The 141311-nt window shown below is 55.7% G+C and overlaps 1 protein-coding gene and 1 long non-coding RNA gene across 5 annotated transcripts; both read right to left on the reverse strand.

Moving 5' to 3' along the window:
• Positions 1-23592: 23592 nt before the first annotated feature.
• On the reverse strand, positions 23593-111605 carry SIPA1L2 (signal induced proliferation associated 1 like 2). Of its 4 annotated transcripts, none has more exons than XM_084868650.1 (22): positions 111383-111605; positions 64851-66578; positions 62321-62454; positions 61742-61930; positions 58968-59142; positions 57094-57197; positions 52444-52601; positions 49698-50274; positions 48427-48701; positions 39484-39741; positions 38597-38677; positions 37694-37794; positions 36999-37102; positions 35939-36321; positions 35228-35452; positions 32628-32784; positions 30453-30672; positions 28933-29064; positions 26973-27026; positions 26465-26582; positions 25073-25154; positions 23593-24750 (listed from the first exon to the last, which is right to left on the reverse strand). In XM_084868650.1, the coding sequence occupies exons 2-22, from the start codon at positions 66325-66327 to the stop codon at positions 24604-24606; spliced, it is 5151 nt and encodes a 1716-aa protein (XP_084724776.1). In that variant the 5' UTR covers positions 66328-66578; positions 111383-111605; the 3' UTR covers positions 23593-24603. The 4 variants fall into 4 exon arrangements, with proteins under 4 accessions (XP_084724776.1, XP_084724777.1, XP_084724775.1 ...); XM_084868651.1 differs by having other exon boundaries at positions 35237-35452; positions 38597-38680; XM_084868649.1 differs by having other exon boundaries at positions 38597-38680.
• LOC311614202 lies at positions 46694-48263 on the reverse strand. Its single transcript, XR_014793603.1, has 2 exons — positions 48208-48263; positions 46694-47998 (listed from the first exon to the last, which is right to left on the reverse strand). It is a non-coding gene; the product is annotated as an uncharacterized lncRNA (long non-coding RNA).
• Positions 111606-141311: the final 29706 nt, after the last annotated feature.

The following is a 141311-nucleotide window of genomic DNA, read 5'->3' on the forward strand; positions in this document are numbered from 1 at the left end:
TGTGTCTGGATAGGGCATAGTTCTAGCAAGATCCGAGTGAACACTCTTTTTTTTTTTTTTTAAAATATATTCTATTGATTTTTTTAGAGAGAGGAAAGGAGGGAGATAGGGAGTTAGAAACATCGATGTGAGAGAAACATCCACCAGCTGCCTCCTGCACACCCCCTAGGATGTTCCTGCCATCAAGGTCCATGCCCTTGACCGGAATCAAACCCGGGACCTTTCAGTCTGCAGGCCGACGCTCTATCCACTGAGCCACACCGGTTTGGGCAAATATAGATATTTTTTAAAAAAGGAATATACTGGCCCCAGGACAGCATCTCACTCACACCAACCCCCCACCGCCTTGAGCACGGGAACCGCCCACAGCTATGACCCCTCCCCTTGGGTGTCTGGACCACGGGTGTCTCTCACCCAAACCCTCCTCCGCCGCCACCGGCCAGCTGTCCCCATGCTGCCGCGCCTCCTCCTCCGAGCAGCTGGCCGGCGGGTCACCCAGCGGCGGTGGCTGCTGACTCTGGCGTCTGGGGTTGGCACCCAGGCCCGGGGGGAGGGGGAGCGGACAGAGGAGTGGGCGGAGGAGCGGGCTGGGAGAAGGCATTTGGGAGCCCTGCCCAGACCCTCCCGCTCCGTCACCTCTCGGCCATCCGAGCAATGTGTCACCCAGAGCAGCACGCCATCTGCTGCAGGGCACTGTGGGTAAGAGCCAGGACCTAGTGGGGGATGGAGAGGGGGGAGAGGAGGGAGGAAGGATACCGTCATCGGTGCCACACCAGCTGTGTCTGCGCCCACGACAGGGGGAGAAGCATCAACACAGAGAAATGTGACCCAGGAGACACACACACACACACACACACACACACACACACGGAGTGGCCGGATGAGGATGATCTCTGAAGGCATGATCATCTGGCCACTCCGTGTGTGTGTGTGTGTGTGTGTGTGTGTGTGTGTGTATGAGAGGCCCGGTGCATGAATGCGTGCATGGGTGGGGTCCGGGCAGCCCAGCCAGGGGGAGGGGACATGGGCGGTTGGCCGGCCTGCCTGCTGGTTGAACTCCTGGTCGAGGGGACCATTCGCATATTAGCCTTTTATTCTATAGGATAGACACGGAGTGGCCAGATGATGATGCGTTCAGAGGTCATCATCACCATCTGGCCGCTCCGTGTCTATGCCTTCAGTATATTCAGTTGTCACCCTCGCCGGTTTGGCTCAGTGGATAGAGCACCGGCCTGTCCCCTCCTCCCCTGAGCACTGGGTTCTCTCCTCGCCCTGACTGTCAGTGTAAAACCGCTAAGTGGGCCGGGCCGGCAGGGGTCAGTGGCTGAGTATCGATCTAGGATCCAGGAGGTCTCGGTTCGATTCCCAGTCAGGGCACATGCCCGGGTTGTGGGCTCCATCCCAAGTGTGGGCCGTGCAAGAGGCAGCCGATCCATGCTTCTCTCTCATCATTGGTTTTTTTCTCTCTTTCCCTCTCCCTGTCTCTCTGAAATCCATACAAATATATTAAAAACAACAACAGCCGAAACCGGTTTGGCTCAGTGGATAGAGCGTCGGCCTGTGGACTGAAAAGTCCCAGGTTCGATTCCGGTCAAGGGCATGGACCTTGGTTGCGGGCACATCCCCAGTAGGGGGTGTGCAAGAGGCAGCTGATCGATGTTTCTCTCTCATGGATGTTTCTAACTCTCTATCCCTCTCCCTTCCTCTCTGTGAAAAAATCAATAAAAAAAAATACATTTAAAAACAACAACAACTGGGAAGTGGCAGGGAGGCAGGAAGCTGGGAGGGGCTGTGCCATCTCAGGAGGGCGGCTCCCTCTCTGCCAGGTCTCCGCACCGACAGCCAGCCGTCCGCCGCGCATGATGTCACGATGCTGGAACGGCTTCAGACAGATGGCGAGATGTTCCTGTTTGACAGTGTGGCTCTCCCGCCCTCTCCCCCCTCTTTCCTCCCCCCGCCCCGAAGAGATGTTTACTGGATACCAGGCCGAGCACATGAAGATGAGTAGCCTGCCCATCTTTTTTCTTTCTTGGCAGAACCTTTTTATATTTTTATTTTTAAATATATTTTATTGATTTTTTTACAGAGAGGAAGGGAGAGGGATAGAGAGTTAGAAACATCGATGAGAGGGAATCATCGATCAGCTGCCTCCTGCACACCCCCCACTGGGGATGTGCCTGCAACCAAGGCACATGCCCTTGACCGGAATCAAAGCCGGGACCTTTCAGTCCGCAGGCCGATGCTCCATCCACTGAGCCACACAGGTTAGGGCTACTTTATTACTTTAAAATGCATATACATAATTAAAAAACAAAAACAAAACCCCAAACCAATGTGAAAACATGTAAATGACAGAAAAAATCACCCTTGTCAAAACCAGTTTGAATCAGTGGATAGAGCGCTGGCCTGCGGACTGAAGGGTCTTCTCTCTGTGGACGTGGAATTCGCCGATGGGCACGCCGGGCTCCTCAGAGGACCTCGTGGGCATGAAAAGCGACCTTTGTGGCTTCGCTGGAATTCCCCGAACCCGGGACCCCGCCCGGCCGGGGCGGGAGCCGCGCCCCACACATGCGTGACCGGCCGTGGGCAGGGCGCTCGGGCCCTGAGAATGGACCGCTTATGTGACGCCGAGGAGGGTGCTCGGGCCTGCCTGTGCCCCTCACGTCCTGGGCAGCGTGCCCGGGGCCCGAGAAAGCCGGGCTTGTCCGACTGGGAGGCCAGCTGCGGGCACGGGCCCTGCCCAGGCCGGAGGGCGGCATTTCCGGGCAGGACCCGGGGGGCCACGGCTGCGTCACCCCCGATGGAATCCGCCTGCGGGGTGGGGGCTGTGGGGCTCGCATGCTAACTCAGCCTCCTTCGGGGAAGCGGTCCGAAAGTGGGGTGTGTGCGGGGGGGACGGGCGGGATGCACTGGGGTGCAGAAGGAAAGTGCTAGAAGGTCATCACGTTGATCTTAAAAAAACCCCCATATTTTGCCGAGACCGGTTTGGCTCAATGGATAGAGCATCGGCTTGGGGACTGAAGGGTCCCGGGTTCGATTCCGGTCAAGGGCATGTACCTTGGTTGCGGGCACATCCCCAGTAGGGGTGTGCAAGAGGCAGCTGACCGATGGCTCTCTCTCATCGGTGTTTCTAACTCTCTATCTCTCTCACTTCCTCTCTGTACAAAATCAATAAAATATATTTTTAAAAAAATTAAAAAAACCCCATATTTTTTATTTATTTATATATTTTATTGATTTTTACAGAGAGGAAGAGAGAGGGATAGTTAGAAACATCGATGAGAGAGAATCCTCGATCAGCTGCCTCTTGCACAACCCCTACTGGGGATGTGCCCGCTGCACCAAGGTCCATGCCCTTGACCGGAATCGAACCCGGGACCCTTCAGTCCGCAGGCCGACGCTCTATCCACTGAGCCACACCGGTTTCAGCAAGGTCCCAGGTTCGATTCCGGTCAAGGGCATGTACCTTGGTTGCGGACACATCCCCAGTAGGAGGTGTGCAGGAGGCAGCTGATCGATGTTTCTAACTCTCCCTCTCCCTTCCGCTCTGTAAAAAAATCAATAAAATATATTTTTAAAGAGAGAGAGAAAGAGAGAGAGGGAGAGAGAGAGAGATGGGAGGTACCCATGTGGCACAGGCCAGGCACCTGCAGGCACTGCTCTCTGGGGGCGCAGCTGGAGGGAGGGCTAGGAGGGCCGGGGACCTCTGAGCAGCAATGTCACAGCCAAAGCCAGCGAGCACCTGGTGGCCGGAGAGTCCGAGGACACGGAGACGAAGGGAGGGCGCGGGGAGCCCCAGTAATGTACGCACCCCCGGCCCGGCCAGCACTGTCGGCTGAGCCACGGGGAGACCAATGTAGGTGAGCCACGGGGAGACCCAGAGCCCGCCAGTCCCGCCTCCTGACGTCAGACCCCCGCCGCCGGCTTGAAGGACGGCCAGCGCCATCTGGGCCCGCTCGGCGGGCAGCCCTTCCGGAGGCTCCTCCGGGCGCCCACGGGGCAGGCCGTGTGCCAGCGGGTCTGGGAAGGCGTCATTCATAAAACCTGAGGCTCGGAGGTGCGTGTGGTGTGTGTAGGTGGGCGGGGGCGGGGGTGGGGAGGCAGGAGGGGCCGTGGGCTGAGCCAGTTTCCATTCATTCAGCCTGGCACCTCCCGGGCGCTGGCGTGCATGGCCTCGGGCAGGGCAGCTGCCCCCGTGGCTCTGAGACGGGCAGACGCCGGCACTGACCGCCGGTGGCATCCTCGAACCATGGCTCCACGCTTCTGTGTTCAAAAATGTATTACTGCCCGGCTGGTGTGGCTCCGTGGATAGGGCGTCGGCCTGCGGACTGAAGGGTCCCGGGTTCAATTCCTGTCAAGGGCATGTACCTTGGTTGCGGGCACATCCCCAGTAGGGAGGGAGCAGAGGCAGCTGATGGGTGTTTCTTTCTCATCGATGTTTCTGACTCACTTCTTCTCTGTAAAAAAATCAATAAAATATATTTAAAAAATAAATGTATTACAGCCCGGCTGGTGTGGCTCAGTGGTTGAGCATCTGCCAGTGAACCAGGAGGTCACGGTTCGATTCCCCATCAGGGCACAGGCCTGGGGGGTGGGCTCCATCCCCAGGGTGGGGGGCGTGCAGGAGGCAGCCGGCCCATGATTCTCTCTCATCACGGATGTGTCTCTCTCTCTCCCCTCTCCCTTCCTCTCTGAAATAAGTTAACAACTGTGACATATAGAACAGTGGGCCAGTGGGCACAGCCTTCTGGCCTCACTGCCGCTGTCCACGCCCCCAGCATCCGTGGACGGGAGCCAGGAGGGGTGGAGGCGACCTCGTTGGGAGCAGGTGGGGAGGGGAACTCACTGAGCTGAGCTTCATGAGGCCCAGGCCCCGCTCGTTAGCTCATTAGCGTCCTTACTCTCGGAGGCAGAGGAGGAGGAGGGAGCTTCGCGGGCTCCTGGGAGCGTCCAGGCTCACAGCACAGCCACCCCCACCCCGGCCCGGGCCCGCCTTGCACCCCCTGCGTGGCCGTGGCCGTGGCCGTGGCCGTGGCCTGGACCGGGAAACCGAGACAGATCCACGCGGGGCCGTGGCTGAGACCCGCCTGCTCCCGACGGGAGCTTCTGGTCCCGGGCTCCCACCCCGAGCTTCCCGGCTGGAGTCTCCCGTCCGTCCGTCCGTCTGACGGTGAGTCCGGTGATTCCGGGTGCGCCCACAGCGGCCACGCCTGCAGGGGGAGACGCTGGGATTCCGGGGCTGTAACGTGAGGCCAGAGAGAGGCCCCGGGCCGGACGCTCAGCTCACGGTGTCCAGGCCCCGGCTCCCGTCCCTCTCGCTCTCAGATGCAGATGGAGCGGCTGCAAGCCCGGCCCCCGCCTGGGGCCCCTGGGTGCTCCCCTGGGTGCTCCCCTGATTCCCGCCGGCTCCTGGGGTCCAGACCCGCTCCCTCCGCTCTGGGCCTGGGCCGGGCGGTGCCATGCTCAGGGGGTGCCAGGAGCCCCCACAGGCACCTGCCTGCCTGCATCCCAGCCCCCCCTCTAACCCCCCCTCCAACCGCCAGCCCTTTCCCAGCTGCAGCCGGCCTGCATTTTGCTTCTGGGCCTTTTCTTTTTTTGGTTGTTTCATTGATCTCAGAGAGGAAGAGAGAGAGAGAGAGAGAGAGAGAGAAACATCAATGATGAGAGAACCATGGACCGGCTGCCTCCTGCACGCCCCACACTGGGGATCGGGCCCACAACCCAGTCCTGTGCCCTGACCAGGAATCGAGCCGTGACCTCCTGCTTCAAAGGTCAACGCTCACCCGCCGAGCCACGCCGGCCGGGCGCCACTCAGGAGATCTCTAAGGAGCCGGGCTGAAGCGGCTTCAGAATCTTGTTTTGCATTTCAGAGCCCCTGGGCTGCTTCCGAGAGCATCTTTTATCTTTATTTTTATTTATTTTTATTTTTTATTAAATTATTATCTGTGTACATATCTTACCATTGCCCGCCCCCCCATACATACCCTCCCTCCCCAGAGTTTTGCGTCCATTGGTTGTGCTCATATGCATGCACACACCTCCTTTGTTGATCTCTTATCTCCCCCACCCCTCCCTCCCCTCCCCTCCGTCACTGGACAGCCTGCTTGTTGCTTGACTGCCCCTGTAACCGTCTTTTGGTTCATCCGTTTATAATGTCCGTTATTCTCCATGCATGCATGGGTGCGGTCATGTGGTGTTTCTCTTTCATGGGCTGGCTCATTTCACTCAGCGTGATGTTCTCCCATTCCATCCAGGTCCTGCAAATGGTGAGGACTCCTTCTTCTTTGCGGGTTCCCGCGGCTGGCATGCACCCCGCCCGCCTCTCGGCGAGGAACCGGCCGGCAGCGAGGCTGGCACTGGAGGAGGCGGAGGCTGCGATGGGACGGAGAGCCGGACCCCCGCCGCCAGCTCCCGGTAGGGACCATCACCGCCGCGGTGGGCGGTGGGCGGTGGGCGGTGGGCGGTGGGGTGGGGGACCGGCCCGCGGGGGCCGTACGATCGCTCGCCGTGTCTCCGCTGGGGAAGGAGGAAGCATGTATGGAAGGTGTGTTGAGTCCCGTCTGACGTGTTTGAGACACACGGGGACGCGGTCACTGCAGGAACCTCCGGAGGGAAGCTTTGGGGAAAGGTCGTGAGAGGTCAGCAGCGACTCGTCCGTGAAAGGTCCGAATGCGGGGGCGGGGGGCCCGGAGAGCGGGCGGCACCCCTGTAGCTGCGGCCACAGGCGGAGGAGAACCCGGTCCAGGTGGGAGTCCTGAGAGTGGTGGGTTCGAGCCTAGCCAGCGAGGTAGATATTTAAAAAAAACACACACACAGCTGAAACCGGTGTGGTTCAGTGGATAGAGCGTCGGCCTGCGGACTGAAGGGTCCCAGGTTCAATTCCGGTCAAGGGCATGGACCTTGGTTGCGGGCACATCCCCAGTGGGGGGTGTGCAGGAGGCAGCTGATCGATGATTCTCTCTCATCGATGTTTTTAACTCTCTATCCCTCTCTCTTTTCCTTTCTGTAAAAAAATCAATAAAATATATTAAAAACAAATAAAACACACACACACAGACAGCAGTGCGCTGGGGCAGGCGTCTGTGAGGCTCACGGACACTGAGCTGTGGGTCAGCACACGGAGGAGGAGCCGTGGACTCGGGCCAGCAGAGACAGGATAGATCGGTGTGTGGACAGCAGCGTCTGTGGCCGGGGCCTCCCGCCCCGTCCCTCTCTCTGCCGACCTCGCTGTTCTCAGAATGTATAGCCCAGGGGTCGGCAAACTGCGGCTCTTTGGCGCCTTGAGTGTTTAGCAAAGGCCAGCTTAGGAGTGCCCTACCTAAGTTACTAACCATGCATCTACCTCTATAGTTGAAGTTTAAAAAATGTGGCTCTCCAAAGAAGTGTCCGTCGTGGTGCTGTTGATATGTGGCTCTGTGGACTCATGCGTGTGGTCGGCAAACCACGGCTCTCAAGCCACAGGCGGCTCTTCGGCCTCTGGAGTGTGGCTCTTTTACAAAATGCCACGGCCTGGGCGAGTCTATTTTGAAGACGTGGCGTTGGAAGAAGTTTAAGTTTTAAAAATGTGGCTCTCCAGAGAAATGTCAATCATTGTCCTGTTGCTATTTGTCTCTGTGGACTGATGAGTTTGCCGACCCCTGGGTTAGGCCTCGCTGGGTTTTCAGGGCAGAATGCGGACCCCAGAGGAGCCCGGAGCCCCAGGCAGTTCCTCTCCGGGCGGCGGTGGGAGCTCCTGTGGGGATGGGCAGCAGGAGGAGGCGAAGGGAGGGTTGGGAGGGACGAAGACCGAGGAGGACAGACGCCCAGGGGAACGGAACGGCCGCAGCCTCGCCGGAAGCCGGGACCCGGGACCCGGCGGCCAACCTTCTGCCAGGCGGGCCCTGCCAGCCGGAGCAGCGGGCACAGCCGCCCAGGCAGAAGGCGGGCCGGGAGCAGGAAGGGCAGATGCCAGATGGCAGGGCCGAGCAGAGGCCCCGCCAGCACCAGCTGTGTGCCAACTGTCGGCAGAGGCCAAGGAGCGCCGGCTCCTCCGGTGCCAGGGCTGGTGCCCGCGTCTGCCCTGGCTGGTGCCCGCGTCTGCCCTGGCGAGCCCGGGTCGCCCGGCACAAGGAGCACTGCCCGCCGGCGTGGCTCAGCGGCTGAGCGTCAACCTCTAAGCCAGGAGGGCACGGTCTGATCCCAGCTGTGGGCTTGGTCCCCAGTGAGGGGCGTGCGTGCAGGAGGCAGTTAATCCATGATTCTCTCCGCCCATTGCTGTTTCTAGCTCTCTCTCCCTCTCCCTTCCTCTCTGAAGTTAATGTATCTATATATCTATATCTATATCTATATCTATATCTATATCTATATCTATATCTATATCTATATCTATATCTAATCTATCTCTATCTCTCTCCCTCTCCCTTCCTCTCTGAAGTTAATGTATCTATATATCTATATATCTATATCTATATCTGTTTATGTCTATGTCTATGTCTATGTCTATATCTCTCTATCTCTATCTCTATATATTTTAATATACTTTATTTTTTACAGAGAGGAAGGGAGAGGGATAGGGAATTAGAAACATCAATGAGAGAGAAACATCCATCAGCTGCCCCTCCTGCATACCCCCTACTGGGATGTGCCCACAGCCAAGGTACATGCCCTTGACCGGAATCGAACCCGGGACCCCTCAGCCGACGCTCTATCCACTGAGCCACACTGGTCACGGCAAACTATATATATATATATATATATATATATATATATATATATATATATATATATATATATATTTTTTTTTTTTAAATATATTTTATTGATTTTATACAGAGAGGAAGGGAGAGAGATAGAGAGTTAGAAACATCGATGAGAGAGTCATCGATCAGCTGCCTCTTGCACACCCCCTACTGGGGATATGCCCGCAACCAAGGTACATGCCCTTGACCGGAATCGAACCCGGGACTCTTTAGTCCCCAAGCCGACGCTCTATCCATTGAGCCAAACCGGTCCCGGCAATATATACCTATGTTTTTAAAAGGAGCACTTTCCTGGGGATAGAGACACGAGTTCACAGTCAAGGACACCTGGCCAGGGGACCTGGAGCCAATGGCGGGAGCCTTACTGCGCTAAGCAGTAAATGAAGTCACGTGTGCAGAGGGGATTTGCAAACAGCACGTGCACGTCTATGCCCACAGCCGGGCTCTGATGCCCCACGGCTGGAGGTGAGAGTTCACCTTGAACTTGAACCACCTGGGCCCACTTAAAGCGGCTGTCTGGCCGGCCCTCAGCTGTGGCTCCTTCGGAATAGCAGCCCCGGAGTGCCCTCACCTCTAACCTTTCCAAAGACGGCAGCAATTCAGCTTTTGCACCATTTAAAAAAATTTTTAATTGTTGATAATTAATAATAATAATAAAGAAAAGACTGTTCAAGCCATCATGCTGTATGCCAGGGAGCCTGCCCAGGGCCCTCCATGCCCAGCTGGCCGCAGGGTCGTTACGAGTTAGGGAAACAGTTACTCAAACCCAACCCCCCAAAGACACGCAGGAGCCGAAGTTGGCAGAGTGGAAGAAAATGGTTTAATATTGAACCCGCCAATCCGGCGAGACAGGGGGCTCCTGCCCAAGACGAGGTGACACAGGAGAAAATCATAGGATCCCGGGGTTAGGGGCTCAGGCTGTGGGGAGTGACTGGTTAGGGCTCAGGCTGTGGGAGTGACTGGTTAGGGCTCAGGCTGTGGGGAGTGACTGGTTAGGAGCTCGGGCTGTGGGAGTGACTGGTTAGGAGCTCGGGCTGTGGGAGTGACTGGTTAGGGGCTCAGGCTGTGGGAGTGACTGGTTAGGGCTCAGGCTGTGGGGAGTGACTGGTTAGGGGCTTGGGCTGTGGGAGTGACTGGTTAGGGGCTCGGGCTGTGGGAGTGACTGGTTAGGGGCTCAGGCTGTGGGAGTGACTGGTTAGGAGCCAGGCTGTGGGAGTGACTGGTTAGGGGCTCGGGCTGTGGGAGTGACTGGTTAGGGGCTTGGGCTGTGGGAGTGACTGGTTAGGGGCTCGGGTTGTGGGGAGTGACTGGTTAGGGGCTCAGGCTGTGGGGAGTGACTGGTTAGGAGCTCAGGCTGTGGGAGTGACTGGTTAGGAGCCAGGCTGTGGGAGTGACTGGTTAGGGGCTCGGGCTGTGGGAGTGACTGGTTAGGGGCTTGGGCTGTGGGAGTGACTGGTTAGGGGCTCGGGTTGTGGGGAGTGACTGGTTAGGGGCTCAGGCTGTGGGGAGTGACTGGTTAGGAGCTCAGGCTGTGGGGAGTGACTGGTTAGGAGCTCAGGCTGTGCGGAGTGACTGGTTAGGGGCTCAGGCTGTGGGAGTGACTGGTTAGGGCTCAGGGACGGGAGCATTCGCCACGTTTGTCTGAGCCCTGGAGGGATTGGGGAATTTCTCTCTGGTGTATGTTTTATTTAGCTGCAGCGAGGAGCCCCCCGGGCCCCCCGACGGGTCCTGGGGGGCCCTGGCTTCGGGCCTGACGGGGCCGGGAGACTCGTCAGCGTCAGCCGTGTGACACGTTCCCCCTCCCCGCGGAGTCACTGTCTCTGGCTCCGGGGACTTGGCGATCATCCGATCATCGCGGCTGTCAAAACGCCCGGAATTCAGCGCCGTCGGAATTGTGTGTGTGTGTGTGTGTGTGTGTGTGTGTGTGTGTGTGTGGGGCGGGGCAGGGGGAGGCGGATGGTGGGGAGCGGGGAGCTGTCTGTGTGTGCGGCCTGACACGGGGGACAGACAGCTGCCCCCCTCTTTGTCCCCAAACTCTCCTCTTTCCTCCGGGTTGTGTTTACGTGTGTACAGGCCGGAGAGAGAGCTGTTAGGGCTGTAAATTGTGCCCGACACTGAGATGGTTCTTTTTTTTAAATTTTAATATAATTTTTTTAAATTTTATTGATTATGGTGTCACATAATTGTCCTCATCCCCCCATTCCCACCCCAAACCCCTCCCTATAGACGCCCCCACCCCCCTGTTGTCCGTGGCCACTGGCCAGGCCCATAGGCATGCACACAGGTCCTTTGGCTGATCTCTTCCCCTGACCCCCACCCTCCCCTGCCTCCCCTCTGAGGTTTGAGAGTCTGATCGCTGCTTCTCTGCCTCGGGGTGAGATGGTGGGAGAGGGAGTCGGGGGCCCAGGGGACCCCTCTCTGTGAGGTCTACACCGACAGCAGTATGTCAGGGCCACGGGACATGGGTCAGCCTGCAGCCATGAGGTCCGAGCCCCCACCAGGCAGACCAGTAGGTTCGTCCCGGCATCCAGCACCACCCCCCCGAAGCTGCCCTCACCCTCTGCTGCTGGGGGGGGGGGTCCCAGGAAACAGTGCCAGGCGTGGCTCGGTGGCTGAGCATTGACCCAGGAACCAGGGGACAATTTGCATATTAGCCTTTTATTCTATAGGAGAGACACCGCGTGGCCAGATTGTGATGCGTTCAGAGGTCACCATCATCTGTCCACTCCGTGTGTGTGTGTTGTCTACATGTTAAATGTCCTGTGATGGTACCAGAGGAGGCGGAGCCTCCAGGCGAGGAGGGAAGATGGCGCCTTATGATGGGCTGTTTCCATGGGAGCGGACTACCCCGGGGCACGGCCCTAATGATGAGTGATTGCCTCTCAGCCGAGACCCGTGGCAGGGAACCGGTGGATAACGGAACGCGCCTGGCAAAACAACAGGCTAATCCTTCTCTCTTATCCTCTGATGGGAACACAGACTGACGTTATGTGATCATGTATGTCAGCGGCTGAAGCACTCCGTTAGCTCTTCCCCCTCAGAGCTCCCGAAGGAAGGGAGAAGGAGGGAATATGGACCCGCGGGGATGCCCTCGGGTAAGACATACACCAGTTGGTGGCCTTGTACCCGGACAGCCCAGGGGTCCGGCCTCCTGTCACGGCCGAGCTGGTTCGGCAGAGACGGGCGGAGGCCTAGGGGAGCGTGAGTCCCGGTCCTGCCGGCAGCGAGGGGAGCGGCAGGGCACCCACAGACCTCCGCTCTGCCCCCCATCAGCCAGCGGGAGGACCAGGAGGACACAGGGAGGAGGCGGAAGGGTAGTCCAATGGGCAGCTCACAGGCCATGGGGGCCGGGCCTTGGCAAAGGCCTGTGGGGAGCGAGGGCTGGGGGTCCTCACAGGGGGCGCGGCTCCGGTCTCTGCAGCGAGGTGGACAGTCTCCCCAGGGCGACGGCAGCGCCCGGCGGGGAGGAGCGGCCGGTTTCCAGGTGAGCCCCCGGTCCCACGGGCCCCTCCCCGCCCGGTGAGAACGGGCCTTCACTCAGAACGACACCATCGCGGCTCACAGAGCATGACGGCTGCTTCTCACCATCCTCGCAGGCCCCCAACATGCAATTTCTGCCCCATCAGCCTCTCGGGTGCTGCCCCGAGAACCGGGGTTCGAGTCAGCGCAGCCCTTTTAGAAGCGGCACGCCGAGCGTCCTGCAGCTGGCCTGGCCCGGCCTGTGGGCAGAGGTGGGGCCGGGGGTTCCTGCAGGCCGGAGCCCAGGTAAGCCCAGGCCCGCGGCACCGCTAAGAGGCTGGTGGAACTCGCCCTTAGGAATTAGGGTGCATTTAGTAGCGTCAGGGGTTCAGTCCCCAGATTTTCCGCTGTTTCCACATTCCTAGAAGTCCTTCCTCTCCCTCCTTCAGAGTCCCACTCCCCAGGGAAGTCTTGACATAAGGAAAGACCTCGAACGTAACCAGAAACATAACCGGGGGATTTAGCCCACAGGTGCATGTGGGGGTGAGAATGGTTTAATTCCCCGATTGTATACACACCAGATCATCGTCTTTGAAGATCTTTGGGTCGAGTATTCATTAGGTATAAAGAATGTATACAAACCTGGCCGGTGTGGCTCAGTGGCTGAGCATCAACCTGTGAACCAGGAGGTCAGGGTTCGATTCCCGGTCGGGGCACAGGCCTGGGTTGCGGGCTCGATCCCCAGTGAGGGGAAGGGGTCGGGAGTGCAGGAGGCAGCGCATCCATGGTTCTCTCTCATCATTGATGTTTCTCTCTCCCTCCCTCTCTGAAATCAATGAAATATATAATGTATACGGTAACGAATGGCAGATAAAATTATAACTATTTTCCTTCTGCCCCAGCACTGCTCACACGTGGAGACTGAAAAATCACACAAATGGAAGCCTGTCACCGTTTTCCTTAGTCACAAATGATAAATCTCCCAGAGTGATCACGTGTGTATCTCACGCAGCCGGTGAAGTCGGAGGACAGAGGGCGTCACATCCTATCAGCAGGTTGGTTTGTATCATAACCCAATTCAGTGTAAAGCTCAAAAGGGAACCAAAAGATACATAGGTCAATAAGTCATGTTTTCATGGGACCAAAGGGTGTCCATCATTTTTAAAAATATATATTTTATTGATTTTTATATACAGAGAGGAAGGGAGAAGGGTAGAGAGTTAGAAACATTGATGAGAGAGAGAAGCATCGATCAGCTGCCTCCTGCACACCTCCCCACTGGGGATGTGCCCGCAACCAAGGTACATGCCCTTGACCAGAATCGAACCCGGGACCCCTCAGTCTGCATGCCGACGCTCTATCCACTGAGCCACACCGGTTTGGGCAATCGGGACTTTTTTAAAACGCCTGGGGACATGGGTCAAATTTAAAAAATCAGGAATGTCTGGTCACTTTATTCTAAGGGGGTGTTTAAGTCTCTCTCTCCTCTGTGACAGCCTGTGCTCCATCCGACATCTGGAAGCTTCTATCTGCTGGGCTTTCTCAGAAGAGGCACGGGAGACAGACAGGCAGCCCTCCTGGTCTCCTCAAACTCCCACAAAGCACCCTGGCCAGCTGCTCAGTGGGTAGAGCAGTGATCGGCAAACTCATGAGCCCACAGAGCCAACTATCATCAGGACAACAACTGACATTTCTTTGCAGAGACACATTTTTTAAACTTAGACTCTATAGGTAGGTTCATTGTGATGAACTTAATGAGGGGACTCTTCAGCTGGCCTCTGCTAAACACTCAAGGGGCCCAAGAGCCGCATGTGGCTCTCGAGCCGCCGTTTGCCGACCGCTGGGATAGAGCATCTGCCCGCGGACGGAAGGGCCCCAGGTTCTGTTCCCAGCCAGGGCACAGGCCTGGGTGGTGGGCTCCATCCCCAGTGTGGGGCGTGCAGGAGGCAGCCGATCAAGGTTTCTCATCATGGATGTTTCCATCTCTCCCTCTCTTTTCCTCTCTGAAATCAATAAAAAAATCTATTTCTTCAAAAGAGGGTGAACGCAAACGTTTTATTTTCTTAAAAAAACACGAAATAAAACATGAAAAGAAAACCACCCACCCAGCAATGCTGGATCCTAGCAGCCGCGAGCAAGACTCCATGGAAAAGGGTGCAGGCGGCCTGACTGGCACCTCCTGGGGGGCCCTGGGTGGGCGGCAGGCGGGGCCCTGGGTGGCAGGCAACCCGCCCTTCTCCGCCGTGTTTACCTGCTGGCCGCCCACGCCTGTCCCGTGTCACAGCCACACGGCCGCCCACGCCTGTCCCGTGTCACAGCCACACGGCCGCCCACGCCCTCCGAGGCCGCCCGGTGCCCGCCCAGCCCTGGCCTTGATCGGAGCTGTGTCACCGAGTGGCAGAGCCAGCTCGTAGGCGACTGGAAAAACCACACAGGTCTCCCTCAAACCCACGCCCACCCTGCGGGTCTGGGCAGGCCCCCTCTGGCCCTGCGTGTGCGGGGGCGACGCATGACACGTGTCCTCAGACGGGACACGTGTGCCCGACGCGCTGTCTGAGGGCAGGGTCGCTGGATGCCATTTGCGGGTTAGAGGAGGGAGGTCTCCCCCGAGACCCGCCTGCCCCAGGCCCTTTGCACAGGCTCCAACCCCCAGAGAGGGAAGGGGAAGCAAGCTGGGAACCCCAGAGCTGGCTCCGTGAGCAGAGGGACCGGCCGGGGAGGGAGGCGGGGGAGGGAGGGAGGGAGGAGGAACCCCGAAAACACAGGCCGTGCCAAGCCACAAGGGGAGGCGTGAGCTCATTAGCGCCCGATTCTGGCCGAGGGCGAGGCGGGAGCTCCCGGAGGCCCAGGCGGCGGCGCTGCGACACGCGGGCGCGGGCGCTTCAAAGGCTCCGGCCTGGGGCTGCGCCAGCCCGGCGCCCACGGTTCGATTCCCGGTCAGGGCGCTCGGCCAGGTCTGGGGCTCCGTCCCCAGTGCGGGGCGCGCAGGAGGCAGCTGATCCATGGTTCTCTCTCATCATGGATCTCTCTCCCCCCCTCCCTTCCTCTCTGAAATCAATATTAAAAAATTATATATATATATATTTTCCATATACATATATATCTTCCATATATATATATGTGTGTATATATATATATATATATATATATATATATATATATATATATATGTATATTCCTTCTCCCTTCCTCTCTGAAATCAATAAAAAAAATCTAATATATATTTAAAAATAATGCCCTGACCGGTTTGGCTCAGTGGTAGAGCATGAAGGGTATTCGTATTGATTTCAGAGAGGAAGGGAGAAGGGAGAGAGAAACATCAATATATTTTTAAAATATATTTTATTGATTTTTTATTTTTACAGAGAGGAAGGGAGAGGGAGAGAGAGCTAGAAACATCGATGAGAAACATCCACCAGCTGCCTCCTGCACACTCCCCACTGGGGATGTGCCCGCCACCAAGGTCCATGCCCTTGACCAGAATGGAACCCGGGACCCTTCAGTCCGCAGGCCGGCGCTCTATCCGCTGAGCCACACCGGTTTGGGCTGGTTGAGCTTTTCCCGGAGCCTGGTGTCTGTCCCCGGCTCTCAGGCCCCCGGGGATGGGTGTGCTGTGGTTTTTGTGAAAGCAGAGAAGAACCACGTGCCTACAGATGTGAGAAATGGGTGACCCTTCCCATTATATGTTTCGGTGCCCAGGAGAATTGGAGAGGGGGCCGTGGAGGGGGTGAAACTATTTCTCGCGATGAGTTGTTATTGGTGTTAATGTCCCTGGGAGCCCGCCTCTCCGTTATGAACCACATCTGTCTGTTTGGCTCCGGCTCTGCAGCCCCTGCCTCGAACCCTTCCCCGGGGAGGAGGGTTGTGCATGAGCAATAGAGACTCTGAACGCCGCTGGACGCAGGATGGTGACATCGCACCGACCGTGACAGATCACTGATACCTCCTCGCTGACCTCCTTCCGGCCACCGTTAATGAAGGAAGCAGACTTCTCCGTTGCCTATAAGCTCTCCCACGACTCCGTCAAAACGGAATTGTGTTTCTTGTGATTTCTCTTTTTTAAAAAAAAATATGTATTTTTACTGATTTCAGAGACAAAGGGAGAAGGAGAGAAACAGCCATGACGAGAGAGAATGGTGGATCGGCCGCCTCCTGCACGCCCCCCATGGGGATCGAGCCCGCAACCCCAGGCCTGTGCTCCGCCGGGGATTGAACCGTGACCACCTGGTTCCTAGGTCGACCCCTAACCACTGAGCCACACCTGCTGGCCTCTTTCTTCCACGTGGAAGGCCGGTGTTATCTCCCCGAATGGCGCTGGTGTCCTAACAGACACAAGTCAAGCCCAGTGGATAGAGCGGCGGCCTGCAGACGGAGGGGTCCCAGGTTCGATTCCCGTCAAGGGCATGGACCCTGGTTGCGGGCACATCCCCAGTGGGGGGTGTGCAGGAGGCAGCTGATCGATGTTTCTCTCTCATCGATGTTTGTGGCTCTCTATCCCTCTCCCTTCCTCTCTGTTAAAAAAAAAAAAAATCAATAAAATATATATATATATTAAAAAAAAAAAGTCAAGCTGGATGGAGACAGGGATTGTATGAAGCCGGGGCAGAAGCAGGCTGGGATGGGGTGGGGGGCGGGGAGATAGAATACAGGTCCCGGGTCAATTCAAGTGAAAGAGCAACAGCAACTACCTTCTCCGTGTGAGTATTCGGGACACGGGGGTGGGGGGGAGGTGGAGAGAGACACGATCTGAAACTCGGGGTTCTCTGGGCCCCTGCTTGCTCAGCCGGGCAGCTGGGCCCGGGGGCCGGGGCAGGGAGCACCGGGGAGACGCCCTGGCGGGCCCACCCCCGGCCGCGGGTGGCACCTGCGCGTCACTCCACCCATGGGTGCTCCCACTCGCCCCCTGAGCAACGACAGAGTGGGCAGGGCCGTGGGCACAGACACGTCCGGGGTTTGTTTTCAAAACCAGCCGGTCGTGAAGGGTGAGGGTGAGGCGGAGACACCGGGCTGGAGGGAGGAGGGAAGGCGAACGGAGCCACCTGGTTCTGAGGCGCGATCTGCCACAGGTGCCTCTGGGCCCGCGGTCGGCAAACTCAGGAGTCCACAGAGCCGAACGCCAGCAGCACAACGACGGACATGTCTCTGGGGAGCCACATCTTTAAAACGTAAACTCCTTCTGATGCCACGTCTTCAACACAGACTCGCCCGGGCCGTGGTGTTTTGTGGAAGAGCCACACTCACGGGGCCAAAGAGCCGCCTGTGGCTTATGAACCACGGTTTGGGGAGGGGTTGGAAACGCCACAAAAAAACTCAAATCCCTACGGCTCCCCGCTTTGCCGTTCTTTCTGGAACCTTCCCCTGAGCCTGGCGCTGAGGGGGGTGATGGGGGGCTCGGTGCCAGGACCCCAGACACGCAGGACCATGGGGGCGCTGCAGTCCGCGGTGATGGATGGGGCGTTTTCTCCTCCCGACACCGCTTCACCCTCTCCCCGCCTCCATCACCGCTCCCACCCGAGCGCTCAGAGCCATGTTCGCCTTTCCGGAGCCTGGTTCATCACAGACAACTCCCCTCCCCGGGCTGGTGTGGCTCAGCGGTGGAGCGTCGACCTAGGAACCAGGAGGTCACGGTTCGATTCCCGGTCAGGGCACAGGCCTGGGTGGCGGGCTCCATCCCCAGGGCGGGGCGTGCAGGAGGCAGCCGGTCCATGATTCTCTCTCTCTCTCTCTCTCATTGAGCTGTCTCACTAGCCCAGTGGTCGGCAAACTCATTCGCCCACAGAGCCAAATACCAACAGGACAACGATGGACATTTCTTCGGAGAGCCACAGTTTTTAAACTTAAGCTTCTTCGAACGCCACGTCTTCCACACAGACTCGCCCAGGCCGTGGTGTTTTGTGCAAGAGCCACGCTCACGGGGCCAAAGAGCCGCATGTGGCTCGAGAGCCGCGGTTTGCAGACCACGGACCCAGCCTAACTACCCTGTTTCTCCGAAAATAAGACAGTGTCTTAATATTAATTTTTTTCCTCCCAAAGTTGCGCTAGGTCTTATTTTCAGGGGATGTCTTATTTTCGGGGAAACACGGTAGGCAATTGGGTTCAGCCTCGGAGCCACGCCGGCCGGCCGGGTGGGCAGAGGCACCCGGACCCAGGGACGGTGCCCTCTCAGCGGGGACTCTCCCAGCGGCAGGCAGGGCAGAGGCCATGAGCGGGGACCCTCTGGGCGGGTGCCAGGGACAGCCGGAGTCACCCCCCACCCAGAGCCACGCCGACCCCACCTCCAGCTCCCCAGGCAGGAGGCAGGCTGGCCCGGAGCCGGCTCCAGGAGCCGGAGCCACCTGGCACCCACAGCTCTCTCCGTGCTAAAGGGGCAGCTGGCCCCCTGCCTCCTGGGCCGTCACCACGGCCCCCCTCTGTCTGCACCCTAGAAACGGCGATGAATCAGGCACAGAAGGTGAATGCTGTGGGCCTGGGGACTTACAGCCCTGGTGTCCATGGAGACCATTTGCCAGAACCCGTACTTAAGAACTCCCAGGAAAACCCAGAGACTCACCTGCCAGGCCCGGAAAAGGGGGTGCTGGTCAGAGGAACCCCATTCACTGCAGACCATCCTTACGGCCCTAGACATCAGCAACCCAGTCCCCTTTGGCGGAGAAACAGGGTGCAGGGGAGACGAGCCACGCCCTGGCCGGTGCGGCTCCGTGGGTAGAGCGTCGGCCTGTGAACCGAAGGGTCCCGGTTCGATTCCGGTCAAGGGCACGTATCTCGGTGGCAGGCTCCTCGCTGGCCTGGGGCCCTCAAAGTGTGTGCAGGAGGCAACCCATCGATGTGTCTCTCTCACATCCATGTTTCTCTCTCTCGCCCTCTCTCTCCCACTCTCCCTAAAAATCAATGGAAAAATATCCTCGGGTGAGGATTAACCAAAACAACAACAACAACAAAAAACCCCACAAAAAACAGCAACAGCCAAAACCGGTTTGGCTCAGTGGATAGAGTGTCTGCCTGTGGACTGAAGGGTCCCAGGTTCGATTCCGGTCAAGGGCATGGACCTTGGTTGCGGGCACATCCCCAGTGGGGGGCGTGCAAGAGGCAGCTGATGGATGTTTCTCTCTCATCCATGTTTCTAACTCTCTATCCCTCTCTCTTCCTCTCTGTAAAAAAAAAAAATCCAGATATATTAAAAAACAAAACAAAAAACAACAACAATAAAAAAGCAAGGACAGGGAGCTACAGGCCTGCTGGTAATCACAGGCTCCACGGCTCTGTCTGCCCCGGGCTCCGGACTGCCTGCCCCGGGAGCTGGCACGCTCCTGGCTTCTCCGCAGAGCGGTGTGGGGCAGGGAGGTGGCGAGCGGCACACGGGCCTGTAGCTGAGGGTGCCCTAGGCCACGTCCCTCCCTGATCTCAGTGGGAGCACGAGGTCCGGCCCCGGCCCGGCCCCTGGGGGAAGGAGGGACCGGATGAGGGTTCCCAGCCCTTTCCGCTTCCCCACCTCCGAGCCCAGAGACTGGCTGATCCGATCGAGGGGGCGGGAGACGAGATTCCGCCTCATTGATGGCAGCTGGCTGGTGCTGCCCGCCATTTCCCCAACCACGAGCAGCTGGTTCCCAGGGAGGCGATTCCAGAAGCTGGCTAGTGGCTTTCTGGGAGCAGGTGCACGCTGCTTTCTGTTGTTTTTGTAATATATATATATATTTTTTTATTGATTTCAGAGAGAAAGGGAGAGGGAGAGAGACAGAGAGAAATATCAGTGATGAGAATCATGGACCAGCTGCCTCCTGCACGCCCCACACTGGGGATGGAGCCCGCAACCTGGGCATGTGCTCCTGACCGGGAATCGAACCCTGACCTCCTGGGTCCTAGGTCGATGCTCAACCACTGAGCAACACTGGCTGGGCCTGAGTCACGGTTTGATTCCCAGTCGGGGCACAAGCCTGGGTTACTGGCTCGATCCCCAGTGTGGGGCGTGCAGGAGGCAGCCGATCCATGGTTCTCTCTCATCGCGGATGTTTCTCTCTCTCTCCCTCTCCTTGCCTCTCTGAAACTAATAAAGATATATTTAAAAATAAATAAATAAGAGACAAAATCCCTATATTTCTCCATTCTCCCCTCCTTCTTCTCCCCCCCAGTTTGAAGAGAACGCTTATGGAACAGCGGCACAGGAATGAACAGGAACCACCTCCTCAGGCCGGAGGGGGGGTCTCCTCTCACGAAGGGCCCAGCATCCGCCATCGGACAGACTCCCAGGGCCCGGCCAGCGCCCGGGGGGCGGGCTCCAGCCCCTGGAAGGGCTCAGAGCGGGGTCCCAGGCGGGAGCTGCAGACAGGAGCTGGGAAGGGGGGCAGCGCACATGGCTGGTTTGACTGTTTGCAGAGTTGCCTTGGAAAGCTGTCTGGGTGGCTGGCTCTGCCCAGAGCTGCCTGGCAGAGAGACGCCCTGCTGTGCCCAAGCAGCATCCCGGGGCACAGGCAGCCTGCAGGGAGGAGGGAGGGAGGGAAGGAGGGAGGGAGGGAGGGAGGGAGGGAAGGAGGGAAGGAGGGAGGGAGGGAAGGAGGGAGGGAGGGAGGGCCCGCCCGGAGCCCAGGCCTCACCAGGAGCTGCTGCTCCCTGCACCAGAGTCAAGTTACCGTGTTTCCCCGAAAATAAGACATCCTCCGAAAATAAGACCTGGCGCATGGAAAGATAAGACATCCCCTGAAAATAAGACCTAGCGCAACTTTGGGAGAAAAAATTAATATAAGACACTGTCTTATTTTCAGGGAAACAGGGTCTGACCTCGAAGGCCTGGGAGCTGTAACGTCTAAGCGGCTCAAGTCAAAAAGATTCCTTCTTGTGCCCACCGGCCGGTGTGGCTCAGTGGTTGAGCATCGACCTGTGAACCAGAAGGTCACGGTTCGATTCCCGGTCGAGGCACAGGCCCGGGTTACTGGCTCGATCTCCAGTGCAGGGGGAGGGGGGTGCAGGAGGCAGCCGATCGATCCACGACTCTCTCTCATCATGGATGCTTCTCTCTCTCTCTCCCCCTTCCTCTCTGAAATCAATTAAAAACAAAAAAGATTCCTTCTTGCTCTAGACCCAGGCCCAGCCCTTGAGCGACAGGGGGCAGGGCAGCTCGCCCAGGAGGCCATCCCCATTCCCGGGGCCTCCAGGCGGGACCCGGTTGTGGGGTGGGGATAGGGGTGGGGGTGACAGTATTTGCCTAGTTGCTCTGCTAGATGGTTCCCATCGCTCCTTGCTTCACCCAGGGAGCTGGTTCACAGAACAAATAGCAACGGGTTTGGCCCGTGAGGTGGGGCAGGCGACAGGAGGAGGAGGTCTGGGCTGGGATCCTAACTCACAGAATTACCCCGGAGGCGCTGTTGCTAAGTGGTCGGCCACTCAGAGCTTCCCCCCCTCCCCCCACCTCTGCCTCCCTTCGGGGGGTCGGGGGAGGACCGTTCTCAGGACCCTGAGCCTGGGAGTCCGCCCACCAGCTGGGGGTGAGCACCAGGCGGGCTGGTGGCGGGAAGTGCGAGTCTGGGAGCTGGACCCCCGCTCCCCCTTCCTTTCCTGGGCTCGGCTTTCTTTCTTGATGATCTGCTCATTCCTCAGTTTCCCCAACCCTGGGCTTCGCCTCCCTGCCTCCTGGGCCTCCCTCTGGGGGCTCAGGGATTGCCTCTTGGGGACACATCTCCTGGGCCGTGAGCCCCGTTGTTCGCTGGGTGTCACAGGCACCAGACTGGGACCCCCAATTCTTTAAAAAAAAAAATATATATATATATATATTTCTATATTGCTTTCAGAGAGGAAGGGAGAATGAGAGAGATAGAAACATCAACGTGAGAGAATCACGGATCGGCTGCCTCCTGCACGCCCCACACTGGGGATCAAGTCTGCAACCCGGGCCTGTGGCCTTGACCGGAATGAAACCCGGGACCCTTCAGTCCGCAGGCCGACGCTCTAGCCACTGAGCCACACCGGTTTCGGCCCCAATTCTTTTTATAAAAACATGTATTTTTATTAATTTCAGAGAGGAAGGGAGGATGAGAGAGAACCAGGGATCGGCTGCCTCCTGCACACCCCACACTGGGGATGGAGCCCCTAGCCTGGGCATGTGCCCTTGACTGGGAATTGAACTCTGACCTCCTGGTTCACAGGTCACCGAGCCACGTGGGCCGGACCCCTTTCCCCGTTGGAAGCGTTTTCTGGCCCCTGGGCCCCAGCCCCTCCTCTCCCGGCTCCCTGGCGCCGGGGGTGCGAGCAGCTGCCGCCACGCAGAGCCGTGAACACACAGGGCCTGGAGCAAACACCGCCGAGCCCAGCCGCTCCTCCTCCTCTCTCCGCATTAATTACCAAATTAATCATCCTTCGGAGAGGCCTCCGGCCCCGCCGGCCCCCGCCGCTCCGCCGCGGCCTCCTGAGCAGAGCTCCCCGGGTGGATGCGGCTTCTCTCCGCATCGGGCCGCCATCCATCACCGCCTGGCCGCCCTTCGGCATCCAGAGGGCACTTCGGCGTGTGCCCCGCCCGCCTGCCTGCCTGCGCCGGGTCCAGAAAGGCTGTGTCTGGGGAGACGGAGCTGGCTGGTGTCCCCACAAATGGACTCGTTCAGATCCCCATTCCCTTCCCTTTTCTTTAAAAAAAATTTTTTTTTTTTGATTTCAGAGAGGGAAATAGGAACATCCATTTTGAAGGGAGAGAGAAATAGAAGCATCCATGATGAGAGCATCATCGGTCGGCCGCCTCCTGCACGCCCCCCACTGGGGATCGAGCCCCCAGCCCGGGCCTACGCCCCTGACTGGGAATCGAACCCTGACCTCCTGGTTCACAGGTCGACACTCAACCACTGAGCCACCCTGGCTGGGCTGCGTCCTCTAATGCTTGACGCGGTGTCACGGTTGCTGCTCCCCGAACGGGCAGAACCTGGCACCTTGTCCTGCCCCCCGCCCCACCCCACCCCGTGGCCCGTGCGCTGTCTCCTGTCTGCCTTACACTCGACTGGAAGTTAGGGTTTACCCCTCCTGGTGGTTTTTCAAATCCCTAAGACTTTATTACTTGTATGTTCTTGTAAGGAATGCCAAATTCTTTACTGAATAAGATTCTAATCTCTCTCTCTCTCCTCTCACACACATACAAGGCAACCTTAGGAAGTACTTACCTTGAGCCTCAGTTTACCAAGCTGTAAAATGGGTCCGTGAGGACCCCGTAGGGTTTACAGGACGTGGACGGAAGCGCAGGGACAGGGTCTGGCGCGGGGCAGCGGTTCGGAGGGACCCGTCACCGTGTGAGACAGGTTGGGGTTGCGTGGACGGCTGGGCAGCATTCAACAGAGACAACGCGCCCCCCCCCCCCCCCCCGCGCCCCGAGAGACGCTCCCGCTGTGGATATGACATCGTATTCACCCGACAACACCGCCGCTCGTGTGGGCTCTTCCAAACATTTATTAAAAAAGCGAAACGGACGTTCTTCCCGAAAGGAACCGTGAAAAACCGGAAAGCAATACGAAGGTCGTGTCTAGCAGCATCCAGCGCTCAGCCTGCCTGCGGCCCGGTCTTCGGCTGGCCGGTCGGCCGGGCGGGAGGGTGCGCCCAGCGTCTCGGAGCCCGCGGCCCCCCGCACGCCCCCCCAGGGCGCGGGCCACGCCGTGTCCGTAGAATGAACCATTCCGGGTTAAATAAGCTTAAATAAGGGTGTTAAATACAGGACACTTCATCGAAGCCTCTGTACAAAGACACGCCGGCCTGGTCCGCGCGGCCGCCGCCGGCCCGGAGCACGGGAGGCTCTGGCCAGTGGCCGGCAGCCCCCGTCGGACAGCGTCCGCCGCACACGTCTGAGCTAAAGTCAGGGTGACGACTGAGCGAGCCATGGACGGGGCGGCCGCCTCTTTGTTAAAGAGCATCAGAGCACAGTCAAGGTCAAGGTCAAGGTCCAGGCGCCGTTCGCTCCTGCAGACACGCTGGCCTCCGGAACCGCGTCCGAGCAAGTGCTGAGCGTCAGGCACGCTCGACGGGGCCTCCCCGCGCCCGGACGCGCCCGTCTTATTGCTGTGAGAGCGGCCGTGCAGAGAGAACTACTGTACATCCAGGAAAAATAGACGGCCTTTCATAGAGTCTACGTCTGGCTATCTCTAGGCCGGGACTACGGGAGTGGCTAACGCCTCTAGCAGGTCGCCTGGCACCAGGGACACAACTATATACACAGACCACGTGTGGCGTCTACGGGGGAGTCTAAGCTGGCACCGGGGTTACATTCATCTTCGACACGGAGTACATTCATCTTCGCGCCCGCGTTCCCGCCCGCGACGGCCGCGGAGAGGGCATGGGGCGCAAGGGTGGGGGGCGGGGGTGACCCCTGACAGCACGGCCAGGCCCCCGCGTCTGCCTGTGATGTGCAGGGCCCCTGGCGTGTCCCCGGCTCCCCGCGGGGCCCCGGCTAGGACTTCTTGTCGACGGTGCTGAAGAACCACTCGGTGAACTTGCGCAGCTGGGCGGCGGCCGTCTGCGACTCCTCCTGCAGCCGCCGGTTGTCCTGGCGGAGGTGCCGCACCTCGGCCTGCAGCACCGCCTTGTCCTGCTTCTCCTGCGGGAGAGACTCCAGCGTCAGCGAGCTGCCCACAAGGCCCAGGCCTCCCTGACGTCCCACTCTTTTCTTATTTTAAACCATTACCTTTTGTTTACAAATGGATCTCAGACGGGAAGGGGGAGGGAGAGAAACATCAAAGATGAGAGAGGTTCCTGGATCGGCTGCCCCCACTGGGGATTCAGGCCACAGCCCAGGCGTGTGCCCTGATTGGGAATCGAACCCTGACCAACCTCCTCTGGTTCCTGGCGGGGAGGGGGGCTCTGTGTGTGGAGAGGGCCGATCAGGGGCTGTGAGACCTGAGAGTGAGAGCCAGGCTTACCTTGCGGAGGTCGGTCTGCAGCTGCCGCAGGACCAGCTCCAGCTGGTTCACCTTGCCGGTCAGCGTGGCCGGGGACGGCTCCCTGGCGGAGAGGACAGAGTGGACAGAGTGAGAGCCCCGCCCCGGGTCCCGCACCGCGCAGGGCACTCGCCGCTCGGCGCTCCCTCTGAACCATCCCCTGGGCCTGGGCGGGCAGGGTCCTCGGGGTCGGCACAGCCTGGCGGCGGAGGCCCCTCGGGGAGGAAGGGGTCCATCTGCACCGTCAGTGACTGGCAGAGGCTGATCTCGCCGTGGGGAGCCTCACACCATGGGCCCCGGCTGCACATCTGGGTGGCAAGACCCGCCACGGAGCAGAGCAGGAGCTGGTGAGTCCCACCCCGTCCCTTCTCTGGCTGCCCTGGGTCTGAGGGACGGGGTGGCACTGTGGCAGGGGCTCTGGCTGCCCTGGGTCTGAGGGACGGGGTGGCACTGGGCACTGTGGCAGGGGCTCTGGCTGCCCTGGGTCTGAGGGACAGGGTGCACTGGGCACTGTGGCAGGGGCTCTGGCTGCCCTGGGTCTGAGGGACGGGGTGGCACTGGGCACTGTGGCAGGGGCTCTGGCTGCCCTGGGTCTGAGGGACGGGGTGGCACGGGGCACTGTGGCAGGGGCTCTGGCTGCCCTGGGTCTGAGGGACGGGGTGGCACTGTGGCAGGGGCTCTGGCTGCCCTGGGTCTGAGGGACGGGGTGGCACTGTGGCAGGGGCTCTGGCTGCCCTGGGTCTGAGGGACGGGGTGGCACTGGGCACTGTGGCAGGGGCTCTGGCTGCCCTGGGTCTGAGGGACAGGGTGCACTGGGCACTGTGGCAGGGGCTCTGGCTGCCCTGGGTCTGAGGGACGGGGTGGCACTGGGCACTGTGGCAGGGGCTCTGGCTGCCCTGGGTCTGAGGGACGGGGTGGCACGGGGCACTGTGGCAGGGGCTCTGGCTGCCCTGGGTCTGAGGGACGGGGTGGCACTGTGGCAGGGGCTCTGGCTGCCCTGGGTCTGAGGGACAGGGTGCACTGGGCACTGTGGCAGGGGTGCTGGCTGCCCTGGGTCTGAGGGACGGGGTGGCACGGGGCACTGTGGCAGGGGCTCTGGCTGCCCTGGGTCTGAGGGACGGGGTGGCACTGGGCACCATGGCAGGGGGTCTGGCTGCCCTGGGTCTGAGGGACGGGGTGGCACTGGGCACTGTGGCAGGGGCACTGGCTGCCCTGGGTCTGAGGGACGGGGTGGCACTGTGGCAGGGGGTCTGGCTGCCCTGGGTCTGAGGGACGGGGTGGCACTGGGCACTGTGGCAGGGGGTCTGGCAGCCTGAGTTACCGGATCCCTGGTCCCTGGGCTGGGATGGGGACGGGGCAGGGCCGCGGACTCACCCCGTGGCGTCCAGGAAGTCCTGGCCGCCGGGCTCCACGCACAGGGGCAGCTCCGGGGCGCCCTCCAGGCCCTGCGCGCGCTGCATGTCCAGGGTGCAGAAGGCGGCCACCCGCTGGTCTGGAGGGAGGGACGCACGGAGGGTTAGCCCCACCGGTCCCTGTGGAAAGGAGCTTCTACCTCCCTCCGCCCCCAATCCGTCCACAAAGCAAACAGACGCGGGCAGGCGGGCCGCGGGCAGCACCGGCGCCGGCCGCACGGCCCATGCACACAGCCCGACGCTGGCAGGCACAGGGAGCCCACGGCTCCTGCTTTCTCCCGGACAGACGCCGACGGCGCTAAACCAGGACCCAGGCCCGAGACCTGGACCCAGACCCTGGACCCAGGAGGCCACGCTCCTCAGCCCCAGCCCCAGAGCACCGTGGGCGCGCGGCCCGGCCCTCGACGTGCCCATGCAGACGTGCACACGGATGCAAGCACAGGGCCCGGCCGCCCGGGCCCGCCAGTCACCTAGGTAGGGCGCGTGGTGATAGAGCAGGGCCAGCTCCTCGTCTGCGTCCAGGCCTGAAAGAAGAGCCGGAGAGCCGTGAGGAGGCCGCTCTGCGTGGGCCCCGCGCCCCGGGCCCGCCGGGCCCCAGCGACAGGGCTGCGAGCACAGGAGCCCCGTCCCTGACGTGAGCAGGGCGGGCTCGGTGTCATCAGCCCCCTCGGGGGACACAGCCCGCCGGCTGCTTTCAGGAGGTCGGACGGGCAAAGGGCCCCCTCTCGCCCTCACCGGACCACAGAAGCGCACGCATGAAACAGGCCTGAACTGCTCCCCGACAGTTCTCTCACTCACAGGACGGCAGGCCAGGAGCCCGGGGCGGAGTGTGGGTACCCGCTCACTGATTCATCGCACGGTAATAACGCCGTGCAGTATTTCTCTACTGGAAGCTTTTTTTTTTTTCTTCTTCTTCTTTCGCATAATTTCCAGTAAGCAAGTTTTCAGGAATTAATTAGGTTTCTGGTCAAAGGGTGGGTACGTTTTTTCATCATCTTGCCCGAACCAAAACGTGAATCATTTTGTAATCTGTGTAACGACCCGGGCGGCGGGCGGCATTCCTCAGAGCTTCCCAGAGCAGCTGAATCACTGTGATGCTGAGAAGGTGTGAGCTGGCTGCTCACGCGCGTTGACATTGAGCTGCGTGGTTGAGCATTTCTCGAGGACATATTCACGCGTGATTCTTCTTCTGAGGGCTGTGCGTGCGTGCACCTGGACCAGCGGTTTTTTGCTTTCCGGATATGGGAGCATAGCTGTACATATTTATTTACCTCCAAAATGTATTCCTTTCTTCTTCACTTGCTTTCATTGTCCAGGATCCCAGGACACAATTATAGGATGTGGTCGCAAATGATACCTTTGGTTTCTGGATTTAAGAAATAAATTTATCCTATTTTTCCTATTAATTATTATGCAGATCTTTGGAATAGAGTAGATTTCTTTGTTAAGTCTGAAGGTATCTCTCAAATCTTCTTATTAAAAACTAGAGGCCTGATGCACGAAATTCCTGCAAGGGACTCCGCCCTCACAGCCCCGGCTTCATCCGGAAGGTTGTCTGGACGGTTGTTCGGCTGTTTGGTCTAATTAGCATATTAGCTCTTTATTATATAGGCTAGGTTCTAATTATATTAGATACGCCCTTTTGGTGAAACTGATAAAACTTTTAATTAATTCACCTGCTGTAACTTGCAATTAGAAGTTGTTTTTTTTTTTACTAAACCGGCTAAACTCTTGCCAATAACAACGAATAATCTTTTTAGTTTACCACAACGTTTCATTTTCACACCAAGATTGTCATGAATCTTTGTGTGTGTTTGTTATCAGGAAAGAATCCTCTGATGCAATAAAGCTGTGTCTGAATTTGAAGAAAAATGCATACGAGGGCACCATTATTCTTTGAAGTTTGCAAACAGTGAACTGTAAACTCAGTTTCCGGTGATCTTTGGGAATGGGGACATTCTCGGACAATTCTCCCACTGCCCTCTGCACTTGGCCTTGGGGTGCTTCTTGCAAGAAGCGCCCAATCATCTGACTCACCCATTAAGTAAAATATATAGATGCATGACATTCTTTAATTTTTACAACCTCTCTTATGGATGACTTACTACTAATTTCCTTTCTCATTTCTAACACTGTCCACTTATACTTTTCATTTTTTGATCCAATTCATATTGGCTTATAGACATTAGAGAAACTTGATCCTAGATGTTTTTTACTTATAAATCGCACTGAAAATGTCATTCGCCAGTTTTAAAAAAAGTTATTTTATTCCTTTCCTTTCTTTTTTTACTTTCCCTCACGGCGTTTGCAGAATCTTTTAGAAGTGCGATCCTCTAGGAGGGGTCGTTAGTCACAGCTCCATCCTCAAAGATGTGTGAGCATCCAAAACGCTAGCCCAGAGCCCGGGGAACAGAGGCGGCGAGTCCTTACCTTCAAACGCCCGAGCGGCGTCCACGAGGTGGGACCAGTCCAGGCCGGTGCCCGCGTCCGGGAGGGGCATCAGGCCGGGGTCTGCGCACTTGGTCTTGTCTGACAGGGACCCGTCGGAGAACCAGAACTCATCTAAACGAAACAGAACCAGAGTCAGGCAGATCGCAGGACGTTTAAACTTCTCCTCCTGACTCTCACCGCAGGACTGCGTGGTACCACCGGGGCTAGGGGCCCTGGTCAGCAGGGAGGGGCACCCTGTGTTTTTGGTGTCCCTGGTTACTGGCCTGGGAACCCTGCGCCCGAATGGCCACTCTCACTTCTCTCTCTATCGGGGCCACTGAAGAGGTTTTATCCTGAACCCCCCTCCCTCCCGTTCCCCTCCACCCCCTTCACCGGGAGCCGAGGCCCTGCCTGCTGGGCAGAACCACCTGCCGGGCCCGCTTTCCTTTCACGTCTCCAGCCTGATGCGCCCGCCTCAGTGACTTCGCAGGAAATGACACGGGTCCTGGCATGCACAGCCCGAAACCTGCTGGCAAAGTGTCTGTCTCCCGAGCTGAGATTAGGATCTCGATCTCCGGAGAGCAAAGATCCCGAACGGGTTCCAGGCCGGAGCATCGAAAAGCTAAAAATCCCTGCCCTGGAGGCCTGGCTGTCCCCATCCCGCCCGAGGAGCGGGGTGAGGCCTTCCGATGGCACTGGGAGACACGGGCTTGCTCCTCTTTCGTCTGCGCTCTCTCACCTCCACACCGGGAGCCAGCCCCGGACGAGTCCCCACTAGCGAAAGGTTCTCTCTCTGAAGATCAGACGCGGTCTGGGAAGGCGGGAGTTTTAAAATGGAAAAGGCCCAGCCGGTGTGGCTCAGTGACTGAGCGTTGACCAGGAACCAGGAGGTCAGGGTTCGATTCCCGGTCAGGGCACAGGCCCGGGCTGCGGGCTCCATCCCCAGCAGGGGGCGTGCAGGGCACATAGCTAGGTTTTGGGTTGGATTCCCATGTGGGGCACGTACAGGAGGCAACTGACTGATGGGTGTTTCTCTCTCTAAGCATATCTTCGAGGGAGGATTTAAAAAAACGTGTTTAATACAGGTTTTCAAATTGTCTTCAAAACTGATTGCATTGGCGAAACCGGCGTGGCTCAGTGGATAGAGCATCGGCCTGCGGACTGAAGGGTCCCAGGTTCGATTCCGGTCAAGGGCATGTGCCTTGGTTGCGGGCACATCCCCAGTAGGGGGTGTGCAAGAGGCAGCTGATCGATGATTCTCTCTCTTCGATGTTTCTAGCTCTCTATTCCTCTCTCTTCCACTCTGTAAAAAACTCAATAAAATATATTTTAAAAAATGGATTGCATTGTATTGCTTAACTTCTTTACGATGTGCACTCTGGGGATTTTATCATATAAAGAGGAAAGCACAGCAGCACATGCTACATGGTTTAAAAAGTAACCCCCCAACCACCTCTGGAGGAGATCATCCGAGGGGGCCCATGAGGCCCCGGGTCCGAGCTCCCCCAGCCCCCACTCACTGCGCAGGCTGGCCAGGCTGGGCGCGGGCTGCGTGCGGGGCGGCAGGGTGCTGCGCTGGGGCGGGGTGCTGCTGAACAGGATGTCGCTGGGCAGGGCGTGGTCCAGGGCGGAGCTGCGGGAGCTGGCGAGGGAGGCGCCCCTGCGGTGGCCGCACACGCTCTCGTCCGAGAGGGTGCGGTACAGCGACCGGCGCGGGGACAGGTTCCCGTAGAAGGAGAACTAGGGTTCGGACACAGGGTGGGGAGAGCACAGGCGTCAGGCAGCCACAAGCACAGGCTGAGGCGACAGCGAGCGGGGTCCCAGCAATCACCGGTACAGCCATGGCCGGTGTGGCTCAGCGGCTAGAGCAGGGGTCCTCAAACTTTTTAAAGTGGGGGCCAGATCACGGTCCCTCAGAGAGCTGGAGGGCCGGACTATATGAACTACTAATTCCTACTGTAACACCTCGGCTGCGCTCACTGCCCAAAAAACCTGGCGGGCAGGATCAGACTCCTCTGCGGGCCGCATGTGGCCCGCGGGCCGTAGTTTGAAGACCCCTGGGTTAGAGGATCAGCCTTCAGACTGAAGGGTCCCGGGTTCGATTCCGGTCAAGGACACATGCCAGAGTTGCAGGCTTGATCCCCAGTGGGGGGCGGTGTGCAGGGCAGGAGGCAGCGATCAATGATTCTCTCTCATCATGGATGTTTCTCTCTCTCTTCCTCTCCCTTCCTCTCTGAAATCAATAAAAATATATTTTTTGAAAACCACCGGCACAAAGCCATTCTGTGAGACGGTGTGGTGAGTTAGACACGCTCAGCTCTGCTCACGAAAACGCGAAGCGTGGAGAGACTGTCATTTCAGGCCAGGTACGCGAGCCCACGCGGAGCGCCTGGCTTGATGGTGATGGGAGGTGACTCCGTGTTGCTCTGGGGCCACTCCGGTGCCACTCACCGGCCGGTGAGGTCCAGTCTAATCTAAACAGTGACCCGCGGATGGTGACTGCCCGCCTCCCAGGCCACGCGACAGGTGGTGAGAAATGGAGCCGGTGCAGTGACGCTGCTGCCCACCTTACAGCATCGCTCACAGGAGACAGTCACCGTGGCTGGAGACTTAATCTTTTTTTTTCTTTTTTTAAAATATATTTTTTATTGATTTTTTTACAGAGAGGAAGGGAGAGGGACAGAGAGCTAGAAACATCGACCAGCTGCCTCCTGCACACCCCCTGACCGGGGATGTGCCCACAACCAAGGTACATGCCCTTGACCGGAATCGAACCTGGGACCCTTCAGTCCACAGACCGACGCTCTATCCACTGAGCCAAACCGGTTTCGGCTGGAGACTCAGTCTTAGCCATCGACCATAACCAGCGGGAAAGGGACCGTTATGATGACCGTGCGTTAAAGCACAGACAGAGCAAGCAAAGTTCTTCCGAAAGAAGCAAGTAGTCAAATACTAAAAAAAAAAAAAAAATTAAAAATCTGAATTTCCTACTTCTTCAGCGCACTGGACCACAGTCCTTTCACACGAACAACAGAAAGAGCCAGAAATGTTTGCGTGAAACAAATATAGAAACCGCGACCGCCACGTGGGACTGCAGCCAGCGGCTAAAAATACCCCATTGTACGTGTCCCCTCCACTGTCAGTCCGTCCCACCGAGGCGCCGGCTGAATGTGAGCGACGGGGGTTAAATTTACAGCATGAGAAGGAGGTGATCTGTCTCCGAGGAAAAAAACCCGCCTGTGCCAAGGAGTTCCCTCCTGTTAACAGCAAAGGGACTGGACTGGGCGTACGACAGTCTGTGCCGGCTCACGGCCCAGCCTAAGCGACTGGACGCAAGTTACAAAGAAAAGGCTCAGCCTGGCTGGTGTGGCTCAGTGGTTGGAGCGTCGACCTGAGAACCAGGAGGTCACGGTTCGATTCCCAGTCAGGGCACATGCCCGGGTTGCGGGCTCAGTCGGGGGGGAAGGGGTGCAGGAGGCAGCCGATCCATGATTCTCTCTCATCATGGATGTTTCTATCTCTCCCTCCCTTGCCCTTTCTCTCTTTGAAATCAATAAAAACACGTGTATATATTTTTAAAAAACCAGTCACGTAGCGGATGGCTGTCGGAGCCGGGATCTGAGGCCAGGCCCTCAGGTCTCCGATGCTGAGCTCCCTTTGGTGCCCAGGAACCCGGAGCCCCCAGAGCCGCTGACCTTCCTCCTTCCCTCCTCCGCGCAGGGGCTGTCCGGGAGCAGCAGCTTCACAAAGTCCTCCTTCGACAGGACGTGCTGCGTCTCGGAGCCGCCGTCGCCCACGGCCGCCGTCGGATGCTGGGCGGCGGGGGACATGAGCTCCATCTCGGCGAACAGCCTGTCGGAGGGAGCAGAGGGAGGTGAGACGTGGTGCCCTGCCGTCCGCAGGGCGCCCGCAGCGTGAGGATGGACATCCCGTAAGTAGACTCAGCCGGCATGCAGACACCACGCACGGCTCTGGACCGCTCCGTCCTGTCGCGTCTGCCGCATCCGCTCTGCGCCCCTCCTCCCTCCCCCTCCTCCGTCCTGTGTGTGTGAAATGAGTCAACTGCAGAGCCAGACTCCTGAATAATTCAGAGACGAATCCCGTCCCCAAGCCCGGAAAGAGAAGAAACGCAGCCAGCTTTTACAATAAGGCTGCCTTCTCCTCCCCTGCCTGGCCAGCGTGGCTCAGTGGGTGAGCATCGACCTAGGAACCAGGAGGTCACGGTTCGATTCCCGGTCAGGGCACAGGCCTGGGGTGCGGGCTCCATCCTCAGTGTGGGGCGTGCAGGAGGCAGCCGATCCAAGATTCTCTCTCATCAGTGATGCTTTTCTCTCCCTCTCCCTTCCTTTCCTAAATAAATAAAAGTTTTTTTTTGTTTTGTTTTTTAATAAACAGAATAAGGTTTCGATTCTCCTTCCCTTCTCTGTGTCAGAAAACACAGTTTCAATCTTTCCTCTGAGATCCTCGTGCTCCTGAGAGGGCACCCGGGTGCCTCCCAGGAACCGGAGCCAGCCAGCCAGCCGCACCCCGGATCTGGGATCTCGGGAGGGGCCGCAGGGAGGGGCCGGGAGCCTGGGCCTAGGAGTAATCAATCCGGGCGTGCGCCAAGCAGGTTTTGTCATCAGCCACTCCGGGAGCGGCTGGGATAACGCAGGCAGCTGTCTCCCCTCGTTATCAGCACATAAAAATGCATTTATGCGGACAAAGGCTGTCTGGCTGAGTTACTGCCTCAGCGCTTTTCCAGGGAGGGAGTCCGTCTGAGGAGCTCTGCTCTGGAGACGCAATCGGAGCAACACAACCCCCTGCGGACGGAGTGAATGAACGGGGTCAGCCAGGCGACCGGGGCAGCCCCGGGGGCCGGAGATGTGGCTCCCGGGGGGCCAGGGCCCGGGCCCAGGGCGGCGGACGGCGACCGTGACCCCGTGTCATGGGGACGAGGTGCTGTCGGGGCCACCGCTCCCTGGGAAGCGATCGGATGCTCAGAAGGAGCAGCGATGCCCTGGGAATCTCTAGGCTTTGGCTCGGCTCCCGAGGCGCTCGGGGGAGCCTGCGGCCTCGGACCCTGGAGCCGCAGCCACACGGACGTGAGCAGACGGCAGTGTGGAAAGCGGCTGTTAAAACGTTTGAGACGTGACTGGAGATGTGGTTGGCCTTGGGGGTGACAGGGCATGAAAAGGGGCCACGAGACACACCCTGGCTCGGGGGGGCGGAGGGGGGCGGGGTAGGGGAGTCTCTGATGAAGCCACAGAAGGACCACGAGATACGATGATGAGGCGCCCAGACAACGCCCAGGTGCCGTCCGTAGCTGCCGAACGAACATCTAACACCTAGACTGGCGGCCCCTGGAAAGCAACAGTCTATTGAGAACATCTGCGCAGAGTGGCCGTGCGCAGCCCAAACCCACGTTGTGCAGGGTCAGCCGTAACTCCTAATAAAACGCGGCATTCCAGCTTTCCTAAGCGCCGGCCCAGAAATCCACGGCCTCTCCCGCTGTCAGTCATTTTATACTAAGGCCGCTGGGTGGTGCGACAGTAAACATGTACCCCGGGCCCGCCTTGTGGCCGGGACTAGAGGTGAGCACACGGATGCTCCAGAGGGCCCCGATCTGGGGAATACGCATGTGCGTGTGCTTGTTCATGTGTGTGTGTGCGTGTGCACGCATGTGTGTATGTGTGTGCAGGACCATGGATGAACAGTCCTCCCTCCCTGCCCCCCAGACTGAAGGGAAGTCCCAGTCCTGCCGAAACTGGGTCACATGGAACAGCAGCTCTAACGAACGCACGCGGACTGTGTGGGACTCAAATTGTCCTTGAACTTGTTTATTCCGAGTGGATGCTGACGCCACCGGCAGCACAACCCCGAGATGCTGCCACTGCGGGCAGCTTTCTGAATAGAAGTACGGACAGCAGGGGTTGCGTTTACATTTACATGTCAAAGTCAAGGAAAAAGAAGACTAAGGAGAAATAGAAATGCCAATGTTTAGCGAGTTTTACAAAGATGTTTCTAGATTGTTCTTTTTTATTTTTATTTTTTGGAAATATATTTTGATTGATTTCAGAGAGGGAGAGAGAGATAGAAACGTCAACGATGAGAGAGCATCATGGATCGGCGGCCTCCTGCACTCCCCACACTGAGGATCGAGCCCGAAACCGGGACCTCCTGGTTCATAGGTCGATGCTTAACCACTGAGCTACACTGCCCAGACTAGCTTATTCTTTTTTTTAGCAAATACATTCTGTTGGGGAGATACATGTGCTCAGCCCAGGCTGCCTGGAGGGGCCCGTGGCCACCTTACCCTGGACACTCGGGCACCTCGGGCTCCTCGGGCGGCGGGCTGCCCTCCGACTTCTTCCAGCCGATGACGTACTTGCTCAGGGCGCCTTGGCGGTGGTAGGCCTTGGACATGGCCCCGGGCCCCGGCGGGCCGCTGCTGTGGGCCACGATGTAGACTTTGGACGTGTCCAGGGACCCGGTGCTTTTGGGACAGTGAGCGGAGGGGCTGCCTGAGTGGTGGGAGCCGCTGAGGAGAGGACAGACAGAAGCGGCGATGCACCCGGGGCTCAGCGGCGCTGGCTGGTCCCCACGCTCCCGGCCACCCGCTTTGAGCATCCGTGTACGCCTGCTGCCCGTGTTCCTGTTCCATGTCCCCCGGTGTGCGTGCAGCAGCCTCCTGCCCCGGCACGCAGCTTGCACTTGAGCATCCTGAGCCCGTGGAGGTCGGGGGGATCTGACATGTCTGCCTCCTGCTGCCCGCCTGCTCTCAGAGGCGGGCAGGAGAGGTGTGGCTGTGAGCTGGGTGGCATGCCTGGTTTTGTGCTCAGAGGTGTACAGGAGTGAGCACAAACACGTGGCTTGCTAGTGTGTAAATCTCACAGTTCAAAACGTATCTCACCCGCACACTGCTCCTCTCTCAGCCCCCCACCCCGCAGGTGAGGCGCGCGGGGCCCAGGGGGTTCCCCGGGGGAGGTGCCAGGGCCCAGGGGGCATCGCAGGGGCGGGCGCTCACCTGGAGTGAGAGGAGATCTCGCTGAGGTCGCCCATGCTGCCGTCAGCGGCGCCGCCGGTGGGGGCGGGCGCGTAGCCGTGGACCGCGTACAGCTTCGCCTGCTCGTCCTCCGGCCCCGAGATGTCCCCGGAGCCCGCCCAGGGCTCGGCCCGGCTGTGGATCATGGACCTGCTGCCCGGCAGGTGCCCGGGGCCCAGGCCCGCGGGGGGCAGGCAGGGCGCCGTGTCGATGCCGCTGTCGGTGGACGCCCCCTTCAGGTAGGTCAGGCCCAGCAGCTCGGGGTCCAGGTCCCCGGAGCCGAAGTGCTTGTCGTCGCTGGTGCTGGAGGCGCTGCTGGACAGCGTGGCGCTGCTGGAGGGGCTGGGGCAGCCCTTGTCCGCCGTCTGCGGGGAGAGGAGCGGGTGTCAGGGGGCGCTGGCCACGTGTAGCCACGCTGGGCGCACACGTGTCTCCCACAGGGAAGGCCCGTGTGCCTGAGCCCAGCCAGGCTCCCAGTGCTCGAGGCTCGGCATTTAGCAATAAAGGACATTTAATTAATTAACTAACTAATTAATTGTTAATCCTCCCCCGGGGATATTTTCCCGTTGTTTTTTAGAGACAGTGGAAGAGAGAGGGAGAGTCGGAGAGAAACGTGGATGTGAGAGAAGCACATCGATCCGTTGCTTCCTGCACACCCGGCTGACACACCCCGTCAGCCCGGCACCCCCAGCGGAGACACTTCACAGGTCACGGGAGGAACACGGGTTAGTGACCATCGGCGCTGGGTGTCGGGGTCGGAGGTGACGGTGCCCTCCTGGCCTTGCCAGTAACGACTGTGACCTCTGACCTTTCTTCGAGGGTCTTTATGAGTCAAGGAGAGAGGAAAATCATGGCTTTTTATTTATTTTTCACCTCGGCTCCGAGAGACCTGGGGGGTCAAGGATGCGCGGTGGAGAAGGCCTGGCGATGAGCTGATGCGACGTGGCCAGAGGCATCCCAGAGGCTGCACACACAACACGTGTGCAGAGGACTTACATGGGGGAGGACTTCGTGGGGAGGACTCCCTCGGGGGAGGACTCACGTGGGACAGCTTGTTGGGAGACTCCTTGCAGCTGCCGTCCTTCTGCAGGCCTCGGTCCTTGTAGGAGCCCAGGACTTTGGAGGGCGGGCCGTGCCACTTGGTTTCTGTCACACGGAGAGAGAGAGAAGAGCTGAGCACCCAGTGGCTAGTGCTGGCAGAAGAGCAGAGAGAACAGGCCGTGGCTCTAGGACTTTCTGGTCTTACAGCGGACATGCCCCTGGGGGTGGCAGGACACGCACCACAGAGGCACTGGTCCGGCCCGGCCGGCCGGCGTGGCTCAGGAGCTGAGCATCGACCTATGAGCCGGGAGGTCACGGTTCGATTCCCGGTCAGGGCACAGGCCCGGGTTGCGGGCTCCATCCCCAGTGCGGGGGCAGGAGGCAGCCGATCCATGATTCTCTTTCATTATTGATGTTTCTCTCTTTCTCTCTCTCTCTCTCTCTCTCTCTCTCTCTCTCTCTCTCTCTCTCTCTCCCTTCCTCTCTGAAATCAATAAAAATATTTAAAATGTACATACAATGGTCCATTTTTATTGGCACCACTAGCCTGATCCAGCCCAATGACCTCGGGGGTCGAGCTGACACGCTGGCAGATGACACCTACCAGCCATGTGTGCAAGGAGCGAGTGAAGGCGGGAGGGACGGAGAAGAGGGAGCAGGAGGGAGGGTGTGGGGGGGAGGGGAGCTCGTCATTACCTGGGTGCCTGCCTCCATCCATGCCGTCCTCCCGGTCCCTGGCTCCTTCACACTCCAAAGGGCCCGGGCCCTGGTGCTCCAGCAGCAGGGGGGACTGGCACCTGGGGAGGGCACAGAGCTGAGCCGCCGCCATGTCCCCGGGCGCCCTGGGGCTCACCTCACCGGCGGGCGCCGGGGCACCCGGGGGGCCCACGCTGCAAGGGGGGCCTCAGCCCATAAGAAGGCAGCCTTCCGCTCCTCCCTCCCAGGAGGCAGCAAAGGGGTGTCGAGGCGACCCTGCCTGCTCTGCCACGCAGGTGAGGGCACACTTCCAAGGGCACTGCCCACAGAGCCCTGACTCCTTCCTGCCCACACGCTCACTAAGACCTCACTAAAGAAAGAGCAGCCGGCGTGGGGCTCAGGGCTGAGCGTCCACCATGAACCCGGAGGTCACGCCTCCTTTCCGGTCAGGGCATGTGCCCGGGCTGCGGGCTCCATCCCCAGTGTGGGGCGTGCAGGAGGCAGCCGATCCATGGTTCTCTCTCATCATGGATGTTTCTCTCTCTCTTTTTCCCTCTCCCTCCCTCTCTGATAAAAATACATTAAAAAAAGAAAAAGCAGACAAGCTCGGAATACAGACAGACGAGCACTAGCTGCCTAGACAGAAACCAGGAGCCCCGGGCTGGACAGGCTCAGCCTGGCATCTTCAAATCCTCCGAGGGCTGCGTATGCTGGGCAGTCCCCAAAACAGGCTTCCCCAGGCTCCTGGGCTCCCCTAGGCCCTCCCTAGACTCCCAGCTCCTCCCAGGCTCTGACCAGACCCCCCCTAACCCCCCCCAGACTCTGACCAGGCCCCCCAGCTCCCCCCAGGCTCTGACCAGGCCCCCCAGCCCCCCCAGGCCAGGGAGGGTGAGGTGGGCATACCCGTCGTAGCCCACTTGGGGTCTCCAGGGCCCACTGCCGCCGGGTCCGGGGTCGCTGGAGGAAGACTGGTTGCTGGGTGAACTTCTGAAATGGACCAGAATCATTAGCAGGCCCCGAGGCCTCCGTGCAGCCCGCCCCTGGCCTGGCTGGCGTTCCCAACGAGCCCGCGGCCACAGGGCAGAAGCACACGCGGCAGGAGGGGCAGGATCTGTGAGGCAAACTGCGGCTCTGGAGCCACATGGGGCTCTTTGGCCCCTTGAGTGTGGCTCTTCCACAAAATACCACGGCCTGGGCCAGTCTATGTGGAAGAAGTGGCGCTAGAAGAAGTTTAAGTTTAAACAACGTGGCTCTCCAAAGAAATGTCCATCGTTGTGCGGTTGATGTTTGGCTCTGCTGATGAGTGAGTTTGCCGACCACTGATCTAGAGGGTCTGAGTGACCCGTAGGACCGCGGAGGGAGAGTGGGCCCTGGTGGCGGAATCTGTAAATCGGACCCTAATTTTTTTTTTTTTTCATATTTGCTTTTCCACTGCAGCTGGTGTCCGGTGTTATATTAGTTTCAGGTGAACAACAGTGACTGGCCAGACGCACTGTCCAAGGGGGTCCCCTGAGCTTCCCAGGATGCACCTGGCCCTGCCCGGTCCCCACAATGCTGCGGATGCTGTTCCCTACGCTGCACGTGACATCGAATGGCTGTCTGACAGTCCCTCGTAAGGACCAGCGTGCCATCTGCTCCATCCAGGGGGCTCCCGCATCCCTGCACCCCCGCACCCCGGGCCTGCCCCAGCGCCGCCTGCCAGAACCATGCAGCCACACGGGGAGGCCCCCAGCCTGGCTGCACCCCGGGGGGTGGGACCCTCGGCCTCCGGGGGTGGGGGCGCCCGGTACCTGGTGCCGTCGGGCAGCTTGCGGTCGAAGGAGGTGCTGCGCGGGATGGCGGCCTGCACCTGCGGGAGCAGCTGCGGGCACGGCAGCCGGTCGGGCGTGCTGGGCGCGGGCGAGGCCCGGGGCAGGGGCTGGAGGGCCGGGGTGGGCACCCGGTGCCACGTGGTGTTCCTCCGGAAGGGCGTCTTGTACTCGCAGGGGGTGCCCTCACTGTCCAGCTTGTACTCCACCATGGGGATGCGGCAGAGCTCCGAGCAGCCCCTGCGGGGCCGAGGGGAGAGAGGGGATCAGGCACCGGCTCAGACCAGAGGCAGGGCCCCTGCATCCGAGGAGCAAGTCTAGGGGGTCCAGGGAATTTTCCGGGGAACCCTCCAGGGTCAAGGGCCGCGGAGTCACGTTCTGAATGGAAGGGACGAGAACCCTGAATCTCGGGAAGCAGAGGGCACCCCCAGTGCGTGTCTGGGTTTCAAGCTGATTAGGCTGGGCGTCAGAGGAGGCATAAACAAAGGGAAGACAGATGGCTGAGTGGTGCGGGCACTGAATCCACGCTCAGCCTGGATCCTTAATAAGGGATGTAATTCAGCTGGAGTCTCGGAGAGAGGGAGGCGCTGTCAGGGCGGAGCCGGGAGGAGCGGCTGAGAGGAGGGACAGGAACTGCAATGCGAGCGGCTGAGGGGCCGGGCGGAGAGTCTGCTTCCGGCCTCTGCACGGCCCTATGCCAATGATTGTTGGATTTAAACAACCGCCATTCTTTGGCCCTGATACAAATCAGCTATTCTCAAAAGAAGGGCTTTCTTTTTATTTAAAACATTTAAAAAAAATAATTGTTATTGTTTTTTTCAGAGAGAGAGGAAGGGAGAGAGAGAGAGAGAGAAACATCAATGTGAGAGTGGAAAATCAGATAGGCTGCCTCCTCCGGGTCCCTTACCCATCGAGCCCGTGACCTTTCGGTGCACAGGAGGATGTCCAACCAACTGAGCCACATGGGCCAGGGCCAAAGAAGGGCTCCATTTTTTTAAAATCTAAATTAATTTCATTGTAATGTGACACTTTAACAGCAACTGCTCTTATAAACCGAATATTTCCTTCTTTATTTCTGTGGCTGAGACATCATAGAAACACTGCTAATTATAACATGCCATCAAACCTGGCCAACCTGAGTTCTGCTCCATATGTAGGTGAAATTCCTTAAAAAAATGGGGAGATGCCTGGCTGGTGTGGCTCACTGGTTGAGCGTTGACCTATGAACCAGGAGGTCACGGTTCAATTCCTGGTCAGGGCACAGGCCTGGGCTGTGGGCTCCATCCCCAGTGTGGGGCGTGCAGGAGGCAGCCGATCCATGATTCTCTCTCATCATGGATGTTCCTCTCTCTCTCTCCTCTCCCTTCCTCTCTGATATCAATAACGTATATTTTTAAAGAAGGCGAACAGTAAATTAGACCTGTTTTTAGGGAAAGGGGGAGAGGGGTCAAATAGGAATTACCAAGGGGCCTTTGGAGGCCCATGGGCACCTGTGCCTGCCCCAGCGCACCCTCTCCCCGTGGGGGGGAGGGGGTCCCCAGCACAGGACGTGTTCCCAGCTCATCCGAAGCATCACCGCCAGGGCTGCTGGGAAGGGATTCCCGCAAATGCCTCTGCGAGAAGCAAGGCCGAGTGAACCCCGACCTGGCCACATGCACACGGACCCAGCACCACAGGCGCTTCCGAGAAAGTGAGCTGCTCGTCATGTGTGTGCATGGACATGCGTGAAGAAGACGGAAGCCCCTGCTCGCCTGCACTGGTGCGCAGGTTCACGCATGCTCCACGCCTGCCTGCCTTCCTGCCCGGACCCAGCCAGGCGTGGAGGGAGCCGCCCTTCCGGCTTCCCCCACGTCTTCCGATTTCTCGCCAGAGGAGACACTCGGAGACAATAGACCGACCAGGCTGCGGGGCCGCTCACAGGGAAGCTCTACAACAAATGACATGCCATCTACGCAGGCCCCCAATTAGCATGCGAGAGAGACGCCCGTAAACACTCAGCTGCGGGGTTAGAAATAAGTGCGATTGCTAACACTGCGGCCGCGAGCCAGCAGCTGTCGGAGTCCAACGCGTCTGAGTGTGCCCTGCAAGGCACACGGCCCTGTCGGCCAAGGTCACGGCAAACGTGCTGGTTGGACATGCAACGCGGAGGGACTGGGAGAGTGGCAAGCAGGATCTTACGTTCACTGCGTCACTCTGAAAACCTGCCCGGCTGGCCTGGCTCAGGGGCTGACCTTTGACCTGTGAGCCAGGAGGTCGCGGTTCGATTCCCGGTCAGGGCACAGGCCCGGGTTGCAGACACGATCCCCGGTGTGGGGCGTGCAGGGGGCAGCCGATCCATGATTCTCTCTCATCATGGATGTTTCTAGCTCTCCCCCTCTCTCTTCCTCTCTGGAATCAATAGAAATATATTTAAAAAAAAAACACACACACACACACACCAAAAAACCAATGTGGTCCCTCTGAACCAGCTCTGTGGGCTTCCTGTGACAGGGACACGCATGCACTCAGTGCATCCTCCTGCGGCAGAAAGCGGTTCCCGCTCGCGCATCCTTGGCCCGCAGCTGCTGCCGCTTCTGGCCAGGCCGGCACCCAGGGGCGTCCGCTCCGCCTCACAGCTGACTGCACCCCGCTCGCTGCCAAGCCAGCACGGCCCCTGGCACCTTAACCCCGGACACTCAGCGCGAGGTGCCAGCCAGAGGGCACTGCCCCCGAGGCCTGTTCCCAGGGGAGGGCATCTCTCCTTTCCTGGAAGAATCTCCACTGACCATCACTAACTCGAGCACTTGAAGGAGAGGCTGGGGGAGGGGGTCCCCTCAGAGCCTGACCCAGGACGGCCTTGTGGGGCCCAGCAGGCTGAGCGGTTTCCTCTCCCTCCCAGCAGGACGCTCCGCACCAACCACCTGCTCTCCCTGACGGAGAGTTTTCGCTCTGGGCTCCAGCCCAGACCGCCATGTGCAGCCCAGAAACGGGAGCTCTTCTTTACATAGATGTTTAGTGACTTCAGACAGGGAGGGAGAGGGAGAGAGAAAGAGAGAAACATCCATGAGGAGAGAGAGAATCATGGATCGGCTGCCTCCTGCACGCCCCACACTGGGGATGGAGCCTGCAACCCGGGCCTGTGCCCTGACCGGGAATCGAACCGTGACCTCCTGGTTCCTAGGTCGATGCTCAACTACTGAGCCACACCGGCCAGGCAAGGTTTATTCTTCTTCTTCTTTTTCTTCTTCTTTTTTTTTTTTTTTTTTTAAGGCATTTGGACCAATTAGCAGAGCCTGGACCGCACGGCCACAGCCTGACCACGTAATTACCACTTGCGTCTGCTGCCCTCGGAGGGGCCTGCCGGTTCCACTCACTTAGCTGCATGGCAGAGACTCTTGCACGAACCCAGCAATCAGAGGGAAGGCCTGCAGTAAGTACGCTTCAATGCCGCCCCTGACCCTAATCCGCCACCCACCTCGTCCAGCCCTTGACCGAGTCCCACAGACCCCAGGCCACGGCCAGTCCCACAGATGTCCGAGGCGCTGCAGCTCCGACTTCCAGAGAAGGCACGGAGAGGGCGGGAAGGGGGCACGGCTCATCAGAGACGGGTCACCTCGGACCTGGGGCCTCTGCCCTCTGGCTCAGTGCCCTTTCCAAAACCCGTGGCCAGCTCCTTAGGAAGCCACCAAAGAGCCCAGCCACGGTTCGATTCCCGGTCAGGGCACAGACCTGGATTGCGGGCTCCATCCCCAGTGTGGGGCCTGCAGGAGGCAGCCGACCCGTGATGCTCTCTCATCATTGTTTCTCTCTCTCTCTCTCTCTCTCTCTCTCTCTCTCTCTCTCTCTCTCCCTCCCCCCCCCCACTCTCCTTTCCTCTATGAAATCAATAAAAATATAGTTTTAAAAGAGAAAGAAAACCACCAAAGAATAGGTCATATGGCCCACGTGTGCCACGTTTTCCACTAGGAGCTAAAAAAAAGAAAAAAGAAATCTTGGAAACAAAGGCGGACAGAATCCCGAAAAGAACTGCCTGCTCCCTCTCTATTATGCACTTTGCAAAAGAACCCTCCCCGGCCCTGGGGGTTCAGGCAGTCGTTGATATTTTAATCGCTCTTTACATCTGTTATGCTAATCATCGCCTGCTAATAGCTAAATGACTCTTCCCGAGTCATCCAACAAGGTGACAGGGGGAATTGAGGCTCAGTCACCAGATTCTCAAACTCTTTCTTCCTGATGCGCGAAAAAATCAAAAGCGTGCAACGGGGAGAAGCCACACAGGACGGCTTCCGGGGAGGGAAGGAGGGACTAAATGAAAGATTAACTCCCTTCCCTACAAATGTCCTTGACTTACAGACACAGAAAGCCAGCTCGACTATAGATAGAAAAAGAGACATCGGCCCTGGGCTGTGTGGCTCAGTGGTGGGAGTGTAGGCCCATCCAACAAGAGGTTGTGGTTTGATTCCCGGTCAGGGCACAGGCCTGGGTTGTGGGCTCCACCCCCAGTGTGGGGCGTGCAGGATGGTTCTCTCTCATCATGGATGTTTCTATCTCTCTCTTCCTCTCTGAAGTCAATAAAGATATATTAAAAAGTAGCCAAAACCGGTTTGGCTCAGTGGTAGAGCGTCGGTCTGGGGACTGAAAGGTCCCGGGTTCGATTCCGGTCAAGGGCATGTACGTTGGTTGCGGGCACATCCCCGGTAGGGGGTGTGCAAGAGGCAGCTGGTCGATGTTTCTCTCTCATCGACGTTTCTAGCTCTCTATCCCTCTCTCCTCCTCTCTGAAAAAATCAATAAAATATATATTAAAATAAGATATATTAAACAGTAATAATGTCCTAGCTGGTTTGGCTCAGTGGATAGAGCATCAGCCTGCGGACTGAAGGGTCCCGGGTTCGATTTTGGTCAAGGGCACATGCCTGGGTTGCAGGCTCGATCCCGAGTAGGGGGAGTGCAGGAGGCAGCCAGTCAATGATTCTCTCTCATCATGGATGTTTCTATCTCTCTCTCTCTTCCTCTCTGAATGTAATAAAAATATTTTTTAAAAAGGAATAATAATAAAAAAATAAAACTTCACTCTAGTCCAGATTTCCACGCACCATGTGTGTGCGCGCTCGTGTACACACACACCCACACACATGCTCACTGCTCATCTAACACGCGTGCGCTCCCTCCCCTTCCGGCTTTGATTCCCACCCTCCCCTGGGCACTGGGGGGAGCTGGATGGCCAGGCCACAGGCAGCAGCAGAACGGCCGACAAGCACAGCAAGCCCCACGCTGACAGAGCGACGAGAGAACCACCATTTGGATCCAGGACAACATGAGATAATTTCCACTGTTTTGCATTATATAGAAAAATATGTCATGTCAACAGAGGACGCGAAATCACACAAAACAGATGCACCCCAGCAAGGAACGCCATTTCCATTTTTATTGGACATGGCTCCTAAATCACTCGCGTTGCCTAACAGCTCATGCGTGATTCTGATGAGCTGTGACTTCCTTTCTGCCCTCCTTTGGAGTGGATCTGCTTTCCCGGGGACGACACTTGCAGAATGTCAGTCCCCTGGGCAGAGCCACACCAGCACCCCCCAAAGCCAAGGCTAATGAAGCGGCTTCAGCAACTCTTCACCTTGGCCCAGAGACTGGGGGGCTGAAGGATCATCACCCCGAGGCTTGAGAAGGAGACTGCAAAATGCAGGGGTAGCTTTTGATTCCACAGGGAACGCTTTCCCAGCCATAGACTCCATCACATCCGGCAGCTTCCGAGTCATAACAAACACCTGACCTCAGATCAGCCAGCCGGGATTGGGGCGGCGGGGAGAGGGGCGCTATGAGGGACAGGCCCCGCCCGCTGCCCGCAGGAGCAGATGGGTTCCGGGCCGAACCATCTCTCACGGTGCCCTCTGGACAGCCGTCAGGCTGATAAGGGCAGGAATGAGCGGGCGCATTTTCACTTGCTCATCACAGTGTTGATGAAGCACGGAATCTCTCACAATCCATTCACTGGGCCGTTCTGGCCATCCTTGTGGGCTCTTACATGAAAGACAAGTTTTAAAAAATCACACACACACATACACACACACACACACACACACACACAAATGCATGTGTTCTCCTTGCCCCTCCTTGACAAGGACAGAGAGCCAATTTGAAAAAAAAAAAAAAAAAAAAAAAAGACGGGTTTTCACGCCCCAAATCAAAGGTGTAGTTTTAGCTTCAAGCCTATGTTTGTACGTTTTGCTACAGGATTGACAGTGCTTAGCTGCGGCTCCTTTAAAAGATTTGTATTTTAATTTTTAAAATGAGTCAAACGCTGCCCGTTTCCCCTCTAAGGCCCTCCTGACAGTTTCTTTTTTAAAAATCTGACGGAGGCTGAACTCCAGGAAGGGTGACATTGAAATGACCTTGGCCACGGCTGGCCAGGGAGGTCTCTGTTCCGGAAGCTGCCTGACAACAGCGCTTTATCCGGCTCCCGGGCAGCCACAGGCAGTGCGAGTCCCAAACGAACCAGCACGTGGATTTAAAAATGTACAAATTCAAATGCAAGAAGACGGAATCGAAACAATTTTAAGTGGTACAGGCTGAGCTTAAGGCCTTCAAGATGCGGAAATGTGGGCCAGTTTGGGAGGGTTACTACTAAGCAAATGGCTAAGTCTCATCCTGGCTGAGGTTCAAATGCAGAAAACACTTATTCCGGATTCATCCAGAGGAAAATCTGTACCAGGAAACAAAGGAAAAGCTCTAAATATCCTCAATAGCTTTAATCAGAGGATTTGCGTTTGATACAAAGAAAGGATGCATTGTGCACAGACCAAGGCAGTTAAACTAATTCTTGGATTAAACAATAACAATAAAAACAACCTAAACTTGTAAATGGTGGTTTTTTTGTTTGTTTGTTTTAGCTAACGAAATTCAGTACTTCTTAGGAAATTCTACTTTTTCTTTCTTTCTTTTTTTTTTTTTTAGAAACCAAACATAATGATAACTTTGACTTATTTATTAACCGGGTCTCCTGAACGCTTTAAGAAGTCTTACTGTAGGCCAAAGCGAAACGTTGGAGAAACAGGTTTTTAAACTGAGAGCCGGGTAATGTTTTTGTCTAATACTACGGTAGCAATCAACCTCTAGGACAGATAAAAGGACTTGATTTTCCCCAAAGGAAGAAAGAAAGAAATCTTACTGTCAGGAAAAATGTCCTAATAACTGGCTTAAACTTTATTTTTTTTAAAAAGAGTTTCACTTACAAACTATCTTTGCTTCTTGATCGGAATCGAACCTGGGTCCCTTCAGTCTGCAGGTTGACGCTCTATCCACTGAGCCACACCGGCCAGGGCTAAATACCTGTTGGCATCACCCTCCAATGGCCTTTACACCCCCAGGGCCGTCACCCGGTCCCCAGCTCAGCATGTCTCCCACACCTCAAAGCCCCTCCCCTCCCCTCTGACCCACTCATGCACGCAAAGTTCCCACACATATGTGTGTGTTACATTCAGTCGTTTTTCTCTCGCTCATCTGGCTCCTGTCTGTTTGAGAATCAGATCAGCCAGAAGAACCTCGAGGGCAGAGGGAAACCTGCCCCTCCCCCCTACGTGGGTAATTAAGTCTTAAGGGATTAAAATGAAAAAGCCACCTCCTCGGTCACACTAGCCACGTTTCGCGTGTGCGACAGTCACGTGGGGCTTGTGGCCACCGCTGCGGGCGATTCGGACAAGGGACATGGCATCATGGGAAGGGTTGGGACCGTGCTAACCGCTCAGGCAGAGGGCAGGGCCTGGACAGACCATCAGGAGCGTCCTGTCGCCACAGGAAGAAGGTTAGCAACTAGCAGTGGCAGCTCGTGATGGCTGAGGGATAAGGGTTTCCTTAGAGCAGGAGAAAATCCACGTGAGAAAGGGTCTTAGCGATCTTAACCGAGACGCGGGTGCTGGTGAGGCCAGGAGGCACTACTGAGCCCTCATCTCATCCGACCGTCACGGGCACAGCAGGAGCTGGCGAGGTGATGACCCCACCTTCCAGGCCTTACCCAGGGTCACACAGCGCAGGCCCGGGTCCCTGAGCCCACGTTCTCTCTCACCACCAGAGCGGGGACTTCTGGGACGCAGCAGGAATGTGACCCGGACATCACCAGACTCGGCAGAAAGCCTCCCAGAGCCAGAGGCGGCTTGTCCTTAAATAGCGTTCCTTGCCCGGATGGTGTGGCTCAGTGGTTTGAGCATTGACCTATGAACCAGGAGGTCAGGGTTCGATTCCCGGTCAGGGCACATGCCCGGGTTGTGAGCTTGATCCCCAGTGTGGGGTGTGCAGGAGGCAGCCGATCCATGATTCTCTCTCATCACTGATGTTTCTATCTCTCTCTCTCTCTCTCCCTCTCCCTTCCTCTCTGGAATCAATAAAAACATATTAAAACACACACACACACACACACACACACACACACGCAGTCATGCCTTCAGCTAGGGAAGGGAAGCGCACAGACACTGCATTCGCGAAGGCTGAGCGGTGACACGGACACCCCTTTCCTTAGACCACATGTGTCAAACACAAGGCCCTCGGGCCAAATCCAGCCCGCCAGGCCTTGCAATGTGGCCCGCACCGCGCTGTCATCACTGCACTCCGCTGTCAGTTTATGACATTGTCAGTTTATGACTGTTCAGTAAACCATTCGGCCCGCGATTTAGGCTGGATTTTAGATTTTGGCCCCTTCTCTGATTGAGTTCGACACCCCTACCTTAGACGCAGCCTCACGTCCAGGTGAGCAGGGGGGCCGCTCCGGCAGCTCAGCGCGACGGCCCGGCTTTTCCGCGGTCACTGTCCCGTTAAATTGCTCAGAAAAACGACGCTTTGTCGTGTCCCTGGCCCTGCGAGCTTGTCAGAGCGCGTTTCCAACGGCTCTGATGGCCGACAGCCAGGCCACGCGGTGGAGGACCGCGCTGTGTTCCGGGCTTACCTGCGGGGAGAGCCGTCGCCGTGGGGCTGGATGATGACCACCTTCACGGTCACGGACGTGCGCAGCAGGTCGATCATCTGCTCGTGGGTCAGCGTGGCCACGGCCACCTTGCAGATCTCCACGAGGCGGCTGCCCTGGCGGAGGCCGGCCTTCCAGGCGAAGCCGAAAGGCTCCACGTCGGCGACGATGCCCTCGAAGTTCACGTGGAAGCCCAGCTGGCCCAGCCCGTTCCTCCTCAGGGTCATTTCCACGGTCTCGCAGCCCCTGGTCACTATCTGCGGGGACGGGAGACGGTCAGAGACGCGGCTGTGGGGTCCCCGTGCCGGAGGTGCACGCACAGGCCTCGTGCCCGCTGCTCCTCCTCGGCCTCACAGCCCCGCCCTCGAACTGTCCACGTGTGACTGGGACACATCTCGATCCAAGTTCAGCGTCATTCACCATATGGGCATCAGGCACAAAGCAATAACAAGAGTTAAGCAATGCCGGGACCGGTTTGGCTCAGTGGATAGAGCGTCGGCCCGCAGACTGAAAAGTCCCGGGTTCGATTCCGGTCAAGGGCATGTACCTTGGTTACGGGCACATCCCCAGTAGGGGGTGTGCAAGAGGCAGTTGATCGATGATTCTCTCTCATCGATGTTTCTAACTCTCTATCCCTCTCTCTTCCTCTCTGTGAAAAATCAATAAAATATTAAAAAATAAAAATAAAAAGAGTTAAGCAATGGTTTCATTCTTTTTTGTTTTTTTGTTTAATACTCACCCGAGAATATTTTCCCATTGATTTTTTAGGGAGAGTAGGAGAGAGAGAGAGAGAGGGAAAGACAGAGAGAGACATCGAGGTGAGAGAAACACATTGATTGGTTGCTTCCAACCAGGGCCAGGGCCCGAGGAGCCTGCAACCAAGGCACGTGCCCTTGACCGGAATCGAACCTGGGACTTTCGCAGGCTGACGCTCTTATCCACTGAGCCAAACCGGTTTTGGCATTTTTTTTTTTTTGCCATTTCTTGCTTCTCAACATTTGCTAAGGCGGAAGGATCGTGTTCTCCATTTATCTGGAGTCCTTCACATCCTTACGTGGACTCAGTCATCACAGGAAACAGTCATTCATTCCTAAGTGTCATTCATTCCCTAGATGCCATTCATTCATAGGTGTCATTCATTCATTCCCCAGGTGCCATAACCAGGGTGGGGCGGGACGTGCACAGTGGAGGCCAATAGCAATCGGGGACTGAAGGCCTCGGGATGCAGGGAAGAGGAAGCCCGGGGTACTCACCCCCAGGCGCTGGACCATTTCCCGGATGTCCTCGGGAGAGCTGTCCGCCGAGGAGAGGAGGATGCACTCGCCTCTCTCGTAAAACACTTTGATGCTCGTGAGCCCCGAGGTCCACCCGATGACGTCCCTGCAGGAGCAGTTGAACACCACGTTCTTGGACTCCTTCTCGACGAGCACGAGGAACTCGTTGGAGATGCCCAGCAGGCACTCGATGTCGGCCGCCTGGCCGAAGTCCCGCGCCACCACGTGCCACATGATGGCGCCCACGCTGAACAGGTGGGCGTCCCTGCGCGGCTTCACCTTCTCCTTCTTCTTGGCGCCCAGCGTGATGAAGCTGAACTTGGCCGAGGTGTCCACGGTGGCCGTGGTGACGAAGTTCTCCGCCAGGTCCTTCAGGTACTCCTGCCGCGTCCGCGTGGCCATGGCCCGGAACTTCTCCGACTTGTGGGCCGCGTTCTCCGCGTTGATGACCTTGGCCAGGAGGAAGTCCCGGAACACGGCGGACTTGGGGAACGTGACGCCTTTGGGGATGGGGGGGCCGAACGGGGGCACATCTTTGGATCTGGACACCCCGACGCTGAGGAGGAGAGAGAAACGGGATGGGCGGTGGTGCCCAGACCCCTCCCTTCAGGAACCTGACACAGACACCCTTTCAGCTTAGCCAGCTCTTTGGAGCTTCTTGTCTTTCTCATTTCTGCATAAGTTTTTTTTAAAAAAATATATATTTTTTATTGATCTCAGAGAGAAAGGGGAGGGGTGAGAGAGATATAGAAACATCAATGATGTTGCCGAGACCGGTTTGGCTCAATGGATAGAGCGTCGGCTTGGGGACTGAAGGGTCCCGGGTACGATTCCGGTCAAGGGCATGTACCTTGGTTGCGGGCACATCCCCAGTAGGGGGTGTGCAAGAGGCAGCTGATCGATGACTCTCTCTCATCAATGTTTCTAACTCTCTATCTCTCTCCCTTCCTCTCTGTACAAAATCAATAAAATATATTTAAAAAAAAGAAAAAAGAAAAAAAAGAAACATCAATGATGAGAAAGAATCACTGATCAGCTGCCTCCTGCACACCCCACACTGGGGATGGAGCCCCCAACCCGGGCCTGTGCCCTGACCGGAAATTGAACTGTGACCTCCTGGTTCATAGGTCGACGCTCGACCACTGAGCATCACTGGCCGGCCTGGAGAAGTTTCTATTTGTTTGAGTGGTTTGCACACCCCTCCTCTGTTTCAGAAAGCATCATGCAATCCACTCTGCTTGTAAGATCTATATTTATGCCAAAAAAAAATTCCTCCCGGTTGGCCTAATTAAAACAAAAAAGCTGAAGAAAAAAAAATAGATATTACGTATGTTTAGGGTCCTTTGTGCCAATAACGAACCCCTCTTGTGATAGAAGCAATAAACTAAAGATAGAAAGTGACTTAAAATGCTTGTTTGGCCTAAAAAAATGGCAGCCAATAAAAAATCACACCACATACAGCGCCGCCCTTGGCTCAAGTTTCCAATCCCTTAGGACGGCTCACTGAATATTATCTTTCATAATTACCATTCTTAGGGAGAGATCTCAGAAGAATCAGCCAATTACCATGTTTGCACCAACACTGTCTAGTCATTTTTATTATTTCATTTTTAGCGTTAGTGAGTGGATCTGAGCATTAGGCCAGCGGTGTTTTGCTCGGATATGTATAAAACTCGCCGTGGGAGGAAGACGAGCAGGTGGCAGGCATACTGGGCTAGCACGCCGCACAGGAGGGCCAGAGAATCGCTGGCTCTAACCCACACTGCACCCCGCCTCGGCCATTTCCGCTATTTATTCTTCATGAATGTGAAGTAAACACGATGACCCCCACGTTTAAGAGAAGGAAGCAAAGGCTCCGAGAAATAAAGAATTCATTCATACCAAGCCCCACAACCTCAGGTCAAAGGCCCACTATTTTCCCAGAACCCCACGGAAGTTCAGCTGTTTCTTAGGAAAGAGTTGCCCAGCCCGGCCGGTGTGGCTCAGTGGTTGAGTGTTGCCCTAGGAACCACGAGATCCCGGTTGGATTCCCGGTCAGGGCACAGGCCCGGGCTGTGGGCTCCGTCCCCAGTGGGGGGTGTGCAGGAGGCAGTTGAGCAATGGTTCTCTCTCACCATTGATTTCTCTCTCCCCCTTCTCTGAAATCAATAAAAATATATTAAAAAAACACACACACGAATTGCCCCTCACTCAGGAGGAAAGAAGGAAAGCAGGACTCGGTGGAAACAGCTGGGGACTGAGGCCCGTGGACAGCTGAGGGAAGTCACCAGGACCAGTGGCCCCTCCAGTTCCCAGCCTGCGGGAGCCTGTGCTCCTAGGAGCTGGGCCGACAGGCAGAGGTTTGCTCTGTGATAGATAATTCCTCCTCCTCCTCCAGCAGCACTGTCCTGGCCACATCCCCCCCGCCCAGGCTGGGAGCAGTTACCTTCCGGTGCTGGCAGGGGCCGGAGGAAGTTTTTACGGAAAAAAAATTCAAGGAAATGTATCATTTACGTTTCTGATCTGCTAGGCATTTCGTTTTCTTCAAAAGACGGGAAGGTAATTATTTCTTACAGAAGAAAGCGCCCGAGTGAAGACAGAGGGGAATAATATAATTAGACAAAAGGGATAATTATGGGGTTAAAAATAGTAATTGGGAAATAAAACGACCCAGGGAGGGAGGAGCTGTTGAGATGGACCGGGGGAGGGGAGACGGGGGGAGAGGAGAGCCGTCGGGCCGGCTCACCTGTAGCACACGTTCTCCGTGCACGGGCTGTGCACCCTGACGATGACGAAGACGTGCTGGAAGTGGGACCGGATGCTCTTGGGGGTGAAGGGCAGTGCTCCGGGCTCTTGGAAGACAATGGTCACGATGTCATTTCCTATATGCCTTTTCCTCAGGAGCTGCGGGCGGGACAGAGCACACACACACGCCGTTACACACAGGCTTTCCGCACACACGGGCCTTGTCGGTGCACACGACCAGCCCGCCTCTCAGCAGAGGGAAGCCAGTTAGAGCAGCTCCTGACCGGCCCCAGCACAGCACCTGGGGGATGAAATCCCACGTTATGTCCTGCTCCTTCAGCGGCACTCTCTCTCCTTTCACCTTTTATGGATTTCAGAGAAGAAGGAAGAGGGAAGGGGAGAGAGAGAGAGAGAAACATCAATGATGAGAGAGAATCACGGATCGGCTGTCTTCTGCACACCCTGTGGTGGGGATCAAGCTCACCATCTGGGCCTGTGCCCTGAATGGAAATCGAACCCTGACCTCCTGGTTCACAGGCCTACGCTAACCACTGAGCGACACCAGCCAGGCTCCTTTTATCTTTTTACCCTAAAACAATACACGTTAGAGATCAACATGCTTCAAGGAATCTCATGGGTGAAGCTCTTTGACTCAGAGGAGGCAGATCCTCACGGTGGCCTCAGTCAAGGGGAGCCATTGGGAAGAATAAATCCTAAAACTCATTGTAATCGAATGAAATAAGAACAATTAGTAACTCCCCGTCCAAGAACAGGATGCTTGAATTTGATTAGAGGCTCCAGCCATGTAACATCTGGCAAGGGAAGCAAAACATTCCCCACTTATCGGCTAAGACCTTATCGAACACCGGAGAAGGAATTTCTTGGACTTCTTACAAAAGGTGAGTGGTTTCTCTAGTGATTGGCGCAGGTTTTTTTTTTTTTTAACTGGTCAGTGATATTCCGGATAATCGGACCCTGGAAGGGGAAGGGGGAGGGTGTGCCGGCCATAAACAAACAGCCCAGCAAGCCCGGAGGGCAGGCCCTGACCGCCAGGGACTGTTTGCTTGGGAATTGGGAACAGGAAGTGACACCCACTACCAGGGGTCTTCAAACTACGGCCCGCGGGCCACATGTGGCCCGCAGAGGAGTCTGATCCTGCCCGCCAGGTTTTTTGGGCAGTGAGCGCAGCCGAGGTGTTACAGTAGGAATTAGTAGTTCATATAGTCCGGCCCTCCAGCTCTCTGAGGGACCGTGATCTGGCCCCCACTTTAAAAAGTTTGAGGACCCCTGCCTAGGCTAACATCTCCCTTCTCCACGTGACGCTCAAAACACTCTTCAGTGCCAAGAGAACCAGCTCAGGCCTGGCCAGTGTGGCTCCGTGGTCGAGTGTCGACCCAGGAACCGAGAGGTCAGGGTTCGATTCCTGGTCGGGGCACAGGCCTGGGTTGTGGGCTCCATCCCCAGTACGGGGCGTGCAGGAGGCAGCCGATCGATGATTCTCTCTCATGGTTGATGTTTCTCTCTCTCTCTCCCTCCCCCTTCCTTTCTCTAAAAATTAATAAAAACTCTTTTAAAACATTTTTTTAAAAAGGTCACCAGTGCTGGGTCCCATGCGCCCTTCATCTGTTTTAGACACTTAGTTTGCAGGACAGGCTTCTCTCTGCCAAAGAGAAGCTTAGAGCTAATTCCTGCGGCTCTTTCCACCGCTGCCACCCTGACTGCTCCACTGAGATTTGTCTGCGGGGCCAGCAGGAGGGAAACACCCGGGGAGACGGGCCTGTGGACGGGCCTGACTGCCATCCAGGCCCCGAGACCCCAGGACCCAGCAGGAGGGCATCGCCCCACGCAGGGCCCCTCACCACAGCCCGGCCGGGCCCGCTTTGTGGGCGGATGACATTCCAAACGTTGAACTTTCTTGCTGGGGTGAGTTCTCTGAAGACTTTTACTGCGTCTCAGAACCCGCTCTCAGCTTGGTTTATTACGAGAACAAACAGAGGAAATTCTATCTGATGTGGACGAGTCTGGACCAGTTAGGCAGTCACAGATGCCATGGTGCTAATGAGGCCGGAGTCACGGGCACGGCCCAGGCCCAGCTGCCCATTTCAGACACCGATGCCCTTGGTATGCACGCAATGTGTGGGCATGGGAGGGGTGGGTGAGAGACACGGGGAGAGGCAGTAGAACCGTGATAAATTTGGAAAAGCACACGTTCCATGATTGGATATGGCGTCATTTACCTGTAACGAATATTCTTTTTCTTTTTTTAAAAAAAATATTTTTATTGATTTCCGAGAGGAAGGGAGAGGGAGAGAGAGAGAAACATCAACAATGAAAAAGGATCATCAATCGGCTGCCTCCTGCATGCCCTCCACTGGGGATGGAGCCCGAAACCCGGGTATATGCCCTGACTGGGAATTGAACCAGTGACCTCTGGACTCCTGGATTGATGTTCAACCGCTGAGCCACACCGAGCTGGTCCAGAATATTCTGATGACAACTCATGAGTAGCAAAATAGTCAATGTCAGAGTACAAGCAATTTTACAAAATTATTAATAAATCAGCCCCTTACTTTCTCCACTATTCAGGCCTTGGTTTTTCATAACATCTTTGGGATCAGGAACAGGAAAATAAAATGCAAATTAAGTCATTTCAATGCCAGGCTTTATATCTAGTAAATGACAGAGTAACAGTTCCTGCTAAAACTTGCTGAGCACACTGGCCCAGGCACACTTCACGAGCTTCTATGTATTAACCCTTCTGACCCTAATTATCACTGAGGAAGGCTTAGTGATTAACTCAACAGCTGTTTAAAAGAGACCCTTAGGGACACTTTGGTGAAAAAAAGAGCCCAGGACAGTTTGGCTCAGTGGTTAGTGCGCTGGCCTGTGGACCAAAGGGTCCTGGGTTCGATTCTGGTCAAGGGCATGTACCTCGGTTGCCCGGTCCTCCCCAGCATGGGCTCTGGCCAGGCCCATGCAGGAGACAACCAATCCGTGTGTTTCTCTCCCATCGATGTGTCTCTCTGTCTTTCCTTCTCTCTTCCACTCTCACTGAAAACCAATGGAAAGATAACCTCGAGGTAAGGATTAACAAGACAAAGAGAGAGAGAGAGAGAGAGAGAGAGAGAGAGAGAGAGAGAGAGAGAGAGAGGGAGAGATAAGCGTCTGTCTGGGGGCGGGAAGGGAAGGAAACTAAAGCTCCAAAAGTTGGCCCAAGGTCATGATCTAGTAGCCAGGACTCCAGCCCAGGAAGTCTGGCTCCGGAGATCTTGCTCTTTAACAAACTCCATTCTTGGGCTGGAGCCTTGTCTCGGCCGAGAAGGAAGCCACAAAGAGGAACCGAGAGTCACAGAATCCTGACGCTAAGCCGCTAGGTACCATCTCGTCCACACTAGCTCACAGGATCCTGACACGTTTCCAAACTCAGGGTGGGGGTCTCAGAATCACAGCATCCTTCCTCTGAGCCTGGGGCTACCCTAGACTCCTCCCCAGCCCAGAGCGTGTCCTCATCCTCTGTTCATCACCAGCTCTCCTGGGAACGAGGGCCTAACCCAAGGCCAAGGCCACGGGGCAGGGGGCCGATGGTGACCCATCCACTCCCGCCTCACTCCTCCCCTCCACCGTTATCCCCGGGGAGTGGAGTACACAGCGGTCCCCTTGATTCGAAGTCTGCTTTCCATGCTTTCCGTCACCCGCCGTCAACCACAGCCTGAAAATACTCAATGGAAAATTCCAGAAAGAAACAATTCGCAAGTTGTAAGCGGCGCTCTGTTCTGGGGAGCGTGAGGAAATCGCACGCTGTCCCATTCGGTCCCCCGAGATGTGAATCGCGTCTTTGTCCAGCATCCGCCCGCGATGCACACAGTGCAGCTCTGAGCGGCCGGAGTCACACACCTTCCATCCCAGCGGATGGTTAGGACCGGCTCTTTCATTCCTGGCATCGCTGTTCCTGTCTTACTGCGCTGAACTTACAACTTAAACTTTATCCTAGGTGTGTATGCAGAGGGGAAATATGAGCATACAGAGAGTTTGGTGCCACCTGTGGTTTCAGGCATCCATTGGGGTCTTGGGATGTACTCACGGGGATACAGGATTAGGTATAGCTCTCCCAGGGACCCGCATACAGGATCATACATATTCTACATGCGGGAAGCGTAATTAAAGAAACAAAGCAGTTCTGATGGCTTCTGACCGATCTGCATAAGTTATCCAAAGTCACAGATGCTCACTCAAGTCTTCAAAAGCGGTAACCATCTAGCGACTCCTCTTGATGCAAATAAACCATCTAACCCGGCTGGCATGGCTCAATAGTTGAGCGCTGACCTATAAACCAGGAGGCCATGGTTCGATTCCCGGTCAGGGCACATGCTCAGGTTGCAGGCTCCATCCCCAGTAGGGGGCGTGCAGGAGGCAGCTGATCCATGACTCTCTCATCATTGATGTTTCTCTCTCTCTCCATCTCTTTTCCTCTCTGAGATCCACAAAAATGTATTAAAAACAAAACACGTGTAAATAATACTCCCTTGAAAGCCCAAGTGATTAAGAGTCAACGATTCTGAATGCCTTTTAAGAAATACCCCATGATTCTCTGCAGATCCCACAGCGTGACCCTCCCCACCCCGGGGCCGGGCTGGCTGCGGGGTGAGCATACCTGCTGTCTGTTCTTGGGCATGTGCGGCAGCATGGTGGACACGTGGAACATGAGCTCGTAGTCCTTGTACGTGGTGTAGAGGGAGTGTGTCCCCGTAGAGTCGGCTAGAGACGGACAATCACAAAAGCAAGTCAGGAACCGGAAGTGGGCGCTTGGACACTGAGAAGGTCACCCTTACAGAAGGCGATTCGATCGGAGAAACAAAGCACTAGGCCATGCACAATGGCGTCTTGATGGTCCCCTGCCCTCTGGAATCTCCTGTGTCTGCTGCTCTCCCACCAGATCTGCAGTCCCCCTGCTCTCACCACGTGCCTCTGAGCCCTCAGCTCAGGGGACCCCCCTCCCCTGCAGGGGTGGCGTGCTTCTGCCCCTCCTTGTGAGTATGTGCGTGCTTCCAGCCAATTCTCAGCTGGAACCAGGAGAACAAAGGCCATCCCGAGGCAGCAGCCAGCGCCTCAAGGCGTGGGTGGTGGTGGTTTGTGGGTAAGAGCAGTTTGCCAAGAAAGAAAGAAAGGAAACCAGAAAAGGCCTCACTGAACTTCACTAAAACATGTATATTTGCAGTGGAGGTCATGCATGATTTCCTTATCTTCATGCATCTGAGGCGAGAGCAACATGCATTCGACCTAACAGCCCGACTCCGGCTCCCACGAGGGTGGAGGCCACACAGGGGCCCACACGTGAGCTAACACGTCTCCAGGTCCTGTGGTCTGTCCTCTCCATGACCTTCAGACCCAGACCTTGTGACAGGGGAACGGAGACCTGGCACCACCCTCAGGTGGGCAAGTCCCAGTGAATGGACGCAGGGGGCGGGGAGCTCGAGGCCCTAGGCCACGTGGGTCCCAATGCCAGCCTGCCGCACGCTGGCGCTCCCACTCCTCCCCAGGGCATGGGCCGGCCGCCTTCCCAGACCCTGGACTTCAGACTCTGCTTCCTCTCTCAGGAAAAGGACAAGCAACTCATTGCTCCACAAAAAGCAGGATTTTCCAACATATACAACTTCCTCTGCCTGGTGTAGCGACTCAACATCAGCACACGCACACACACACACACACACACACACACACACAGCCGGAATATGTAGAACATTCTACCTCTGATGACCTAACTGAAGATTCAAGACAGATCGCACGTTAGTGGACGGAAACCCGAGTTTTAAATCGGCCCGTCGTCCACCTGGCAGCTGATGGAGGTTCCTGAAAAACAGGATCGTCAGCTTTTCAATGGCAGCTCTGACTCCGAGTCACCATGGTGAATCCAGGAACGAACAGAGCCAGCCTGAGCGCGGGAACGTGTTCATATTCCGGCTTTTAGAAACCAGTGGAGCCGAAACCGGTGTGGCTCCGTGGATAGAGAGTCGGCCTGCGGACTGAAGGGCCCCAGGTTCGATTCCGGTTGGGGGCATGTACGTTGGTTGCAGGCACATCCCCGGTGGGGGGGTAGCAGGTGGAGATGCAGGAGGCAGCTGATCAAGGTTTCTCTCTCATCGATGTTTCTAGCTCTCTATCCCTCTCCCTTCCTCTCTGTAAAAAAATCTATAAAATATATTTAAAAAAAAAAGGAAGATACGAGTAGAGCGCTCATCCTTGGTAAACCAGAGCCGGGAGGAGGTTAAAACAAAGAGGAAAAGATTCATCCTGAAACATTGGGGTTCTCCCTGCTGGCGTCACAGAGGAAGAACTGACCCCCCGAGTGCGTGTGAAACATACATGTGGACCAAGGCACTTCCCACTAGTGTGAGAGGAAACCTACACTTGACCACACCAGCTGGCCAGACAGCCCCTGGGCCCAGGCCGGAGGGCACGTGGCCGCCGGCTCGGGTTTCTGGGGCCGCCCCCCCCCGGGAGAGGGAAACACGCCGACACGGGGCTTACTCTTGTTGTCGAGCTGAGCCCGGTATTTGCTGAAGCCCTTGAGCCGCACGCGCTGGCCGAGGAGGTCCAGGAACTCGTCGAAGGCGGGCCCGGCCGTCTCGTTGTTGTACATCTCCTCCTCCGTGCCCTGGCCGGCCCTGCAGTACAGGATCCCGATCTTGTGCTGGAAACTCAGCTGCAGGGGGAAGCAGGGCGGTTACTCATCGGCGAGCATCAGACATGCTGGCTCCCAGGCAAACGAGAACGGCAGAAGCTTCGAGTTCAGTCCTCAGGGAGCCGGCGGGACGGCGCCCCCGAGCAGATGAGCCAAAGAAGAAGGAACTGTGTTCCCCTGGACCGTCTGGCTCAGGGGTTTGAATGTCGACCTATGAACCAGAGGTCATGGTTCCATTCCCGGTCAGGGCACAGGCCCGGGTTGCAGGCTCCATCCCCAGTAGGGAGCATGCAAGAGGCAGCCGATCCATGATTCTCTCTCCTCGTTGATGTTTCTCTCTCTCTCTCTCCTTCCTCTCTGAAATCAATAAAAATATATTTAGCCAGGACCGGTTTGGCTCAATGGATAGAGCGTCGGCTTGGGGACTGAAGGGTCCCGGGTTTGATTCCGGTCAAGGGCATGTACCTTGGTTGCGGGCACATCCCCAGTGGGGGGTGTGCAAGAGGCAGCTGATCGATGACTCTCTCTCATCGATGTTTCTAACTCTCTATCTCTCTCCCTTCCTCTCTGTACAAAATCAATAAAATATATTTTAAAAAAAATATATATATATATTAAAAAACAAAAAAGAAGCAGCAGCTGCAAATGGGGTTGTACAAACGGCCCCAAACCCAGGAACCCCCAAAGACACCACGGAAGAAATGGCAGCCATCCTGAGAAATTACGTCAAGCATCCGCCAAGTTTCCAAAATGCACGTTTAAGGTCAAGCATCTACTACTCCAAACTGTCGCTGGAAATACTTCGTCTCGCGCCCGCCACAGATTAACGAGAATTATCCTCCAGGTCAGGAGTCAAAAAGGCCCCAGACTTTTCAAAGCTTTCCGTCACTGGCTCCACACGTTCCCCTTCTTGCCGTTATTTGAACAATCATAAAAATATGAAATATGAAAGGCTGCAGTAAAGAAAACAAATCACACGGAGGCCGGGCCAGACCGGGATCCCAGCGGGCGCTGTGATATATGCACATAAACAGAATACTGTTTGCTTTCCATCGAAGTGGCTCTGCCCGCGCAATTAAGAGTCATTTCTACATTTCGACTATCTTGAAAAGAAAACATCTGTTAAATATACAAAGGCCGCGAGGAATGTTAATAGCGATTAAAGGGTTCCGGCTGTAACCCCATCCCGGGCCTCCCCCGTGGGTGGGAGCGCGGGGGGCTCTCTCCCAGGCTGGGGGGCGGAGGGGTGAGTGGGGGGATGGGAAACAGGATCCCTCTTTAGAGCCTCCGGTTCTCTCCCAAGAGGGCCCTCTTCTTCTCCCTCGCGGTATCAGGGCCCTCCATCTCCCTCGCAGCAACCTGAGCCGCAGACACTTGACAGATCAGCAGACGGGCCTCTCTCTCCAGCCGTCAACCCAGACCGCGCTCGCTTTTATGGCCTCGCTGGGCGAGAGAGAGCCCGGATCGGGATTCAGAGCTGACTCGGTCAGTGAAACCAGGAGACTCTTTTCCCCCCAGAGTGGCCCTGACAGACACTGTCTCGTCCGCAAACCGGGAGAGTGGGACACACACACACACACACACACACCGGCTGAGGGGACGTGAGCACCTGCAGGGAGCAGCTCACGGGCCAGGAGGTAGAGTCACCAGGACAGTCCTCTGAGGGCACAGACCCCGAGTGAGTGCTGTAGGGGGAGGCAAGGAAGAGAGCCACCTGTGAAGATGGGTCCTCGGGTCCTGGCCGGTGTAGCTCAATGGATAGAGAGAGCATCGGCCTGCAGACCAAAGGGTCCTGGGTTTGATTCCGGTCAAGGGCGCGTACCTCGGTGGCAGGGTCCGCCCCGGCCCAGGCCCTGGTTGGGGCTCCTGCAGGAGGCAGCCAATACATGTATCTCTCATATCGATGTTTCTGTCTTTCCCTCTCTCTTCCACTCTCTCTAAAAACCAGTGGGAAAAAAAATATTCTCGGATTAGGACGAACAAAAAGAATAAAATGGGCGCTCCCTGTGGGGCAAGGGACAACTCTGGCCTCAGGCTCCTGCCAGAGCGAAAGCTCACATGGCAGCTGGAGGCCACAGCCAGCCTGTCCGCTCCCCTCCCACCAGAACAATCTCCCTGAGACACAGCCCTGATCACGTCACCTCCCTAGAACCCTCTTGGGCTCCCTACTGCCTGCTCAACCCACCCACCCCGTAGCCAGGCGTCCAAGTTCACAGGCTCCGGTTCTTGTAAGGAAGCAAGTCTAGTTCCTCCAACAGCCCACCCCCCTCTCTCCCTGCTGGGATGCCACCCACGGCCCACAGCCCCGTGGCATTGCCATCGCCTTCAGAGCTGCCACAAGCCTTCTGGGCAAGGCGCTCCCTGCATTTCCACGCCTCCGGGCCCAGGGCATAGCCTGTGTGCTCTTGGCCCTCCTGTTCCCGTGGCCCCGGCAGGGGCGCTCTGCCAGCTCGGGTCTCCCTACTGCACTACGCAGGCAGCATGTGTCTGGCCCCGGAAAGGGGCATTCTGGGATAAAACCAGCGAGAAAAGGAGTCCAGGCACCAAAGAGAGACGATCGGAAAGGAAAGGCGGGTGGGAAACACTCCCCCCCCCCCCCCCGGCCTCCCAGGACACGCACCCCCTGCTCGTCCAGCTTGAGCAGCTGCTCGGGGACGCGGGGGGAGCTGGCGGCCTGCCGCAGGCACTGGATGTTCAGCTCGGGGACCACGTACTCCAGCACCTCCTTGAGGGGCAGGCCCCGCGCCGTGCCATGCCGGGCCGTGGAGGGCACCGCGTCTTCCAGAATCGCTCCTCTCAGCGTGGTGAGCTGCAGGGGCGACACACGGGACCGGCGTCAATCTTTTCTTAAAATATATTTTTATTGATGTCAGCGAGGAAAGGGGAGAGAGAGGGAGAGAAACATCCATGAGGAGAGGAAATCACAGATCGGCTGCCTCCTGCACGCCCCACCCTGGGGATGGAGCCCACAACCCGGGCATGTGCCCTGACCGGGAATCGAACCGTGACCTCCTGGTCCCATAGGTCAGTGCCCAACCACTGAGCCACACTGGCCAGGCCATCCATGTTTAAATAAAAAGGTGTGGCCCTTGCAATGATCTGAAATGTGGTAACGGTTCTCCTTAAGAGACTTCCCGAAATAACCGAACGTGTGGCATCCCACGCTCGGCCCCGGACTGTGACCACCGGGCACCCTCACCTCGCTCGTCCTGAACGCCACCCGGTAGTTGAACTGCGACCCCTCCTTCTCCTTGGCGTCCTCCACCTTCTCCCTCCGGATGCTGACGGCCACGGGGCCCAGGTGCTCGTCGATCCCGAAGTAGTTCTGGTGCTCTGCGAGGGGGGAGCAGCGCGGTCAGAGGAAGGGGCAGGGCGCCGGGCCGTGGGGGGTCTGCTCTGAGCAACCTCAGGCCTCGGGGACACACTCCCCAAATGGGTGCGATCACAGCTTGTTTCCAAACCCCGTGTGCTTCCCATGGCACTTTCTTTTTCTTTTTTAAATATATTTTTATTGATCTCAGAGAGGACAGGAGAGGGAGCAAGGGAGAGAAACATCAATGCGAGAGAGAATCATGGATCGGCTGCCTCCTGCACGCCCCACACTGCGGATGGAGCCCGCAACCCGGGCCTGTGCCCTGACTGGGAATCGAACTGTGACCAACTGGTTCATAGGTCGATGCTCAGCCACTAAGGCATACCGGCCGGGCTACATGTCACTTCCTAGCACCTCTTCCTCTCCTTCTGCATGAGCCCTCCCCGCTGCACGCTGAGATGGCGGGGACTGTGAGGAGAGCATCATGGGAGACGGCGTGCTGCCCTCACAGGAACCGTCAGGAGGATCCTGGCTACGAGAAGAGCCGTGGCTGGAACTCTTCCTCCCGCGGGGAGTCCCCTTCTGTAACGGAGCGCGGGCCAGAGGGGGCCCGCTAGCCACTCGGACGAGCCAGATCGATCCCGGCGACCGGTGGGTGGCGAACATCACCCTGACATCACGAGGCCACGAAAGCGCCCTACAGTCTCTAAAGTAAAACTGTAGCAACGGAGAGAATGAGCCCCCGGCCCCCCGCCCCCGCCCGAGCCTGTCATTATCCCACGAACACCATTTCCATAAAATTGCTTCAAGGTGAATCAAAGGAAATTCCTCCAAGCGGCGGAGGGGGGGAAAGCTGAATGGCAGATGCGGGGTGGGGAGAGGAAGTGGGTGAAGGAGACTGCAGGGCGGGGAGTGAGACTCGGCGCTCCTGTGCTGCACTTGGCTGTGGAGTAAAGAAGCAACTCTCTCTGGGAAGAGGGAAAAGGCTCTGAGGGAGAGAGAGAAACATCCACGATAAGAGAGAACCATAGACCGGCTGCCTTCGGCACGCTCCCCTCTGGGGATGGAGTCTCCATCCCGGACCTGTGCCCTGACTGGGATCGAACTGTGACCTCCTGGTTCCTAGGTCAACGCTCAACCCACTGAACCACACTGGCCAGACTTGTTTTCTTTCTTTCCTGGCACAGACAGTGGCATCAGCGTGGGTCTCACAAGACCAGGAGGAGGTTCTGAAAAGTTGGAACCCTGTGAGACCAGCTTCCTTTACCAGCAGCAAAACGCAAGCAAGCTTCTCAGTTCACCGCCATGTCCAGGGTGAATTCCTCTCCGCAGGGCAAGCCCGGGGCTCAGGCCCCAGAGGGCACATTCCCAGGAGGCTGCAGGGTGGGAACCATGGCCTCCTCCCCATCGCGGAGGCGGGCTGAGCGTTTCCCACGCCAGGCCGCCGGTCCCGGGTGGCTGGGCAGGGCCCCCTGCTAAGGGCGTCAGTGGGGCTCCGCCTGAGGAGGCGAGATGGGGGGCGGAGGGGTAGGCGGAGTGGCTGTGTCCGCTCGGGGAGGAATTTGCCGCTTAGAACAGTCCTATTGTGAGGAATGGCACTCAGTGCATCCTATGAATGTAACAGTGCCCAACGAACGCCCTGCTCATTCCCTTCAGTGACTGTGTAACACCAGGAGGAGAAAAGAGGAGCCACCAGGCGTGAAATCCAAGGCAAGGCAGCTGCACCCCGCAGCAGGGGGTCCCTGGGTCTGTGAGGTACACCCCCCCAGAGGCCGGCCCGTTAGTGAAACCTAAGTGAGCGTGTTTGGCTCGGGAAACCCCTCCCCAGGCTGCGTTCCCCGGGGCCCACCCGCCATATGGTTCTCTCTGCTTCTGCCTCTTTTCATCTATTAACCGTTATAGTGAGGTACCACCTTGCCGACCCTGCACCATGGTTTCCGTTCACTTAAGAGCCACCTGGGCACCCGGAAGATGCGTGCTCTGTGCCGGGCACCCGCTGCCCTGGGTCGCCTAGAGATGTTTTTATTCTGCTCCCATTTGACAGGTGATGAACTGAGGCCCAGAGCCAGGGCCTGGCCCCCGAGCTGGGACGTGAACTCAGGAGCCGGACTTCAGAACAGTCTGCCCATTTCCTAGAGCGAGCCACCTCGCCCACCAGCCCCAGGCCTGACTACCGTGAAGAGGAGTGACGGCTCCCTCTAACTGCAGCCTTTTTATATTTGGCTCTGTGGATAGTGAGTTTGCCGACCACTGGGCTAGAGAGACAGGAACCAGGCCATGGACAGCGGCCTTGGAGGGAGGTGCTGTGACCCGTGTCCCTCCCAAGAGGCCCCGAAGGATGCTGGCTTGCATGCACGCACACATGCACGCACACATGCATGCACGCACGCACGCACGCACGCACGCACGCCCTCACCTTTCCCGTAGAAGAACTTGCGGTAGTAGTAGGCGCCGAGGTCAATGTGCTCGATGATGTAGCGCTTGACCTTCTCCCGGTGGACGGGCTGGTTCTCCCGGGGCACCTCCAGCACCGACACGCCCGCGTTGGTGCAGTGCGAGCTGAGGGAGGACTCGAAGGAGCAGTTCTCCCCGGCGCCCAGCGGGGACGCGCTGGCCCTGGACAGCGCGATCCTGCGGTCCCCCTCCCCGCCGGTCTCGTTCCGGAAGTGGGGGCAGCTCAGGACCAGCTCGTTGCTCTTCCCGTCGCCCTGGTCGGCGTCCAGGTTCTCTTTGGAGTTGAGGTCCTCCTTGCTGCCCAGCGGGGACTCGCAGCAGGTGCCCGCCGGGGCCGCGGGCGCCTGCGTCTGGGACGCGGCCGAGGCCCCCGTGGTCGTGTTCTTCCGTTTGCCCGCGTTGGCCCGCGTGGCCACGGCCTCGTTGATGTTGAACAGGATGCTCTGGACGTCGTAGTGTGCGAAGCAGCGCTGGCAGGGCCGGGGGCGAGCGCCCCGCTCCGGGCGGCCGTCCTCCGGCTCCGACGTGAACTTGAACCACTCGTGCTCGCTGCGCGCCGTCCGCAGCTTCCGGAAGAGGGAGGTCTCCACCGCCTCCGGCTTCAGCCTCCGCTTGAACGGCTTGTCCCTGTCCCCGGCCCTGAGGAAGGCGCCCGCGTCCACGCAGTCGAGCCCCGAGAGGCGGACCAGCTCCCCGCGGGAGATCTGGGCGGCGGCGTGGAGGCTGGGCGACACGGCCGGGCGGCAGGGGAGGAAGTCCGGGAGGCCCGCGAAGGGGGAGGCGGCCGCGGCCTTGGGGTCGTAGCCCTCCACCCGGTACCCCCGGAGCATCGCGAAGAAGCTCTCCCCGGACAGGCCCTGCCGGTCGATGGAGGAGGTGCTCCCGTACTCGCGGTGCAGCGCCGCCCCCGTGTTGGGGTTCACCGCGTGCTGGTCCAGGACGTCCTCGGCGTCGATGTCGCTGATGGTGACGTCGCTGTTGCTCCTCTGCCGGATGGGGTGAAGGCCCCTCTGGGGCGAGTGGACGAAGAAGTCCCCGGCGGCGGTGTACTTGGCCTCGGCGAAGCCCAGGTCCAGCGGGTCCTCGGGGGGCCCGTCGCCCTGGCCGTTCTGCCCGTTGTGCACGGCGGAGGCGGCGGCGCCGTTGTCGTAGCCGCCCCACGGCGCCTTGGGGCCATCCTTCTTCGGGGGCCACTCGGACACCCTGGCCCTCACGCCCATCTTGGGCACCGCGGGGGTGCCGTTGGCCGGGCCCCCGCCCTCGCTGGCACCCGGGACGCTCAGGGGAGCGGCGGCGGAGGGCCCCATGCTCCCGTTGATGGCTTTGAATTTCCGAGCAAAGTAATCGTCGGACTGCATGGCTCTGGGCGGGTCCTTGAACTTGGAAGGGGCCCTGCCCAGCTTGTGCTTCTCTTCCTGCGGCGGCCGCGGGTCGCTCATGTCGGCGCGGGAGGAGCGCCGCGTCTCAGCGGGAGCACGGGGACGCGGGGCCGGTCACATCGCTGAAGGGCCTCGGCATCCAACGCAGAGACGAGGTTTCGCCTAGAGCCGCCCTTTCTCGGGTTCCCCGGAGGCAAACGGCATCCTCAGTGCGGACTCTCCGGCCCCGACGTGCGTGTCAGGGATATTTTATTGGGCCCTGAGCTTTCCAAAGGGTTCCTGAGACATCCGGCCGTGAGCGCTTCCTTCACCTGAGGGAAAGGACAGGGAACAGCGTTAACAATGACAGCTCGAGTTCCACACATGCTCCATGCGGTTTCTTTCTTTAAAAAATATATATTTTTATTGATTTCAGATAGAGGAAGGGAAAGGGAGAGAGAGATTGAAATATCAATGCTGAGAATCATTGATCGGCTGCCTCCTGCACACCCCCACTGGGGATGGAGCCTGCAACCCAGGCATGTGCCCTTGACCGGAATCGAACCCGGGACCCTTCAGTCCGCAGGCCAAGGCTCTATCCATGAAAGTAGCCTGGCTTAAACCGGGTCCTCAGGCAACGTTTCAATCAGGTATCTTGAGAGTCAGGGGATGGGCGAGCAACTGCCACAGCATCACGGCTGAGTCTTGGAGACCAGGGTTATTGTCAGTCACAACTGAGCCGCTCGTCAGGACAGCCCCTGGAGCCGATGGATTGGAAAAACCACAACATGCACACATTATGAGCGCCATTCAAGGAAACAACGGTTACGACGATAGGGCAGGCTTATCATAAAGCGTAACTACCGGAAAAACGCTTGTTTTTCAAATCACAGCCCATCGGCTCTGATACTAACGTGCACAATGGGGCAGGGAATCAAAAGAGGGACAGACCATCCCGCAGTCACTGTCTCGGGGGCCAGGAGCTGAGGAGTGCTCCCCACCCAAGGCCTGATCCCCTGAAACGCACTCCCCATAAAATCACCGCGTCCAGGTACGTTCAGCCCGGAAGTGCGTGAAGCTACGGCTGTGAAAGAATAAAACAATCCATTAGCTCACTCTCGCATCACAGCAGACTACTGACTCCGAGACAGTTTGGTAAGTGGGCTATTATTAAGGAACAATGGCCATAAATGGATATAGATGTTCAATAATAGTCACGCCGCTGGCTGCTCTTGGCAGATTCGGACGTGAAAATCCGTTCTTAGGCATTTATCACGGACTAAGCATTGGAGCAGTATCAAAGATAAATATTTGAGGGCATGAGAACAAAAAAAAAAAAGAGCAAATTCTCCTCCTTGGACTTTTATAACAGGGGGTAGATGACTTGTGAAAGAACATAAAGTATTTTCTTGGAGCCCTGGCTAGGTTGGCTCAGTGGATAGAGCATCTACCTGTGGACTGAAGGGTCCCAGGTTCGATTCCGGCAAAGGGCACATGCCCGGGGTTGCAGGCTGGGTCCCCAGTAGGGGGCGTGCAGGAGGCAGCCAATCCATGATTCTCATCATTGATGTTTCTCTCTCTCTCTCCCTCTTCCTTTCTCTCTGAAATCAATAAAAAATATATATATATTTTTTAAAAGTATATTTCTTGGTGGAGTCTTCACAATGGTGTTAGACACGTTCTTAAAGTGCCCCACGCTGTTATTTGGAGGCATTTCCGAATATGTAGTTCGGGACCTTTTCATCTCATTCATGAGAGCAGGGACCCAATCAGAAGTGCCTGACCATTCAGACCGCACCAGGACCCGAGTATGACTGCTCCCTACTGACTCATAACCACCGTGACTGGAAGGACCAATCAAACATTGGTGAGGTGTAAGCTCCTTGAAAGTAGGTCCTGGTCTGCCCTGTTCACACCTGGGCCCCAGCACCCCGAGCTATTATCACAACACGTGCCTGGAGCACAGTGATTCTTGATTCACTGTCTGATTTCCTTGCTGGCTCCTTTAAATGCTGACCATCCTGGGAGCTTACTGCAGGCTCCGTGTCCTTTCATTTCCTTGTGTAATTCTATTTGTTTCATGTGCCACCTCGGTGCTGAGGGCTCCAAAATGTATCCATAGTCCAGAGGAGTCTCATAAGCAAAGCTGCAGACCCTGTGGCCTCTCCCACCCTCTGCCGCCCTCCTCGCACCCGGTCCTCCTTCCCAGCTCAGGAGCGGGTCCACGGCCATCTGCCGCCCACGCCCAGCACCCAGGCTCAGCCTGCCTCCCCTCGCAGTCCACATCCAATCAGGCTCGTCAACTTGACCTTCCGAATGTCCTCAAGCCCACGCAGATCTTGCTATCTCAACTGCCACCACCAGAGCTAAAACCACAATCATTTTCTTAAGTATGTTTTTATTGATTTCAGGGAGGAAGGACGAGAGAGAGAGAGAGAAACATTAATGATGAGAGCGAATCATTGGTCGACTACCTCCTGCACGCACGCCCCCAACTGGGAATCGAGCCTGCAACCCAGGCACATGCCCTGGACCAGGAATGGAACCGTGACCTCCTGGTTCATAGGTCGATTGTCAACCACAGAGCCATGCGGGCCAGGCTAATTGCTCATTTTTAAGCCAATTCCTTTGTCAGTAAATATTCATTCATATATAAGAAAATGTCATAAACTCATAAATCCAATGGTCCAGCTAACACTTTTGAATCTTTGATACAGGAAACAGGGAGATAAAACTTTGCACCTTGAGCTCATTGGCTCTTTAGAATGACCTACTGAAGTGGATACAGTGGTTGCGACTTCGCAGCTGGGAACTGAGGCTCAGGAGGAGAGTGACTTTGCCACAGTCTCAGCTGGCAGGCGGCAGGCCTGGAACTCTGCCCGGGGCCCCGGTGCAAAGACGCGGCTCTGCTTTCACAGCGCTCAGGGCGTCGAGGAGGTTAGAGACCAGCGAACAGGCTGCTGCAGGTGTGTGTATTTCTCTTGCAGCAGATGGTCAGAGAAAAGGTGCAGAAAGCCAACTTCTGCGCATGGGCCACAACGTTTCAATCGCACTGTACGTGCTCGCCAGCACATGGTATTTTGTGGGAAAGCCATACTCAAGAGGCCAAAGAGCTGCATGTGGCTCGAGAGCCTTGGTTTGCCGACCACAGGGTTAGGGCCCACACTAAGGTTTGAGAAGAGCCCAATATATGAGCTGAGATCTGTCTAAAAAACACCGTTACTGGCCGGCCGGCGTGGCTCAGTGGCTGAGCATCAACCTATGAACCAGGAGGTCATGGTTCCATTCCCAGTCAAGGCACATGCCTGGGTTGAGGGCTCGATCCCTAGTGTGGGGTGTGCAGGGGGCAGCCGATCCAGGATTCTCTCTCCTCACTGATGTTTCTATTCTTCTCTCCCTTCCTCTATGAAATACATTTTTAAAAAAATGAGCAATTCAAATGAGTAAGATACATGACAGCCATCTGCGAGGAGCACAGTCATGTTTAGAAAATATAATGTGGTAAGTGCTGATGTGCGTGAGAAGCAGAATGGCAACACAGAGCAGCAGTCACCGACTCGCAACAGTTTAGCTGATTCTGCACGAGGCGAACAGAAGCTTCCGGGAGGTGGAGGAGATGCCCAAAGCAATCACCCGGCAGGCGCTGGGCTCTTCCCAGTAACAACTTCTATTTAAATTCCTTTAGGGCCGTCACTGTATTATAATGAGACCGTTATGGAGCTTGTAACTTCCCCGGGTGCCAATAAAGAGCAGAAGCCAATTCCTGCTGGTACGTCACTTTTGCCCATCCATCCATCCATCCATCCACTCACTTGCGGGTCAAAAGCAGAATAAAGGAGGAGCTGTTTGGTTAAATGGGATGTTTTGATGGTGGAATTTCTCAAGCAGACAGAAGAGCGGCTGTGGGTACGGACTATTCCCAGGACACCTTCTAAACCAGAAAGAGATGAAAAGAGAGAGCCCTGCCCCTCATTCCCTCAGGAGATTATTAGTTCCATTTTTTTTTTTTTTTTTTTTAGCAGCGTGGCCCTGAATTACAGATAACACAGCGGGAGGGCAGGCCTTCCGATTAATAATTTAAGCCAAGGCATTTGCGTCTGAGGAAAACTCAGCGAGAGCAAAACACAATTTCTCTCCAGCGCCAGCCGACGGGGGCTGCACGTTGGTTGTTTTCGTTTTTAAAAAATCACAGGAAATCAGTGGTTCTGATATTCGGATAAAGGTGTGGTGACATCCGGTGACAAGGAAGGTTGGGACCTGAGCATTTCAGAATAAAAACCTGGGAGGCTGAGCGCCTAAAAAGCAATCTCTTGGGGGCCGCACAGGCTAGAATCCTCTTACTGGCTTCTCACTCGCCCTCCTGAGCACTGAATCCGAGGCGAGAACACAAAACTAAAAAATCAATCAAGACTATCGGAAACGGAGCTAAACGCACGCAGCCGCTGCCTCCGACGAGCTCTTTGTAAAAAACGCACCAAGGGAGCCCAAAAGCCATCCCGTCGGAAGATGTCTCCTTTCTGCTCGGCACAAAGGCGTGAAAGCGAACCTGCACGGCGGTCTAGCGTCTGATTTCTGGAAAACAGTCATCTTAGCAGCAAACACAGAGCGAGGCCCACTCACTCACCACGCACGCAGAGCCACCCCCGCATTGCCCGCGTGTTTGTCGGAATGACAGGGTAGCGACGTGCGGAGCGGCTTTGATGGGGTGTATTATCTGATACAAAACCCTTTTCCCGGGCCAGTATTCAGCTCCGCTCCGCGCTGTGCTGGGTTCTGGGCCTGGGGAGCGTGAGAGACGAATGATAGAGCCTCCTAATCCTCTCGGCTTAGCTGGCGAAGAGAGAGGCACACGCATAGCGAGGGATGAAGAAATGGAGGAGTTCAAGGGACAGGACGCAGCCGAAACCGGTTTGGCTCAATGGATACAGAGCGTCCGCTTGGGGACTGAAGGGTCCTGGGTTCGATTCCGGTCAAGGGCATGTACCTTGGTTGCGGGCATATCCCCAGTGAGGGGTGTGCAAGAGGCAGCTGATCGATGACTCTCTCTCATCGATGTTTCTAACTCTCTATCTCTCTCTCTTCCTCTCTGTACAAAATCAATAAAATATATATATATATTTTTTTTTAAAAAAAAGCATAAACAAAAAGGAACAGGACGCCACTGTGATTAGCGTGTGGTGAAAGCGGCCCAGGTGCGTGTGCCCACACGTGTACGTGCTCCACGCAGCTGAGTCTGGGAATGGACTCCCTCGTGGCCAACAGAAGGCGAGAAAGCAGAGCGTCAGAGGCCTGTGTCCCGTGCCAGAGGGCTCTGGCCTGAGGCAGGCGATGTGTCATTAGCAACGTGAAGCCACCACCACCACCGACGTGGGACTCGGGAGGGAAGTGCTGGTTCCCAGACCTCGGCCTCCGTCTCACTGTGATTAGAAGAAGCCCTCTGACCCCGACACTGGGGTGACCCAGCCTGCCTTTCCTCTGTGCTCCCCCTCTGGAACCAGGACTGGCATCTGGCCTGGGCGAAGGTACCCCAGTCGCTGTGCCTGCATTCACAGTGCCCACTCACAAGGCCCCAATGGCAGGCAGGCTGCCCGGCTATGTCCGAATCCGCAGTCCTGCCACCTAGGAGTCCATATCTATTCCACCAATAACTGGAAAGACATCCCATGTTCATGGACAGGAAGACTGAGTGTTGTTAAGTTCGCTTCTACACAAAGCGATCTACAGGCACAGTGCAACCTCTACCAAAATCCCAATGACTCACTTTCCAAAAACAGAAAAACCCACCCTAAAAATCCGTGGCATCTCAAGGGACATCAGTCCAAACCGGCTTGATTTCAAGGGCATCAGTCCAAACCGGCTTGATTTCAAGGGACAAAGGCGGAGGTCTCTCACCAGATCTGGTTTCCCACACTTCTACACAGACCCGGTGATGCAAACAGCGTGGTTCTGGTCTAAAGAGACGGACAGACCAGCCTGGTAGAGGAGAGAACGAAATGCTCGTTCGTGCACGTGGTGAAAGGATCCTCGACGCGGGTCAGTCTTCTCCACAAATGGCGCCGGGGCCCCTGGGTGTCCCCCCGCGGGAGAATCAAGGTGGACCCTTCCCGCTGCCCGGACATGAAAATCCACTTCACGCGGACGGAGCACGTGGATCTCCATGTCAGAGCTGCACGGAAACATGACAGCCTGGCAACGGACCTGGCGATGCTCATTGGATGTGACACTAAAAGCGCGGGGACGGAGCAGGGATAAGCTGGGCTTCATCCCAACCAGGAACTTCTGGGCGCCGGGGACACTCTCCACAGGGATGTGAAAGGCAACTCCGGGGATGGGAGAGTGTGTGTGCGAGGGACCTATCTGGTGAGGGAACTCCCACAGGACACAGCGGCCTGCTGAGCCCAGCTGCTGCCTCAGGCGTGGGCCCCATCCCCGGAGACCCCACTGTGCACGGGTCCTGCTCCAGCCGGCACGGGTCCGGGGCTGGGTCTTGGGGAAGAATCCCCATCCCAGCCACCCAATGGACACCCCCCTCCCACATGACCACACCCCCAAACACGGGAGGTCCCGTTTCTCACAGCTCAGTCCCTGTCCTCCTGGATTTGATCCGGACATGACAAACCACACACACAGACACCTGTAGGCTCTGACGAGTGGGTGACATCAGCTGAAACTGGCAGCTTTCTGCTCAACCGAAAGTGGCAATCGGCACTCATCAGTCTAATACGGGGCGACAGCGCAGAATTGCTTCTGCTGGCAATGGCCGGTTCGACCCCACGGGACTGTGTTCGATCCATCCATCCAGAGGAAGATAAAAGGGGGCGGAGCAGGTGGCTGGAGCATTAAGGGCCGAGGCTGCAGCCCACCAGCATCCACAGAGCTGGGAAATACCCGCCACGCGTGTGTTTTTGAAGCTGTCACCCGTTTAGAGTCACTGACGGACTCTGCACACGGACCCCGGAGTGGGCGGTTGAGCCGCGGTGGCCGCCTCATGCGCAGGCTCACAGGTGACGGCTCAGCAAGAAGATCAGACACAGCTGAGGGCCACCATCCGCCCCAGGGACCATTCCTAGAGCCGACAAACCACCCCATTCGCCTCCGCATCATCTCCTCCCCCGCCCCGCCGGCCCCTCACTCCTCAGCTCATAATGAGTGTGAGCCCAGAATAGCTGTATTGTTTAGCTTCTACCCTCCCATGGTGCTAAGGCTCAGAGCAGACAAAACATGTGTGGGATCACCCCAAACAATGATCAGCTCAATAAACCCACTCATTTATTATTTCAACAAACACTTCCTTGTAAAGCAGATGACTCGGCACCGCAGGGGCGTCCCGGAGAGAGACATGTCAGCCCCCCTGTCTGGTGAGAGTGGACACGCACACCCTGCAAGGTCCCAGTTCTGGCCAGGGCAGTGGGGACACGTCACTGGCCTTCCAGCCAAGTCCTGGCGGGGATCACGTGGCCCAGGCCAGGGGAGAAGATGGAGCCCAGGACTTTTCTCCTCTGCAGCTGCCCTCTCTCACTCTGGACTCTTGATGTCGCAGGAAACATGTATCCATGACGCATCGCGGCACCACATGACATGTTGCGGAGCCGAGAGGGTGAGCATCACTCACAGGCCCATCTGTCTGAGCTCAGGGGAAGGTTGAATCATCGCGACCCAGTGGAGAATGTGAGGTCACGTGACAGCCAGTCAAATATTGACAGTGCTCGGTGTGTTACATGTGCGCGTCCTTCTCCAGTCATTCCACAGAAGTCAGACTTAATTACCAAGCCGGGGTGTGTGTGTGTGTGTGTGTGTGTGTATGTGTGTGTGTGTGGCGGTTTACCTCCGGCATTCTCACACCAATACAGGAGTTAAATACAAAGGCAGCTTTAACTTCACCAACCAGAGGCTGTGGGGAAATATTTAGGCAAGAAATCCTGCTGACGGCAGCAGTATGTTCAACCAGGGAGGCAGTTAAGCAGCATCACACAAACCGGGCAAACGTTTGAAAATACAGCCGCTCTGCGGTTCCGAGCACTAATAATTGGGACTGTGTGGTCGCCGCCGCTCGGGTCAAGGTCAGGAGCGGCGGCTCTGCCAGCCCCATTTCAGGGCATCCATCCCCCATCTGCCTCTCCAGACAACAGGAAGCTCCACCTTCCACCAGGGATGAAAACCCTGTTTCCGAATGTTATTTAAAATATTCAAGAAGAGCCCTGGCCGGTTTGGCTCAGCGGATAGAGCATCAGCCTGTGGACTGAAGGGTCCCGGGTTTGATTCTGGTCAAGGGCACATGTCTGGGTTGCAGACTCAGTCCCCAGTGGGGGGGCGTGCGGGAGGCAGCAGATCAGTGATTCTCTCTCATCACTGATGTTTCTATCTCTCTCTCTCCCTTTCCCTTCCTCTTTGAAATCAATAAAAATATATTAAAAAATTGAAAAATATATATTCAAGAATATTTTAAGGCCCAGCCGGTATGGCTCGGTGGTTGAGCATCGACCTATGAACCAGGAGGCCACGGGTTGTGGGCTCGATGCCTGGGTTGTGGGCTCAATCCCCAGTGTGAGACGTGCAGGAGGCAGTCGATCCATGATTCTCTCTCCTCATTGATGTTTCTCTCACTCACTCTCTCTTCCTCTCTGACATCAATAAAAATATAAAAAGTAAATGGAAACCAAAGGTAGTGCTCAGACAAGAGTGCCAGAACGAGGGGAGGGAGAAGAGCTCTTGGTAGCAGGCGAGATGTGGAGAGAAAGGGCGCAACCCTCCAGCGTGGGGTGAGGGACACGTGGGTGTGGCTGGAGCGAATGATTCACCGCCAAGTGAACAGGAAAAGCGAAAGCTGGAAAGACTAGTTATTTGGGCGGAAGTGTCGCGAGTGAAAAGCCGAGCCAAGGAATTTTAACTCTTTTTTAAAAATATGTTTTTATTGATGTCAGAGAGGAAAGGAGAGGGAGCGAGAGAGAGAAACATCAATGATAAGAGAGAATCATGGATCAGCTGCCTCCTGCACGCTCCCCACTGGAGAATGGGCGAATAACCCGGGCATGTGCCTTGATTGGGAATTGAACTATGACCTTCTGATTCATAGGTCTACACTCAACTCTGAGCCACGCCAGCCAAGCTTAACTTTACCTTAAAATCAACAGTTTTTAAAGTCAGAGAGAGGTTTCGTTCATATCAAGTCCTTAGCCCAGTGCCTGAGAAGGAGTGAACAGTGATTATAAGCGTGAGCTTTTATTAAAATATTAACAAGACACTTATTGTTCTCCCGGACTCTTTTAGGCATCAACTTGAACCTGAGCTTGGTGGCTCCTTGACCTCTGGTACTGGTGTCTGACGCCAACCAGGGAATCAGGAAGTGCTGCTGACTAAAGGGGTGCCCGGTGAATGGACTGCCACTGTGGGGAGGCGGGCAGGGGCACTCCCACAGGCCCGATGGCATGGAGAGCGGCTTCCTGGGTTTGATGCCACCTCCCAGGCACCACGTGCCTCCTGCCCCAGGCCAGCTGCATGTGGGAACTGGCTGGACAGCCCGGAAAGAGCCGCCCAGGGTTCAGAGGGCGGAGCTGTCCCAACCTAGAACATTTATCCTCCTTCCCCTGTGGGCAACAACCTCCTCTTATAAAGCTCCTCTTCCACCACCAAACTCCTTTTAAACATTAACTTTTCCTGTGCTTTGTGAATGCTTCCTGTCTCGGCTATCAGACTATGAATTCCTAGAACAAAACACATTTATGTTCACTATGAGCCGGCACCACCAATCAATAAATCTAATCCGATCAATTAAAAAAAAAATCTAATCCGATCAATCTAATCCCATGTATCTACCTGCCTATGTATCTATGTATCCATCTAAGTGTCTTTGTATCTATCTATGTATCCATCTGTTTATTGATCCCCAGATGGGACATATTCAGGAAGCAACCAATTGATGTTTCTCTCCTACATCCGTGTTTCTCTCTTGCTCTCTCTCGTTCCAAAATCCATAAAAACATATCCTTGGGTTGGGATAAAAAAAATAAAAAAAAAGTTCAAGCTGTGACTTCCAACCCTGCCCCTTGGGGAGCGTTACAAATCAGGACCCCCCATTTCTGCAACAGAATGTCACTGAATGTTACTGGTCTGGGATGGACACTGTCCCTTGTCCTCCAGGTCGTGTCATGGGCAGCCAAGGCTGGAACCCACAGAGCTAACCAAAGAAAGGTGATCAGTGTCCGCACCCCCCACCCCACCCCCAGCCCCAGAATGACGACATCCGGGTGTCCGCCTCCCAGAAATGCGATCTGCACCCAGCGCGTCTGCTGTGCGCCCGGCCTGGCAGCTGTCGCCGCTGAGCTGGGTGCTGTCCCCAGGCATCCCCGGAGTCCGTCAGCTTAATTTTATCTCAGACTCAAAAGGCCCAGCTATTTTTATTAAAATAACAAGGAGGAAAGAATGTCCAGCTATGCATGTCTCAGCGAGAGCACGTCTGCACGCCACAGCGGCCGAGGCACAACAACCGCCGATATACACGGAGTGGCCAGATGATGATGATCTCTGAACGCATCATAATCTGGTCACTCAGTGTGTGTGTGTGTGTGTGTGTGTGTGTGTGTGTGTGTGAATTAGAGGCCCGGTGCATGAATTCGTGCATGAGTAGGATCCGGCCAGCCAGGCCAGGGGGAGAGGACATGGGCGGTTGGCCGGCCTGCCTGCTGGTCGAACTCCTGGTCGAGGGGACCATTTGCATATTAGCCTTTTATTCTATAGGATAGACACTGAGTGGCCAGATGATTATGCGTTCAGAGATCATCATCATCTGGCCGCTCCGTGTATAACCCACCTTTTCAACCTGACAAAGGCCACTGCTGAATGTAATCTAGTCTGTAGCGTAAGGAAGGCTCAAGGGCTGGACCAGGGTATCAGCTTCAGAGTGGTTGAACCAGGAGGTCACAGTTCAATTCCTGGTCAGGGGCACGTGCCCAGGTTGTGGGCTCCATTCTCCAGTGTGGGGCGTGCAGGAGGCAGCCGATCCATGATTCTCTGTCATCCTTGATGTATCTCTCTCTCCCTCTCCCTTCCTCTCTGAGATCAATAAAAATATATTAAAAATAAAAAAAGATAAGCCAGGCATTTAAACAGCCAGGTGGAATAGCTTTAAACATATTGATGGCCACAATCACTGCGGGTGTGGACCCTAAGCCAAAACAGAGCAGCAGGTGGTGGGAAAGGCAGGGAGTCAGAGCAGCATGGCTCCCCCGGGGCCCTCCTGGGGGCCACCTCCCCTGCGCTTTCCTCTCATCGCCTTCCCCAGAGCACCCGGAGCTTAGGAATCAGACGTAAACTTTACATCAGACGTAAACTCCAGGTCTGCCCGGCTGGACCGTGTCGTAATGAATGGCAACACGGAATTAAAGAGCGAGCTCTGGTTAGGGACTGGCACACGGAGATGCTAAGGATGCTGGAGCCGATCCTGGCATCAGGGAGAGGGGCCCTCGGTCACGCGACTCACCCCCAAGTCCAGGGATCGCCCCCATCACTCAGCCCCGGTGCCGCCTGCACAGGAGCCCGCCCCACAGCCTCCCAGCCCCTGCCCGCCTGCAGGCAGAGCGCGGGGCTGAGAGGAGGCCGGCACTGAGGTTCCCACGAGGGTGATGTTTGTTTTTGTGAATGAAGAGGCAGACCTGCTCGTTACACACTCAGGCTAGTGAGCCCGGCTGATGGGATTATGGTCTGAGAGATGGATGCACTGGTAGCGCACTGGAGGGGGGGGGCGGGGGGAAGAGGGGGAGAAGTTCTTTGAAAGTCACGTGATCACCAGTGGTTTTCACCAAACAGACAACAACTGACTGAGCAAGACTGGGGACAGTTGGGCTTCACCAGCGCTACCTCACTGCCGCCTTGGCAGGGCCGGGGCAGATCTCTGCAAAATGGAATTTGCAAAACCCTGCCCAACGCTACCGTGACCTCAGATTCACTTGACGTGTTCATTCCACACTCCGGAGTCCTCTCACCCCACCGGTGGGCGGGCGATCTGCAGGCTGGGAGGGAGGGCAGTGCCTGGGCTTACCCAGCAGCCCAGACCTCGGCCTCCCTGCTGCCAGCCAGCGGGGCAGCGAGGAACATTCTGGAAGCGGGCCAGCTGAGCCAATTATCTCCCCCATTCAGCGCTCCAGCCCCGGCACCGGTGTCTCACGCAATAGACTGTCTTTCTCCACATCTTTATAGAGAGGGGATGCTTTCAATACGGAAAATAACGGAAACTCAACACTTCCGGTTCTACCTTCCATTCACAGGGCTCTGGGCTGCAAACATAAATATCCTTCGGCTGAGCAATAAAGAGGAACACTGCCGAGAAGAAATGGGAGACACGGAAGCCAGCATGTCCCCGTGACAGGCAGCTGAGGCTGTCCCTACAGGGCAGGGGTCTTCAAACTACGGCCCGCGGGCCACATGCGGCCCGCAGAGGAGTCTGATCCGGCCCGCCAGGTTTTTTGGGCAGTGAGGGCAGCCGAGGTGTTACAGTAGGAATTAGTAGTTCATATAGTCCTAATGAACTCCAGCTCTCTGAGGGACCGTGATCTGGCCCCCACTTTAAAAAGTTTGAGGACCCCTGCTACAGGGTGACGGGTCCAGCAGTCCTTTGCCAAGAAGAAACCTGAATCTGTAACACCAACAGGAAGGGCTTAAATACTGCCAGTATTTTTTTTTTAAAATATATTTTTATTGATTTCAGAAAGAGAAAGGGAGAGGGAGAGAGAGAGAGAGAGAGAAACATCGATGATGAGAGAGAAGCACGGACCGGCTGCCTCCTGCACGCCCCCACACTGGGGATCCAGCCCGCACCCCGAGCATGTGCCCTGACCGGGAATCGAACCCTGACCTCTTGGTTCCTAGGTCGACGCTCAACCACTGAGCCACACGGGCCGGCCACAACACAGCTTTTCAGACAGAGGGGCAGAGTCAAAGAGCAGTTACACGCTTCCCGTGTGACTTCGCCTGCGCTGCTGTCTGCGCATATGTTAGCACATTTCAAAGGGGGAAAAAGGAGACGGAGTAAAAATTAACAACCCAGCGAACACCTGCGAGGCCATGTGTGCGGAGGAGAGCGGGGCCATGGAGAGCCCCAGACATCAGGCATCGCCCGCCAGGCTGCCAACCGCTGCCTCGGCCGCTTTCTAAGGCAGAACTAAGCCGGCGGGGCTGGGCTGCCAGCGCCTACGTGTAAGGCCGACAGAGCCAACAGCCTCACAAAGCTCAGCAGCCTTTTATAAACCTATTGTGTGGTTTGTGCCTAAAAATAGCACGGCTAGGGGGGAAGGGGGGGCAGATCCCACTGAGAAGAAATTCCTGCACACTGCCCCGCCAAACAATAGACTGGGCGTGAGGAGGGGTGCCAACCGTCATAGCGGGCCGAGCCCCAGCCCCTGCGATCCGCCTGCCCTGGATTCAGCCGGGGCCTCTCCTGGACACAGCCAACCGGACAGCCCATAGGGAAAGGGGTGGGGGGCAGGAGGGACCTGAGCCTTGGGGTCCTGCCCCCTGCCCCCCCCCCCCACTGAAATGGACGTGGAGGTGACGATCACACCCTGATCATCAAACGCGGGGCCCTTCCCAGTTTCCCGGACTCCCTGGCTCATTTCCAAGGAAAAGCGGTGTTATCGAGGAAAACCAGTTATTGTGCTTCCGAATCAAAACCGCTCCGCGGCCCATTGTTCCTGGCTGAATGCTTCCTTTATGAAATCTGCCACCGATGCCTCTCCCAGAGAAATGTTTAATAAAACAAACAGAGGAGCGAAAACAAGAGCGCATACCAAGGCTCCGGCTACCAAATTGCATTGTGCTGTGGGAGCGGCCTGCCGGCTCCCAGGGTCCGGGTTGGAGGGCTGAGCGGCCCTCCCCACGGGGATGTGCAGAGCTGCGTCTCTGCAGCGTGGGCTGGAGCGTTTTTCACATAGCAACCCTGTGGGAGACACCCGACACCTGGCCTCGAACCTTAAACACTCTGTAAGGACAATTCCCAACAGAGAGGCTTACACATCAGCCACAGGCTCCTACCAAGGTCAGGTGGCATCACCTCGTACACTCAGAAGCTGCCGCCCGGCGGGCGGGGCTCCATGGTTGAACTTCGACCTATGAACCTGAAGGTTAGCTTCTGGTCAAGGGCACATGCCCGGATGGTGGGCTCCATCCCCAGGAGGCAGCCAATCAAGGATTCTCTCTCATCATTGATGTTTCTCTCTCTCTCTCTCTCCCTCTCCAAAATAATAATAACAATATTTAAAATAAATAAATAGCCCTAACTGGTTTGGCTCAGTGGACAGAGCGTCGGCCTGCGAACTGAAGGGTCCCTGGTTCGATTCCGCTCAAGGGCATGGACCTCGGTTGCGGGCACATCCCCAGTGGGGGGTGTGCAGGAGGCAGCTGATGGGTGTTTCTCTCTCATCGATGTTTCTAACTCTCTATCCCTTTCCCTTCCTCTCTGTTAAAAAAAATCAATAAAATATATTTAAAATAAATAAATAAATAAACAAACAAGCAAACAGACCAACTAAGAAGGTGGTTACATTGAAGATTCAACTAATGAGACCCCCTCAGGGCCAATCACCTGGCTTCCTGCACAAACTCCCATGGTCCTCTGCGCTCTGAGGGGCCGGGTACCTCCCGTGGGGCTCCGGGCTGTGGGGAGGTCAGTCACCAGCATCCACCTGAGTATGAGAACGTTCAAGAACTGTCTCAAAGCGTTCTTGCCCACATTCTTAGAGTTTGGGTAGGATTCTGTCTGGTCTTACAGGAAAGCAGTATGCTCAACTTTATGAATGGTCCAAACACGGATACGCAGATGCTATCTCGCTGTAATGGTTCAAACCGGTCCTGCCGGTTCTTCTCCTATCTGCCTGCAGAAAGCAGAACCGCCTCCTCAGTGAGATAAGCTACCCCATGACCTAACCTTCTCCTGACATCACCAGCCCTGGGGGGCCCAGGGGGAGGTCTGACAGCTGTGTAACCTTGAGAAAGTCATCTGACCTCCCTGGGCCTCAGTTTCCTTATCTGTAAAATGTGGCCAGCAATACCTACCGCAAGGCCTGCTGGGAGGTTAACCAGGTAGTAGGCGGAGCACTAACACATTCCGCACCCCCACGTGAGCAACCACGGCTGTGGGAATAAAGATGATCCAGAGACCTAAGGACTCAATGCAGGGCCTGACCTCGGCCTGGGCAGGGGAGCGACATGATAAGGACATTCTGGGTCAGGTGACAATGCCGGAATGCAAATAGCGGAGTAGGCAGAACTGATGAATCCTCATTCAAGTATCCCTAACTTGATCACTGAACTATGGATAACTACCTGAATGTTGATATTTGGATTTTAAGGAAAAGTCCTAACAGCAACTGTGATAAAGTAGGAAAGTCTAAACACGGACAACTGACTACAGGTGCCCGCAGGGGCCGAGCGAGCCAGCCCTCTGAGGCCTGCGGACTCTGCCTCCTCTTAAAGACCTGGGAGAATTTAAATTAGGAGCCCTGGCCCTTACGATAAGAGCTATCACCAGAAATAACCCGTCTGACCTCTCGACAGGACAGGCAAGCTGCTAAATGTCTTACTGAGCGTCTGCTCTTCCTGCTGCAATGCCCCCCTCCCCTCTGCAGCCCAAGGTGACCCCCACCCCCGCCCTTAGCTCACCAAGGCACATAAGCATCACTCCCCCCGTCTGTCTCCGGACCTCCATGTATATGGGGCTCCCCAACATACACAGAGAAGGAAGCTTTGTTCGTTTCTCTAGTTAATCTGTCTCACGTAGGTTTGATGATTAGACCAGAGGGCCCTGAAGGGAGTGAGCGCTGAATGAGATCCCTGCCCCGCACTCTCCTGGCCTTTCCCGAGGGGGGGGGGGTGTGCACAGCCACACCCACTCCTCCGCCAGGGCAGCAGCCTGGACCCCCTCACCCGCCTCTGCACTCACAGAGTCACCCTTTTATCGGAGGCACGAACGTGCAGCTGTCCGAGCCAATTTTTAAAAGTCATGTCTTGGCCTGGCCGGTGTGGCTCAGTGGTTGAGCATCAACCTATGAACCAGGAGGTCACGGTTCGATTCCCGCTCAGGGCACATGCCTGGATTGTGGGCTCCATTCTCAGTTGCGGGGGGTGGGGGGTGGGGGTGGGGTTGTAGGAGGCAGCCGATCAGTGATTCTCTCTCATCATTGATATTTCTATCCCTCTCTCTCTAAAAATCCATAAAAACGGTTGTTGTTTTTTTGTTTTTTTTTTTAAAGTTCAAGTCCTCTAAAGCATCAACATGTTAGAAGCCACTTTTTACCAAATCATCAACGAATTGGCACAGGGCGCCTTTACAAGTCCCGATTCAACAGCCTGTTTCGGGGTCCCGTCTGGTCCCTCCCTCTCCAGCGCGGGTACCTTACAGGAAAGGACGCTTAGGGGATGCGGGGACCACACAATGCAGGGACCCTTCCTTCCTCAGAGGCAGCAAACATCCTCCACACAATGGCTGCCCCCCGGCTGCCCGGCTGCTTTGTTTGCGGACAGGAAAGGGAACCGCAGCCTCTCCAAGTGGCGGGGGCTCAGAGCTCTGCCCCCGCTTCCTCAGAGCAGGTGGTTACATGAGGCCGCGGGCTATTGTCTTGGGCCTGGTTTTGGCTTCAGAGAGAAAACGGAGTGAGCTTTGGGCAGACCAAGGTCTTCTCCAGCAAGGAAGCTGGGGCCCGGGGGTGGGGTGGGGTAGGGGGAGGGCTGGCCCTGGTCCCTGCCCCCTGCTGAGGGCGCTCCCTCCCCCCACATGCCAAGGGGGGCTCGGGCAGACAGCCCCTCTTCTCACCAGCAGGCTCTTCGCTGTTTTCCCAGCGCACCGGGTTCGGAGAGAGTAACGGCAAATATTGATTTTCCACTGAGAATAGAAACATTCCATCCGGCTCAAAAGACTGCTTTTCTCTTTTTTGTTTTCATATATTTTTATTGGTTTCAGAGAGGAAAGGAGAGGAGGAGAGAGATAGAAACTTCCGTGATGAGAGAGAACCATGGATCGGCTGCCTGCACGCCCCCCCCACTGGGGATCGAGCCTGCAACCCAGGCAGGTGCCCTTGACCGGAATCAAACCCACGACCCTTCAGTCTGCAGGTGGACGCTCTATCCACTGAGCCAGACCAGCTAGGGCTGACATCAACCTTTCAGGAGTAAAGAGCTAAGCCACCAGGACTCCTGGGATGGCCTTGATGGGGTGCAGGAAAGTACTTCTCCCACGTGAGATAAATCAGGAGGGCTCCCGGGAAGCAACGCCCCCTGCGGAACTGGGCAGAGACCGCAAAGCCCAAACTTTCCGCCAAGTCCCGATCCGGCCTCGCCAGCCTCGCCAGCCGCTCCCTCCGGTCCTGCCACCCGCTCACACCCAAGGGTGGCATCTCTGCTGGCTTAGTAGCGGGCGGAGCAGCGAGAAGGCTGAGGCTGTCTGAGCTCCCACTCCTCCCCTCCCCGGTGCGTGAAACATGATGAATGACACCCCTGGAGCGTGGGAAGCAGGAACAGTGTCCCTGGCAGAAGGATGCACATGAATTCACCGCGGATTCGCCCCGAGCAAGCCCATCCGGGAGAGGAGAGGACGTTGGACTTGGCGGGCTCCGCTGACTCCCTCCTCCCGAATTATTTATCATCGCCGTGGAGACTGGCAAAACATCCCGAAGAAGAAAGCAGCGGCCCTGCAGTGGGACACTGAGGGCGGACCACTGCTCCCACCGTAGGCGCGCCCAGGAGCGGATGCGCGTACTGGAAGCGCCGGTACCTGCCCTCTCCGCGCAGGTGGAACAAGGTTCGGACACAGTGGTCGGCAAACTCATTAGTCAACAGAGCGGCAAACCGTGGCTCACAAGCCGCATGTGGCTCTCGAGCCGCAGTTTTCCGACCGCTGCTCTAACACAATGGCCCCAGGATGCCATTTTAAGACTGGGGACCTGTCTTTTCCGAAAGGAAAGAATAAAATTATATTTGTGGCCCACTTATGAACATTGAGTGTCCACTTATGAACAAGGGTCGTGGGTTTGATTCCGGTCAAGGGCACCTGCCTGGGTTGCAGGCTCGATTATATTTGTGGCCCAGTCGGCGGCATGGCCCAGTGGTTGAGTGTCCACTTATGAACCAGGAGGTCACGGTTCGATTCAGGGCACAGGCCTGGGTTGCGGGCTCCATCCCCAGTGTGGGACGTGCAAGAGGCAGCTGATCCATGATTCTCTCTCATTACTGATGATTCTCTCTCTCTCTCTCTCTCTCTCTCTCTCTCTCTCTCTCTCTCTCTCTCTCTCCTTCTCTGAAATCAATAAAAATATATTTTTAAAAATACAACAATGGAACACACATGGAGAATAAAGAAGGAAGGAAGGAAGCCCTGGCTGACCCCTCCTCCAGAACAGGGCACCCCGACTCTTAACCACCCAACGAGGGGGCCACGCAGCAGGCGGGCACTGAGCACACACATCGCGCTCCCACAGAAACATGGGGGGGCGGGCGTAGAGGCAGAAAGGCAGGTTTGGTGATGATACAGCTACTCAGCCGCTTGAACTGAATGGAATCCTTCCCAGGCCCGAAGCAGGGAAAATGGGGTGACACAACAGCCGTGACAGACAACCGGGCAGGGGACAGGCCTGGATTCGCGTGTCCACACAGAGGCGGCGGGAACAGGAGGCTGCGTGGCCTGCTCGTGGCCTCCCGGGCTCATCCAGGGAAATCCCAGGAGAGCCGGCCGGCCCGGCTCCTCCCGGGCTGTTTGCTGAGCAGATGGCCAGGCAGGGGCGTGGGGCGCGCTTGGTCCTGCCCACACCACGCGGCCCCAGGAGTTCCGTCACAGCGAAGTCAGTTAGAAAGACAGTCATAACATAGCTGTCCGGGCTGCTCTCGTCCCCAGCTTGGGAGCAGACATGCAATAAAGTCCTTATTAATATTTGATCAGACGTTTTCATTTTACGCAGACAAGCCTTCATCGCCAGAATGCCTCTGCGACTGGGGATTTCTAGGGAACGGAGCAGCTGACGGAAGCCCGGCCCCAATCAGAGGCTCAGTGAGACCCCCCTTCATCCAACCTGAGTGCTTATCCTAAGTTCCTAGAAGAGCCTGCAGAGCAGCACACACAATCAGAAAACTGGCCCGGCCGGGTGGCTCAGTGATCGAGTATCCACCTAGGAACCAGGAGGTCAAAGTTCTATCCCCGGTCAGGGCACTTGCCCGGGGTTGCGGGCTCCATCCCCAGTGTGGGGCGTGCAGGAGGCAGCCGATGCATGAGTCTCTCTCATCATTGATGTTTCTCTCTCTCTCTCTCTCTCTCTCTCTCTCTCTCTCTCTCTCTCTCTCTCTATCCCTTCCTCTCTGAAATCAAGAAAAATGTATTTTAACCTAATTTTTTAAAATCAGAAAATAGAAGAGAAAAATAAACTGGGGCGAAATATCCACTCCAGCTATCCTGAACTCCTTAAACTTATAACCAACAAACCGAAAAGGCAAAGGCAGCAGTTCTAACGCAGAAGCTAGTGCGTTAGTCTGCGCTACCCCCGAGATAAAAATTTATTTTAAGAACAAAGAAGCACAGTGATAGAAACGACCGGGCATTCTTTTAGGCACAAACACCTTCCCAGGCAGAAACCATTTTCGCTACTTCACACAGAAAACAAAATAAACTGCCTGGCCACCGAGCCGCGATGCGAAGAGAACAACAAACACTGGGAGAACGGACGCTGGTGACACAAACAGCCGAATCCATTTCACGCCCAGCCTAGTTCTGTCCTTACCCCGGCGCGTCTCTGAGCTGGGAATGCACAGGTCAGCGTTTTGAGCTAAAATCGGCCCAGGCTGCGGTGATAACGGTCTGAGTAGCTCTGCCTGGTGCCAGCGGCCTTGATGGGACAGGAGATGGGCCTACAGGGGCCGGGGTAGCTAAGGAGGGCTCCAGGCGCCGGGGATAGCGTGGGGAGGGGCTGTGAGCTGTTTCACACAAGAAAGAAATAACCGTGATAATGCCGAAACCGGTTTGGCTCAATGGATAGAGCGTCGGCTTGGGGACTGAAAGGTCCCGGGTTCGATTCCGGTCAAGGGCATGTACCTTGGTTGCGGGCATATCCCCAGTAGGGGGTGTGCAAGAGGCAGCTGTTCGATGACTCTCTCTCATCGATGTTTCTAACTCTCTATCTCTCTCCCTTCCTCTCTGTACAAAATCAATAAAATATATTTAAAAAAAGAAAAGAAAAAAAAGAAATAACCGTGATAAATCTGACTGCTGAGAACCTACTAGATTTATAATACAAGCGCTTTGCTCTCACTCGAATTATTCAAACTGCTACATCTACACTGAGTGGCCAGAGTATGATGATCTCTGAATGCATCACAATCTGGCCATTCAGTGTCTATCCTATAGAATAAAATGCTAATATGCAAATTGTCCCCTCGACCAGGAGTTCGACCAGCAGGCAGGCCGGCCAACTGCCCATGTCCCCTCCCCCTGGCCAGGCTGGCTGGGCCCCACCTATGCACGAATTCATGCACCGGGCCTAATACACACACACACACACACACACACACACACACACACCTGAGTGGCCAGATTATTACGCATTCAGAGATCATCATCATCTGGCCACTCAGTGTGTTTCTTGCGTGCCAAGCCAGGCGCCGATTCAGGTGCTTGGGACATAGCCGCTGACACCCCCGGAAGCTCCTCACTCGGTACCTCCCCATCCATCTCCCCTGCCCTCCCCAAATTCTAAGAGTGCCAAGAAGCCCTAAGAGAAGCATTGTGAGAATCGGGCCCTTCACGGGCCGTTCTGAAGGCAGCTCCCACAGGAAGTGGAGGTGAGCAAGAAGGGCAGCAGGCGAGGTGAAGTTTCTGAGCCATCGGATGCCTGCACACAGCAGCGCCATCTGAATTCCTGAAGCCACACGGCTTCTTTCAGGGACAGACAAATGGTTAAAGCGTTTACACGTGGGGGGTGGGGGCTCCATTCATCTGTAAGTGTCCCGGATGAGGAGCCTCGGGTGACACCGCAGTCACACCGCATGTAAATGCACCCAATTAGCTCACGCTGCTGGTGCACGCTCCCGCATTCGCTGCTCTGTCTTTGCCACCATTGGCTGGGCGGCTTCTCGCTGAATTATTGATTACCTGCCAATTAATTACCGTAGTGACATTCAGCTGGCTTAGCTCTGCAGGGTGTTTTTTTTTTGTGTGTGTGTTTTTTCTCTCCCAGTTTCACTTTTCTGTACCCTTCAGAGTACAGTCAAAATAACTAGAAGCCTAAGATGAGCTACTAAGTTCTAAAAATATCCCAGGAAAAAGCTACAAATAAACCGGTTGTCAGACACTTCAATGGGTGGAGACTGGACATGGATGCTTTGCGGTCCCTCAGTTCCCTGTGAATCCCTCAGCGAATCTCAGGACCCGTCGGCTACTGAACCCGGGATGTGGCTAACTAAGCAGGCAGGTGACCCTCTCGTTCCCAGGGGCTTGAGGCTCAGGGACAATCTTCAGTCTCATTATCCCCAGGAGAGCACGCCCGCTTAAGAGAAGGGGAAATCGTTTCTCATTTCTGAAACCAGACTTGCCCAGCTAAACGCACGCGCCACAGCAGCTCAAAAACCAGCAACTCTGGGGCTACGACCCCATGAGGCCCATCTCTGCCCGACACCCAAATATCCGTGGTGCTGGACTGGCCCCTCCCTGGAATTCCGCCCCTTGTCCACCAGGAAGTACACCACCTCCTTTCCCCTCCCCACTCTCCCTCCTCTGTTTCGAGGGTCTACCAGGCAGATTAGTCAGAACAAGGACTTATATTAAGAATACCCAAAGGGCTGAAACCGGTGTGGCTCAGTGGATAGAGCGTCGGCCTGCGGACTCAAGGGTCCCAGGTTCGATTCCGATCAAGGGCACGTACCTTGGTTTTGGGCACATCCCCAGTAGGGTGTGCAGGAGGCAGCTGATGGATGTTTCTCTCCCATTGATGTTTCTAGCTCTCTATTCCTCTCCTTTCCTCTCTGTAAAAAAATCAATAGGATATATATATATATTTTTAAAAATAATAATAATACCCGGAGGGTTGCAGGCTCGATCCCCAGTGAGGAGTGTGCAGGGGGCAGCCGATCTGTGATTCTCTCTCATCGCTGCTGTTTCTCTCTCTCTTCCTCTCTCTCCCTTTCTCTCTGAAATCAATGAAAATATTTTTCTAGAGAAAAAACAACAGCCTATAGGCATGGGAAGAGCTAGTCTGTGTGTGTCCTCTGTACAGGTTAGGACAAACAGAGGTTTGAAACGTGGATCAAGTTAGCGGTCCGCTCAGAGGACGAGCCACTGAGAGTGGGAACTCCTGTGGGCGGGGTTGGTTTCTGGGGGGCTGAGGGGAGCAGAGTGAGCACCCTAACTCCTGCCCTGCCCGCCCCTCCGGCCCCCTGAGTGTGAAGCCTGGGCCCCGGTGAGAAAACAGTCAAGTGTGTTTGTGTGGAAAGACTTCGCAAACCCCAGAGTGAGTAACTCTGCCATGTGACCCTCCACTTCCTTGGCCAAACTGGAAAATAATTCGGCTGTTTGTATTTCAGGGAGGGGTGAAGAAGAGCACAGAGAGTTTCCACCCTGGGCACGGGGCTCTGGGGCCAGTCCTGGCGCGGTGACTGACTAGGCTGGGCTACTGTTGCTCTTTCTCGAGCCTTCTCTGCTGCTCCTGGGGCAGGGGGCTTTGGGGGCGGGGGGGGGGGGGGGACTGGAGGTCCTGGGTGCAGAGCAGCTGGGTCACTGGGCACTGGGTGCAGGGCAGCAGCCGGGCCAGGTGGATGCTGGGTGGGGGTGGCAGCCCAGAGCTGTAAGTGGACCCGACAGGACAGCAGGGAGCCTGGGACCTGCCCGGAAGGCCCTCCCAGGCCAGCTGTGCCCATGGGGGCGCACAGGGATGGGCTGTGTGACTTCAGGCAGAGCTGGCTCACCCTGCGTCTGCCTGTCCAGCATGCCTGCCTCTGGCTTTTGTCTGGAAGCTCTTCCCTCTTTGGCTCCTGCTGCCCTTCACCCCTGGCGTGGCTCTCTTTCCGCTTTCCGCTCCCACCGAGGAGCTGAGAGGAGGAAGCGCCGGCCCTCGTGGGAACGAGGGAAATCCTCCGGGCCCTGGCGCCAAACCACGGCCGAGCAGCTGCCAACAGACAGCTTATTTCTGCCCGAGCCACGGACGGGGGCGAGCTGGGCCAACTGGGCCCAGACAGGACCCACAGGCAGTTCTCGTGTGCTTTTGTTTGTTTGTTTGTTTGTAATATGTTTTTATTGACTTCAGAGAGGAAGGGAGAGGGAGAGAGGTAGAAACATCAATGATGAGAGAGAATCATGGATCGGCTGCCTCCTGCATGCCCCCTACTGGGGATCCAGCCCGCAACCAACCCGGGCCTGTGCCCTGACCGGGAATCGAACCGTGACCTCCCAGTTCATGGAGAAATGCTCAACCCACTGAGCCACACCGGCCGGGGCCATCTCTCATGTTTCCGTGTTTAAGGTACCAAGAATATATTAAGAAATAAAGCAGCCAAGACGGTAATAGCCTGGGCGTCTAGGCACCACCTGCCAGCCAGGGCGGCTCCCAAGGGGGAGCTGTCGCGGGTACGGCCCTCTGAGTCAGTGACCTGGGTGGGCCCTGTCTCTTCTCTCCCATGAGTCCCTGCGGGAGAGGGGCCGCCGGGATCAGGGGCAAAGAGGGCTGTGTTCTATTTCCAGTCACTCCTCCCTGAAAATAAACCGCCGGAGCCAGGGAAGGGGCTCGGAATGCAGGCCCGTCCGTCCTCAGGCAGGCACGCACACACGCAGACCGATAGCAGGGGGAATATTTAGCGCAGACATTTGCAGACACTTACTGTCGGAATTAAAACGGGAAGCGGCACGGAGAGGGGCCGCTGAGGAATTGGCCAGGGTGAGATAAACACAGCTCGCCAGGCCCAGCTGGGGGGCGGGACTGGGGAAGAGGGGGATGAGGGAGGAGGGGTTGGGGAGGAGGGGGATGGGGTGGGGGCACCTGCCACTTGTCTTTAAAGGGTCTTTATTTGGGGATAGGATTGTGCCCACCCCAATGTTCACGTCTCAACAACAATAACCGTCATATTCTCTCCGAAAGGAAGACAATTCTCCCGCTGGTGTAAAAATCAGGATCGTTTCTGGTTTGTAAGTGACATGTGACAAAGGCTGAGTTAGCATACTGTCCCTGGACCCGCTGGCCCCGAGGCCTCCGGAGACTAAAGAACTCTGAGTCATCAAAACAGGCAATGCTCATTGTTAACCAAAACCTTGCTCACTGATAAGGTTCCTAGAATTGGAAAAAAAAAAAGTTTTTTTTTCAGAACCTTTTTATTCTTTCCCTAGAAAACTGGCAACAAGACTGACTTCTTAATATGAAATACAAATGAGCGCGAATATTTCCAACTTCAGCTTGCGCTTCTCGCAGGCTCAGCGACAGAGGATAGATGAAAATTCCTCTCTCTCCTTAAATCCTGCATTCCATCCTTTTCTGTTGCAGAATGGGGGGGGGGGGGGGAAGGGAGCAAGTTGGTTCTAAGTAATGAAGAAATTGGTTCTTTTCGTTCTTAACTTCAAGAGAGCCTCAGTTTTTCTGTTTTGCTTTTAAATTTATATTTTTATTGAATTTAGAGAAGGAAGGGAGAGGGGGGGAGAGAGAGAGAGAAACATCAATGATGAGAGAGAATCATGGATCGGCTGCCTCCTACATGCCCCGCACTGGGGATGGAGCCTGTAACCTAAGCATGTGCCCTTGACAGCCCCCACCATGTCCACGTGACCTGTGGGTGGGGCTAACATCAACCCAGACCTCCAGTACAGAAGCAGACAGTACTTAGGGCGTTCCTGTTACAGCCTGACCTAGAGACCATCTTCCATTAAAAGTGTAGTCCTGTAGCCCTAGCCGGTTTGGCTCAGTGGATAGAGTGTTGACTTGTGGACTCAAGGGTCCAGGTTCGATTATCATCAGGGCACAGGCTCAGGTTGTGGGCTCGATCCCCAGTGTGGGGCTTGCAGGAGGCAGCCGATCCATGATTCTCTCTCATCGTTGATGTTTCTCTCTCTCTCCCTCTCCCTTCCTCTCTGAGATCAATTTAAAAAAAAATTTTTTTTTTTTTTAAATAAATGTAGCTTTGTAGAGTAAGGAATTTCAAAATAACTCTTAGAGCTGATTTCTGCCTCTAGGGTGCTTTTCGTAAAGTGACGTATTACGGTTCCGCTGAAATAACCGGAGAAGCGCTGCAAACACTCGGAACACGTTGCTAGGCATCTCGAACGTGGGCAAAGTGGCCAGGATTTCCCAACAAGCTGTCCAAATAAAGTGAAGGGACTGAAATTCTCAGCAACACAGAGAGCAGAAGGAAGATATCCCGTTCAAATTACAGACCTCCGCGGGAGACGAGCCACACGCGCGGGGCTGGAAAGAGGATCTGTGGGAAAACTGGCTCTCAGTGAGCCAGCAGCCGGACCCCTTGACCAAGGGGCGCTCATTCTCACTGGGCACGGCAAGGGCAGGGACCCTGTCTGTCTGGGTGGCACCAGATCATCTGATGGTCAATGCCAAGCACCAGGCAAAGCCCAGGCCTCAGAAGGTCCTGCTCAGCTGCTTCCCTGACCACCAACCCTCTAGTGACCTCTGGCCCCCTGGCCTCCCGGACGGGTCGCCCCCCCCACCCCCTCACCCCGGTTTCTCAAGGCCCAGCCCCTCCCATCTGCCAATGACCTCATCGCATCCCGATAAGAACAGACTCACACAGCCTGCCTCTCACTTCCCCAGCGCTGATATCATAAAAGCGAAGAAGATAAAACAGACGCTAGGGAGCAGGGGGGGGTGGGAGCAGGGAGGGGGGGAGCGGGGAAATGCAGCCAGGCCACCACGTGCTCGGTGGGGGAGGGGCCGAGTGGAGAGAGTGAGAGTAAAAATGAGCAGCTGGTGCTGAGAGGGGGGGAAGGCACAGGACCCTGGAGCCAGCCGGGGGCTGGGGTCCCCCCTGGGGAGCCTGACAGGGGTCCTCACCCTCCCCTCCCTCCTCATCACGCATCTAAGAGCTCCATCTGCAGCCATGGTGTGCTTCTCCTTTTTGTTCCCGAAAGTTCCATCCCCGTTCTCGTCCTGGGGGCAAGGCCTGGGACCAGCACTGCGAGGAGCCACGTTCAATCCGGCCTCCCAGCCTCCTCCTTCCCACCCCTCTGAGGTTTCGGGGACACACACAGCTCCGTGTTCTCATCAGTCTCAGCCGAGTCTCCTGAGGGAAAGAAGCTCCATGCAGTCAGAACCCTCCTGCAATCCCCTGATGCCACTGGACCTCTGAAAGGTCAAGTCCCCGAGATCTGGGATAACCAGATGCTCCGGACAAGGGCGCCCGTCTCCCGCAGGTGGTCCTCCCTAAGTGTAGCCCTGCTAGCGGGTGAGGCTCAGCCCAGGCTACGGGTCAGAACCACCCAAAAGCTATGGGATGCGCAGGCCAAACCCGTTCCACCTCAATCAGAGTATCAGGGTCGGGCCACCCCATCTGTGGCTTTTCTTTTCTTTTAATATATTTTATTGATTTTTTTTTTTTACAGAGAGGAAGAGAGAGGGGTAGAGAGTTAGAAACATCAATGAGAGAGAATCATCGATCAGCTGCCTCTTGCACACCCCTTCCTGGGGATGTGCCCGCAACCAAGGTCCATGCCCTTGACCGGAATCGAACCCGGGATCTTTCAGTCCGCAGGCTGATCCTCTACCCACTGAGCCAAACAGGTTTTGGCCCATCTGTGGCTTTTCAAACGCACCCCCCCTTCTCCTGTGACTATGACGCCAAAGCGCGGCCACGTCTGGGAAGACACAAAAGAGACACCGGGCAGGTGCGGGTTCTGAAGGACAGCGGCTGACCTTGGCCGTGCCTGGTTCCCGCTGACTCTGGGAGCGGCCGCCCTCCCCAGGCATCACCTGGCCGCTCAGTCCCAGCCGCCCTGTCGCTCCGCACAAAGCCGCCCTGTCGCTCCGCACAAAGCCGCTCTGCCGGTGGGGTCCCTGGTGGCGGCTGGCGGGGGGTCAGGCTGGGTCCCGTGTCTCTCCTGTTGCTGCCCCTTTCACTCGCACAAAGAGCCCTGGCCCCATCTCACTCCATTTCCAGTCCAACGAGCACAAAGCCCGGGGCAGGGAGGGCCGGCCGAACGCTAAGGAACTGGCTGAAAAGGCTCAGCCGTCAAGGACAAAAGGGTCTGGGTCCCTAAGGACAACTGGAGAAGCAGCAAAAGTGTCAACCCAAAATAACGTTCCCTCCTCCGTCCGTCACCACCCCCTCCAGCCCTCCCGGCCCTCCTCGGCGGAGGGGTGCAAGCACAAGGCCAGGAGAAGGACAGAGCACCCGGCTCCCCGCTCAGGTCACTGCTGCCACCGCGAACCTGACTCTTCTCAGCTGTCACCTTCCCCGGGGAGGACAGAAGGCGGGTCTGGGAGCTTTCTCCAGCGCAGGAAGCTCGCCCCACACTCCCCCCAGGGCTGAGGCCTCGAAATCGCCTCCCGTTCCCTGCAGAATCCTCCCGTTCAGATAAACGGTCTAACCCAGCTCCCAGTGGGGCAGGCAGAGACTACGTTTAGACGTAACCTACCCTCAGAATGAGCTGTGCAGGCAATGACCCTTTTCTTCCTTAATCAATATGCTTAAAAAAATAAATAAATAAAAAGAGCCCAGCCGGTGTGGCTCAGTGGCTGTGAACCAGGAGGTCAGGGTTCGATTCCCTGTCAGGGCACAGGCCCGGGTTGCGGGCTCCATCCCCAGTGTGGGGCGTGCAGGAGGCAGCCGGTCCATGATTCTCTCTCGTCACGGATGTTTCTATCTCCCTCTCTCCCTCTCCCTTCCTCTCTGAAGTCAATACAAATATATTTAAAAAGGAAACTGGGAATGGAACAGCACGGAGCTGGGGGTCCAGGATTCGGGTGACATACTCTGAAGTGAGAAGCAGAGCTGCTCACAGAGTGGCCTCCTGGAGCAGAGCCTCCGCGGGAAGCCACCGACAGGGAGGCAGTTGACAGCCAAGGAGTGTCACGTGGCCCAGATCAATGCTGCTCTCCCCCCCACCCCCCTTCCTTGCATTCCCACGAATGCACAGCTTGGCAGGAGGACTCGGGGCAGCAGAGCGCTGAGCTCTTTCCAGGAAGCTCTGCCAGGGAGCATTCTGGCGCAAGGCGCGTGGTTACCTGCACCGGAAGCTGCAGCGTCTTCTGTGCACGATCAGATCCAACGTGCTCCCGATGCTGGGAACCCCACCAGCCCACCAGCCATGCTGCCCGCCCCTCTGGGCCTGCCCCAGTGGAAGCAGCTGTGCTGGCTTCCGGGAGGAGGCTGGTGAGGGTGCGCAGCCTGGAGCAGTCTGCCCTCCCGGGGGGCTGAGACCACCCCTCCGTGCCCAGCTGCAGCGCTGAGCAGAGCCATGGATCCGAGTTGTGCAAAGGCCTGGCTGAGCCTGGGCGGAAGGGACTGTCCCCACAGGACACAGTGACAGGCTCTGCAGAAGCGCCCGGCTCAGAGGAACCCACACACCATTCATCGCGCCGGGTCTACCTCGGCATCTCCTGTCCGAGATAAGGAGCAGCTTCCAGAATGTGTGTGACTCACCCTTATCAGATGGAAACGTAGAACAAGGAAAGGACGGGTGATTGGAAAGGAAATGCCTGCCTGTAAGCAGGGCTCTTGCCAGAATCCTGGGCAAGAATCCGCGCCGGCATTTACCGCCTTCCGAGGGGCACCCTGGCCCAGAACTGGCCCCAAAGCAAAACCCTGGGCCCAGAGGGAGCTGCCAGGGGTGCTGGGGGCCTGAAGCCGAGGTCTGGAAGGAGCCATAAACATGACACCCACTCTGAGTTCTTAAAAGAAGGAGCACTGCTGGTGACAAGAGTGAAAAAAGAATTAAAAAGCATTTATCTGCCCGGCCGGTGTGGCTCAGTGGTTGAACATCAATCTAGGAACCAGGAGGTCACGGTTCCATTCCCGGTCAGGGCACAGGCCCGGGTTACAGGCTCGATCCCCAGTGTGGGGCGTGCAGGAGGCAGCCGATCCATGATTCTCTCTCATCATTGACGTTTCTGTCTTTCTCTTCCTTTTCCCTTCTTCTTGAAATCAATCAAAATGTATTTTTAAAAAAATAAAATAAAAAGCATGTGTTTGCATATCTGTGCTGTGCTATATTAAGCAGGATAATAACAAAGTAGATCCTGAAAACAGAAATTTTGAAATCCACTTTTTGATGCCAGTTCCCCTCCCTAATTGGTTAGGGCCAACATGCACTCCCTTTTGTTGTCAACAAAGTATTTCCAGCTTCTTCTGATAACGCCACACTCCGAGGGCAGCATTGCCTCATCCGGGCAAATACCGTGCCGGCTGCAGCCAGGGGCTGAGTGTGAGCTGCTGAGACAACGGGGCTGGCTGACAACCAACCCCGTACTGTCTGGAGCTGAGTTTTTGCTGGTTTTCGTTGTGTGTGTTTTTTTTGCCTGAGGGTCTCTGTTTGTGCAATTTCCTAAAAGACATGACAGCCCACATTTTTTCCCCCCAAATATATTTTTTTTATTGATTTCAAAGAAGAAGAGAGAGGGAGAGAGAGAGAAACATCAATGATGAGAGAGTCATCGATCAGCTGCCTCTTGCACACCCCCTACTGGGGATATGCCTGCAACCAAGGTACATGCCCTTGACCGGAATCGAACCCGGGACCCTTCAGTCCCCAAGCCGACGCTCTATCCATTGAGCCAAACTGGTTTCGGCCCAAATATTTTTTTTTATTGATTTCAAAGAAGAGAGAGGGAGGGAGAGAGAGAGAGAGAAACATCAATGATGAGAGAGAATCATGGATCGGCTGCCTCCTGCACGCCCCCTACTGGGGACCAGGAGTCAAACCGGGACCTCCTGGTTCCTAGGTTGATGCTCAGCCCTTGAACCACACTGGCCAGGCACAACCTAAATGTAAGCGATGCCTGCTGGATGACATAACGAGCCCGTCTCAGAGGTCCCCGTGCGGCCAGCAGAGGCTGGTCCGACGGCGCACACGTGCTCAGTTCCAGAGCAGGCGGCCCGGAAACTCGGGGAATAAAGGGCCCCGGGACACCCGGCCACAGCCACTCAGCCGGCAAGCGACAGTGGTCCTCGCCGCGTCCTAGAAAACTGGTTACATAAGGAGGGATGAGCTCCTGCGGGCCTCCGTAAACAGTTATTGTTCCTGAGGACAGAAATGCTTACCCTCCTCCCCAAGGCCCAGCTCACGCAGTCTGCTTCCTGTGACCCGGGGTGCCCGAGACTAACCTAAAGCAAGGAGGGGAGCTACGGGGCGCCCACCCTAGCCTAGCCCCAGACCAGGTTCCCCCAGGCCAGGCCCGGCTCAGCCAGCGATGAAGGCAGTGCAGGCTTCAATCTGAGGCCCAGGCCCTGCCCGGAGACCCCAGGGCACAGTTCAGGGGCCAGCTAAAAGGGGTAGGGGGGTCTCGGGAAAGAAATTCTAGGTCCTCACCTCCATGCTCTGCTCCTGGAAATGATGGGCACCACCCCGTCTTCCCCCCTCTCCTCTCCCACTGAACCCTCACATGGCGCCTTGTCCCCAAGTTTAAAAGGTATTCTTAGTGCCCGGCCGGTGTGGCTCAGTGGTCGAGCGTCCACCTAGGAACCAGGAGGTCACGGTTTGGTTCTTAGTCAGGGCACAGGCTGGGGTTGCGGGCTCCATCCCCAGTGAGGGGCGTGCAGGAGGCAGCCGATCCATGATTCTCTCTCATCGATGTTTCTCTCTCTCTCTCTCTCTCTCTGAAATCAATAAAAGGTGTTTTTTTTTAAATATATTTTAAAAAAATAAGAAGAAAAAATATGGGATTCTGATTCTCGAGCAATGCACGCCTATCTTCTTACGCGATCGCACGTGTGCGCTGGCTGTCCCACCCTTGGACTCGGGCGCTGCTGTCCGATGCCGCAGGCAGAGCTCAGGGGCCGGGGCCCATTCAGGCCGCGCCCCTGGCCACGGCTGGGTGACGGGGACAAGGACGTCACACTGCGCCTGTTTGGCAGGCAGCTGTGACAGCAGCGGATGGCCTGCCTGGTCTAATACTCCTCATGCACACGCGCTGCGGCTTGATGGATGGTAAGAGCTGACTCCAGGGCCGCCGGGCAGACACGATCCTGAAGTCGCGCCTCCATAAGTCACACAGACGGACTCCCAGAGAGACAGCCCGCCTCTGACACGGCACTTCATTTAATCAGCCGCTTCGACGTTCTAATAGAGCCATTAACAGGTGCGAAGGAAGAAGGAGCTGTCTTTCTGAGGCCTCGGAGCTTACGAATTAGCTAATTTTTTATTTTTAATGTGCATGTCAAAAAGCATAAATCGAAGGCTGGCAATTATCCCGTTAAAGAGATGGGGATGTTATGGAAGGGAAGGGTCATTCGTGGTCTTTTTAACGTCAAAGCCAATGTCTGTACTTGAACTCATGCCAACTGAGAAAGATGACCCCACAGTAAAGGATTGGTAGCTGTGAAGATTAAATAAAATAATGTATTTAAGAGGAAGCCATTCAGTGCTGTACCAATAAGTTAGATTAATAATAAAGAATAAATTCCTGGCCAGCTGGCATGGCTCAGTGGTTGAATGTTGACCTATGAACCAGGAGGTCAGGGTTCGATTCCCGGTCAGGGCACATGCTTCGGTTGCGGACTCAATCCCCAGTAGGGGGCGTGCAGGAGCCAGCTGATCCATGATTCTCTCTCATCATTGATGTTTCTCTCTCTCTCTCCCTGTCCCTCCCTCTCTGAAATCAATAAAAATATATTTTAAAAAATTAATTCCCTGGAAATTCAATGATAAATGTATATGTATTTTCCCTATGTAACAAGTTTGAAAGTTAAAAGGTTAAAAAAATTATAGTGTTTAAAATCTAACATTCAAGACCGGCAAATAATTTTCAAAGGAGTTCTACCTGCATGACAACTAGCTTTGATTATAAATGCTTTCATGGTAAAGAACATGTACCGAAAACTTATTTATCAGACATGATAGGTACCTAACATATGTTTGCTAATTACTTGCCTTGAAAACTTCTGTTAAGTATAATTAAAAGAACAAATCAGGAAGATTACATAATAAAATAAAATAATCTAAACTATATTGAGCCAGGAAACTATACTGAAACAGACTTAAGAGTTTTTATTGATTTTTAGAGAGAGAAGAAGGGAGAGGGAGACGGAAACATTGGGTGAGAGAGAAACATAGATCGGTTACCTCCCGTACATGCCCCAACTGGGGATCAAACCTCAAACCCAAGCATGTGCCCTGATCAGAAATCGAACCCTCAACCTTCTGATGTACAGACATCGCTCCAACCAACCGAGCCACCGGACCGGGTCAGGCTGACAGTATTGAAAGGATATATAAAACTCAGTCATCTAATTCAAATATTTTAATGCCACCCTTTCCCTACCACAGAATGAATACGTTCATTTTAAAAACACAGTGAAAGAAACGCAGAAAGGAAAGAAAATGGTAATTACACATAACACAACCGCAAGCAATAACCACTGTAATTTTTCGCTGCAGCCCTGTTCCGTGGATGCATACGCATGCTTAATTCCCCCGTGAAATTGGGATCTATTATATATACTACTTAGTGAGAAAATGTCTTCATTTAATATTCTGTGAACACTTCCCACTGTCATTAAATGGCCTTATAAAACAAGACACTTAATTGACTTAAATGACTTGATCATATGGAGAATCGTAATTTAATATCTTACTGCCAATATTTTTTTCCAGTTTCCCACATTATAATTAATACTGCACGCTCACACATGCACACATCTTTTGGGCCAAATGTGATCATTTCTCTGGGGTGAATGCCTCACCCCAACTCCCCGCACAATTACTAACCTTCTCCTTTATTAAAACCCAGAGAGCTTAACCCGGAAGGCGTGGAGTGCCGGTGCAGAGGTTAGAAAAGCACTTGACCCTCTCTTTCCCCTCCCGTCTATTAGCCTTTGACCCCGCTGCATGGTGTAAAGTGTGCAGGGACAGGGGTAGGGTCAGCTGGTCATGTCCCCACTTCCCACCCACACCCATCCTTCCCTACAGAGAACCTGAAGGCAATTCTCACAAGAGCCCCAATGTCAGGGGGGAGGGGGACAACTGAGTGGACAACTGACCACCTGCAAGATTGACATAACAGAAAACAGCCCAGCTGGTGTTGCTCAGTGGTTGAGCATCAACCTATGAACCAGGAGGTCAAGGTTCGATTCCCGGTCAAGGCCCATGCCCAGTTGCCGGCTCGATCTCCAGTGTGGGGCGTGCAGGAGGCAGCTGATCCATGATTCCCTCTCATTGTCAATGTTTCTACCTCCTTCTCCCTTCCTCTCTGAAATCAATACCAAAAAACAAAAAAATGTTTTTTTATAAAAACACGCCAGCTGCTAAGAAAAAAAAAATGTTTTTTTGAAGGGTCTGTATTCCACAATGTTCACCGCCTTTCAGTGAAAGCTGGGGAGCAGGATCCTCATCCCCGGTGAAACCGGGGAGACCGGTTTGGCAGCCGCTGAACTGGATCGGAACTGGATCTGTCGGTGACTCAGGGCCCATCATGCCCTTCAGGGCTGTGATGTTTTATGGGCAGTTGTCAACGGTGACACAGAAGTACACACATTCCAGACCCCCTTTGTTCATCAGAAGACGAATACGCGATGACGTTACAGAATAAATGGTTAGCCGGCAGATCAAAGATAAACTCCGAATGACATCACTGGGTTCTTTCTGATAAAAGTTTAAAATGAACACAACGAACTGGAGAGAGGGTGTTTAAAGCGCCTGCTTCCCTTTCTAGCGCCGAACCAAACAGAAGACACAGACGATTGCGATGGGCGTTAGCCCCTGCAAAACAGCAATGTGCGCCCCCGGAGCCTGACTAGGTGAGTTCATATCACTTCGACCTGAGAATCCTGCGGGCCACACATGGCGTTTGTTCAGACGGCGCTATTAGCGTGTAATATGGGGAGCTGCTCTTTCATGCCCAGAACAACAGAAAGCTACGTGTGTGAAGGTGACTCATTCTGCTAATCTCCTACCCGCACAATGTCTGAGAGCTGCCTGCACACTTCTTAAAGTGCCGGTCTTTCTTCCTACGTTTCTTGTGATTATGCACAGGAGAGTCATGTTCTGTGGTAAAGCTAACACTGAAAGATTGGGCTTTGTTGCTGCTAATCCTCGCCGAGGATAAATTTTGATGGACTTTTAGAGAGAGGGGAAGGGAAAGGGAGTGAGACAAAGAGAGAGAAACATTGATGTGGGAGAGACACGTTGATGGTTGTATCCTACGCGCCCCACTTGGGCCTGCAGTGGAGGGAGGTACATGACCTTGACCAGAATCGAACCCAGGACCCTTCAGTCCAAGGGCTAGTGCCTTATCCACTGAACCAACTCGGCGAGGGTGGGGCGTTTTGATTTTGCGTTACCTTTAGCACCGAGAGTATGCACACCCAAAGTAAGTAAACTCAGAACTACAGAAGGTGTCAGGAAGCAAAACCCTTGCTTAGTTTGTGGTTTTGTTAATGAAATACTTTAAAAAAAAATACTACTGACAAGATGAACTTCACAATGCCTCAAGAATTCAAAAGCATGCCCAGGTGGCCTCCAGCAAGCCCCCACTTCTGCTATGGAGTCAAGGTTAGCAAGGTTCTACACGGACTGTCTCTGCAACTCGGACTTGTCTCCCAGCAGTTCTGGACATCAGCTGGAATCTAAACCTTCAGAAGAGGGCAGCAAGGACTAAGAACTCTGAACCGGAGAGCAAGACAACTGCAAAGCCAAGGTCAGGAGGGTCAGGCTTTTAGAAACCAGCCAGTTATGTTCCAGCACCAAAAAGACACGAGGGCAGAAAATTCTAGATGCAGGTCAACGTGGTTCACACTTGCATTCAGGGAGCACAGAGTATGAACTTTTAGGGGCCAAGTGCCTTTTTACTTTTTTAATGTATTTTTTTGTTTTCCGAGAGGAAGGGAGAGGGAGAGATAGAAACATCAATAACGGGAGAGAATCACAGATCAGCTGCCTCCTGCACACCCCACACTGGGGGATCAAACTGACAACCCAGGCACGTGCCCTGACCGGGAATCGAACCCGGGACCTCCTCGTTCCTGGGGTCGACACTCAACCACTGAGCCCTGCCGGCCGGGCGCCAATGCTTTTGAATCCAGAGCACACACCCAGCACCTGAAGGACCAGAGGCCAGCAGGATGACTCGCCCACACCCAGCCTTTATTCCAAGTCCAACAATAACAGACACCCTGGGTGGGCGAGGCTGTGGGAAAACCACTTCCAGGTGGGTTTCTAGAACATTCGAAATTCTGCCCTAGCCAGTTTGGTTCAGTGGACATAGTGTCGGCCTGCGGACCAAAGGGTCCCGAGTTCGATTCCCGTCAAGGGCAGGTACCTCGGTGGCAGGCTCTGCCCTGGCCCGGGGCCCTGGTCAGGGCAAGTGCAGGAGGCAACCGATTAATTGTCTCTCTCCCATCGATGTGTCTTCTCTGTTTTTCCCTCTCTCTTCCACTCTCACTAAAAATCAATGGAAAGATATTCCCTAAGGGCATTGGTACCCATCCGCCCGGGGTCTCGCCGACACCGGAGTCTTTTGCTAACACACCGGCCACTGGGCCATCCGCCCGCCAGGCCCCTTACAGGACCTGGAAAGTGAGCCCCCCCCCCCCCCCTCCCCCGGGGAGCAGCGCCCCAGCCCACAGGGCCTCGCTGTGGAAACATTTCTGAATCTGCAGTGAGATCTGACTGCAGGGGGACTGGGAGGTGCCTCGGAGGCCTGCTAGGCTGCAGCTGGTGAATCTGCTGACTGCGCCAGACGCTTCCTGGGGACGGGAGGACAGCGAGGAGGTGACGAGGTCCCTGCCCGCAGGGGCCTCCCCCCCTGGGGCGCCCCGACTCACTTGGGAACCTCTGGATGCCAGGGGTGAAAGAGAGAGCCTCGTTTCAGACCGGAGCCTCCTCCCTGCCCCCCCCCCCATGGGCCTCGGGCCACTCCATCTTCTGCAACAGCAAGGAAACCCTGCTTCCCTGCTCCCAGGAGCTTGGGAACCAGTCAGCGCCTCTCCCCTCAGGTCTGGCCTCCCAGGAGAGGAGGTGAGAGCTCCGTTTGAAAGTGGCGGAGGCTGGCAGGGCAGCTCAGAAAACAAGCACACGCTCTGGCTCAGCGGCTCCGCAGCCTGGAGCCCGAGTCACACGCTCCGTCCCACCACGCCTCCCAGGTGCTGCGGCGTGGGAAGGCCTCGCGGGGCGGGACCCTGCCGATGGAGTGACAAGGAAACAGGAAGGGTAAAGGCCGAGTCCCCTGGGACCATCCTGGGGCCGTGCCTCCCACCCAGGCACACAGCCAGTGCCCCCCGGTCCTGCGGGAGGGGGGCCGAGCGCCCGGGGCCGGGCTGGGAGGCGGTCAGAGAGCTCCCCAGACCCAGACGCTCTCAGCCATCAGACATCGCCCAGATCTGCCGGCCCTAAAATTAGCAGAGCAGTTATGGCCCCGCCTGCATCAGAGCCTCCCCATGGCCCGCCGCCAGCGTTAAGCTGGTCGCCCACTGACTCCACCGGGGACACGGCCTCCTGGAGCAGCGCCAGCAGAGCAGGTCAGGGGCTGTTCCCATCCCATCCCGCTGCCTGCGGAGGTTTTACAGCTCACTGCCGGGCCAGCAAAGGCCTGATGGGCTGCACCTGCAAGGGGCGGGGTGTGTGTGTGTGTGTGTGTGTGTGTGTGTGTATGTGTGACAAGCACTTCTTTTTCTTTTTTTATGTTTTATTGAATTTTTTTTACAGAGAGGGATAGAGAGTCAGAAACATCGATGAGAGAGAAACATCCATCAGCTGCCTCCTGCACACCTCCCACTGGGGATGTGCCCACAACCAAGGCACATGCCCTCGAACGGAATCGAACCTGGGACCCTTCAGTCTGCAGGCCGACGCTCTATCCACTGAGCCACACCGGTTAGGGCACAAGCACTTGTTCTTTGGGTGAGTTAAGTACTCTGGCTAACGAACCCTTTTGATTACTTTTTTTTCATATATATATTATTGATGGAGGAAGACAGAAATATGAATGATAAAAATCACTGATCAGCTGCCTCCTGCATGCTCAATCCTGGGGATTGAGCCCGCAACCTGGGCATGTGCCCTGATCTTGTCAAGGACTCGGGAGCTACAGGAATGTTCCCTGCGCCACCACAGGCTCCCCACGGAAGAACCGATAACTGAGTCAACCAGCAGGCCGGCCACCTGGCTGCAAAGGACAGCATTTCCCACGGGTGGCAGCCGGCCCACGGACAGGCAGGACAACCCTGGGCGGCCGTGCCCGTCGGGGCAGTTGGCTGGGTAAGGCCACCCCTCCCACATGCTGGCACCTTCTCCTCCCGCCTTCTCGCTCTCTCCTTTCATTCATCCCTTTCGTGACTCAGGGAGACCACGCATGCCTCACCAGGCAGCTGAGGGCCAGAGGAAGGAGCCTGGAGAACTGAGATTCGGAAAACCACGTGGTCTTTCTCACTGAACTTCACTTCTGCATCCGTAGAGGGGTCATCCCACCAGCCTTAGAAGGCTCTCTCTTGTAAGAGCATCCATGGAAGTCAGCACAAAGGCTGTTTTTAAATCTACCTTGAGAAATCTCTCTCCCACGTTCTTTATTCCGTTCCTAAGTCCCCCTTACTCTTCTCATCGCTTACAACTTTTTACACAGGAAAAAGAGATCAACTATTCCATGAAAATGGCTTACAACAGCTCTTAAGCAAGTAGGCGATGTTAATGTTATTTAGGCTACTGTCTCAGCCTTCCCTACAGCTTTCAGCATAGCATTCCTTAGTGCCCAGGTCCCAACAAATAGGAGTTACAGTGGAATTCCCTTACATTCACATAACGTAGGAATTGGATGACAGGATAGCAAGAATGAAAGACTTCTGTCTGCAAGACGAAAGCTACGGTGTACTGAGCACCTGCACTATTTAAGGCATCAGTAATGTTCTAATGTCCTTTGCTGTCCTTGAAAGCACAGACTCGATGGAGTTCCACGATGCACCATCATTTCCTGCAGAAATGATCGCAGCGTATGGGCTGGGAGGTGAACGCCAGGTAATCATTGACAGGTGCCTGGATTAAGAGCCCACACCTGTGCTTTTCGGTTCCTGATTCCAACAGGGCAGCGGTTGTCAGTTGGGACCAGACTTTGGAAGCTGCGAAGGTGCAGTCCACACCTTCCTGTGAAAGCAAGGTCCCCCTTCTGCTCCGGGCACCCAGTCTCCCTACTTCCGCTCAGGGATCCATCCACCTGGTTCTGATGAAACCAGGAACCCGGGGATCTCTGCCGTTCCCTTCAGCAGAACTGTCTCCCAGGTCATTTCAAATAACCCAGAAAAGACCCAACACGAGGTATAAAAGGTCCTCGAGTTAGATCCTCAACAGAGACAGAACTTTAAAGCGACACGACTGAGGTCAACGAAAGCCAAGCTACATGGCTCTCTCGTGTGCAAACCACGGCTCTCAATCATCCTTAAACAAATATTTGTTTGCTAAGAGCCTGTCTGTGGCCAGAACCGCCGGAGAGCAGGGAGCAGCCGTAAACCAGAAACATCCCTGTCCAGACGGCCTCATCCCCTTGAGGAGAGGCAGAAGGTAAACACGCGAGATCAATATGCACTAGAGAGCCGGGCCATGGTGAGTGCGATGGGTCAGACTCAGGCCCTCTCGGGGGAGGGGAGCATTCGGAGCAGGCTGGGGCGCTGGGTTAGCTCGCAGCTGAGGTGCACAGAGGAGCGGGGACCCCCATACCTCCCTCACAATGCGGGAGGCTGTGAGCTCCAGTTCTGGCCAATGACACACAAGCAGAACTATACTATCAGTTTGTATGTTCCAAGTTGTAGTTAACTTTTTTACATTTTTTTTAACATGTCTTTATTGATATTAGAGAGGAAGGGAGAGGAAAGAAAGAGACAGAAATATCAGTGATGAGAATCATGGGTCGGCTGCCTCCTGCACACCCCACACTGGGAGGGGGGGGGGGGGTCAAGCCCTGACCGGGAATCAAACCGTGACCTCCTGGTCCATAGGTCGACGCTCAACCACTGAGCCATGTCGGCCAGGCTGTCCTTTCCTTTGAGAAGTTTCTGGACGAGCAAATAAATGATCAGTTGTGTCTGGGTCTGGTGTCGGCTCTGTAGGATAGCACAGCGCTTCCTCCACAGCTGAGTTCAACCAGGAACATTCCAAGAATAGCATCCCCGATTCCATTACCCACCCCTCCCCGCCCCAGAATGAAACCTCAAACTAAGCAGCCCACAACCAGTTCTGGAAGAGATCGGGCCAGCACAGTAACGTCCTCGGGGAAAGAATACACACAGTAAGTGCTGGGCCCCTTAAGGGGAGAGCATGTCCGAAGCCTCCCTTACCAGCCCCCCCACCCCACCCCAAATCGCCCAGGAGCCCAGACATTGCCCCCAGGTAGCCAGGAAGGCCCACCAGAGAGGGTGGAAGAACACGGGACTCAGGCTGGGCCCGCACATTTCAAAGGGTAACTCAGGTGCCCTTGAGGCCCAAAAGGAAAATCTCCGATTTCTGTTTGTTGATTGACTGATTGATTGATTGATTGATTTAATAGTTCACTGATTTTTTTTTTTTTTTTTTTTTTTGTCAAGGGAGAGGGAGTGAGAGAGAGAAACGTCGATGTGAGATGCACACCCATCAGCCACTTCCCGCATGCGCCCCACTGGGGATCGAACCACGGGCAACCCCTCAGGGCACAGGACCACACCCAACCAGCAGCTGAGCCACACAAAATACCACCCTTCTTAAAACTTCTAATGCTATGTTTTATAACACCCGCATTTTAGCATGGCAGAGTTCTACACAGACATATATGAAATACATTGTCCACGGACACGAGCAAAGGTACGGACACAGACATCCATGCATGGGTGCTGAGCTGGGTGCTTTTATATACCGAGGTTGCACCCTGAAACAAGTTCAGAAACTGAACTACAGAGAAACAACTGTTCCTGGGATGAAGGCAATCACACACGTGACACAGCAGCATTTGAACGAAGAACCAAAAGACTTTCTTACCCTTAGTCCTCAGAAACGTCGATGCAAGAGCTAAGCCTGAGCCACGTGAGCATGCCCCCGCTCAACAGGGAACCCATCGGGGACCGAAGCATCGCGAGAAGACACAGCATCCCCACCACGCTGCCCCCTCTGCATGCGGGTTATCGGGGTTATTCGGAGCTGAATACAGCAAAGGAGACTTCCCCCGCAGGCTCCAGAGAGGCCTCAGCCTCGCCCTTGGAGAATTTAAATTAGGGGCCTGGCCCAGAGTGAGCGTTATCGCCAGAAATCACTTTTTATGGCCCGTGGAGAGGGCAGGGCCGGCTTCTAATTACTGGGAACCTGTTCCTACCGTCCTGAGAGTGACCTTGCTCCCATGGGCCATCCCACGCCGCCGCGCCTCACCCTGAGCTCACCATGCCACGTGTCCCCCACTTTCCCTTTCCGTCTCGGACTCCCCCGCACACCCGGGGTTCCCCCGGGTACGTGTGTAATTCCGTTCTGTTATTATTTTTCCCTCGTTCATCGGATCTGTGTCCTGTGCGCTGACCGATCAGACAGGCTGAGAGAACCTTCAAGACACGCCTCTCCCTCCCCCACAGGCCACTCTGCCCTCAGCATCAGTCGGAAACCTTCTTAAAAGGCAACCAATTAGCCTACTTTTGGACTACTTTCTCTTTTTTAAAAAAAAAAATATATATATTTTATTGATTTTTTTTTTTTTTTACAGAGAGGAAGGGAGAGGGATAGAGAGTTAGAAACAATGATCAGCTGCCTCCTGCACACCTCCTACTGGGGATGTGCCCGCAACCAATGCACATGCCCTTGACCGGAATCGAACCCGGGACCCTTCAGTCCGCAGGTCGACGCTCTATCCACTGAGCCACACCGGCTGGGGCGAAGGGAAGACCTTTTAGCCTCTCATTTCCATTCGGTGGCAAAACATCTCCATGACATGCATGGGCGGTAGATAGCAATCGCTGTTGCTACTGTTCCGTGCAGGACCGTCAAATACTGACAAACAGGATGATCTCTGTGCTACATTTGCTCTCTGTGGTACAACCCTGAGGCCTAGGACTCGACATAACTTCCTCGACTGCACCTTTTTCTCGTTTTCCGTCACGGAACTCGGCTACCCAACGTCATGCAGGAACATCCAGAAGCAAGAAACTGGGTTACAACCCACGTGAGACCTCTGTGAGCCACGTTCAGAAAGTATCAAAACAATTTCTCTCCAGTGTGAAGCATTTAAATGCCTACCACACGCTTCTCCTTTCTTTAAGAGAAATCAGATTTTTTTTTTTTTTTAAAGGATTGGAACAGAAAAGCTATTTCTGAATCACTGACTTCCAGGTAAACCAAGCAAGCGACCACCTCTCATGAAGGTCCACATACAAAACGGACCACGTGTAAGGCCAAGAAGGAAAGATCCCGTCATGGAAAATGCATCCTGTCTCAATCAGCAGTCACGTGCATGACTCTGAGACGTCTACTTTAAATGTTAAAGAGACTCCATCCAGACTCAGCTGCCACCGGCAAACGGGTATTCCTTGTCCCTGGTGCCCACTGCTCTCTCTATCCCACCCCCTGCAGAGGAAGGAGGCACAGAAATAGAAGCAGAAATCGGGAATAGGGGTTCCTGTATTCTTTAGGGTTGCACTGCCTTTTTATAATTCAAGTTCAAACAGACGGGGCCAGGGGGCGGGATGGGGGGGGGGGGGGCACTTTGCTTTTCGGTTAACAATGCCTGAGTTTTCTTCCCATTCAGTATGTCTTTGGAAGGATTTGTCCTCCTAAATCCTAACATTCAAAGACTGGATGTCTTTCCCAGACTAAAAACAAACAGAAAAACAACCTTGCAGAGACCAGTGTGTGTGAGGGGGGAGGTGGAGGGAAAGGGGGGGTGGGGGGTGGATGGCTATAAACAGAGCGCTTTGCAAAGTATGCAGAAAATATGCAACCCCTTTGAAGCTACTTTTGATGACCAAGCAGAACACTTTGGAAACCAGCTTCAGTTACCAGACAATTGCCCTTCAGGCAAAAAAAAAAAAAAAAAAAAAAAAAAAAAAAAAAAAATATCCCAGGGCAGACAGGTGTTGCACTGAGTTCAGGTATCAAAAATTCTTCAAAATACCATTTTAGTCCAGGGGTGTTGGGTTGGGGGTGGGGGGTGGGGGGCCAAGGGGCTGACAAACCCATATTACACAGCTCTGACTGCCCAATCACGATGTCCCAATAATACCCCTACTCCATCCCATACAAGTAAAGCTCTCCGAAAAAGGCTAGAATATTAAAACAGAAGAATTTGAGCCCAGAGCTCAGTAGTGGAGCGTTGACCTATGAACCAGGAGGTCACAGTTTGACTGCGGGCTGGATTCTCAGCATAGGGCGTGCAGGAGGCAGCCGATCAATGATTCTCTCTCATCATTGATGTTTCTCCACCTCTCCCTTACTCTCTGAAATATATATATGTTTAAAAAGCATTTGATGAAAAATATACACCGGTTTGGCTCAGTGGATTGAGCGTCAGCCTGCAGACTGAAAGGTCCCAGGTTCAATTCCCGTCAAGGGCATGGACCTTGGTTGCGGGCACATCCCCGGGAGGGGGTGTGCAAGAGGCAGCTGATCGATGATTCTCTCTCATCGATGTTTCTAGCTTTCTATCCCTCTCTCTTCCTCTCTGTAAAAAATCAATAAAATATATTTTTTTAAATTAAAAAAATATATATACACTTAGGCCAGCTGGAAAAAAATCAACAGCTTCTCCTCATACCTGCAATTTATCTCCTGCTTTCTTTGCTGGACCAAATGCTCATACCACTTGGTATCGGAGCTGGCGCCACCCCACCTATAGGTAGCATGCGGGTACTGATAAAAGCTGTTTCTGATTTCATTTCCCAGATGTTTGCTAGAGAGTTCTTTCCCCCCCCCCCTTCAGCTATTTATGAATACGCTCTGATTTAGAACGAACAAATTCAACATGTTATATTTTAAGCTGAGCGAGACACACAATAAGTGACAGCTACCCAGATAATTGCAAAGTATCTCCCCAGCTTGACATACATACAAACTATCTCTCCAGTTTGCCTACCTAGGCAAGATCTGGGCAGGCTGCTGTTGGTCTTGCTTTAGGAGAAAAAAAAAAAAAACGAAGCCAAAACCGGTTTGGCTCAGTGGATAGCGCGTCGGCCTGCAGACTGAAGGGTCCCGGGTTCAATTCCGGTCAAGGGCATGTGCCTTGGTTGCGGGCACATCCCCAGTGGGAGGTGTGCAGGAGGCAGCTGATGGATGCTTCTCTCTCATCGATGTTTCTAACTATCTCTCTCTCTTCCTCTCTGTAAAAAAAAAAAATCAATAAAATATATTTTTTTTAAAAGAAAAAGAAGAAGGATCCTACCTTCCCAGAAACCAATTCTCGGCTTCCTCTCCAAATCAAGCAGTGAACTCTGACCTCCAGGGGTCAACCCAAGCGGAACCGTTGGGACAGAATGACAGCTCTCACCGGAGAACCCTGAATTTCTCCAAACCGAGCCACTGACTAAGAGACAGTCCCCAAGTTGTCCCTTAGCGTTCATCTTTGGGAAGGCCCACATCAGAGGCCCCTTCTGAGTTATCTACATAAATACCGGTTTTCGAGGGAAGTAACGGTTTTCGAGGGAAGTCAAGCGGTTCCAAGAAAGTGACACTATTGGGAGTCCCCTTCCCCCCATTACTAATTGTAAAACTGGAGAAGGGGAAAAAATAACCACACACACACACACACACACAAAACGGATTGCCTAGAGTCTAAAAGCCCAGTGCCTCCACGCCTGTCATAAGAAAGCCATCTAGTGTTAACACTCAGCAATGAAACGCTGCAGACAAAAGAGGCAGAAAAGAGCTTATCTGAGCGACTATTTGCAACTTCACTGGAGCGACCCTAGGAAGGATGATCCCGGAGCCTCTTTGTTTTTTAACAAAAACAAAAAACAAATGAATAAGCCACCCGTTTCAAAACCAAGTCTAACACCTGACGCAGAATCCCAAAATCCCTTTCCCGTGTTCCGTGTTGACCCCGATCCTGTTGGGCGGCCGGGGTTCCGTGCCCGGCGCACTTGAGGTCTGCACTTGAGGTCTGCAGCTTGCAAGCTCTCCGCCGCCGGGAGGGAGGGAGGGCGGGCGTCCGGGCCCGATTCGGATTCATGGGATTCGGATCCATTGAACCGGAGCCGGTTAATGATGACAAATCCCTCCCAGGGGGGGTGACGGGGCGATGCCAACTTGTGGTCCCGCCCGCGGAGCCCGGGCTGCCCGGAGGAGGATGCACCGACACGGATCTTCATCGTCATCCTCGGGCTTTGCAGCTCGGTTGCAAATGCATTAATTTTTTTTTTTTTTTTGCAAATGCATTAATTTTTTTTTTTTTTTTGCAAATGCATTAATTTTTTTTTTTTTTTTTGCAAATGCATTATTATTTTGGGGTGTGTGTGGGGGGGGTGCCCTCGGGGACACTCCCAGGACCCGGCCAAACTCGCTCGCATACAGATCGCCGGGGACCCACGATCCCGGCGCCCCGGGGTGGAGGGGGGCGGAGGGGCGTCCGGCTCCGGAGGAAGGTCGCGCCGTGTCCGAGGGGGATCGCCGGCCACTCGGGGCCTCGGGGTCCCGCAAAAGGGGGGACCGGGAGAGGGAAAGAGGGGGTGCCGGCGCGGCGGGGGCTCTGGAACCGGCTCCCCGCAAGTTCGGCAACAGCCCCGCCCGCCCGCCCGGGCCCCCCTCGGAGGTCAGTCACCCCGGGGCGCCGGGCACCCCGAGGAGGCCCCCCTGGGTGCGCGTGTCCCCGGGAAGGAAATAACCTTCCGGCCGATCGATCGATCGATGGGCAACTTTGGAGGATCGGGCGGCGGCGGCGGCGGCGGGGGGCTCCGCTGGACCCGGCTGCACCCCAGCAGCGCCCGAGCCCCCCCAAAGCGCCCCGCCCCCCCGAAGCGCCCCGAGGCAGCGCCTCCCGCGGGGCAGCCCCCCGCCCGCCCGGCCCCGCGCCCCCGCGGCCCCGCGGCCCCGGTCCGGCCCCTCCACACGCACCTCAGAGACGCGGCCGCCGCTGGGGCTCCCGGGGCCGCAGCCGGGCCGCCCGCCGCCGCCGCGCTCTGCCCATCGGCCCGGCCCGGCTCCGCGCGAGGCGGCCGGGCCCCGGAGGCGGCGCGGGGCTGGCGGCCTGCGATCGGCGATGGGCGGCCGGGCGGCCGGGCCGGGCGCGCTGCTCCTCAGGCGCCGCCGCCGCCGCCGCCGTCCGCGTCCGCCTCGCGCTCCGCCGGCTCTGCCCCGGCTCCGGCCCGGCGCCGCCCGCCGCCCCGGGCCCCGCCCCCGCCCGCCCGCCGCCGCCGCCCATTGGCCGCCGCCCGCGGGCCCCCGCCGCCCCGCCCCGCCATTGGCCGCCGGCTCCGTCCGTCCGCCCCCGGGGCTCGGGCTGCGGGAGCGGCCGGGGCGCGGGTCCCGACGGCGGGGCGGGCGGGGCGGGCGGTCCCTGCGGGGCCGCGGTCTCGGGGCGCGGGGGGTGCGGCCGCCCTGCTGGGCCTGCCCCCCCGGAAAGCCGACCCCTCGCCCCTCCACGGGGACACGTGGACCCTCGGCTGGGACCTGGGGGGCATCGCGCCCTCCCCTCGGGGCGCTCGGGTCCCGCCCGGGAGACCCCGGCGGCCGTGGGGGCCGCACCGGGACCTGTCCCGCACACCGCAGAGTCACCGCAGACGGCGACCCCAAGAAGAACTGCATCACCGTGATCACCAGGCGGCAGAGGGCAGCCCCACTGTGCGCCAGCCCCACTGTGTGCCAACCCCACTGTGTGCCAGTCCCACTGTGTGCCAGCCCCACTGTGTGCCAGCTCCACGGTGTGCCAGCCCCACTGTGTGCCAGCTCCACTGTGTGCCAGCCCCACTGTGTGCCAGCCCCACTGTGTGCCAGCCCCACGGTGTGCCAGCCCCACTGTATGCCAGCCCCCACTGTGTGCCAGCCCTACTGTGTGCCAGCCCTACTGTGTGCCAGCCCCTACTGTGTGCCAGCCCCACTGTATGCCAGCCCCCACTGTGTGCCAGCCCTACTGTGTGCCAGCCCCACTGTGTGCCAGCTCCACGGTGTGCCAGCCCCACTGTGTGCCAGTCCCACTGTGTGCCAGCCCTACTGTGTGCCAGCCCCACTGTGTGCCAGCCCCCACTGTGTGCCAGCCCCTACTGTGTGCCAGCCCCTACACTGTGTGCCAGCCCCCACTGTGTGCCAGCCCCACTGTGTGCCAGCCCCTACACTGTGCCAGCCCCACTGTGTGCCAGCCCCACTGTGTGCCAGCCCCACTGTGTGCCAGGCCCACTGTGTGCCAGCCTCACTGTGTGCCAGCCCCACTGTGTGCCAGGCCCTCTTGTGTGCCAGCCCCCACTGTGTGCCAGCCCCACTGTGTGCCAGCCCCCACTGTGTGCCAGCCCCACTGTGTGCCAGCCCCCACTGTGTGCCAGCCCCTACACTGTGCCCGCCCTGTGGGACGCCCTGAAATCGCTGAGGCTGTAGCCCTACTGTGTGCCAGCCCTCACTGTGTGCCAGCCACTACTCTTTGCCAGCTCCTATTGTGTGCCAGCCCCGAAATTGCTGAGACTGTAGCCCTATTGTGTGCCAGCCCCTATTGTGTGCCAGTCCTCACTGTGTGCCAGCCCCACTGTGTGCCAGCCCCTACTCTGTGCCAGCCCTCACTGTGTCCCAGCCCCTATTGTGTGCCAGCCCCGTGGGATGCCCAGAAATCGCCGAGGCTGTAGCCCTACTGTGTGCCAGCCCTGAGGACCAGACGGGGAGCGCGCTCGGACCTCCCAGGCAGTGCCCCTGCGCACCGCGGCCGGCGTGGGAGGACGCACTAAGAAACGCATACGGAATCAGAACTTTGGAAGGAGGTTCTGTAGGTGGTGGCGCTCAGGAACGCGAGGACGGGGAGACCTTTCGGGGTCGGGGGTCGGGGGGAGGCTGGGAGAGGCAGGCAGTCCCCGCGCCCAGCCCCTGCCCCCCACCCCGCCCTCCAAGCGGGCCTCCGCCCCGGGAGCAATGCCCGGAGATCCTCATTCCCCCGGGAACTGAACGATTTGTGCCCGTCCGCTCTGTCTTTCAAAAGCACATTTTCATGGATTTCAGAGAGGGGCGGGGAGAGAGAGATAGAAACATCCCTGATGAGAGAGAATCATGGACCGGCTGCCTCCTGCACGCCCCACACTGGGGGTCCAGCCCGCAACCCGGGCCTGTGCCCTGACCGGTAACCAGCTGTGACCTCCTGGTTCTTCGGTCGACGCTCCACCCCGGAGCCAGCCCGGCTCCGTTTTCCTGGCAGACGTCGCTCACCCAGGAGGAAGCACGGCCGGAAAGGATCCGTTGTAGGTGGTGTCACGCTTGCTTTGGCTGCGGGAGCATTCTCGGACCTGCTTTGGAGAAAGAAAACAAGGTGATAAAACATGTAAATTGGATTGATCTCTGAGCGCTGCTAATTCTACACCACTAGGTGGCGTCTATTTAATAATAACTCAAAACTGCCACATACTACGCTGGGTAACAATTCCAAAGAAATTAACACAGAAAAAGGCATATATCTATACTAATGAAAGGGTGATATGCTAATTAGACCGGGAGACCTCCCAGGAGACCTTCCGGGCAAAGCCATGGTGGCAGGGCCGAGGCAGAGGCGCTTAGGGGAGATCAGGCCAGGAGGTGAGGGCAGTTGGGGGTGATTAGGTCGGTGGGGGGAGCAGTTGGGGGCAAGCAGGCCCGTTGGGGGGGGGGGGAGAGAAAGACAGTTGGGGGTGAGCAGACCAGCAGGCAGAGTGGTTAGGGGCGATCAGGCAGGCAGGCAGGCAGGTGAGCAGTTAGGAGCCAGCGGTCCCGGATTATGAGCGGGATGTCCCAGATTAAGACGGGGTGTAGGCCAGGCTGAGGGACACCCCACCACCACCACCACCATGCACAGATTTCATGCACTGAGCCTCTAGTATATATAAAAATGTATACTAGGTGTACCGGTTAAAAATGCAGATTTTTTTTTTCAATAGATGGAGTTACAGGTATGCTGACCTACATGCGATTTCCTTTCACCATTGGTTATGAACCTAGAGCCGCCTCCAGTTCGGCAAACCCTGGCTTTCCTAACTCTGTCTCCTGTGACGTTTTTAGTTGTCCATCTCACGCTAAGCAGCCTCAGGGTGCGAGACATTTTCCCAGCGCCTGGTGCCTCTTCTCCGGATATTTCTGAAAGGTGGACGGAAGCACTGCCCCTCTCCCCCCCTCCCCCCCCCCCGGGGATAAAAGGAGAAGCTGGAGGCAATAGTGAGGGGGGGGGGGGGGGGAGGCAGACCGTGCCCAAACCGGTTTGGCTCAGTGGATAGAGCGTCGGCCTGCTGACTGAGGGGTCCCAGGTTCAATTCCGGTCAAGGGCATGTACTTTGGTTGCGGGCACATCCCTGGTGGGGGCTGTGCAGGAGGCAGCTGATTAACGTTTCTCTCATCGATGTTTCTAGCTCTCTATCCCTTTTCCTTCCTCTCTGTAAAGAATCAATAAAATATATATTTTTTAAAAAGGCAGACTGTGTCCTCTGCCGGCACCGATCATTCATTTATTCCTCACGCAGGGCGTGGGCACGGAGAGAGACACAGCCGTGCAAAGGCACTGGGGCCGGAATGGCGAACAAGACTGTGGTCAGGTTCAAGGTGAGTGTCTGTGTGGCCCAGCAGTATAGATACCACCTCCAGTTCCTTCTATCATGGTCACAGGTACAATCCACGGCTCCTTTCTCTAACCACGGCCGATCAGAGACGGAGATAAATCTGTCAGAGCGTCTTGGCCGCTCGCCGCTCAGGGGCGCCGAGGGCTGCTGTGCGGGCCTGATCGGCGTTGGAGAGGAAAGCACGGAGGTGGGCCGGACGCAGACATGTTTGGACCTCTCAGGTATCAAACCTGGAAAATGCAAATGGGCTTTTTTTTTTTTTTTTTAATCCTCACCCGAGAATATCTTTCCATGGATTTTTAGAGAACGTGGCAGAGAGAGAGAGGGAGAGACAGAGAGAAACACCGATGTGAGAGAAACACATCAATGGGTTGCCTCCTGCAGGCACCCGGACCGGGGCCTGCAACGGAGGTACGTGCCCTTGACCGGAATCGAACCCGGGAGCAGTTGGTCTGCAGGCTGACGCTCTATCCACTGAACCAAACCGGCCACCAGCCTGGGGTCCGGCCACCAGCCTGGCCAGGGGGAGGGGACATGGGCGGTTGGCCGGCCTGCCTGCTGGTCGAACTCCTGGTCGAGGGGGCCATTTGCATATTAGCCTTTTATTCTATAGGATGGACACGGAGCGGCCAGATGATGATGCGTTCAGAGGTCATCACTGGCCTCCCCGTGTGTGTCTATGTACACACGCCTTAGTGGTACCTTTTCCCACAGGCCTCCCACGGGCTCAGAGGACCCACCACCTTCCGCTCGTGGCTCCGGTTCAGCCATTTCTCAGCGAGGCCCTCTCCAGCCGAGACTGACAACATACAATTATCCCCATGAGGATCCCCGCGTGGAAAACTGGCTGGTATTCATGTGGAACCGTGCGATCCCATCGGCCGGCACTTGGCTCCCGATCGTGGGTCCCGGGAGGGAAGCGGAGGCAGGGAGGTGGCTGGGTCCGAGAGGGCGGGGGCCGCAGGGCGAGACTCCCAAGAGGAGAGTGGATGGTGTCGACTGTAAACATTCCGTGGAAGCGCTGAGCTTATCTGTCCCAAATGTCCCGTTTCCCCTTTCCTGTCCTCTCGGTCTCCTACGCGCTGTTCGGAGAGGAGAGGACCCTCTGAAGCAGGGGTCTTCAAACTACGGCCCGCGGGCCACATGCGGCCCGCAGAGGAGTCTGATCCTGCCCGCCAGGTTTTTTGGGCAGTGAGCGCAGCCGAGGTGTTACAGTAGGAATTAGTAGTTCATATAGTCCGGCCCTCCAGCTCTCTGAGGGACCGTGATCTGGCCCCCGCTTTAAAAAGTTTGAGGACCCCTGCTCTGAAGCATCCTCACTCGGCGCCTGGCGTGTGCCAAGAGCAGGGATTGGATGGATGGGTGCACGGGCGTACGCCGAACTCCTTCTATGGGGTGGGCACCCTCGTGGGGAAGAAGGCTGTCATGCCCGAGGCCCAACTCAGAGTTGAAACTGGTTCCCCTCTGGCCCCAGCCGGTGTGGCTCAGTGGATGGAGCGTCGGCCTGCAGACCGACGGGTCCCAGGTTCTGTTCCGGTCAAGGTTATAGGCTCCTGGCCCAGGCTCTGGCCAAGGCCCACGCAGGAGGCAAATTAGGAATGGGTCTCCCTCACATCCGTGTTTCTCTCTGTTGCTCCCTCTCCCTTCCACTCTCTCTCTCTCAAAAAAAAAAAAAAAAAAAAAAGAAAGAAAGAAAAATATCTTCAGGCCGATACTGGTGTGGCTCAGTCGATAGAGCATCAGCCTGCGGACTGAAGGGTCCCAGGTTCGATTCCAGACAAGGGCATGGACCTCGGTTGCAGGCACATCCCTGGTCGGGGGGTGTCCAGGAGGCAGCTGATCGATGTTTCTCTCTCATCAATATTTCTAGCTCTCTATCCCCCTCTCTTCCTCTCTGTAAAAAAAATCAATAAAATATATTTTAAAAGAAAAATATTCTTGGGTGAGGATGAAAAAAAAAACAGGAAAAGAAACTGGTTCACGTCGAGTCTGGGGGCTGTGAAATTCCGAAATAGCTCGGGGCACGTGACAAGGACGGAACGGGAGCTGGGACCCGCGCCCGTTCATTCATTTTCCTCCCTTCACTCGGCCACCCATTCACCCATCAATCCATCCCCGACGCTCGGTGCGGGCCGAGCACTGCGCCAGGCGCTGCGGTGGCCAAGATAAAGGAGAGAGACAATAAGGAGACGGACGGACGGACGCTCCCCTAAAAAACAGAAACGTTGCGAGGACTCGAATCCGTTCTGGCAGCCGGGAACGGGTGGGGCTGCTAAGTCAGCGCCAAACGTCAGCCCTAAGCCAGCCAGGTGCTCGCCAGGTGGGGAGGCAGCCAGCCTGGGCCGGGGCCGCCCTCCCCGGTCCTCCCCAGCTGTCACTTCGCTCCGGTGTTCGCCGAGGCGCTCCCTGACTCCGACAGAAGGCCGCGTTTCCCCGAGTTCTCACTTCTCCGCTGGCCGCGGCTCAAGGTCACAGAACAGCAAGGTCATTGTTAACGGAATCCGGTGACGTGCATGCTAGCTGAGAGCCAACGCAGAAATAATTCTTCTACTCTTGGAGGTGAAATCTCTGCTTAACCTAACTCGACGCTGACCACTTAAAGGTTTAAGCTGGTCGTTTTTTATCTGAAATGGTTGCTCCACTAAAGGATATATCTTAAAAAAGAAATATATATATATTATTGATTTCAGAGAGGAAGGAAGAAGGGGAGAGAGAGGTGGAAACATCAGTGATGAGAGAGAATCACCGATCGGTTGCCTCCTGCACACCCCACACTGGGGATGGAGCCCACAACCCGGGCCTGTGCCCTGACCGGGAATCAAACCGTGACCTCCTGGTTCCTAGGTTGATGCTCAACCACTGAGCCATGCCGGTTAGGCAGGTTACATTTTAAAAAAAATATATATATATATATATTTTTTTTTTACAGAGAGGAAGGGAGAGGGATAGAGAGTTAGAAACATCCATGAGAGAGAAACATCCATCAGCTGCCTCCTGCACGCCCCCCCCCCCCCCGGGGATGTGCCCGCAACCAAGGTACATGCCCTTGTCTGGAATCGAACCTGGGACCCTTCAGTCCGCAGGCTGATGCTCTATCCACTGAGCCACACCGGTTTTGGCATGGCTACTTTTCTTTCTTTCTTTCTTTCTTTTTTTCCCCCAAAAAAAGCACATGAAGGAAGGAGACAGCACCTGGGAATGGTTTGGACACCCTTTCGCAGAGAACGTGAAAATACTGCTCGTCTCGGTTGCCACCCCGTGAGTCACCGGCGGCCATGCTCACTCCCACCATTGTTGCTCTTCGTGACAGAACATTCATCATTCTGGAAAGACGGGTCCCGCTGCCAAGAAGCCGACAGTGAAGGCTCCCCTTCACCGAGTCCCGAATCTGCCTCCGGGGGAAGATAAAGCCGTTCCGTCCACCTCGTGCGTCATCACCGGCCTCGCCAGGCTAGGCAGGGCCTCCCCCTGCTGTGTGGGGAGCCGGGGCCCGGGGATTAAGCTCGGCTCTGCCCCAAACTTGATGTGGGAACTTGGGGACTTGGGACTTTCCTCTATCACCGAGCACCTCAATTTGTTTTTAACACACACGGAGTGGCCAGATGAGGATGATCTCTGAACGCATGATAATCTGGCCACTCCGTGTGTGTGTGTGTGTGTGTGTGTGTGTGTGTGTGTGTGTATTAGAGGCCCAGTGCATGAATTCGTGCATGGGTGGGGTCCAGCCACCCTGGCCAGTGGGAAGGGACATGGGTGGTTGGCTGGCCTGCCTGCTGGTTGAACTTCTTCTGGTCGAGGGGACGATTTGCATATTAGCCTTTTATTCTATAGGATGGACAGTGAGTGGCCAGATAATTATGATCTTTGAAAGCATAATAATCTGGCTACTCAGTAAATATATATATATATATATATATATATATATATATATATATATATATATATACATATATGGCCCAGTGCATGAATTTGTGCATAGGTGAGGGTCCAGCCAGCCTGGCCAGGGAGAGGGGACATAGGTGGTTGGCTGGCCTGCCTGCTGGTCGAATTCCTGGTCGAGGGGGCAATTTGCATATTAGCCTTTTATTCTATAGGATAGACACCGAGTGGCCAGATCATTATGCGTTCAGAGGTCATCATCATCTGGCCACTATGTATATTTTATTGATTTTTTTTTTTAAAGTGGGAGAGGGAGAGGGAGAGAGAGAATCATTGATGGGCTGCCTCCTGCACACCCCCTGCTGGGGATGGAGCCTGCCACCCGGGCATGGGCCCTGACCAGGAATGGAACCGTGACCTCCTGGTTCTATCCACTGAGCCACACCGGTTTTGGCAAGGGAACCATCTTGAAGTGTGCTCTCCACTGGGCGTCTCAGCGGGCACCAGTTGGAACAGAGACGCACCAGACCCACCGATCCCTGTCCATATGGCAGATCCGCCAGCACCATCACTGGTGGTGGCGGTGGCTGTGTGAGCCACGGAGCTTTGAGGTGGTTTGTTAGACAAGGACGGGAAACCACAGCACGGCCTCTGGGCAGAGAGCACGGGCTGGGAATGCGCGGGGAGAGGAGCGGAGAGGAGCTCAGGGGGCCCAGCTCGCACAGAGGGAAACAGGGGCCGAGGCTCCATCAGGACCATCCCTGCCAGACAGCTCTGGTCCTCTGCCCCGAGTTTGTGGTCTCGGTGGGACAGGACGGCGGTCCCAAGGCCAGGCACCGTATCCGGGGGCAGGGCGGGGCGAAGGAGAAGGAGGAAGAGGATGTAGCTGGTGTGGCTCAGTGGACAGAGCATTGGCCTGTGGACTGAAGGGTCCCGGGTTCAATTCTGGTCAGAGGCACATGCCCAGGTTGTGGGCTCAATCCCTAGTAGGGGGCAGGCAGGAGGCAGCCAATCCATGATTCTCTCTCATCATGGATGCTTCTCTCTCTCCCTCTCCCTCTCCCTTCCTCTCTGAAATCAATATATATATACATATATATATATATATATATATATATATATATATATACACATATATATATATATTTTTTTTAAATTTTATTTTATTTATTTTTTTAAAGAGAAAACTGCCCTAGCCAGTTTGGCTTCGTGGCTAGAGCATCGGCCCATGGACTGAAGGGTCTCAGGTTCGATTCCCGGTCAAGGGCACATGCCCAAGTTGCTTGACCCCCAGTGTGGAGCGTGCAGGAGGCAGCTGATCCATGATTCTCTCTCATCACTGATGCTTCTCTCTCTCTCTCTCTCCCTCTCCCTTCCTCTCAGAAATCAATAATATATATAATTTTATTTTTTATTTTTTTTAAGAGAGAAAACCTGAGACCCCGAGAAATAACAGAACTTGCCTGAGGCACAGGGTTGGGCAAGGTCACGGCCCCCGGGCCCTCGGCTCCTCGGCCCCCGTTAACCTGTGCGGTCTCGCCCTGGCCCCAGCGCAGCTGGCGGCTCAGAGCTTGGCATCCGCGTGCGATCCAGCTTCTCCGGGCACGCCGACTGGGAGCCAGTTGGACGGAAACACAGAGAGAACAGAAAACTCTTTTTTCTGGGCAGCTGGAAAGTTTCACCGGGAGTTTATTTTTAGCATCGCGTGTGCATGCGGGAGCAGCCTTAGCAACAGAGGCACCGGGAGCACCTGCCGGAGACACCGGAGCGAGGGCCGAGCCAAGAGCACTGGCGGGAGGCAGGGGGGAGGAGGGAGAGGGAGAGGAGGAGGGGACACGCTGCTTTAGCTCCACAGGGAATCGCTGGACACGTCCCCGCCACCAGGAAAGCCACCACCGGGGAAGAGTCCACTAAGAATCAGCAGGACTCTCCCTGACCGGTGTGGCTCAGTGGATAGAGCGTCAGCCTGCGGACTGAAGGGTCCCGGGTTCGATTCCGGTCAAGGGCAATTGCCTTGGTTGCAGGCACATCCCCAGTTGGGGGTGTGCAAGAGGCGGCTGATCAACGTTTCTCTCTCATCGATGTTTCTGACTCTCTATCCCTATCCCTCTCTCTCTCTCTCTCTCTCTCTCTCTCTCTCTCTCTCTCTCTCTCTCTCTTCTCTCTCTCTCTAAAAAAAATCAATAATAATAATAAAAAAACACATCAAAAAGTAAAACCTTGAGTGTTTCTAATTAAATCTGGTTCCTTTCCAAAGGATAGAAAGACAGGAATGACATTGAACTTGTGCTTCAAAGGTTATCTTGAAACGTGATGGTGACTCTTAGAATGTTCCTTTACAGACACATCTTCTATAATTTTGAACGTATTTCAGTAAAAACCTAAGTGTCACAGGGAGAGCCCTCCATGGGGAGGAGAGGGGGGCCTCACACACACAGTCCCTCCCATTCAGACGCATGCAAGGCCCCGGGGACAGTGTCGCCCACAAAGAGGCGTTTAATAAATAATGAATGACAGTCACGTGGCGGGGAAACCTCTTATTGATCCTGACTTCGCCACGAAAACCACATAAATAGATAATGGGGTTATTGAGACGGCCCCCTCCGGGCAGGAGAACTCTGGCATTTCTCGGGAGGTCTCCATGGATATCGCGGAGCAAGGCCCTAAAAATAAACCGAGAGGACACAGAGATGAGAAGTCCGTTATCCTCCGAGCCCCAGCGGAGCGAGCTGGAGGAGGACCGTCGACCTCTTTCTCCTTGCTGCTCCTGGCAGATCGCAGGAAACACGATCAGGGCTCCGAAGGGGGAGGGAGAAAGCCTCAAAAGGAATAGTCACTGTTGGTTGATGTCCCTATCCCACCCCCCTCCCCATAAATGTCCAGACACGGCGTATGAACCCGTGCCCTCCCGTGTTAGGGCGAGTCAGCTGGCAATTTAAATTTCTAGCCAACTACGGAGCTCACGGGAGGCTGAGCCCGGATCCGGAGCAAAGGATGGTCCCGCGAAGCAGGGCCCACTTCTGTGGGCTTTCCTTCTTTTTTATTTAAAATAGAGGTTCGCCCTGACCGGTGTGGCTCAGTGGGTAGAGTGTCGGCCTGTGGACTGAAGGGTCCCAGGTTGGAATCCAGTCAAGGGCATGTACCTCGGTTGAGGGCACATGCTCAGTAGGGGGTGTGCAGGAGGCAGTTGATGGATGTTTCTCTCTCATCCATGTTTCTCTCTATCCCTCTCTCCCTTCCTCTCTGTAAAAAAAATTAATAAAATATATTTTTAAAAAGATAAAATTAATATATATATATATATCAATTTTTTTTCATTGATTTCAGAGAGAATGGGAAAGAGAGAGAGAGAGAGAGAGAGAGAGAGAGAGAGAGAGAGAGAGAGAGAGAGATACATCAATGAGAGAGTGAATCATGCATCGGCTGCCTCCTGCACGCCCCTCTACTGGGGATAGAGCCTGCCACCTGGGCCTGGGCCCTGACCGGGAATCGAACCGTCACCTCTCGGTCCATAAGTCGATGCTCCACCGCCGAGCCAGGCCGGCCGGGCTCGCTCTGGAGCGAGGCCAGTGAGCTGAGCGGCACCATTCCCAGCGGCTCCGTCCCAGGCACACACGCGGGGCAGCCGCAGAACAGAAGCACTCGGCAGAGGATCCCGTCAGCGGGAAGGAGGGTGTGAGAGAGGAGCCTGTGGTTAATTCAGAACACGCGCCGTGTTCCTGTGTCAGACGGGAGAGCTGGGAGCGGAGAGCACGCTCCCCTGCACACAGCAGACGGGGAGCTGGGCACCGGGTACCCCCGCTCCCCGCACGGGGAGGAGACTGGTTTCCCGGCTGCTGTGCCGCCTGCCGAAGACCACAGCCGCCCTGGAAGCCCACCTCTCCCCAGAGCAGATGGTCAACAACTGGGAATCCTACACGAAACAGTGGCGGAGCCCTAGCTGGGGTGGCTCAGTGGATAGAGCGTCGGCCTGTGGACTGAAGGGTCCCGGGTTTGATTCCCGGTCAGGGTGCATGCCAGGGTGGCAGGCTCTATCCCCAGAGTGTGGCGTGCAGGAGGCAGTTGATCCATGATTCTCTCTCCTCATAGATGTTTCTCTCTCTCTCCCTCTCCCTTCCTCTCTGAGATTTTTTTTTATATATTTAATATATATTTAATATATATTTAACAGGTTTGGCTCAGTGAATAGAGCGTCAGCCTGCAGACTCAAGGGTCCCAGGTTCGAATCCGGTCACTGGCATGGACCTTGGTTAAGGGCACATCCCCAGTGAGGGGTGTGCAGGAGGCAGCTGGTGGATGTTTCTCATCAGTGTTTCTAACTCTCTATCCCTCTCTCTTCCTCTCTGTAAAAAATCAATAAAATATATATTTTTTTAAAAACATATTAAAAAAAAAAAGTTATTCAAGGACCAATAGCAAAGCTGCCCTGCTGTGTGTCCCGGGAGACCCATATCCCAACACGCACCGACTGAAAGGCACGTATGACAGGAGACGGGGACACGGAGCCAGGGACCGGGTGACGGTGCCGGGTCTGTGCGAACGGCCGTCCTGCAATCAGATCTCGTTTGGATCCAGAAGTTGACCTCCCGGGAGCCGGCTGGAAACGCACACCGCGTATGATTTATGTGAGGGGCAGGGAGATGGAGGAGGGGGTGGCGGGGAGAGGCCCATTCAAGGGGAGAATAATTGAACCCAAGTGCTGGGAGATCGGGGGAGATGTCAATTACCTCGTTCGCCCCTTTCTTCTGGAAGGGCCGGTGACCGCCACGTGATTTATGGGCCCGGCGAGAGCCGTAGAGCCAGGAGGAGAGAAAACAGATGAATCCGGGCCATTAAACAACGCGGGAGGGGAGGCTCGGCGATCTCGGGCCTGCGCATTGCTGGACGCTCCCTGGCGCTTCAATGTAGGGCCTTAGAAGCAAGCCCCGGCGGCTCATTAGACAGGCTGCTCTGCCTTTTTTTAAAAAAAATATATATTTTATTGATTTTTTTACAGAGAGGAATAGAGAGTTAGAAACATCGATGAGAGAGAATCATCGGTCAGCTGCCTCCTGCACAACCCCTACTGGGGATGTGCCCGCAACCAAGGTACATGCCCTTCACCGGAATCAAACCTGGGACCCTTCAGTCCGCAGGCCAACGCTCTGTCCACTGAGCCACACCGGTTTCGGCGGCTTCATACGGGTTTTTACCGATCAAGAAAAACAACGCCGTCACTCACCCCTTCTCTATTTTTTCCCCTTTCTTCATTAGAATTCCTTTAATCCAATCAGTCGTTTGCCCAAGGAAATGGTTCTATTTTCCAAAGTGCTGAAAGAAAATGCCCAGTGAAAAGGACTTTAAAAATTAAGATCATAGCCTGGATGGTGTGGCTCAGTGGTTGGGCATCGACCTAGGAACCAGGAGGTCACGGTTCCATTCCCCGTCAGGGCACTTACCCGGGTGGCGGGCTCCATCCCCAGGGTGGGGCGTGCAGGAGGCAGCCGATCCATGATTCTCTCTCATCGTTGATGTTTCTCTCTCTCTCCCCCCGCGCCCTTCCTCTCTGAAATCAATGAAAAATATTATTTTTTTTTAAAGAATAAAGCCAAAACTGGTTTGGCTCAATGGATAGAGCGTTGGCTTGGGGACTGAAGGGTCCCGGGTTCAATTCCGGTCAAGGGCATGGACCTTGGTTGCGGGCACATCCCCAGTAGGGGGTGTGCAGGAGGCAGCTGATCGATGACTCTCTCTCATGGATGTTTCTAACTCTCTCTCTCCCTTCCTCTCTGTACAAAAATCAATAAAATATATTTAAAAAGAAAAATGAGAAGTGACAGTCTGTGGCTCCCCCAGGATGCCCCTGTACCAAGGAAATGAATTAAGTCCGTGGAGAGCGCAGGGTCAGCTGGAAAGGAAGCACGAATAGTGGAGACAGTGTGACGAATGGTTGTGAGGGTTTGGGATCTGAACCCTCATCTTCATTTGAGCCCTACGGTGCCACGTGTGGGCCATTCCCCTGCCGGGATCCTGGTGTTTGCCTCTGGCCACGTCTCCCTTCTTTACGGTTGTGATTCGGATAAAGACTGACGAGTGATTTTTATATATATATATATATATATTTTTTTTTTACTTCTGTAGGAATTTCTTCAAAGATCAGGCACATTAGGTTTGATTGCGCCAGGAAGCAGCGGGGAAATGAGGAGCAGATGTGGATGGTGGATTTCCAGTCGGTCCGTGCTCCATCGGCCAGCGCCGTGCGCTCACTCTCACTTCGGCGGCCTCTCCCCTTTCCGCCGATGCCCTTCGTTTAAAGAAAATATAAATATATATTAGCCATGCACAGGCACACCCACACATCTGGGTATGAAGCAAATTGGCCAGATGCATTGGTGGTGTCTCAATCAAAGCCAAGAGGAAAAGAGGGGAAAGGGTCAGCGTATAGGCAGGGAGCTGGCTACCCACACAGAGCCTCCTCCTCCTCTTCCTCCTCCTCCTCCTCCCCCTCCTCCCCCTCCTCCTCCTCCTCCTCCTCTTCCTCCTCTTCCTTTTCCCTCCTCCTCCTCCTCCTCCTCCTCTTCCTTTCCTCCTCCCCTTCCTCCTCCTCCTCCTCCTCTTCCTTTTCCTCCTCCTCCTCCTCCTCCTTCCTCCTCTCCTTTTCCTCCCTCCTCCTCCTCCTCCTCTTCCTCCTCCTCCTCCTCCTCCTTCTCTCCTCCTCCTCCTCCTCCTCCTCCTCCTCCTCCTCTCCCTCCTCCTCTCCTCCTCCTCCTCCTCCTCCTCCCCCTCCTCCTCCTCCTCCTCCTCTTCCTTTTCCTCCTCCCCCTCCTCCTCCTCCTCCTCCTCCTCTTCCTTTTCCTCCTCCTCTTCCTCCTCCTCCTCCTCCTCCTCTTCCTTTTCCTCCTCCCCTTCCTCCTCCTCCTCCTCCTCTTCCTTTTTCTCCTCCTCCTCCTCCTCCCCTCTCCTCTTCCTTCCTCCTCCTCCTCCTCCTCCTCTCCTTTTCCTCCTCCTCTCCTCCTCCTCCTTCCTCCTCCCCTCCTCCTCCTCCCTCCTCCTCCTCCTCCTCTCCTCCTCCTCCTCCTCCTCCTCCTCCTCTTCCTCCTCCTCCTCCTCCTCCTCCTCCTCCTCCTCTCCCTCCTCCTCCTCCTCCTCCTCCTCCCCCTCCTCCTCCTCCTCCTCTTCCTTTTCCTCCTCCCCCTCTTCCTTTTCCTCCTCCTCCTCCTCCTCCTCCTCCTCCTCTTCCTTTTCCTCCTCCCCTTCTCCTCCTCCTCCTCCTCTTCCTTTTTCTCCTCCTCCTCCTCCTCCTCCTCTTCCTTTTCCTCCTCCTCCTCCTCCTCCTCCTCCTCCTCCTCCTCCTCTTCCTTCTCCTCTTCCTCCTCCCCCTCCTCCTCCTCCTCTTCCTTCTCTCTTCCTCCTCCTCTTCCTCCTCCTCTCCTCCTCCTCCTCCTCCTCCTCCTCCTCCTCCCCCTTCTCCTCCTCCTCCTCCTTCTCCTCCAAGTCCGTGGGAAACAAAACTGTGTGAATCATCATTGGCGAGGTGGAATCAGACTAAGGGATCATCCATGTTGGAACTTAGCCCCGAGCCAAGACATAGTGGCCTTCCTTGGACTGAGGAGAAATGGACGGCTGCCTCAGACTTTTTTTTTTTTGTATCTAGAAATTATTGCTCAATTACTCATAATTTTTTGAATTATATTTCTATGTTTTCTTGACACACGCCAAGGGTATCGGTTCTCAGAGAGAGAGCTCGATGCTTCGCCAAATTGGAAATAGATTTGTTTTCCATGTTGGGGTGACTAATGAAAATCGCAGGCATAAATTCCCACACACCCCTCCTTTAAAAAAAAAAAAAAAAAAGAGGGGGGTGAAATACATCTTGTTTTATTCAATTTATTTCTTTCCCAACACAACGCATGCTATGGAATAATTCCCAAGGTCTCATGTGGGATACGTTTGTGTTCCAATTCAGGCTTTTTTTGCCTTTTGCCTTTTTAACTTTGGGCAACTTAACCTTTGAAAGTTTCCATTTCTGCTTCTATACGATTCATGATTCTTTCTCATCATCGATGCTGGTATCTCTATCTCCCTCCCCCTTCCTCTCTGACATCCACAAAAATATATACATATTTTTTTAAAAAACGCATTAAGATGCTCAGTATGAAATATATTAAAATCAGCTCAGGATAGTGAACACCTGGTATTGGGAGTCAAATACAAATGCCTGTAGGCACGCAGAGGCCCTGCTGAGATTTGAACCCACGCCCTCACCTCTGATGCCCATGGCGGTGCCCCGGGTTCCAACTGGAACCTGCCCAGAGCCCTCGGTTGTGCCCCCTTCTGCAGGCAGAGCTCTGCCCCCCCCCCGGCCTTGCTCATTGCTTCTGGAACCTACTGGGCACTCTGGCCTGCCTTGTCCACAAGGCTGCCCCTGCCCCTGCCTGCCACCGTCCGCAGAATGTGGGGCCCCCCCACCAGCTCCCGGGAGAGCAGCGGCCCGTCTCAGCTGGACCCAGTGACAGGAGGGGCCTGGTCACCCCTTCCCGCACCTCCTCCATCACAGGAACGTGTTACCCCTTCCTGCACCCCACAAGGCCCTGTGGGCCCCCGACAGCTCAGTGTCCTGCCAACGGGGGTTGTTCTAAGAGGCCAAGCCCCTGCCGAAACCGGTGTGGCTCAGTGGATAGAGCATCGGCCTGCAGACTGAAAGGTCCCAGGTTCGATTCCGGTCAAGGGCATGTATCTTGGTTGCGGGCACATCCCCAGTGGGGAGGTATGTGCAGGAGGCAGCTTGTCGATGTTTCTCTCTCATCGACGTTTCTAGCTCTCTGTCCCTCTCCCTTCCTCTCTGTGGAAAAATCAATAAAAGATATGTATTACAAAATAATAACACGAAGAGGCCAAGCCCTTTCCTCGGAACATTTTCAAACACAAACAGAGCAGCCTTCACACAGAGCTGGAGAGCGGTGTCCTCGCACCTCCCAGCAGCTGTGGGCCTGGGGTGAGTCATCGGCCCACGGGGGAGATGGGGAGCTGGATAAAGAGCTCCTGTCCCCCTCCACCACCACCCCCTTCCCCACCCCACCCCGTCTCCACACCCCCAGGCCCCGAGGGCCCAAGGGGCTGGGATTCTGCTCCTGCTGCCACGGCCTGTGTGCACCTTGTGCCTCACTCAGGAGCAGGTCTGCACATGGGAGTCACCGGTGTGCGTGCGCCGACCGAGTCCCCGGCCAGCCGCGTCTTCCCAGCCCGGCAATTAGCTAATTAATTGAGAGCCGGGGCCAACAGCGGCGTCCAACGTCCCCACGGCGTTAATTACTGTTTATAGAATCCACGGAAAGCCTGCGGGGCCAGGTACCATCTAAGCGGAGGTCCTGCGATTGCTATGGTGGCAGCAGATGCCAGAGGAGGGGAAGGGGGCAGAGAGAGAGAGTTCTAGACCCTCCTCAGGGGCCTGGCTTCCCAGCTCTGCCGGAAACCACACGTCTGAAAAAATATATCCATATATTTTTCTATTGATTTCGGAGAGGAAGGAGAGGGGGAGAGAGAAACATCCATGAGGAGAGAGAATAGAATCACGGATGGGCGCCTCTTGCACACCCCACCCCTGGGGATCGAGGCTGCAATCTGGGCGTGTGCACTTGACTGGAATCGAACTGTGACCTACTGGGTCATAGGTCAACCACTGAGCCACACCGGCCGGGCCAGGAACTACACTTTAGAGGAAGTCACTTCCTAAGTAAATCTAACCCAATATGCAAAAAAAAAAAAAAAAAAAAAAAAAAAAAAAAAAAAAAAAACCAATCAAAATGCTTAGGATTATTTGTCAAGGACGGGATGAGCAGAAGCCAGCAGTGGGGTCCATGCATTCTTGGTGTCCAGATGAGAAAGGTGTTTTGTTTTAAAAAATATATTTTATTGATTTTTACAGAGAGGAAGGGAGAGGGATGGAGAGTTAGAAACATCGATGAGAGAGAAACATGGACCAGCTGCCCCTGCACACTCCCTCCTGGGATGTGCCCGCCACCAAGGTACATGCCCTTGACCAGAATGGAGCCCGGGACCCTTCAGTCCGCAGGCCGACGCTCTATCCACTGAGCCAAAACGATTTTGGCGTGTGTGTGTGTGTGTGTGTGTGTGTGTGTGTGTTTTGATTGATTTCAGAGAGGGAGGAGAAGGGGGGAGCGATAGGAACATCAGTGATGTCTCGTTGATTTCAGAGAGGGAGGGAGTGGCCGTGAAGTGGCCCCAGGGAGACCCACCGACCAGAGAACGAAGCACCGCTCCGGTTTCTCGCCGTCGGAAGACACCGCTCTGGTTTTTGCACTTTTCACGAGCGGGGAGCGTGTGAAAAGGCCCTGCGCTGCGGCTGTGAGTGCAGAGAGGGCCTCCGGGAGCGGAGAGAGAGCCCGGGCCCCGGGCTGGAGATGCTGGCCGCTGCCCCTCCGAGGCCACGGGGCCCGCTCGGGCCAGCGCGGCCTCCTGGGGGCGGACAGGGGGCTGTTCCTCCCCTGGGGGAGGCCGGGCCCAAGGCCGCAGGTCCCCCCAATCTGCCTCCGATGCGCACGTCCCTCCCGCAATCTGGCGTTCAGGTAGAGCGATGATGGAAACGACCTTTTTTCCATGGAAACCTGCCTCTGCTGCCCGCCTGCCGTCCTCTGGCTCCCGGTAAGTCAGACGTGCCCGAGGGGAGCTGGCTGTGGAGTCTTTGCGGCTTTTTCATCACCGGCTCCAGAAGGCAGCCTGCGATGCGGCTCCCAGGCTGGCAGCTTCCGGCTGCTTTACCTCCATCTCTTCCCTCCTCGTTCCAGCAGGAGAGGGAGGGGGGCCCGGAGCGTCCGGAGCCACATCTGGGGAGCAGAGCACGGAGGCAGAATTGCACTCTGTCGAGGAATCCCTGCAGCCGAGCCCTCAGGGTAACTAGTGCCTCTGGTCACATCTGGGGAGGAGGTGGGGGGGACTGGGGGGGACTGGGGGCTCAGGCGGCCCCTCCTCCACTGGGCAGGGGCCTGGGGAAGCAGGGGGAGCGTACTTTTTCTCCTGACAACCCCTCACCTCCTGTAACTTCCAATTCCTCCCATGGCCTGGCCGGCGTGGCTCCGTGGTTGAGCATTGAACAATGAACCAGGAGGTCCGGTTCGATTCCTGGTCAGGGCACGTGTTCGGGGTGGCAGGCTCGATCCCCAGGGTGGGGTGTGCAGGAGACAGCCGATCCATGACTCTCTCCTCTCATGGATGTTTCTCTCTCTCTCTCTCTCTCCCTCTCACTTCCTCTCCAAAATCAATAGAAAATATATATATATATTTTTTTAATTTATTGACTGATTAAGGTGTTACATATGTGTCCTTATTCCCCCCCCCCCCAGAAATTTATTTTTAAAAATAATAAAATAGCCCTGACCGGTGTGGCTCAGTGGATAGAGCGTCGGTCTGGGGACTGAAGGGTCCCAGGTTTGGTTCCAGTCAAGGAAGGGAATGTACCTTGGTGGCGGGCGCATCCCCGGTGGGGGGTGTGTGTGCAGGAGGCAGCTGATCGGTGTTTCTCTCCTGTGGATGGTTCTGACTCTCTCTCCCTTCCTCCCTGTAAAAAAAAAAAAAAAAATCAATAAAATATATATTTTTAAGTAATAATAATAAAATAAATGTCGGCAGCCCTAAGGTGATTGAGGAACCCCGGGGGGCCCAGGTCCGGGGGGAGGCACACGTTCCGGGAGTGAGACAGGGCCCACCTGGAAGCACTCGGGGGGGGGGGGGGAGAGACACTGGCGAGCAGCCCACCCTGCCTGTCTCTCCCCCCCCCCCCCCCACACACACACACCCCTGGGGAAGCTGTCCCTCTGGCGAGCAGGTGTGTGTTGTCCCTGCTCCCTGGGCGCGGGTTCCCAATGACAAAGCACAAGTGTTGGCAGCAGCCTCTGCCTCTCACCTCCGCCTCCACCTCCAGCCCCGTGGGGGGGGGGGGCCCTCATCTCACCGCGGGGCTCCCAGGAGCCACCCGGCCCGGGGCCGGAGCTGCCCGCCTCCCCAGGGAGGGGTCTCCGAGGAGCAGGGAAGGAAGAGGATACTCGGGTTCCGGAAGCCATTTCCCTGCCCGTTCCCACAAGCCCGGGCCTGGCCTGCTGCAGCCCACGCTCTCCGCCTTCTTCCAGCCTCTGACCGAACCCCGCTCCTCCAGGCAAGTCCTCCCGGCTTCCCCGAGCCCAGAGGAGAAGGGGCGGGGTGCTTGTGTGTGTGTGTGTTTGTTTGGCACCTCCGGGTGAGAAGGAAATGAAACCCTGCTCCTTGCCGAAGCCGGTGTGGCTCAGTGGATAGAGCGTCGGCCTGCGGACAGGAGGGTCCCAGGTTCGATTCCGGTCAAGGGCATGTACCAGTAGGGGGTGTGCAGGAGGCAGCTGATGGATGTTTCTCTCTCATCGATGTTTCTAGCTCTCTATCCCTCTCCCTTCCTCTCGGTGAAAAAATCAATAAAACATATATAGTTTTAAATATATTTTATCGATTTGTCACAGAGAGGAAGGGAGAGAGACTTAGAAACATCGAGAGAGACTTAGAGACATTCCTGAGCTCTGAACCACCCATCAGCACCTGCCAATACCCTAAGCCCCCAATTGCTAAGCCCCTCGGTCCCTAATCACCAACCAGCGTGTGCTGGGTGCCCTAAGCCCCATCCTTTCCCCTCTCCTTCAAGGTGCTGGTACCCCGGCCCTCTCTCTCTCTCTCTCTCTCTCTCTCTCTCTCTCTCTCTCTCTCTCTGGAAGCAGCCGGCAGGGGTTCTCTTCCCTCCAATAAAGCCTGTGTCCTGCCATCCCGGTGTCCGGCCCTCTCTGTTCCATCTTTTAGTCCCCCGTTCTAAGGATCTCGGGCCCCTCCAGAACTTCTCAGTAGGAGCAGGCCCTCCCTCTGTCCAGTCTGTGTCCAGGGCAACCCCAAAGGAGGTGCGGGGAGAGGCGGGGCGCCCTCAGACCTGTCCATCCGTCTCCACTCGTCAGCCGGCTCTGCTGTAGGGAAAACTGATGTCCGTGAGCTGTACCATGGCCCGGGAGCAGAGGGGGGGCAGGACGAATGCCCGCCTCCTGGCCAGCGTTTACGAGAGGGACTCAGTGCCCAGCCTCTCCACCTTCTCCGTCTCGGGGTGGATTCGTTTCTAAAGCCGGCCTGTCCCCTCCCGGGTGAGGGATGGCCTCTGCGGCTGGACCCGAGCCTCCTGGCCGGGCTCGGCGCTCGGAGATGGATGTTGGCTCGGTCTGGGGTGAGAGGTCCCCCGGCTCCCCGGGTCCACTTCCTGGACCAGCTCTGCCGCAGTGATTTCCCCAAAGAGCGGCCGCAGGAAATGAGACTCAGAGACGACAATGTGAGCCGAGGGATGCTCGCTGCTCCTGGCTGGCCTTTCTCCGCGGCTCTTTCAGCAGACAGAGCTGGGAAAGAGGCATTTAAAAAATATATATTTTATTGATTTCAGAGAGGAAGGGAGAGGGGGAGAGAGAGAGACAGAAACATCCACGATGAGAGGGAATCATGGATCGGCTGCCCCCTGCACGCCCCACACTGGGGATGGAGCCTGCAACCCGGGCCTGTGCCCTAGGCCGGAATGGAACCCAGGACCTTTCAATCCAAAGCCCGGTGCTCTATCTATCCATTGAGCCAAACCAGCTAGGGTGGAAAGAGGCATTTTTAAAGAGAGAGAAAGAGCCCTCACCGATGTGGCTCAGTGGATAGAGCGTCGGCCTGCGGACTGTACCTTGGTTGCGGGCTCATCCCCAGCAGGGAGTGTGCAGGAGGCAGCTGACGGGTGCTTCTCTCTCATCGGTGTTTCTAACTCTCTTTTCCTCTCCCTTCCTCTCTGTAGAAAATCAGTAAAATATGTTTTAAAAATAAAATAAAAATAAAGAGAGAGAAAGAGCCCGGGAGCATCATGCTAGGGGCATCAGAACTAGAAGCGTCAGCATCTTCACTTCCTGGTTTTGCATTTGTAATGCCCGTCACTTCTGATGAAAATCTTTTTTTTTTTTTTAATACATTTTATTGATTTTTCACAGAGAGGAAGGGAGAGAGACAGAGAGTCAGAAACATCGATGAGAGAGAGTCATCGATCAGCTGCCTCCTGCACACCCCCTCACCGGGGATGTGCCCGCAACCATGGTCCATGCCCTTGATCGGAATCGAACCCGGGACCCTTCCGTCCGCAGGCCGACGCTCTATTCACTGGGCCACACCGGTTTCAGCTTCTGATGAAAATCTTGATTCTGGAGACACCAGCTGCGTCAGAACGAGTGACACCTGCGTGACCCTGTTGGCGAGCCGGGTCCCGGTCTGCAGTGCTGGGGCTCAGGGCTCCCCGCTTTCATTTTGGGGGGGTGGGGGGAGGAGACACAGCTGAGTCCCTCACACCCTCTTTCCTCTGTGGTGGTGGCCAGGGATCCTGGCCCATCTCTGTGTTCTCACTGCCCCCTGTTGGTCATGTAGCTCTTCCAGCACCTTCCTACCCAGCTGAGCTGCTGGAGCCGACTCCTTCCCTCCAGCGGGGCTCCCTCCGGTGATTCTGGAGTCCACGCCGAGCTCCATCGGGTTCCAAAAACAGTGCCCGCGTCCCTGGGTTTCGAAGGACTGGACACCTTGGATGGTACGTTAGTGACAGGATTGTGGTCCTGGAAAACGGGAAGGGTTGGAAGAGAGAGACGAGGGGAGCAGAAAGCACACTTCGCTGGACACACTTGCTGGGCGTCACCTCCGCCGGCCTGGCCACCCTGATTGAGCATCTCTGAATGAAAGTAGATGGGACATAGGCCAGCTGCTGCAGTCCTTAGACATTATTCTTGGACGTGTTCGGTTAATGGTGGTTCAGTATATATTTATACACACACACACACACACACACACACACACACACACACACACACATATATATATATGTGTGTGTGTGTGTGTGTGTGTGTGTGTGTGTGTTTATATATGTATTATACACTGAATGACCAGATGATGATGATCTCTGAACGCATGATAATCTGGCCACTCAGTGTGTGTGTGTGTGTGTGTGTGTGTGTGTGTGTGTGTATCTACATATATATATATCTACATCGCTCTCTCCCCTACATGTCTGTGCATATATCTATATCTATATCTAGATATCTATGTCTATATTCATATCTAGATATCTATATCTACATATAGATCTAGATATAGATATGGATATGGACATGGATCTAGATCTAGATCTAGATCTAGATATAGATATGAGGCTCGGTGCATGAATTTGTGCATGGGTGGGGTCCAGCCAGCCTGGCCAGAGGGAGGGGACATGGGCGGTTGGCCGGCCTGCCTGCTGGTCGAACTCCTGGTCAAGGGGACAGTGTGTATGTTAGCCTTTCATCCTATAGGATTATATAGGCTAGAGAAGGTTTAATTGGTTAAACAACTTGCTGGTGGCAAAGAACTTCTTGCCTAATTCTGTGCTGGTGAGTGCGGGGCCTGAGGAGGGTAGACTGAGTGCATGTGTCTCCGCCCCCCAACCCCCACTTCCCCTCACTCCGCCCCCCCCCCCCCCAAATCCTTTTAAGTCCCGGGAAAAAGAAATCTTTTCAAGACGAAATTCCTGACAGCACGGGGAGCGCAGGGGTGGCACGGAGGGGCCCTGGACTCGGGAGGAATTCCTGGAAGACGGAAAGCAGATGGGATGAAACGGACACGGACCGAGGCGTCTCCGCACAGCCCGACACACGCACAGGGGAAAAAACAAACAAAAAAAAAAACCTGCGAGGGAGACAGGAGCAGATGCGGAGACACCCCCCCGAGAGAGCAGCCCTGGCCGGTGTGGCTCAGTGGATAGAGCGGTCGGCCTGCGGATCAAAGGTCCATGCCCTTGACCGGGTTCGATTCCGGTCAAGGGCATGGACCTCGGTTGCGGGCACATCCCCAGCGGGGGGTGTGCAAGAGGCAGCTGGTCGATGTTTCTGCCTCTGTATCCCTCTCTGTAAAAAAAAAAAAAAATCAGTAATATATATATATATATATATATATTAAAAAGAAACAAAACAAATTTTCTACAGAGATGCCATTCCACTGCAGTTCTTCCCTGAGCTGATGGAAATAGTCTGAAGAGGTAGGAATCCAGTTACCCAGCCAGCCTGGGATTTGCTGAGCCCGAACCCCCCGCCCTCCACCCCCCCACACACACACAGGAGCTATAACGGGGGGGGGGTCCCCCAGTCTCCGCCTCTGTGTATCAATTGGCGAACAGCCCTCTCCCCGGGTCGGGCCCAACTACCTGCTGTTTTCAATTACCTCGCGCTTGATAAAGGCAGGGAAGCCGCTTGTGTAGTTTCTGCAAACTCCGTGCAGGGGGGGCGGGTGGGGGGACCTTCAGGCGGCTCCCCGCTGAGGGGGGCCTTTCAGAGGCATCTGCCCGGACCCTGGGGAGGGGCCTGGGAGGGATTTCGTGTTAATGAAGTTGTCTTACGAGAGGATTTGCTCCTGGGGGGGAACGGGGGGCTGTGAGTTGCTTCAGAGCTGTTTCTATTTGGGGGGGATTCCCTCTGGGTCGACCAAGGAGACCTGCATTGGGGATCCCTGGCGAGAGCTTCTTGTTTCTTGTTTCTTTTTCTTTTTAAAAATATATTTTATTGATTTTTTACAGAGAGGAAGAGAGAGGGATAGAGAGTTAGAAACATCCATGAGAGAGAATCATCGACCAGCTGCCTCTTGCACACCCCCTACCGGGGATGTGCCCGCAACCAAGGGACATGCCCTTGACGGAAATTGAACCCGGGACCTTTCAGTCTGCAGGCCGACGCTCTATCCACTGAGCCAAATCGGTCTTGGCAAGAGAGAGAGAGAACTTCTTGTTTCTGAAGCTGATCCAGACCCTCCCTGGAAGGGGGTTCGACGGCTGGTGAGACGTGCCTGTGCTGCGAGAGGGTGTTGGCTGCTGTGAGTTTTAACTCATTGAGTCTTAAAAAGAAAAAATGATAAAACGTGTGCGTCTCCGCTTCTGAGAAGGGACTACCGAGCGATAGAGTAAAGGGAAAGCTGGCTCGGCTGGTGTGGCTCAGTGGGTGGTTGAGCTTCGGCCTAGGAACCAGGAGGTCACGGTTCCATTCCCGGTCACAGCTCATGCCCGGGTTGTGGACTGGATCCCCAGTAGGGGGCGTGCAGGAGGCAGCCGATCAGTGATTCTCTCTCATCATGGATGTTTCTATCTTTCTCTCTCTCCCTCTCGCTTCCTCTCTGAAATCAATGAAAACGTGCGCACGCACACACACACACACACACACACACACACACACACAGTGGCCAGATGATGATGATGATCTCTGAACGCATCATAACCTGGCCACTCCAGTGTGTGTGTGTGTGTGTGTGTGTGTGTGTGTGTGTGTGTGTGTATTAGAGGCCCGGTGCATGAATTCGTGCATGGGTGGGGTCCGGCCAGCCTGGCCAGGAGGAGGGGACAGGGGCGGTTGGCCGGCCTGCCTGCTGGTCGAACTCCTGGTGGAGGGGACAATGTGCATATTAGCCTTTTATTCTATAGGACAGACACGGAGTGGCCAGATGATTATGGGTTCAGAGGTCATCATCATCTGGCCACTCCGTGTGTGTGTGTGTGTGTGTGTGTGTGTGTGTGTGTGTGTTTATTTTTTTAAATGATCATCTACATCCTGAATCATTGTAATGTACTCTTTAGTTTAATGCACTCTGTAATACACAACGCACATACTACAATTTTAAATGGCCCCAGGAACACAGATACCACGGGGTATTCTGATTTCTGATATCGCCCTTCCTCACTCCAGTGGGTCCCCCAAGGACCCGCCCGCGTTGGCATCAGAGCCTCCAGGGTTCGACTGGCTCGCCCGCGGCCACGGGAGGCGGAACAGCGCTGGCGCCGCGGTCTTCCCGCTCCAGCTGGCGTTGTTGGCTGCCGTGGCGACCTGCTTCCTTCCAAAGATCCGCTCGTGAGAACTGGGCCACGATCGACTGGGGTGCTTTCCGCTCCCGTAAACTCTGCCCTTTGAAATATCTCGTTGCCACAAATAGCCGGGCCTTCGATTGCAGGCTGACATGAAGAGGCCCGCGTTGGCTAAACTTAGAAGCCCTGACAATGGCTTTGAGGTCATTGCAGAGGCAACGTTTTTACTGATTCATTTGCTGCCAGGCTGGTGTAACCCTGGCTGAAGCCCCTGTTGTGTTCTTAGAAAGGTCTCCTGCCCCACACGGCGCAGATCCAACGTTAAGAGGCCTAGAATCAGTCCGGCCGGTGTGGCTCAGTGGTTGAGCCTCAATCTAGAAACCAGGAGGTCACGGTTCGATTCCCAGTCAGGGCACAGGCCTGGGTTGTGGGCTCCATCCCCAGGGTGGGGCGTGCAGGAGGCAGCCGATCCATGATTCTCTCTCATCATGGATGTTTCTCTCTCTCCTTCTCCCTTCCTCTCTAAAATCAATAAAAATATATTTTTTTAAAAAGCCTAGAGTCGTAGCACAAAGGCACTTCTTTGGAAACATAACGTTGTCTTCTTATTTTGGGGGAAGAAAATCAGATGTATTTTCCTAACCCACCTCCCCCCAGTTGCAAATTCCCTCCCAATCCCATCAACTGTATCTCTGAAAGAGATCTGACCGGATCCGAGCAGAATTCTGAATGACGTGTGCTAAGCCCGGAGCGTTTGCGCCTCAGAACCTGCTAAGAGGGTTCCGGGACAATTATTCCCTTGACATTTGGGTCCGTCCGGCTCAGTGTCCTCATCAGAGTCCCGGGCGCAGCCACGTTTTCTGTTTCGTTGGCTCTGGGTTTCTCTTTATTTTCAAAATATATTTTACTGCCCTGACCGGTTTGGCTCAGTAGATGGAGCGTCGGCCTGCGGACTCAAGGGTCCCAGGTTCGATTCCGGTAGAGGGCATGTACCTTGGTTGCGGGCACATCCCCAGTAGGAGGTGTGCAGCAGGCAGCTGATGGATGTTTCTCTCTCATCGATGTTTCTAACTCTCTATCCCTCTCCCTTCCTCTCTGTAAAAAAATCCCTTGACCGGAATCAAACCTGGGACCCTTAGGTCTGCAAGCCGACACTCAGTCCACTGAGCCAAATCGGTTTAGGCTGTTTTCCTCTTTTTTAAATACAAAATATTTGTATTGATTTCAGAGAGAGGAAGGGAGAGGGAGAGAGAGAGAGAGAAACATCCATGATGAGAGAGAATCATGGATCGGCTGCCTCCTGCACGCCCCACACTGGCCATGGAGCCCACAACCCGGGCCTGTGCCCTTGAGCGCCTTGTGAGAGTTAGCTGGGATCTGTGTCTCAGGAACGGGAGCCAGCGGTTACCTCGTGGTACCATACGAGTTCATCGCATCAGCTCCCGAGGCCTCAGGTGTCAGAGAAAGAGATGCTCCTGTCTCTCCCCCACTTTGGACCTAATGTGAGCACCTCCCCCCACCCCCACAGCTCAGCTGGAATCCCACCGAGCCCAGCTCCCTTCTCTCTCCTCTTTATTCCCTCTGGTCCCACCCATCCCGTCTCTGTGCTCCCGTCTCTGTCAGGCCCACGGGCAATTTTCTTTGCTGGCTGGCTTCTCCCCAGGGCAATGCTTCTTCTCTCCATTACCGGAGAGATCTGAGCAAATGGCGGGCCTGGTCTGCACCCCCCCTCATGCTGTGTAATTGGTGCCGAGCGGACCCCGGGCACTGCCAGCTGTCAGCGCTCCCCAGACGCTTCTGACAGGCCGTGGAGTGTGGGGACCCGCCCCCCCCCCCCAAGGGCGTCCGTCCAGGAGGAGGACTGGCAGGTGCAGTGGCTGCAGGTGCTGGGGGCGGCCTGCTGACCCCGCCCATTCACAGGAGAGCCGATTGCCCGCTCCCACCCCACCCCCGATGCCATGACAAGGGATTTCCCACCCTATTGGCAAACACCCTCAAACCCACCCCCAGAGGACAAAAGCAGGAAATTATAGAATGACAGTCCTTGACTTGTTTCAGTCCGTCCCACTGCAATTTGGGCACGATGGCTCAGAGGTTTGGTACGGGCTGCGTCTACACCCCCCAATTTAGGACCTTGGCTTGCATATTCAATCAAGAACGGGAAATAAAAAACACCTAAAATATTAATTAAAACAAAATCTCCGTACGTCAATCCACAGTCCTCGGCTGTGTTGTTATTATTTTATTTTATTTTTTTTTAAATATATTTTATTGATTTTGTACAGAGAGGAAGGGAGAGAGATAGAGAGTTAGAAACATCGATGAGAGAGAGAGTCATCGATCAGCCGCCTCTTGCACACCCCTTACTGGGGATATGCCCGCAACCAAGGTACATGCCCTTGACTGGAATCGAACCCGGGACCTTTCAGTCCCCAAGCCGATGCTCTATCCATTGAGCCAAACCAGTTTCGGCGATGTGTTGTATTATTGAGTGCTTCGCTCTCTGTCTGCCATCGTAAAACATTTCTCTACAAGATGGTTTGCCAAAATTCATTCATGATCTCCCATAAATAAAATAATAAAATAAAATAAAATAAAATAAAATAAATAAATAAAATAAATAAAATAAAATATAAAATAAAATAATAAAATAAAATAATAAAATAAAATAAAATAAATAAAATAAAATAAAATAAAAACCAAGCCTGTCCACCTCTAACTCATACTCATTCACACAGACCCGGCACTGTCACTGTCCCCTGGTCCCACTGAGCCGGAAAGCCCACCAACAGCGCCCCCTGGGACAACTGCTTCGTGTTGCCTTTTTTTTTTTTTTAATTTTATTTACTTACTTATTTATTTATTTATTTAATATATTTTTTTATTGATTTTACACAGAGAGGAATTGAGAGGGCTAGAGAGTTAGAAATGTCAATGAGAGAGAAACATCGACCAGCTGCCTCTTGCCCACCCCCGACTGGAGATGTGCCCGCAACCAAGGTACATGCCCTTGACCGGAATCAAACCTGGGACCTTTCAGTCCGCAGGCCGACGCTCTATCCACTGAGCCACACCGGTTTTGGCTTGCCGTTTTTTTGTTTTGTTTTGTTTTTTTTAAAGCACAAACCCTTGAAGGGCTTATCCAGGTCTTTCCGGGAGGGTCTGCTCCGTGACAGTCCCGGACTGCCACCTGCACATCTACCCAGGAGCTGAAGAATTTTCAGGAACGCATAACAAAGACGCAGAGGGGAAGCCGGCCTTCAAGACTGAACATGAGCTTTGACTGAGCGCTGCCAGCAAGGGCTCCCGGGGGACTTCCTGAGACCAATGAGGTGTGAGCAGAGGCAGTTTTTTTTGTTTTTGTTTTTTTGAAAGGGAGAGGAATGAGGGGTCCCCGGGGGTGTAAACAATGCCAATTAAAGGACCAGGAAGGAAGGAAGAAGATGCTGTTGCCAGCCAGAGGGGAAACGGGAAGAGCATGCCCTTTGATTGGACTGTCGGGAGAGAAATGAGGACCAGAGAGGCTCATTCCAAACCCATTAAGACACGAAGGGAGAATTAGATCAACAAGCCCATCAGGAAGCTGAGATGGTGGAGTGGCTGCCGGGGGGAAGAGCCGCGGAGAAGCAGGGCCATTTATAAACACGTTTATCCGAGGGGTGGGGGCTGCTCCCGGGAGCTGTCAGGATCGCGAGAGAGAGGAGACTGTCGCCGAGAACACGGTCTGGGATGGGAAAAGCTCCGACTCTGCCCTAGATCAGAAGGCCCCAAGATAGACACGGAGTGGCCAGAAGAGGATGATCTCTGAACGCATAATAATCTGGCCACTCAGTGTGTGTGAGTGGGTGTGTGTGTGTGTGTGTGTGTGTGTTAGAGGCCCGTTGCATGAATTCATGCATGGGTGGGATCTGGCGTGTGTGTGTGTGTGTGTGTGTGTGTGTGTGTGTGTGTGTGTATTAGAGGCCCGTTGCATGAATTCGTGCATGGGTGGGGTCCGGCCAGCCTGGCCGGGGGGGGGGGCACTGTCCTTGTCACCTGGTGAAGGACAACCTGGTCACACTGCCCCCTGGGACAACTGTTCCATTTGGGGGAAGGAGGGGACATGGGTTCATCGGTCAATGCTCAACCACTGAGCCACACCAGCCGGGCATCACCATGAAACCTTTTGAATCCAGCAAGCTCCTCTGGATCCAGACCTGCTGTCTCCATCCAAACTCGGTTTCCACTGCCCAAGTTTGGTTCCGGCTGCCTTTTGCACAGACCTGGACATACTGGCGGTCGTTTGCGGTCCATGTTAATTCCGACTCTTGTACTCCCCCCTCCTACCAGTAACACTGTGTGCTTTTAAAAATATATATATTTTATTGATTTCTTACAATACATTTCTTGAGAGGAGGGGAGAGGGATAGAGAGTTAGAAACATTGATGAGAGAGAAACATCGATCAGCTGCCTCCTGCACACCTCCTACTGGGGATGTGCCCACAACCAAGGTCCATGCCCTTGACCGGAATCGAA

Source organism: Pipistrellus hanaki, assembly GCF_964339955.1.
Source record: "Pipistrellus hanaki genome assembly, chromosome: 20".
Taxonomy (NCBI): domain Eukaryota; kingdom Metazoa; phylum Chordata; class Mammalia; order Chiroptera; family Vespertilionidae; genus Pipistrellus; species Pipistrellus hanaki.

What these genes read in the sequence shown, in the direction of transcription:
- SIPA1L2 (XM_084868649.1), bottom strand. Translation starts at nt 66,327, where the DNA reads ATGAGCGACCCGCGGCCGCCGCAGGAAGAGAAGCACAAGCTGGGCAGG. An exon ending in AAATGGTCCAGCGCCTGGGG is followed by an intron (nt 48,702 to 49,697) that starts GTGAGTACCCCG and finishes CCGTCCCCGCAG; the next exon opens with ATAGTGACCAGGGGCTGCGA. An exon ending in GGATGGAGGCAGGCACCCAG is followed by an intron (nt 37,103 to 37,693) that starts GTAATGACGAGC and finishes TCCGTGTGACAG; the next exon opens with AAACCAAGTGGCACGGCCCG.